The sequence below is a fragment of the Ptychodera flava genome, chromosome 8 (assembly GCF_041260155.1).
Source record: "Ptychodera flava strain L36383 chromosome 8, AS_Pfla_20210202, whole genome shotgun sequence".
In the NCBI taxonomy this organism is placed as follows: domain Eukaryota; kingdom Metazoa; phylum Hemichordata; class Enteropneusta; family Ptychoderidae; genus Ptychodera; species Ptychodera flava.
The window spans coordinates 28,316,853-28,461,031 of record NC_091935.1 but is presented as its reverse complement, the minus strand read 5'-3'; the positions used below and the strand labels follow the sequence as shown (position 1 = coordinate 28,461,031).

At 38.5% G+C, this 144,179-nt stretch overlaps 6 protein-coding genes across 9 annotated transcripts in view; 3 read left to right on the top strand and 3 right to left on the bottom strand.

The window, feature by feature from the left end:
• LOC139138956 (doublesex and mab-3 related transcription factor 3, truncated-like) overlaps positions 1-1,497 on the top strand; it is a 6,796-nt gene extending 5,299 nt beyond the window's left edge. Inside the window, exon 2 of the mRNA XM_070707596.1 lies at positions 1-1,497. This exon is cut by the window's left edge and continues 157 nt beyond it. Coding sequence (XP_070563697.1) covers positions 1-700 — 700 coding nt within the window. The 3' untranslated portion in view covers positions 701-1,497.
• A 29,690-nt stretch (positions 1,498-31,187) lies between these two features.
• On the bottom strand, positions 31,188-56,830 carry LOC139138954 (cyclin-dependent kinase 4 inhibitor B-like). Of its 4 annotated transcripts, none has more exons than XM_070707590.1 (6): positions 56,321-56,830; positions 49,236-49,388; positions 46,178-46,317; positions 41,837-42,058; positions 41,480-41,600; positions 31,188-34,147 (listed from the first exon to the last, which is right to left on the bottom strand). In XM_070707590.1, the coding sequence occupies exons 2-6, from the start codon at positions 49,378-49,380 to the stop codon at positions 34,023-34,025; spliced, it is 753 nt and encodes a 250-aa protein (XP_070563691.1). In that variant the 5' UTR covers positions 49,381-49,388; positions 56,321-56,830; the 3' UTR covers positions 31,188-34,022. The 4 variants fall into 4 exon arrangements, with proteins under 4 accessions (XP_070563691.1, XP_070563694.1, XP_070563692.1 ...); XM_070707593.1 differs by having other exon boundaries at positions 46,178-46,396; positions 56,321-56,577; XM_070707591.1 differs by having other exon boundaries at positions 48,212-49,388; positions 56,321-56,550.
• LOC139138953 (FAS-associated factor 1-like) lies at positions 56,829-94,745 on the top strand. The gene is made up of 16 exons (XM_070707589.1): positions 56,829-56,984; positions 58,495-58,652; positions 62,220-62,551; positions 67,398-67,495; positions 69,666-69,775; positions 72,311-72,506; positions 73,641-73,733; positions 74,613-74,730; positions 77,149-77,294; positions 84,624-84,778; positions 85,836-85,972; positions 86,915-87,003; positions 87,414-87,494; positions 88,722-88,832; positions 91,093-91,308; positions 92,177-94,745. Exons 1-16 carry the CDS (start codon positions 56,946-56,948, stop codon positions 92,255-92,257), a joined length of 2,160 nt encoding a protein of 719 aa, XP_070563690.1. The 5' UTR covers positions 56,829-56,945; the 3' UTR covers positions 92,258-94,745.
• A 12,568-nt stretch (positions 94,746-107,313) lies between these two features.
• Positions 107,314-115,763, bottom strand: LOC139138952 (calcyphosin-like protein). The gene is made up of 4 exons (XM_070707588.1): positions 115,323-115,763; positions 111,838-112,015; positions 108,923-109,132; positions 107,314-108,494 (listed from the first exon to the last, which is right to left on the bottom strand). The coding sequence occupies exons 1-4, from the start codon at positions 115,436-115,438 to the stop codon at positions 108,390-108,392; spliced, it is 609 nt and encodes a 202-aa protein (XP_070563689.1). The 5' UTR covers positions 115,439-115,763; the 3' UTR covers positions 107,314-108,389.
• Positions 115,764-125,527: 9,764 nt separating this feature from the next.
• LOC139138951 (calcyphosin-like protein) lies at positions 125,528-139,841 on the bottom strand. Its single transcript, XM_070707587.1, has 4 exons — positions 139,396-139,841; positions 131,279-131,456; positions 130,571-130,780; positions 125,528-128,215 (listed from the first exon to the last, which is right to left on the bottom strand). Exons 1-4 carry the CDS (start codon positions 139,530-139,532, stop codon positions 128,114-128,116), a joined length of 627 nt encoding a protein of 208 aa, XP_070563688.1. The 5' UTR covers positions 139,533-139,841; the 3' UTR covers positions 125,528-128,113.
• A 290-nt stretch (positions 139,842-140,131) lies between these two features.
• LOC139138950 (S-methyl-5'-thioadenosine phosphorylase-like) overlaps positions 140,132-144,179 on the top strand; it is a 26,537-nt gene continuing 22,489 nt past the window's right edge. Inside the window, exon 1 of the mRNA XM_070707586.1 lies at positions 140,132-140,333. Coding sequence (XP_070563687.1) covers positions 140,307-140,333 — 27 coding nt within the window. The 5' untranslated portion in view covers positions 140,132-140,306. The remainder of the gene's footprint in view (positions 140,334-144,179) is intronic.

The window sequence follows — 144,179 nt, the reverse complement described above, 5'->3', positions numbered from 1 at the left end:
TCGACCCGGGAGACTGTCGCCCATAGAAATTTTAATGCGGGTCTTTCCGATGCAGAAAAGGAGCGTTCTGGAGCTCGTCTTACAAGGCTGCAACGGCGACTTGGTGAAAGCCATCGAACATTTCCTGTCGGCGAGCGACTCTGTCATGTTGACTGATCAGTCGTACGGTGGCAACTCCAAGCTGGGTGCCGGCTCAGCACCGCTGCGAACCCAGCCATCGACCATCCCGTGTTCGAACTCGAACTACCTCGCGGCTTTCCGACCGCCACCTCCGTCGAACGGCAAAGTGCCCATCGGCAGCGTCAAGTCTGCGTTCACGCCCCTGCCGTCACCAGCATCGACGATGAACTTGGCTTTCCCTCCGCGTTTTCACCCTTTCTCGGCCGAGTTCCTGTTCGGAAGAGCGCCCTTCCTGGCTCCGCCACGACCGGGAGACAGTCCGTACACCCAAACCACCCCACATTTTACGTTACCCGCACTCTTTCCGATGCCGCCACCTCCGTCACAAAGTAAATTACCTGCAACGAGCAACGGCATCATATTCAGTCACCATGGACTTGGCGGATGCTTCCCTAACTGCTCACAGTGTCCGCCGAAGCTGGATCTCGTTGAAACGGACAGTCAGACTTCAAATTCAAAGTTGTCTTCACCGGAGAACACTCCACCGATAACACAGTCGTCGCAAAACGACAAGAAATAACAGTTTGTGGAAGGAAATGGGGGAAAATCGGAATTCCCTCCAAAAATTGACTGCATTCCTTAAAAAACTTCGATAGTTTTTGTAAAATATTTCTTAAGTTAATATTTATATCGGACAAATGTTTCTTTTGACGTATTGGATTTTACTGTGTAATAGATGTTGAATTACCTGACCAGAAAAAAATAGAGAAGGCATTATTTTTACGGTGGACGGCAGAATGATGGACCATCACGCCGCCATCCACTCGCGCTCTCTCTCTCCCCCACGCACTGTGATTTATGCCCGTCACGATCTTGCGGAACCGAAATACACTTTATCGACAATTGTGACACCCCGTGTAATCACAATGAAATGGGTACTTAATGGTCCGGGCCATATCACTTTTCTATTGAGGGTTAATTGCCTCGTTGTTAGTACTCCCGATTGTAGGCTTTGAAATTGAAATTAAAAAGTCATGATTTAGATAACCTCTGACACGAAATTGCAAATGTTTTTCTCTCAGTCAGGCGCGCAACTTCGGTGGCATTGAACGAATTTGTGAGCAATCACAGAACACAGAATTGTTCGGGAGTTCAAATTTTACCTAACGAATCTCAAGCAGACATGATACCGCCTCGATACTGTGTACAAATGACCAGCTTTTTTCATCGTATGGAGTAACATGAGGACAAATTAAATATTAAAACTTCCCGATAATTTGGTATCTGTAAACTAAAGAAAAATTCATTCGCATTAAAAAATGATTTGTGCTTTTAATGTTTGTGGAGATGATTAATAAAGGTGACGTGAAATAATAATTTCATCTTCTGTTTCTGTTTTTAAGTCGTTTATTAATATTGTGAAATCGGACATACGTCCTGTGTGTGCCCTCATCATTTGTGTGACACGATCACTTTGATTAATCTGTCAAGTGGTGTGGACGGTCCCAAGCAACTGACAAACTTGCCTCATCTATAAGTCTGAAGTGGTTACAGAAATAACGAGTTGCGCCATTGGCTGCTGGCCTCTGGGTCGCTCACATGCCCCACAATGCCACAAATGCTATGTATCGAAATCGACATCGATTCAGAGACAGTCGTGTAACGCATTCCATCTTTTATTTCGTTTTAGGTTTTTTGCAAATATTTTTCCAACGCTAGCCCACGGCGACATTCATGGCTATGTTTGCCTTTCGCTTAGCGAGCTTTCTGCTTTCTGCTTAAGTCTATGACTCCGACCGCCACGTCGTTCTGCGCCGAGTCTGTATGTACAAAGGGCGAAGAATCGATGAGCGCGCCGCTTTTCCTGTAGCCCGCTTCCACGCTCGGCATGTTAATTTCTCACGGACCCTAATTGAATACAAACCCTAACGCCATAATCCTCCATAGAAAATCAATTATCTCTGCCTAATAGTTAGGTAAACTTTGTCATATGTATCCCTGCAATCATTACTGCTATACCTGTGGATAAAATTTCATCCCGCCGCGATTGATTTCCCGCGAATCAATCGATATTCCGGAAGCGGAGTACGACTGCGCGAGTGCAGCAAAATTTGATCAATTCTCCTCTGTGTGCGGAATTGATTACAGAAGCGCCGAAAATGAGATTTTGATCGCCTGTTTTATTGGTGATTGCTTATTGAAGTTAATATGACGGAAGGGCGCTAATAGGTTTACATGTTTTTATTATGTGTGATCTGTCTCATGACTGTTATATTATATTTAGTATGTTTTATCCATTTTGAGACTTAGATATTTTTCGCTCACTGGCTCTGTTCCATTTGAGTCTGCCCGCCAACCGAGCACAAGTGGCATGAAGTAGTGATGTCGCCAAGCACTGAACATACCCAATTTGACTACCGAATGAACGTAAACGATGCTGGTGAAGCGAGTCGTTGAACAGAAAGCCCGTTCTTTTAGCTGTCGACACGGGCTTGTGAGACCCCTTCACACTAACTTGAACGCATTTGACAAATATCTGTAACTTTTTTTTTCCTGAAGACTGAAGGCTACGCCTCATCGCCTGTCAACACACACCCTGCAGCCCAGGTGGTTTTCGTTGGGTGCCATCGGGGGGTTGATTTCCGAGCAGAATCAGTCCTCACCAAAACACGGCGTCAAGTTGAGTTCACGTCGAAAAATATCCCGGCCTCCCTGTCAAAATTGCAGTCAATCACCATTGCGGCGACTCTGGAAAAACAATGCTTTTCGCGAGTGACAAAAACAACAAGCATGTGATACATCGCGATCAGTATCGAATATCTTTGACGTAATTAGCCAACATTTTATCGTCTGCAAGGGACTCTACGGTCAAGCGCGGAAGAGTTTCCGATCAATTTATCAACGCCATACAAGTTAGCCCAAATCATCGACAAAAAACCCGCAAATTTTTCGAGAACTCAATAAATTTCCCATCATACTGGCGACTAGAAATCGAGAAATACTAAAAATGGGACGGAAAATACATTACATCCTACGGTATCTCCATTTAAAAAAAAACTTGCCAAGATGGATACAACCGCTAGGTGGCCTCTCGCTAAGGTCAGCCGAGTTTCAACTGCCACTGATTTCTGACACATCCGCGATTTATTTAAAGGGAAGGCCAGTCAAAATATTTCGTCTGCATCTCAGAGAAAGTTCGCAGCGATGATGGATGGTGATTTATTTAAGTTCCACTGAGTCCTTCAACCTGCTGAGTTTATTAAAGGGACAATAGCTGTCAGTAACTTTTGAGAATATTTTCATTATTTTCTTTTTGTCATAAAACAAGTTCATGTTTTTTTGGTCTCCCTACAATATGGTGAAATACAGAGTAGTCTTCATAAAGCAGCGCATTGTGTGTAAAGTGCAATGTCATGGTTGACGAGTGAATTCTCGACGTCCGGACTGAAACTCTGTTGTCAATAATAATACTGCCATTTTCGCAAATATAGGAGGTATTGAAAATTTGAACATTACGCATTTCAAGACTGTGATGGGGGGGGGGGGTAGAATAAGAAGCTAATTTACAAACATAAGAAAAAATACATAAAAAAGTTAAAAGCTAATTAAGCCATGAGAACTGATCAAATGACTTTGTTTATTTAACGCACTCTGATTTTGTCGATATATGGTCAGATTTTTTTCCTATTGATTCTATCTCTCATTTGATCGGTGAGACAGTTATAACAAGTCAGTCGTTTGAGATGTTTGAGATCTGCCCGACGTTTCTTGTCTTATGTCAAACCAATAATGATTTTCCATTTGATTCGGACCGGACCAAAGGTTGTCAATCTATGGTTTAAAACTTGAACACTCTTTGTGTTAAGCTTATGGCTGGCTACGACGGATCAAAATCCACAGGAAAACCACAAAAAAAACTAACAAAAAACAAAACAGAAAAAAACAAGACAACATAGGCAAAGTGACTCTTTGGATTTAAGAATCTTTAATCTGTTCAAGGGTTCTTTCATAAAACAAAGTTGCAACATTGTCGTTGTCGTTTTGTTTCCTTGTCCGTTCACAACTCAATTAACGGTGCACAGCGCATAGCTGAAATCGTCACAGTTTCGGCATGATATTGAATTTGACGGGAGAAATCTAAAAATTTCGCCCTCATCTACTGATTGACAACCGATACGAATATTTTACCCACACCGCGTGTGCGACGGAATACTAAATTTGATACGCTCCATTAAAGTACGTGTCAACACACAATAGTACGGATAATAGAAGCTTTTAAATTTCATTTAGGTCGCCATTGGGGTATTTGTGTACACTACATGCCCCTGTGTGTAACTAAATCGGTTGCACTTGTGCAAAGATATGAATGAATGAACGGCACTTCGGTTTTCAAACACACACATACACACCCACCCCACACACCCATCGGTGGTATTCTTTCATAGTTCCGCTACCATGGAGAGTTGGACGTTTCTTGACGCTTCACCTCATTTCCATACAGTTGCCACTGTTTCAGAAGTTCAGGGAACGGGACCCAAACAGGCTGGTAGGAACGCCTTGAGCACAGAATGTGAAACTCTCACTGTTTTGATGTGATAACAATGAAACAGGTAAAGAAGTCCAATGAGAATATCAGTACAGCAACGTTGACAACAGTGATCATCATCACCACCACCACCACCACCACCACCACCACCGTAATCATCATCATCATCATCATCATCATCATCATCATCATCATCATCATCATCATCATCATCATCATCATCATCATCATCATCGTCGTCATCGTCGTCGTCATCATCATCATCATCATCATCATCATCATCATCGTATTTATCGTTGCCATCTTCATCGTTATCATCTCATGTTCGGAGAATGTACCACTGGCAATGGCTGAGACTTCATATCTGCATATTGGGAGCAGCACAGATGCTTGTAGTACATGAGAACAACAAGTGCGCCTTGTAGATCCCTGTGTGGGTCCTCCACTGCATATATTTTTATCCCCATATCTTTTGTTTATTTACCGGTTCGGGGAGAAAGCATTTTCTCAGCGCTCGCTGTCATCGATCGGCCCATTCGATTCCCATGTACTGCGTCATACTGTCACTGAAAGTATACATTGGAAACCATGATGTTGTCAACGTACGCTGCTAGCAGTATTCCTGCTGCGAAAAACAACTTTCATAAAAAATATACATAGTACACATTGTGCTTTCACGATCGGATTTCCATGCATGCATGCATTCTTGTCAAAATTGTGACATTGCTCTTTAAAAATTTAGATGGCTTTTTCAGATTGTTTCCTCCCTGGCATGGGTTTCACGCGAAGATAGAAAAACCTTGGCTTAATTGAGGTAAATTTCTAGGTTCCTTATCGGTCGTAGGGCAGGGCAGCTAACCACGAGCTCCCCGGCTATGAAACAGAGAGCATAGCAACTCGGTAGGGCTACCGGAATAGGCCGAACTAATTGCTTCGTATGTTGCAACTCAGGGAATGTAGACTGCAAAACATAACAGGCAAATGAGAAAATCTATCTACTTGAATGGCAATAAGAACAAACGTTCGCAGCGGGATTGGATTCTTGGCCGTAGCAACTGGTTTTGTCTGGCCAATTCGCAGTAACACTAGCCGACCCGGGTCACTCTCACCATAGAGCCAGTTTCCAAATTGGTGTATAGTTGGTAACCATACGAGCTCGGTTAATTATACCGTATCATTAACGCCTATCACCACCCGGCCTCTTGTTAAGTCGTCTGTAATACGGTCTGTGAAATGTGCATGGCTAATAATGGCCGGGCATTTCTTACCCCAGATCATGATACGCTGCATTAGATCAGACACACGTCATTCTGAACTCTACACCACACACCGCGTCTCTGCACAGCCGTAGAATTAGTAACTTTGGAAAAGTGTTTTGGATTGCTCGTGTCAAATTCGCACAGCGAGCCAGACAAACGGGGTGTCTATCTTCCCTTTAAGTCTATTCGCCCAATTTAGTTCCTATTTTAAAACATTTAGAAGGAAAAGTGCGGTGGGCGGCGTTTATTTATTAACTAGAGGCACCTGGAAAATCAGCCCCGGGTCCCTTTATAAGCACTATAATTGGATGGTACATGACTGTAAGTTTCGACAATATTCGAATTAATTTTGTTCTTTACAGCATGTTAATTTTCTTCTCCTTCCACAATGTACGTTGAAATACAAAGTATTATTCTATCTAACCCAACGCATTGTCTGCAAGTTACTTCATTACACGCAATATTGTTGTTGACGAATGAATGCCAGTCCGGACCCGATATCAGTCTGCAACAATAACACGAGACATGACACACATAATAGACTGACTTGATACTTTGAACAGAACAACTATTTGACAACACAAGAACAAAAGCACTGTTTGAGCTTTAATGAAAACTTCAATAATATGTTAATGTTCCGAAACCCAATTTTGTATAAACTCTTCTCTTTCAATTTGACGCATAACAGGTGTACCATCTTAGCAGGAGCTAGCACCATAGTCTGGCTCCATTGCACTGCGATTGGTAACTGACAAGTCGTGGTATCTTTCATAGCCACGGGGAATCACTTAGGTTGGTTTCCTCCCTGTCCCTCGTGTTTATTTCTTCATTTATTTTGTTTTGTTTCCCTGGGTTCTTTTGATGACTTGCCCTCCTTCGTCGTTTTTTAGCCATTCTCTTAATTGCTACCACCTGACGTCGCGTTTCACGGTGCATACGGTCTCCTGTGCAGCTTGAACAGCTATGGTCTACGCGGTCCGTGGGTTGTTGTGACTACAACTGGAGGGTTTCTGACTACAATTTCGCAACGGGACGGCCGCTGCCGGCATTTTCGTTACCTTCATTGCTCTTGCAGCCCTAAATCAAACCAAAGGTTCTGGTTACCATGGCAGGAAGGCCTGGGTATTGTATAGTTCATGATGGAAGTTTGCTATTCTGTCAGTCTGTCAGATTGATCATCTTGAATATAGTTGTGTAAGCATATGAAATGAGAGAGAGAGAGAGAGAGAGAGAGAGAGAGAGAGAGAGAGGCGATATCATTGTCACCCACAAGACGACATAAGTTGCTCTGCGGATGTGTTTGATGATCGTGAAATCACAAAGTTCAGAGGTCATTTTTCTATTACTTGGCCCCGTGATTATTTATAAATCGATATTTAGTTTTCTTGCAGCACAGTTTGTTTGAAATTTAGACACGGTAGAAATATAACAATCTCGCCCCCATACTGGCGTTGAAATGCTGCGAACACCCACCCAGCTCGATTCCTACGTGACGTCACGCGCTGCGTGTCGGAGTGGCAGTTTTGACGCATGCCTGGTGCGTTTCTTCCGTCGTTGTTGTATATTTTCTTTGGGAAATGTTACAGAAAGCGCGTTTTAACAGACCCATGAAAAACCGTGCAGCATGTGAACGAAAGGCGATTACACAAACAAGCCAGTCTAATCGTGCTTGAGGTTTTGGTATCAATCATTCAATAGCCAAGGCAAAGCTTTGTCCAATAGTCATGACTGCGTCTGATCTGTTTTCACAACGGGAAAGGCATATTCAACTGCTTACAGGGCCCAATTCGGCTGTGTGGGATCCAATCAACATTTCGGCTCATTCATTAGATGTAATTAGTTAACGATGACCCAGTAATACGTGTTCTCACCGCTTAATTATCAGATAGCTTCAAAAATAAGATAATTTAAGATAAAATAAAAAATAAAAAATTAGATGAAATGAAATAAAATAAAATAAAACAATTACTAAATAAAGGGAATTATAATGCTCCGATAGCACCACATCCTAGTGTTAGGTGGATGTCGATGTTAGTTGCTGTACTTGTACATGGCACTGGACAATCTCTAAATCGAGGTTGTTTACTTGCTTGTAATGGTACATATAAGGGCGGACAAGTGTTTATGGTTTATAAGTTGACACAATATGTATCAACCGCAATTCAAGGGCTGACTTACTATCAACAACAACAACAAGACGCATTATACTCAGAGTAAGCGCACGCGTTGTGGGCAGACTATGGGGCGTTCCAACATACTATACAGTGAGGGACACTAATGCTTGGTGGGTAGTATAGCAACACAAAATTCCAACAGACATGAAATATATACTGTTCTAGCGTCGTTTTCCTTTCTCAATCAAAACGTTTCCTGGAAACGTTTCATTAACACCAACACCAGGTTAGTTTCATTCCTTCCGTAAACCATCTTCGATAGTCGTGCTGACACCAGTAAAATGTGCTTCTCGGAGAGTTTCACTGCAACTTCATGACATCACAACAATCGACAGGGTCTCTGCTTTTAATTCATTTATTAATTTCTTTATTTCGAGAACTAGCACATACACACAGAAATGGTAAAAAAGAAGCACAAGTACCACAAAATTAAAAAAAGGAAAAAGAATTCTATAAAATGATACACTCTTTCTTAACACATCAAAAGACAGAAATGCCTTGATCAAACCATTTATGCTTTCACTCAATTTTTCATTCAAACATAGACTCTAGAGAAAACGATTCTGGGGTCTATGATTCAATTCGGTGATAAAGAATCTCTATCAAGCCGCTTGTCTCTGCCTGTAAAAGTCGTTATAAATATGATTCAGTATACAATTAACCCTTTAAGTGCTGTAATTTTTACCCACAAAATTTTAGTGTAACATTTTACCAATTTTTATTAATTTTTCTGTAATTTTTTGATAATTTTAGACCGAAAGGATATCGAATTTCATTGGCAGAAGTTTTTTATCAAAATTTTGTCAAAAATCTGAATAAAACTGACTTTGGTGTATTTCATAAAGGTGACAAAATTGACTTTGACGCTGAAAGGGTTAAAGTCTCATACATGATAATGTTGTCATTTTATGCCCAGAGGAATTACGAAGGCGTTGTTATGACTCGTATATCGTTAATAAATTTTCTGGATGAAAACACTCCACAAATTTGTACAGAACATGGGAGAACAGAATGTTTTGAGTAAGATATTGTGACAGCAGTGGAAAAATGATAAAAAATACGAATTAAGCAGTTAGATTCGCGTAAAAGCTTTCTTTTGATATCAATGTCACTACCTTGACTGTTGAAAGCAACTCGATGAACTCGAGTTTTGACACAGAAATATCATACAGAGAGAGAGAGAGAGAGAGAGAGAGAGAGAGAGAGAGAGAGAGAGAGAGAGAGAGAGAGAGAGAGAGAGAGAGAGAGCGAGAGCTGCTAATGGCATTACCATTTTTCCTTATCCATGTGTCCCTGCTCTGTGAAACACGCTGAAAAAGAGGCATAGCCCTGCCGTGTTATCGTACGTAGAATGAAGAAATATCTTCTCGCCTCCACACACACTCAAAAATTCATGCACATTCGGGTCTTCTCGTATGACAATCCGTGAGACTCAAATTTGGAAAGAGGTCTGAGAGTATTACTTTGTCGATCAATACTTTAGCAAGGTCTAGAGAGCATGAGAACAGTAATATCATCTGAACGAGATTCACTGAAATATTTTTAACAACTTTAGACACCTTATTTCTCTTTTTTAAATAAGACAAGAGTCGCTCACATCATATTCACATTCCTGAAGAGATGAACGCATGCGTATAGGCGCAGACAAAAATTATAACGATTTAAGATATGAAAACATCCTTCTTAGATAGGTACTACTTGTAACTCTTCTGTGCTTCTTTGTTGCATCGTGTATACTCGAGTATTAAAGAATGTATGTTTTAAAAAAACCAAGTCAATGAGAAATAATTTCAGCAATGCCGGTGCCCACCGCTGACTCCCGTGTTGTATAGGATTACATCATTCGCAATGTAACTTGTGTATTTTTAGCCCTTCCCGCCAGTTTCTGGTTTCATGTCGGTTATGATTGACTGACGACGATGATACTGGAGGAGAGACATCTAGAAATTATAGTCAACCAGTCTTCATATTTGTTTCCATAAATTTGGAGGCGCTCTTTATTATTATTATTACTTGGTTTTTTATGCGATATTGATTGGCAGGGACTTTCCCAGATTCACGGATGAAGCAAAACTAGCCACAGAGATGGGGCTGCAAATTTAATAAATTAATGATTCAGGTATTTAAGAATTCATCAAAACATTTTAAAAGACCGTGAAGGCGCTTGTTTGTAAAACGGTTGTATTGAAGTAATTTTGATCGGTCAGTGGTGCCATAAATAAACTAGGGACGAAAGAGACAATTGCAAAATGAGGACATTGAGGCGCACATGAGTTGAAAACTAAAAGTTGTCATTTTGAAGAATTACTCATTGGGCTCACAGCTATTGGGTTCATTTTATTTATTTTTCGGGTTTTATAGGAATAGCTAAAATGGCAATGCAAACCGACATATCCATCCTAGTTTTCGTTATTAGTTGGCCCCTTTTCTATAACAGATATTGCGGGTTTGTAACGATCGTCCAACATGGCCGAATTAAGCAAGAAATTTCAATTAATTCCACCTGAATCTGACAACTTGGCAAGGGTAAGACTTAATTACGTCAGCTTAAAATTATATCCACTCAAAGATTTCGGAGTGTGAACGACCACCCTGTTGGCAGATACTGTTTTTCCCCAAAAGATTTTTCGCCGCAACAACACAACGCTTACGTCAGACACTGGGCTTTGTCCGTCAGCAGAGATGTGAGTAACTCCGATGTACGCGGACGGATTTCAACGCGCCGATCCGCCTATTCAGATGCGTAGATACGGACTAAACAAAAATCTGCCAAACGTCAGCGGCAGGCAAACAGCCGTTTCTTTTTCTCCGGTCCGAGTCGGTTACTTTCCAACGTTGAATAAACTTGGAGCGTAAACCGGGACGGGACTGGAAACTTTATACAATGGAAACCTCAATCGAGTCTGATTGATGACTTCGTTTGCTCGGGTATCAGAGATGTCAACATTTATTCACTAGAGGAACAGATTGGTTTAGATTGTCGGGTTTTAGCATAATGGTCCCTAAAACACACATTGGTAAGAAGCTTGTACCCGCGATAATATGTTAAGTCAATGTAGCGAAAACACTCGGTTTCGTGGGGATACAGGGGCTTGGGTACGGAAGTTACATGTTCGATGGCAAAGGTTACTGCATTAGTCCCGGCGATGATTGATACACGTACCGCTGATGCTGGTGTTGTTTTTTCCCTCGTCCCAGAATAAACCATCATAAAACGAGACAATAAGAACGCGTCAGTCAAATTTTGATATTCTATGCTCGCTCTCGACTGATCGGTTCCGTTTTACTGATAGATGGTCATCTAACATAATAAACATATTCATTAAGAACATTTTTAAATGTGGCATCAACACCTACATACACATGCAGAAACACACACGTGCGTACACATACATACATACATACATACATACATACATACATACATACATACATACATACATACATACATACGTACGTACGTACGTACGTACATACATACATACATACATACATACATACATACATACATACATACATACATACATACATACATACATACATACATACATACATACATACATATAATTAACGTACATTTTGAAATGCATTTTGACTGCAAGATATGACAAATATTTCCAGAAGGAAATCTCACAAGAGAGCATCTTTAATAAATACAAGACGTTGACGCTACCATCGTGCCTTTTCAATACAATATGATGAAAGTTGAGATGAAAGTTGGACTAGAGACACTGCCCTAATGATAATTACAAATCGATATGTACACTGTGTTGCGAATTAAATGTGTGCAAAAAGGCGTAGTCGCTGTAACTTGGCAATGCTTTCTGAATATTTTTGATGTGTGACATGCATCTAATCTAACATCACATTTCTGCTTCTTGAAACTTGATGAATCATAAAAGCTTTGCATGTTGTGTGTGGTTCCCATGCTTTACCATATGCTGTCAGCACGCTGTCAAAATGAATTCAGGCTCGGACTCATCTGATCTCACTAATAGCGACATGCACAGGCATCGCCGACGAACTGGGTAAGGGACATTTGAATATTCACAAGAACTTGTAGTTCAACTTCAGCGATAATACAGAAATAACCAGAAGTGGAAAAAAAGACACAGTCAGTGTTCCCTACTCATACGATCCGTGATTTAATTATCCGTAAACGCATAAGCTGTGAGTTAAAGTCAGCTAGTTTTAGAGCCTTCGTACATTCTCAGGGCAGATGCATATACTCTAACGAAACCACGCTTTCGGAATGTATACACATACAGTGTGCGCTACCTCTTTGTTAAAAAAGTCCAAAGTTGTCCCGGAGGCGTTTGAAAGGCAAAAATATGTCGCAACAAGAATGGACAGAAGTTTAAATTACAGCCCTAGTCAGAGAAACAATTCTTAAACATATATAGGCTTGAAATTAAACACTTGAACACAACGCTTATTGCTTTTTTTGAAAAAACCAGTGATCGCGCAAATCACTTCAGACTCTTCCAACTTCCGCGACTGCACACTAAGTGCTTATCGATTTTCTGTTGCTAGGGCGACAGGGGAAGTTTGAAACGCCTGACTGACAATATAGGAAGGAAGAGCTTTTGGAAATTAGGTTTGAAGCCCTCTGGCATAGAGTTTTTAATTGTTAGATTAGCAAGTGATTTCCTAAGTCACGATTAAGTCTACAAATTCGAGAATATGAGGCAATTTTAGCGTGGCAAGAAAATGTCACTTTTCTCGAATTCATATGTTTAAGGGAACGCGTGAACTTTCTTTTCAATACGTGATATTCTACACCTTTGATTATTTTTCAAAAATCAATAGTTTTATCATCTCAATATTTTCGAAACTTGGATATTTTTGTGTCACGTGTATCGAATTTATATTCAGTCGGCGCACTTTCCCAGTTGACGACATCAGCACAGTGTCGGGCCAATTTTTAAACTATAGTTTTTTTGTGTCTTTTTTGTCCTGAGAAAGGGTATTTTCGCAATAAACCTTGTAAAATAAAGAAGATTTTTATCGTAGGCAAGGTATGTACCAGTTGATTTGGGCTCAGTACTCTACAGTCTGAAAAGGAATGGGCGAAAAAAACTTCATAGAACAAGCGCTCAGAACAATTCGTACACGATTAGAAGCTGTCAAATTGTCTGATATAATACGTGATCAATGATTGTAAGACTTTTTTATTGTGCTCTTGGCTTTCATAAATGACATGTGAGAAGTTCACATCAACAGTCTTTCATCTTCATAGCGTGGACAGCTTACTGCATCTCAAGCCGAACTAAGTGACGCATGCTTACTCGGTAAATGCAGTGAAACAGCACTACTCACCCAACGAAAGGGAGGTTTCTTTACTGCCATAAACGACCTCAGCGACGTCTAGTTCGATGCATTATCCACCTTTTTCAATCAATATAATTTGCGTCTCAAAATCGGAGCATTGATGGTAAGGTGTCAGAATTTTTTGATCAATTTAGGCCTAATAGATAGCCTGATCGTCAATCAAATATCAAATGTAAAGGCACGGTACCTCTTTTCTGGCGGATCGGAAAGGACGCGACGAAATGGCAGCTTATGAATGTAAACTCCGTATCGCGGACACCCTTCAATCATTGTAAAAGTGCCGTGTACAAAGAATTAGGTTTTCTACAGGCTAACACTGAACTTGTCAATGAACTTCATCAGTAATTTGCTTCTCCGTCTCTGTCTCTTTGCTGTCTATCTCTCTGTCCCACATCTCTGTCTCTCTATATCTATATCTCTCGTTTTCAAACATGTCCCTAATTGACTTACACGAACTGACACGAACTAAACTTTCCTGTGAGAAGTTCAATCGAACGCAACAACTGATGCACTGCAAATAAACATCTTCACTGATACCACTCCTGGGAACAAGTAGCTGAAAGCAAGTGCATTTTTAAGAGATTTACGAACTGTAAATGATTTAGTTTTCATTTCTGACGAATGTCGAGATGTTAGGGAAGGACATTTCCATGCATGTTTCGAATGTGTCATTTTTGATATTTACAGTTTAATGGGTCAGCTGGAACCGTTACGCAAGTGCTGCCGATGCAGTGTTACTCGGACCCGCTCAGTGGTGTTCGGAAAGCCACCTGAAGTGAGCAGACGACAATGTGTGTCGAAGAAAGCAGCGTTAGGAAGTGGTTCATGGTCGGATACGAAAACTGGCCATAGGTAAGCAGATCGAATATCTAAAAACAGGAGGCACAGAAAATGTCAGATGTACTGGAAAACTAGTGTGATTACCCGGCTACATAGGCGGAATCCAGTGAACCAAAAACAAACATGTCGATCACGGTGTCCCGTTTGTAACTGTGGGGGTCATAGGTCAAAGTACTTCTGTAGTTGAAGTTGATACTTCGCATGCTAGGTCAGAGTTATTAAAACAGAATATTTATCGCCGTTTAAGGCGGGTACACAGGCACGTGGTGAACGCCTGGATAACGTTGGACAGTTGTCGTATGTAATCAAGTGGCGATGAATTCCTGATGACCCGCGATGGCCTTCGTCGGGACAAGTTATTGTCCCTCATTGGAACGCTGGCACAGACGGTTCAGCGAAGAACAGACGACACACAGTGGAGACACAATGCTTTAGCATCTGTCTATCAACTCACAGAAAGCATCGCTGTAATTCGAATATTTCCTTGAGGGTCATCGCCGACAATCAGTGGACGGGTTTTATGAAATTGTAAACTTTCTGTTACGATGATATTACACAAGAATATGGTGATATACAATTGAGTTGTCCAGAATGCAAAGTGAAGCTAAATATATTCGGCCAACACAGCTAGACAATGCCAGAATGTCAACTACTCCTTAACTTATAATGCACGTCTATTCGTAAAATAAAGTTTAGGGTTAAACTTCTTCATTAAATTCGCTTTTATTATCATTGTAGTTTTAAAAAATGGCGGTTATTTTAACCTCTTTGTGAGATCGCGTCATAAGTAATTCCAGGTGGAATTTGTCACACCCTTAACAACATATCGGGTGATTATTATCTTTAAATATTTCCATATCTGCGTATTACTTTTCTCACACTGAGAACAACGAAAACGGAGGGCCCCTTTTTATTTTCCGCCCAGTACAAAAACGACGTTGAAGTATACGCGTGTACAGATAAGACAGACTTTTAACAATGACCTACAGGGCATAAAACTACTTGGATTTTTTCATCTCCTAATTGAAATGATGTAATTTTGGTCTTATTGTTGACAGGGTGTTTTAGTCAATCTTGAACCGACAAGTCGTAAACTTTCGGTCACTATACAAAGTTAGTGAAAGTGAGCAAAATTCATTCTGAAGTTGCCCTCGCTAGAACGGTAAGATAAGAGCGGCTAGATAAAAGTTTATTAAACAGGAAAGAAAGAACGAAAAGAATGTGGAATTGAGAGGTCTCTTGAAAAGAACTGGCGAGAAGATGAATTTTCTTTAATAGGTTGAAGGTATACGTATTTGCTAAATCCAGATGTTATGGACAAATATTTACACCTGCGATTATTGCATGTCCTGCAACACGTTTTGATTGACATATTGGCCATTTGAGTGATAACGGATTTTCGAAATTTTACAAAAACAACGTTGTTGCAGTTGAAGTTAACACGATGTGACCCCAATAAAATATGATGAATTGCCGCCCCTGTGTGCACACGATATATTTTGTCTTCTAATATCAGTTGCATGCGATTGGCTTGTCACTGGACCCTGATGATGAAGATACACAACAAAGCGTGCGAGGGCGGGAGGGTCATTTGTACTTCTACAGTTCTCAACGGTTCTTACGGTAGATAATCGTCTTTAGAGTTCAAGTTCAGAACAATCAGTGGCAACGTCTCCACCTTCGAACTGAATATAGCTGCTGCATAATCATGGCGTTTTGAAGAATTGCTGTCCGAGCGAGTTGTAGGCACTGGAGCTCGTTTCTGATCGAAATGAGTGGCTTCATTTTGAGGTGATAAACTTGAAAATAAAAATTGACACAACCTCGAAATCGGGCCCGTATAATTGTTAAGATGAGACGTCACTTTTAAGGGCATGCGCAGTATGATTCTGTAATAATCGTTAGAAGTCATGAAAAGTACAGCCAGATGACGTTAACAATATGGAAATAAAATATATGTTACTACCTAGTAAGAAAGGATTTGTTCCATTTTATATTCATGTTTGATTAACCTTATTTGTATTTCTAACTCGTGCAAAATAATCTGTTTCATTTTCTGTTGAACAAACCTACCCATCTCGTTGCGTACCCATCAGTGTACCCTGGCCGGGTTTCCTAATATAACTGTTATTCAAACTAGGGCTATCTCTCGTGATTGAATATGTCCCGAATAAAAAGAAGTAATATCTACAAATTATCGCTTCTAAAACAAGCAAACATTCTCTCTAATCTTACAATTATTCTTCAAAATGTTATCCCATAATCACTTGTGCTAAATACTACAACAGTCATTACCAAAAATCAGTTAATTTTCGCTTTAAGATTTGTATGCGCGCATTTAGCAGTTGAATACTAGTACAACTTGTACAAACAATATTGTTTCGTTGTAGTTTTTTAATATACGATCATTTCTTTTACAGAATCGTGCAGCTGATTGAGAATCGTTTGTCAAGTTCGACCAGACCGATGTTCGACTTCATTCAATCTGACGTAAAATGACGAATTTAAAGGTGCAAAAGCCGTTGCATTCGATAATATCTGTTATATAAAACAAGTGACTTTTTTTCGTATTTCTTTAGTGCATTGAACAGCCAAAGTATCGCCTTGTCAGTATATTTCGCATTTTTTGTATAACATGCAAACATGTTATTTGTGACAAATTGATTCTGGTCCGGACTAAAATTTAGTCGTCAACATTAATACAAATCATTACATAAAAGCAGGTACTGTATAGACAAGTTGAATACAAGGCATTTCAACCATAACGTTAAGAGAAGAATGAGAATTTGTGTTTTACAAACAAGTTTTAAACTTGTTTCGGTTTTATTTGCCTGCTTTTTTCCTTTTCTTCAGCGCCCTTGAACACGTCGGTGGATATATGACGCTTTATAATTGCTTACTTATTATTATTATTATTATTATTATTATTATTATTATTATTATTATTATTATTATTATTATTATTATTATTAACAAAGACACTGAAATTATACTTCAAAAGTTATGACTAACGTAGCTTTAACTTTTTATAATAACAGCATAACCGACCTAGAAACGCTAGTCTTTCTACCGCTTGCGAGAGCGCGAACTCATCATTAATATTGCCGAAATTACATTTTGCTATATTTCTTTCATATTTTGTTCTGCGCATGGGCAGTAACTGTAGCGGACCATACATGTCAAAATTGTTCCCAAAGTGACGTTTATTTACGGAAAGGATGATCCTGACATTAAACTTCAATTAGCGTGAAATTATTTAGTATTTGACTTTGCTCTTTCCCAGGATTGTTAATCCTTCTTTCTGGAGACATATTTAGTGACGTCCATTATCATTCCATTATCGTCCAATTTCCTCTTCCAGAACTGTACGGACATTTGTTTCCCCCACGATGGTGAAGCGATGAGGGTTTTAGTCCAAATGACATCAATGTTATGTGTGACCAGTTTTTTCGTCTTGTCGATTAATGTTGTCCGCGTGCCGTTCACTTTTTCCCTCGTGTGCGCAGGTCCTTTCACATTGTTTGAAATCGACTTTAACGAAACTTTTGAGCCGAACACTATACTTGTGGGGAGGTTTGTAGGCCCTCCTGGCGTTACTAAGTGACATCGTAGGCTATGTGTCTAACTCTTTTGTCTTTCAACCATCGCTTGTATGAGTATCAAATTTGTCCTTTTTTCCGCGTCATTTTGAGGCTCTTTTAAAATGTTTTCCCCAACATTTCTCAATTTCAGTGTGCCATGGCGACTAAGAGTACATCGCGTCGTATCGATTAGTTTGTATATCCTCCGCGTGACATTTCGCTCACCTTTGACATAATGACCGTTGACAGATTCGTCCTGCGGTCACTTGACCTGACACAGTAGTCTCTGCAACGATACAAGTATAATACCTAGCAAACCATTGAGAGAAAGGCTGGGGAGAATTATGGTCTTTCTCGGAGTTGGTTTGATCGTAATTTTTTCGAGAATCAGACAATGGACCCGTGCATGTCTGTCAGATTCTGCCAAATTGTTCGACAGGGTGGATTCTACTAAAGTGTTGGCCGGGAGCTCTCCTTTGACCAGTCGTTTATCTAGTTTTACGGTTAACGTTGACATACAATTGAACTTTCCAAATCCAAGCTCAGTAATGCGAAACTTTTGATGAAGTACGAATTTCAATAGCGAAGTACTGCTCAAAGCAGCATCTCACACAGCATCACAAATCTTTTCTCGTCGCAATTTTCACATCCTTTTGCCATGACCGAAACCGGCTTCTATCTTTGTTGCGCCGATATCGTGGCAACGTGAGCCGAAAGGCCAACTCCGTCTAAAAGCGTGATGTCCATAAATAGTTGCTCTTTCCAATGCCATGTGAAACATCGTCAATTTTCCCGGTTTATTAGATTTCATTTCGTTGAAATCTCCCCGGCTGAATTTACCAAACGCCCTCCTCGCCACTGTCTGAAAGTAGAAAATTTAACACCGGCGGTTAGCTAAGTTTGTTTTGTGTGAGTGTTGAGTTAACAGGACCAGCCACGCCTTCCCTCCCGCCTTTCTTTTGAACAAAGAGCTTGACAACGAGGGAAAACTGAATACATGCAAAACAAATATGTGTACAAAACAAGTTAATGCATCTGCAATTGTTGTGAAAACAGTGTCCGCACTAAAGGCCATATGAGCAATCAATTTAGCCGACAGTTTCCGAAGGCCTGGAGAAATAAAAATTAAACAAACAAGAAAGTTAAATAATTGAAGATTTTCTAACATGTGGGCAATACGCATGAGATATTTACGCATGTTCCAAACATTTAGGGGAGTGTCGAGAACTACTGCGAAGGGAGGAATGGTTTCCAGAGAAAATGGAATGTCGGTGTTCTGTGAATTCATGTGGAAACATTGTCGACCGTCCGACGCAGATAAAAGTCCTGTTTATTACATATAGTTGTTTTAATCGACATGATTGAAATAATTGCAGAACATATGGGCAACGGTGAGTGTGCATCAGAACAAAAAATGACGTTTTACCTGAAATCTTCAATGTTACCACAACCTCGTTTTCTTTTTAAAATGACGCATATATTAAATCGATGACCCATACTGTTTCAGAGCATTGGTGTATGGAAGAAAAGCACGACAACCGAGTCCTGTAAGAAACTCGTCATTTTGTGTGTGGTCTAGTAAGCTATTTGTCTGTTTTGATCATGATGTAACATTATCGTAGATTTTAGTGTCAGATGGCTATATCGTTTCGATTTCCGGAATGCCAGCTATATTTTTTTGCCATAAGTTTCATGCGGTCACATTTTTGAAGTGGGCAGGTTTGTCCCGTTCTCGTTGACAAGAGACTTACAGGCTTACAAGGATTGCAAGGACATCGTTTGCGCGCAGCAGTTGTCCATATTATATAGATTCGTCTTTGGCTGAATAAAGGTTTCACTCAGTGAAGAACAGTAATATATAAACACTACTTTTCTTCTTACGTTTCTGTTCATTCCCTTTTAAACAGCTTTTCAATGTTATTCTGCTAACACTCAAAGCCCCCCGAAATTTAACCGTTTTCAAAATCCACCCCCTAATGATGTGAAGAGAACGCCCCCTCATATCATGCCGCAAGCCCAACACTCAACACGGCGTAGTTTGCAATGAGATCTGGCCAACGTCATGGGACCGGTTCTGTGTTACCGGGGGTTTGTTACTTTTCAAAAGGCGGCGAGGCAACGGTTCACGGCGATCCGAACACTGAGAAGCCGCGGGAGGAAAAACAACCGCCGACTCGGTTACGTCTTGGACAGAAAATATACAACCCAACGAAATAATCACACTGCTTGGCAGAAAGCGTCGCTCGGGTCATGTTGCCGCTTCCGAGCCCCAGGCTCTTTGAAGGTGAAATGGACTAGCACAAAGGAAATGTATCAGCCCTCGAGTTAAAAAGCCGAGAGGGTAAACGCATTAGCAGCACTAAACAAAAAACAAATCATTTATTTCGCGCCCTTTCACTTTCTACGCTCAGACGGACAGATCGATAGTCACGGTGCCGGCCATATTTGCGCTTGGGCTTTCTTCTTCTTTCCCTCGTTCAGTAAAAATAATAACGTTCCGCGCAAGACGGCAGATCTTTTAAAGGGTGGGACTTTGTGCAAACCTTTGTATGGGGTAATCTCTGAGTCGTGTACACTCGAGGAGTGGACACGTCCAGCGAACAAAAAGACCCTGGTGTGGAGAACTAGATCTGACACCAAGAAGTGGGCTTTGGATACAAAAACGAAACACGACACGCGGATATATAGTCACCGCTTTGGCGCTCGGTTGCAAAAGCAATCCCCCGGTATCGGCCGTGCTGCCAAATTGAAACTTTTTCTGCCCCGCCGGTAATATTATCAAGCTCTCTATGTCAGCCTGCACGTGCAGGTACTTCGGAATGAAACGGACAGGTCGTACACTTACAGGTGGACCACTTGGCTACCATAGAAACCACTTTCTATACCTGTCTTATTTGTCATAATTTTCTGTCATAATCGGCGTACTTCTTGGTTCAACGACATTGCTAAGTGGCTATGCACGAGCGAGTGAACTAGTGAGTCTAGGATCTAGCGCTCGTTTCGAACAATAACTCAACTATTTAACTTTCTGCTCAACAATCATAGATAAAAAGGAAACACAGACTTTTATTGAAAATTTAGCTTTTTTTGGACGGTGCTTGTGCATGAACTTGCCAAACTTCTCAAAATATTTTTTTTTCAAGATATCTAATGGCATTAATGTACCGTATTTCGAAATCACTTTACGACTGTCTGCTCTGTGGAAGTGGGAACGTTATGGATATCAAGGTTTTTGCGTTCCTCCATTTTGCCATTGTTATAAAACTAAGATTTGTGTTTTTTTTCCTTTTAATATGTCTTCTTACTTAGTGGTTATTAAAGCCCAAATAGCTGCGAATATAGAATAAACCAATCTCAAAATATTCTGTTTTCCAAGAGTTTTCTTTAAATAAGACCCATTAAAGACTGAAAAAGTGTATAACACTGTCATGAGTGTCGAAAGAGGCGCATAAATTCAAACGTTTTAGATTTCCCGCCATTTTCAAAAACTAGTGATATGACAGAGAAAAAGATGACAACAACAAAATGTTGGCCACCGTGTGTTGTGCATGCAAGTAAATGGCATGCATCATACTTGTTTCTTTTATGGTCACGATATGTATGTGCAGGAAATACTGCATTTTTTGTGCTTTTCCGTGGGGGCGCCATTTTATAAGTGCGGTACCCGTTTATTATTTAACCTGTTAAAACGCGGAGGTATGGTCCGAATCTGCGAGCAGTGACAATTCTACATGTCCTTCAGTTAGCACATTTACACGAACCAACATTGGCTCGAAAATAAAATCATAAAAATAATGCATAAAATTGGCAGGTATTTCGGCTTTAAGACATATTTATGATATATCCTCGGTTTATCATTTTATCGTGATCACCTACATTTTTGTAAGTTGCACGATGACGTCACAGGTGCTCGCTCTCTCTCTCTCTCTCTCTCTCTCTCTCTCTCTCTCTCTCTCTCTCTCTCTCTCTCTCTCTCTCTCTCTCAGCATAACGATGCCGTGTCTTGTCTAAGGATAGAATTAGCGAGGCATTGGGAAAAGCAATAACTCAACCTGTTCCTGAAATCAGGCTAACACAGAAAACCCGTGAAAGGGTAAAAATGTAAACAAATAAACAAACTAGACTAGCCGTAGTGAAAGCCAAAGGCTTCTTTCAGGGGTTCCGTCCAACACTATGCAGAAATAGTTGTTTTATGGAAAAAAACCCAGCTCAAATCTTCTAAGTACCCGTTTTACTTTTGATTGTTCAGTGATATTAGGACGCCATTACAAGAATAAAACTTGACATGTCAAACCTCCACGCTGTCGTCATTACCGATGATATGCCTTCAAAAAGACACTTAGTTTTGGCAACGAATTGGTACGCTGCACACTAACGAACCCCATGTACAGCTGTCCGTCTCATAAGCTCCGCTACCCGCATCAAAAATGACATTTGGGAACATGTCACGGAATACATGAAGACGTCGATCTATAGTTACTGATTGTAGTTTCACAAAGTGAGTTCTAGATATCAAGTTCTCCGATTGTGTTTAAAGCAATGTTCAATGTTGAAGATATAACTACAATATTACTGACGGTGTTGCTACTTTTTTAAAAGTTCTTATCTAACGATGAGTCAGGTCTGATTTTCATGTGGAGGGTATATGATCGGTTAAGTAAGAAAATAGTACGATTACTGTTAGGCGTTCAACACATTACATGTGGGAGAGACGCAACATATGGGCCAGACTAGACCATTTGATGTATGATCGGATCGTGTGTAGATTGGTTCAGTATTGTGCATTTCTATTCAACACGAATCTCTTCAAATCCACTTAAAAAACAATTTCTCTTTGTTTCAATGGTTTTCCCATTTACTCCGCGCGTCTGACAGAGTACCCACCCTCCAAGTCGTTGACGTCAACGAAGAGATGGCTGGGTCTCGTATTCTCGGTGAAGTAGCCCCGACTATCCGCCATATTGGCGCTGAAGTGCGTAGGTTGTTTGTCTGGTGTAGTCGCAATTCGTTAATACAGTGTCCTGGAGTAGCCATCGAGAGTGGTCGCTTTTCTATTCGATTTTGCCCCCATAACAGTGGTTCTTGTCATTGACTCGACTAAATGGCTGTTGCATTGTTTTTTTTTTTTTTTTTTGAAATGTGGTGGACAAGCGCGGGAAGAGATTTTCGTCTGAGAGGTACAGGGCATCGATGGAGACAGTGCAAACACTGTGAAACATTCTACAGAGCGAGTCGATGTGTCAGCAGCCAAGGCATGAACAAAAGCGATGAAAGTAGTCGTAGTCTTTCGTTTTTTAAAGAAGTTGTTTGCTTGCTGAGTGTCCGGGGGTGGACAAGAGAGAAATTATGTGTGCAAAACGAACAAAGAAGACCCTGTAAATGCTATCAAAACTCCAAGGAATAACAATCAAAGTGGTTTGCGGTTGGCTTAGAGCGGACAAAAAGTTCATTTAGGGTTGCTCAATTCGGTGTAGATGATCACTTTACGAGTATTTTCTTCGTCGCCGTTCAACGGAAGATACAACTCCTGTTTTTTTTTGTTGGAAGTGTAGAACAGTACGGTTACGCGTGACACTGAATAAAGCAGATATGAGCTCCGACCCACGATTTCTGAAACTCGATCTCAGCCGAATTCTTTTTTGTGCGAAATACTTCACGTGTGTTGACACAAGCTGGAGCTTACTAGAGTTGCTTAGCTGGCCACGGTCTCGCTCTACCCTCTTAATGTCACGTTGGTGGGAGCTTAACGAGAGTTCTATGGCGATGTAATTAACATCAAACAGAACTCGAGCCGCGCTTTAACCGTTTGGTAGATGAATGGGAAACAGAGCACTTAGATGGCACAGGGCCTGCAATTTCATGCTCCTTAACGAGAATCTGATCGTTATTAATTTCTTTTTAAAAAAATGACAATTTAGGAAATATTTAGACAATGATAAGCAATCTGGCATAAGCTCTCTCGCTATGTCACCGCCTATGCTGCATTTCAGCGTTCGTCTTGTATGGAGAGTTAGGGATTATTGAGAGTCACTCTTTAGTTTTCCGCCTCATTTAGGCTTACAAGAGCTTTCCTGTTTAGCGATGCATATAAAAATTGGCTGTTTGTTTTCCAATTCCTCGTTCGAAAAAGTTTTTCCCTCGTGTCTGATACCCTTTTGCCATCATTGAAAGTGTTCGTGTTTGTCATAGTTTGACACTAATTGGCTAGATTTGAGAATTTGTACAAGAGCTGTAGCTTTTGAGAATGTTGTCGTCATTTTTGTACTGTGAAAAAGATAGATTTTCCTCTTTTCTGTACAGTATGTTGAAATACAGAGTTTTAGGGCTCGGAAACACAGCATAATATGTGCAGCACGGGATGTTATTGTTGGTTGACAAATAAACTTCAGTCGTTTTTTGAAATCCAGATGCCAACGATAACACAAGGCATTGCACACATAAATGCTGCGATGACTAGTTGAACAGAAGGCCTCGCGACCTGATTTTAGGAAGTGCAATATGAAGATGCGGTTGACAACCACAGCAAAAATGATGGAAAGTACAACAAAAGTTCCTCATTTCCTAAAAATCTTAAATTGATGACAATGTCCAAAACCACTGTAGCTCAGCTGGTATCCACACCAGTCACCATGATTGCTATAATATTTCAGTCGTAACATCCCACGACCTTGCCATTATCCGAAGAAGACTTCATTCGTAAGTTTCAGAGGAATGACCTTTTCATCGAAAAAAGATACACGTGGATGCTAAACGAAAATACTATATCAGTTACAGAATAATCAATTTCACTGGTGGTATTGTCATATTTCCTCCCTCTGATGTCTCTTTCTGTGCTTGTCAATCAGCGCATCTGGAAATTGACACACATGCTTTCAGGCTGGTCTGTTTATTCTTCGCAGCGCATACGTGTGTGCAGAGAGCTGTACTGCCTCGGCTCTCCCCGGCGACATTCTATTTACCATGTGGAGGTTTGCAACCGGGCTGCGCGGATGTTTACTCAAAATATTGGAAAATAATCCATTCCATTCAAGCACCATTCAAAACGTGCACAATGTAACAAAATATGTTTGGGCTAGCCTTGTTTCTCAAATGTTCAATTGTCTCCACCAAACAAATGTGTTTCTGGGTGGATTCGATGTAAATATAGATCTTACACGACAGCCTCGTCGAGTTTCAATCGGCACAGTTTTTAAAGTTATAATTAGACCCTTCAAAACATATCTCGCGCTCTTCACAAAGTTTTCTGTAAGCGATATGGGAAGGCCGCTTTTACTTCTAAAGTTAAAGCTTTTTCTCATCGATATAGCAAAGACTTCGAGAAACAGAGTGACGTCACATGATACAGGGTGGCGAGAGCTCTCATGATTAAAAAGTTACTTTCACATGATTGACTGAACGGCCATGGAACCTCCATGAAATAGTTCTTATTTTATATTCTTCAAGTTGCGCGGTTTGTCTGTTTTTCGCTCACACAAGGCAACGAGCACGGGCTGATCAAAGATGCATGCCAGGGAATGCATGGGCGAATATTTCACTCTGTCAATCAGACGGCCAACTGGGCGAGCATCATGGCATCATCAGTGGACATTCTTGGATACACGAAATTGTGTCCAATCTGAACTTCAAACGTGCCAGGCCACGGTATGGTTTGCCCATGTTACGACGCTGAAAAGAAGAAAAGAGGGGAGATATGATGGCGACAGTGTGAACTTGACCCCTCCAAAAAAATATACCAAATGCCATTAAAAAGTCACAATAACAGGAAAGTATCACCCTTGTGTATACGGAACTTGGTGAAAAATTCCGCGGCATTAATTTTCTCTACACCGGCACTGAACAGAAGCGCGATAGGATTATCCATGGTTTCCGGACGAACAAAAACATTTTGACAAGGAGACGAGGAATAGAACGTGCAACGCTGCCAAGCGCTTTGTCTTCTGAACAGAAGTCAGGAAACAGTCAGCAATTATTTCCGGATAAACACATTTTGTTTTCTTAAATATTTAATATCATTTAACATAGGCATGCACGAGTTTCAGGTCATGTTTGTGAAATTATGTAACCTTCCTGGACATTTCCCGCCATTTGTCGCAAATTTACCGCATCAAGCGAAAACAGAATTCACTTGTAAACAATAACAGTGCACTCATAGATGCTAGATGCTGAGTTGACAAGCTAAAGTAAGTGTTCCAACATTCTTTGAGGAGGAGATCAAGAAAGTGTAGTTGACATTAGAAACAAAAATAGTGATAAAATTATCAAATGTTACAGCTGCTAGCCCTTCAAATAGACATCTTCCACATGATTTACCCAATACTACTCGTCGTTTGAATACAGAATTTGCTTATTTGCTTGACCTTGACATAATTTAAGTGGAATACATTGCATTTTCTGTCATTTCGGCATTGCTTTCCAAATCACGAGGAGTGAAGTTTCGGTACATATTCTCTGATCAGCGTACCATTGTGGGCGACTGTGATCAGTCATTTAGATGATGGCGAGACATGTAGGAATCTAGGATGACGACACGCCAGCACCAGGTTGTCAAGTGATGAGACCATTGTTATAATATTTCATGTCACTGCTGTAAATGATGCCGAAATTATTTATTTATTTATTTATTTATTTAGTTATTTACACTTTTCTACTTGTAAGGTAATTTTCATCGAGGCTCATAAATACATCAATAAAAGGAAAAGATCAAATACATCAAAAGTAAATCACAAAAGCGTTTTTACTATTTTCAGTTCTGTATTTATTTAAGAGCTGTCATTTAACAATGAATACGCACAAATGTCAAGAACCTTACAGCTTATCTTTCATTCCGTGTCTTCCTACAGGCCAAATCATGCGTTAAAAGTATTGGTAGTTATATGATGTAGCTTACAATTAGGTTAAATTTTGTCGTTACGGGTTTAAGGTAGTGTGCACCTCGATAATGAAAACCTAAACTTTTGCTCAAACTTTCCTCAATAAAACTTTCAAACGTTCTCTCACCAAATCAAGAATAAAAATCAGGGGTCACTGTGCAAGTTTGGTACTACAGGAGCAAATTACCCGTCGTTGACGTTTATTTGAAATAAAAATGGCCGCCATCCCTGTGTTAACTCTATGGAAAAAAACCCGAAAAAACACACAAAAAAACTAAGATGGTGAGACTTTCTCTTACTCCAAGAGCTTTAAAATGAACCCTGACGACAGTAAGATCAGAAGAGAATTGTAAAAATTTGAGAGTCCGAATATGTGTCCCCGAGGAGCATTCTACATCAAGGAAGATATTAGGGTGTGATGCTCAGTTTTTTGAAAGATTAAACAGTTTGAATGTAAGTAACTTGAAGTAGTTAACTCACTCCAACATAACTTTATTTTTTGTTATTTTCCTCTTCCTAAAGAAAGTCAGCGAAAACCAAATCTTCAATCTTTGCAGTGGAAGATTCATTTCACAGATTTTAAAGTCGAAGCGGCGATTATGATGCTTGAGCAGCGATTAAAACCGCACTGAATATCTGGAGGATTTGTTGGGTCAGACGTTTTGTTCACTGATTTACTATACTCTATGTATAACTAAATTTGGAATAGGAAAGACTTGTTTGTTTGTTTGTTTGTAGAATGATAAAATATTGTATACTAGTCAAAATTAAATTGTATATTATATATTATAGCCCAAACATGGGACTATGTGCCCGAGGGTAGGTGACCATTTGCCCGACGTAAGGAGGGCAAATGGTCTCCTGCCCCGAGGGTACATAGTCCCTTGTTTGGGCTATAATATTTTTATTACATGCCTCTCTTACTCAGTTTGCACCAAAAATATTTACGTTTATCGGCAAATTATAGCCAAATGCTTTATTTTCATTTTAGACGAAAAACGGTTAAAAATAGAACGATTTTCATCATCGAATGGCGCATTGATATATTTAAACTACTGTTATGCGGTTTATCAATATTGTTATGCGAGATTTTCCAAAAACCGGATTTTCTGTGCAAAACATGCAATTTCAAGACTTCTTCGTCGAAAAGTTTTCAAGTTGAAAATAGTTCCGGTTCACTTTCAGGCCAGTGATGACTATGCGGCCCGCGACGGTATCGGCGAGTTACCATTGAATCCTATGGAGCGCGCGACGTTCGATATACGAGGCATGTAATAAATCCGACGAGGGTATACCAGATGCGCTCATCGTCTGCTAATCGAATAATTTGACGGGCGTAATCTGGCAATATATTCGCCTTACTATAAAGAAAAACACCCCCCTCCCTAAACGAAGCTATATTCTACATCTTAAAGTTAATGTCTTTCGTTCGCATACCCATATGGCTGAACACATTTTTCAAACCGAATTTCACTCCGGACGTAAACATAGCCGTCAAACAGTAAAACTGCAGATCAAGATGAGATGCCATGCACGAGAAACTGAACAAGAAACCATGTCATTGGATCAGATTCTTTTCTCCAGTGATGTTGTTCGGACCATTTAGAAAAGTTGCGTTCAACATATAAAGCTACCCTGGTGGGGCGGAGGAATACATTTGTCCTGAGAAGTTCATTTTATTGAGAGCGGTTATGATTAGGCATTCATATTCTCGACCATACAACGTGAAGTTCGGATGCAATGTCTTTCATCAATCGTCATTTTGTTTAGAAATGCGGAAATCTCCCCTCTTCGAAAAGAGGAAATTTTAGAGATTCAATGTCAAGTATAAGAGATTACAAAGGCTACAAAAAACTGGCCTTCTATATGGTGTGAATAGGTTTCTAAGAGATCAGAATCGATTACTGTTTGTTAAGTTTAACTCTTTCAATCGGGCAGATTGTGGACTTGAAAGGTAAAATTGAAGGAACATTTTCGTCAAAATTTATTTTTTTCAAACGGTTTACTTGAGTCGGTGAAGTGTGACACAAAGTTTAGAAACACATGCCCACAACTTTCAGTCTTTTGAACCGATAACAGTTCGTTTACGCAATGTGTTGTGGGCTTTGCAATGAACTGTGGGAAGACCCTTCTCTGCTGTTTCCAGTTCAGGCGCAAACATTAACGGTGATGCTAGGTCAAAAACACTGGCTAAAGGGTAACCGTTAAATCTGACGACACGCAGGCATCTCAAGTCAGGGCTACATGTTACTGAATACTAGATACATAGCCCCCGACGTGACATCTGAAAGACGGCCACTTCTCACACCTGTTTGTCGACATTTACCGGGTTTGGAACAAACTGGTATCTTTTTACTGCATTGTAAACACGGCGCACAAAACTTCGAATATCAAGTTCTGTCAGCGAGTCACACAGAGGCTCCTCAAAGTTTCGTCAGAGAAGAGACGCTCTCCGGACAGCTGCTGTCTCCCTTTGTCTCAGCACGCACCGCTGGCAGAAGAGCGTGGCCCCGACTCACTCGAGCAAATATGTATTCTTCGCAAAGATATTTTTAAAGGAGCCGCGCACATCAAAGGACCTTCTCGTCTCAAAAAGCCCAATGTATACACTTTAAGATGACCATTGTTCCGCTGAAATGTATATATTTTATCGCTTATTCTAAATCCATCATGTCTTTTAATGTCCATGTGACTACTTAAATGTTCGTCTCTATCTCCACAATGGACGGCATTCTCTCGCCGTCAGCACCGGCGCTGGCCGCTGAGCACGTACGGCTTAAGTGCTAACAGTCAGTCCGTTGGCACAAACGGGACATGTTGGTTCCATCGTATTTGCATGCCACTATGTTGAGACCGCTAAAGACAGGTTTGACACGACCCCAGCACTGATCTGTATTCTTATTTGAGGCCCATGCTGAGAGCAATCGTCATTTGTTTTTTCTTGTTTTTTTTTGTTTAGGTCAAACAAACATGACTCTCCTGAACAAAACCTTAAAAGATGGACTGTGCAGACTGATTGTTTTTCGCCAATACTTCATCGTTCCCCACGATGAATAAAGACATAAAATAGTCTTCAAATCACGTCGACATTGAATAATGAAAGAGAAGACGGACAGGTACTCCTCAGCGACGAGGTACAGCGAAGCGTTGAAAATGGCAAGTCGACTTACATCGCTCAAGACAAACTATACCATCCTTTATTAGTGTTCTGACGAACAACAAAACACAACACAACACTGTATGAAATTAAAAACCTATCACTGTTATATAAAGAAAAATATTCAGCATAAGTGTCCTTCGTGTTTCTTACTGCACACCGAGTATTTCATAATATATGCAGATACCTTACATACAGCTATATTACATGCATATATATATATATATATATATATATATATATATATATATATATATATATATATATATACACACATACATACAAAAACACAGCTACATACATACATACATACATACATACATACATACATACATACATGATTGCATGCAAACATATACATGTAACACTCGTGCACTTAAAATACAAACCATTTTTTCTGAAAATGTGATGTTAGAATTGGTTCAACAAACTTTACTACCAGCAGTTACACAGCTGTCGCTTCACTGAAATTTATGAGAAACACAACGATGAAGAGCTCACCAGTTAAAGTGGCTATGCATCTACATGTATATGGGTTGCTTAGCATGTTCCAAGTCCCCCGCCAAGAGTAACTTCCAGAAATCCTTCTTATTCGCATGTGAAAGAGGTTTTCCTTCTCGATTTTCTGTGCAAAAAACACTGAAATGGATGAATGATTCTGGTGGGCATAAGAGGTCGATTATAACTTCATCGATAAACGGGAATAGAGAGCAACTCTCATCAAAGAAGAGCGCTGCCTCACTCATTCATGATAATGGATAGAGTAAAAAATAAACAAATTTTCTAGGTGTAGAGCACTCTCAAATGAAGTCACTCTAACAAACATTACTCAGAATGTCGTGACAAAACACGGTCACTGCGTGTATTTGCCCTTTGGCGTCAATTCACCGTGTTGATTTGTGTTCTCGCTATAACAGATTAACATACAGTGCGCTATTTTCAATTAACGGCTGATCGGATTCGAAGAGAAACAATATTGAAAGTTACATTTCCATTGTGCGATGGTGACACATCGTTTGTGTGTGTGTGTGTGTTGTTTGTTTTCCTCAGGCCGGCTGAGCACGGAATATTTTCTTCCTCTGGCTAGCTTACAGTGTATCCAAGTCTATTTTCTTCGTAATAGAAAACCGTAAGTACACCCTCAGCGTCCGCCGGCGTTATTTTTTGCACAATACGAGCGAGCAGTCTTTTCCACTACTATGGGCCGGGGACTCAACGGCTAAAAACGATCCGTACATACATGTATCACCGATGGGGGCGCACACAGATATCATACTGTTCCCTTTGAACAGAACGAGGCTGGCATCAATTTCTCTTGAATATCACTTTTTAATCGTACTTCTCTGGTCACTAATACATTATACAAGTGTACGTAGAGGGTTATATTTCAGTGCGAGAGTGACTTGTAAATGAAATATTACAACCAGATGGATGAGATCCATCATTCGTATGTCACGTGACAGTACTCTAAATTCACCAAGCAGATGCCACTCAGAAAATTTTAAACAAATTATAGAGTCGTTGATGATAATAATATATAGACTCTCCTTTATGCATTTAATTTAAATTGACAACGTTAAATATATAATGTATATGCTGACAGTTCAGTGGTTGCCAGGGTTTTTTTGAAGGTTTTACAAGCACAAAAGTTGATTTAGAGACTGAAATTTGCAAAATCGCCAAGTCGAAGAATTTTAACTTATAAAATTATTTACAATCACATTTCATGTTTTTAAAGGAATCAACGTTGCCATGGAGAAAGCAATGCACATTAAAAAAGCTATACGTAAGAATTTAAAATCGAAAAGTTTTAAATACAATTGTTTGAAAGGAGTTCATCAAGTTTAAACGGACTTGATCGTAGGAGAAGTTGTTAACAAGCTTATGAATAAAGACATATCAATAGTTAGGCCGATTAAAATTACTCTCTCCAAATAAGAAGTAAAAATATATTTCATTGATCAAATATTGCTCAGTGCAAGTCGATTCAGTTGAAAAATATTGTCCACGCACTTTAAATTCTTCGGTTGAAACACAAAAGTACACTTAAAAAAGGAAAAAATGCAACGACAAAATGACAAAGAACTCTATGAAAATCAGCAATATATATTAAAGAAACATCAAGAATATCAACACACCACATATACCACAGAACCATATTTAGGTATATCATATATTGCACGTTATAAAATTCTACACCTGGAAAGACTCAGCAACAAGTTAATTTACATAAAAGAGACAGAAAGCCAGTGTCAAAGATAACTCCCTGCAGCATTTTTATATATGAAAAAAATTGTTGTTAAAAAATCTTGTCACATCTATTCGAATAGAAAAAAAAATACATTTAGATTGCTTTCATGCTTTGGAGATCTAAAGACAGAGGGTAACATCTATGGCACTTTCTTTCTGTCAGCGAATGCTATATATAATAGGAAATAAACATGCAGTATATTAATTCATAATCTCTTGTAAGCAATAGAAGTTATATATTACAAAATAGACATTTACTCGGGTCGACAAGTCGCCCTTGATTGCATTTCGAATTGTACTATCTTAAACACACACTTTTGAAATAGTACACAGTTTCACTTTCCGTCACCATCTTAATGTAAAGTGAACCTTTCATTGAGATTATTCGGGCCAAAGCAGCGTCGATGAAGCGAACTGGACGCTCATGTGATCTTTTCGCATGCATTGATACAAAATTCAGCAAGTGCAACGGAATATCAGGGAATCTTGACTGCATATACACATTCAGGACCTTTTGCATGCCAAGAGATGGTCCAACAAACAACGAATCCCAGAAACAAGAGTGCTTCAATATGTGAAGAATGGTTGTTTACGTATTTACGTACATTCATGAGGAAATATACAGTCTGTTAACAACAATCTGTGACGTCATAGGCGACAGCAGCATGACGCTTCAATTCAGAGACTATCATGTTACATTATTTTCGTTTTCGAAAGGCATACAGTTAAAATCTCTCTAAGGAAAACAAAACAAAACAAAACAAAAAGTTCAGCACGAATTCAGTTCATCGGATTAAAAGATTTCCAGATATTCTGTATACACCCCAACACTCTGAACATTCATTTACTGACAAAACGCTACAATATACACCTGATTATATATATTAACATGAGATGGGAGATGTACCATTTCCACGCTGAGACAAAGAAAGGAGTAAATACACTTATATGTATTATGTACAAATGGCAGAGAACAACAAGTGTCATCTGTCGAATATATAAATGTATACTTTGATGAAATTGTGGTTTGGTACATTACCCAGTTGATATTGCCAAGGAAACATGCAAATCATTTCATATGCTGTATATTCAATTGCTTAATATTGCAAGAACTTTCTCACACAAACATCAAAAGAACAAAAAATGTTTTTGTATTTTATACAGTACATTGTACATTGGCTGTACATGACCCAGCGCCCGCCATTAATTCGCAAGTGGTCAATTGCAAATGAATTGAAAACGTTCACATGAAAATGTCAGTTATGATTGCAAACGTCGTTTAGTACCGGTTTCCAGCATATTGCACAAAGAAAATTATTTCCACTCTTAAAAAAAAACCGTTTCTATCGATAGATAGTATGTGTGATTGCACACACCGCGTTGGTCAAAATAACTTTGTATAGCAACGTGAGCGGTTGCTAACTCATTAAAAGTCGAAGTTCATTTACAAGTACGAGTAGATCTCAGTTTAAACTACAATTGACACGACAGAAAACTTAAAATGGCGTCTCATTAGTATATATTTATAATTTCCAATATTAACATCTGTTTAAAATCGATAGCTCTGGTGTAATTATTTTACTGTCAGGAATTTGACTAAATTAAAAAAGACAATACAATCAATTGGTTAATAAATATATCGAAATAAATATCTGTAGAAGACAATTAGTCTTCATAATAACGCACCATTTTTTCAGAGGGAAAACAAGTTTTTCTCTCCGCGTTTGTGTGCAATTACAGTAAACCACGCAATGTTGCGGAAGTTTTACTTGTATGATTGTGTCCGCTTGTTAGACTGGATTAGTTGAGGCACGGAGGTTAGTCGTTGACTTCAGAATTCCGTGCATCTGCTCTTAGCCTGTGTGTCTGTCTCAAATAAGCATCTTTAGTTTGTTCAACTCTGTAACTTGACGTACTGTACGAGTTGGCTTGGTAGTAAACCATCGAGCTCATTGATTCTCCGTCCGCACACCCTCCGGATCACTAGTCTACACAGGTGTTTTAAAGTTTGAGTTTCTTCTGTGAAGCAACAGAGAATGAGGTTAGTGTTAGTAAGACAAGCACGCCCTCTGGGCAACTTTTATGACTGCCTTAGCCTCTAGGGGTCGCTGTTTTCTTCATGCATCGACGAAATAACTCAGTTGAACTTAATCCCACCATCACGATGGAGGGAATGTGAATTGAAGTTAAAACGAATTGTCATTTGGTCTGAGAAACTAATTTTTATGACAACGTTGGAATGTTACTAGTAGCTTAAAAACGGGACAAGGGACATGAAGTGAATTTATACTCGACAAAATTCAGTTGCACTCAACAAATATGTTTGGTAAACTCCCCATATCTATTTGAGAAGGAAATGATCAGTATCTGTGCTGAACAGCACGTCCGTTATGAATATAACGGGGATCGGGTGATAAAATATTTGACATGTTATAGATATTAATCTTTGTTTGTCGAATCCTGCCATTACGACGGTTGCTCTATGACCACAATCTAGAATTAGGGGAACGAGCGGACTTGACGACAGGGGAGGACCGAGAAAAGGGGTAACGCAAAAAATTGGGTGCCTGGAGGGGGAACTGCCACCAGCTTTGTGCACAACCATCTAATTGCATCAGTACAAAAAGCCTTTCTAAGATTATTCATCGGAAACAATGCTTACAGTGGTACGCGTCTCAAAATTGAAGGACTGAAACTTTTGCACAACTTTCCAAACGGAAAACTTTCAAACATTCTCTTTCAAAAATAAAGAATAAAAAATGAAAGGTAAAACCGTGTAAATTTTGGTACAAGATAGACCAACTAAATTTACCGATATTTGAAATTCAAAATGGTCGTTATTGCTATATGCTAACTCTCAGTGGAAGACGAAACTTTATTGTTTTCACAAATGACAGGTGAAGACGTCATGAAAACGTCATTTACGAAGCTTCAAAACGAGTCCACGCAACCAGCATATACCGGAGTATTATCAAAAATTGAGAGTCCCAGTACCTGCCAAAAAGGCGCCTTTACCTTTCAGCTGAAACTTTTGATAACATTTTCGCATTTGTATACTTATTGTTCTATATTCATAAATTACTTTTTCTTATTCTCACCCTCTCTCCCAAGTTTGTTAAAATACAAAGTACTAATCTTTCAAACACAACACACCGTGTGCCATGTCAATTTTCAAAAATTAATTCAAGTCCGGACAAAAATTCCTCTGTCAACAACAACACGGTGATACACGCGGAGTGTAGAGGCTGGGTTGATAAACAGAACACCCCTTGGCATGTCGCATTGATTTGAACTAGAAGACTAGCAGAATAGGGGGAATTGAAATTGATACTTTTCTAAAACGACTGCAATTTTCTCGTGAAATTTGCAAGAATATCGGATTCACTTTCAGCTTTATTTGTCATTACAGATGATTTCTGCTGTTCATATCCGTTTCGAAACATTTGTATATCCTTGTTGATTTCAGAGGCAAGGCTGGCATACTGGGACTATTCCGTGTTTTCAGATGCTAATCTCTGGGTGCAAGTGCTACCAACAAGAATCAATGCAATTCTATTCAAACGACGAATGGAATACATGACATTTAGGAAAGAGAAAAAAAAAATTCCTGGGATTTTTTCCTGGCAAGTTGAAAACTACAGAAGCAGCGAACGATTTTTTTAAATTATTTTTTTTGTTACGAATCAACAAAAAACCCTCGAGTTATACTGTTACTGATGACTTGCCATCTAAGTATTACAAACTGTCCACAATAATAGAGGCATTACAGATACAGAGCATTAAATTTTCCACATGCTCCTAGAAGAAAGCAAAAAGACTGTAAAAATATGTACAACAAAATGCCCTGAAGTAAAACTATTGCAGTTCCTCTATTGTCTTTTAACGTCCTCAAGGCGGGGTCTAACATTTGTGTTTTTCCATTTTACTGTGACCCTTGGTTTTAGCATTGAAGTATATATTGGTCGGAATTTTAAAAAATGAGCAAAAAATTTCAAAATTGGCTAAAGTTGAAGCTGAGGTTTCGAAGAACAATGTAACTTGTAACGAGTAAATCAGAACATTTCATACGCATCAATGTGTTTCAGTTGCAACAAGAGGCCTTAATTGTTTCTTTGGAAACATGGAGATGGGTCCATAAACTTTAGTCTGATGTTGAGGGGGAGAGCTGGAGGTAGATTGAAAATTACCTCTCTTGCCGCGCATTCTGGATAACTGTGAAGTAGAGTGGCTTTCGAGCTTACTGCTGGGCTTACAGACATATGCAAAATCGTGGTTGTCACTCATGTTCACTTATAGAAATGAAAGCAACACTAAGAGGCATTCTACGTCATGCTCTCACACTGCGCACGCATGATCGATCCATCTTGACAATTCGATATTCAGAAGACGTAAATTACATCAGCGCATCCTTCCGTGAATTAAATATTAATTTAATCTGTATGAATAGAAAGTACCTGTCGTCCAATACGATGGCGTGAGTATTGCCCAATTTAACCGTTAATTTCTGCTGTCCCACAAACAATTGTATTCGTTTCTCACTTACATATCATCATCGCTTCACCATATGCTGAACAGAGATAATCCTCTGTGAAATACTCCGCTCAATGTCGTCGACAGAGACACTGATATCAATTCCCATAATCAAAAATTTACAAGAACACGGGATTTGGAGGATACAATTTCAAACATTATTTCATAAAATTTCCTGAAGTTTCATGGTTTTTTTTTCACACACGAGGAACTTCTCAAATACACCGGGCAGTGTTTTTCTAATACCCGATGATTGATCGTGTGGCGTCGCCTTCACGCCGTCTAGCTCTTTCAGCGACCTCCGCAACTGTATTCAAACGTGGACGGTGGAGTTACTTTCCAAGCCGTCTATTTGTTTCAAAACGCCAATTCCAAGCCCAGCGATGCGTGGTCGGAGTTTAGAGGAATTAAATGAGTTAATAGGGTCAGTAATCGCAGCCAACAATCGGGATAATGTACTGGCTGTCGGTAAACCGATCTCTAAACTATGTAACAAGATCCATTTTGCTTTAGGCAAGGATGGAAATTGACTTGTCAATTGTAGAATTGCTGGAAAGTTTGACATTCCACTTCCGTGACGTCGATTTCACTATAGGGCAGAGTGGCTGGGGTCGGACTCAGGCGAGGAATGATGAATATTCGTCTAAGGGATCGTGCATTAGATCCTGAGAAGGGCTTCAAAACGGAAAAAATGAAGACATAGTTGGTAACTGTATGCTTTAAAAATATATATATTTGCATTTCCGCAAACTGGAAGAGAAAACAGCGTTATACAAGTACCCGGAGGCTGATTTTTGCATGTTTAGCAAACTCTGAAAAAATAACATTGAAAGTCTTTGAACGCCGGGGGGGGGGGGGGGGGGGGGTGCAGCCCCGTTCTGACCATCACCTCCAAAGATCAATGGTCCATCCCTTAAAACCATAGCCCCTAGAGAATTCTTAAACGGAGCTACATCAGTGCGGAGCGTCTGTGATACCGAGCACGTGTTAAAGGCCACAAACGGGTAGCTTCAGCGGAATGTCTCAAACGTTGAATTCTGGAATGGAGCGATTAGATTTCGGCGGTTTGAAGGGTTGGGTTTTATTAAACCTTGGTAGGAGAGGAGTCGCGATGGCAATTTAGAAGCTAGTTTTTCAAGTTTCACGATTTAATCCCTCCCCTGGAGTTTGTACAGTACACATAGTCCCCATCCCAGAACTCCATACTTTTGTCGGTTTCCAGTCACGTGAATATTATTTCGCAAAAGCGGTAAGGCTATGAATTTTTTCATTGCAATTTTTGCTCCGCATATTTTTGTTTTTCACATTTTTGACAATCCTCTCCCGTGATCTAATGGTCGATTCCTAATCACTTCTCCGTTGAATTTAAAAAACATCCGGCTCGCTTCGGTCTTGTCTCATTTATCGAAGTGACAACATTTAAACAACTTATCGTAATCCAAATCAGATGAATTTTACTACGCAATATTTTTCACTACAGCTGCATGCCATTGAAAAGTTTTGCAGCGTAAAATTACAGACAGAAGATGACAACAGACTGCATTACATTTGCATTTTTTCACTGAAAAAATATCCAAATAATCAAATCACCAGGTGCGACTTTTCAGATGATAAGTATGGATCTTCAAACGATCACGGAGCAACACTGAGCGATCATTCCATCCGATCCGCACTATTCATCAAGCGAAACGCGGCCAACTTCTGGAGATAAACCATCCGTCGGATGACTGCAGTTCAACGGCGGCACATTGTGCCTGATTATCATATGTTGAAGATAACCGAAGTATTTTGTTTCTCTGTCAGGCCCTTGGATCGACCCACATGCCAGTCTAGACGACCCCCATGCCCGACCTGTGACGTCAAAGATATCAAAGCGTCAATCCCTTCGACTCTGTGAAGCCTTGCACGCACATGTATCGTCGAGACATACCTCGACTCAATGTCCTCTTTGGTGGAGCCACGGATTTGGAGATTTGTCCTAGAAACACGCTACTTTCGTTTTGTCATGACGGTATCTGCAAACATTCTATTTAGTTCTATGTGATAGAGAAACCCATGCTACACTCCTCAACGGTTCAGAATTCTAAGACACTACGCACGTCAGAACTGTTTGAAAGCTTGACGTTGCCATGGTACCGGCATCCGTGACGAGACAGGCCAATCACTTAGAATTCTGCGTTACTCTCTGCGGTGTCATCAACAAATCTGAGCGAGATAATTGATTTTTCCAGGTTCTCGAATTACTTGGCTTTCTAGCTTTCGCGGATTTACTTGTAATGCGTGATTTCCGGGGAGGGGGGGGGGGGGTAGTTAACTCTTAGAATGTGCACGACACACCCTTTAAAGTAATTGGTGTAATAAGGTTTTACGCAAAACCACAGTCAACTTCTTGACCAGTGTTATTATTTCATGTAATATACGCCATAAAATATATCCAGAAGGGTTTCACTTGAAAATCGATCAAAGACAATGACGATTTCTGAACTATGAGTCCGATTAATGCCTAACGACCTTTCATTCATTATAATCCAAAACCTGCAAAAACACTCATTTTGGACAAGATGCGGATCATACGCAACATCAATAGCACCATTGTTTTTAAGTAAATTGAAGTACTGTAGAGAGATCCATTTCAGTTTTTAATGCCAGAAGTTTCATGTCATATATACTGTTCATTGCAAGGCCTGTTTTCAGCGCATTAGGAAACGCATCGGATGCATGAGACAAATCGTAAAACGGTTATTGCTCCACAAAGAGCATGAATTTGACTGTAGAGGTCAGAGGTGAACTCATTCGTTTCAAATTTCCCATTTAACTGTCGTAAAAGTTTCAGGCACGCATGGAAATTGGCAGATACTAACACGATCACTCCGCGTCGCGTGTCTGGTTCAGAATTAATTCGGTCTCCAGGCGATGCTATCGTTTAACTGTGTGATTTCTGGCTCCAAACATCCATGTGACCTTATTTCATGGGTCACAGACAATTGTTTTCCAGCCTCCACGCGGCAAAGGATAATGTTCGCACGCTGAGTGACTGCAGAAGAGACGAGCCGCGACCAGATGTTTGGATGCCGTCTCATTATGAAATTCAAATGTCTGTTTTCTTTATTTGTAATTTTTTCTTGTTTGTATTGCTGGTAACACCAGGCAGACGCAGCCAATCAATAAGTTCAGTTCAGTTCGTGTCGGCTATTCGGTGGAAACGCTGATGATTGACTCCAATGGTACTTTTGAATATTTACAAAAAAAAAGTCAGCGAATTTCCAAGATGAGCAATAAAATTAATCTTGTTATCGAAATTGACACCCAGTGCATTTCCCAATCTTATGCACGATTCTACCAAGTAGGTCACTCTCGACTAATTATGTTTTGACTAGCTTCGACTCGCCCCGACTGTAGACCTGGGCCACTGTGTCTTCTAACATAACACTGGTATATTTACTATGACAGTCTAACACGTGAATTACAGCCGTTAATTTTTACAACACACTTTGCCCACGAGCACTCGTTGATGAGACGAGCACATGGTGTCAGAACCACCGTCACCTTTGACACTGTCTCTTTTCATCCAAAAGTCATCCCAGTCCCGCAAGTGCAACATGAAGTGATCAAAGTATACACGTATTTTGTATCACTGCCTTATGAGGATTTCGTTGAAGAAAGGCAACTACAAGCGACAAAGTCATCTCATACCACAACATCCTACATTCTCCGTTCTCCAGGAAACAATCGCTATAAACGCAATTACTTACAGATATATGGATCAAGAACAAAATATTTTCCTCAAAGCTAAAGCACCAATGAACCGAAATAATGTCGATACAAGATATCTCAAATCTAAGCCAACTGTAGTACGCTTCAGGTTTGCAGTGTTTATATGTAGTAGGACAGAATGTGGATCGATTTTACGCCAGACGGCCAACAGTCAGCGAGAACAGCACGAGGCAAGCAAAGGTGGAAACGCCAACATCCACATCTGATTCTAATCAGATTGGCCAGACACCAGACAAAACATGATTCAAAGTGATTGCTGTTGCGACATTTTTAGAGTTGTCAAAAACATAACATTCAAAGTCGACAAAATTAAAGTGCTTCTGCACTTCTTTTACACATTCATAACCACATAATAACGGTGTGGTGCAATCCTTGTTTTGAAATCAGGGTGGATATGGATCCCAGTATAGGGAAATCGGGATGACACTGTTGATGCATAACAATGTTGGATGGCAATGATTCGCAAAAACAGTTAAACAAACGAAACAGCCCATAAATGATCACGATAATTTTCACAGATCTATGTAGCATATTAGAAACGACCATATTGCCAACACAACATTAATAAACCGTGTGCGCCTCAACACTGTAAGGGTTTTGGATATGGAACTCTGTACTCAATATCTTATGATGGACCACCACGACTGACTCCCAATCTACAAACTGTACAAACACAACGAGAAGATGCTAACTAAGGATATATGTTCCTGAAAAAAGTTAGGTCTCTTAATTTCCTTGTTCTATCTCTTAATTGCTGGTTAATATTTTTTGAAATACGAAAAAGAAAATATTAAGTTTAATGCTTCATACTTCCGAAAATGATTGTATTTTCGCCATGAATATATAAAATATTGATAAAATTTCATGAATACATTTTTCAGTATTATATTAATTCTCTGAGTTATAATCGTTTGCCAGGTGTCCCCAGTCTTTCAATTTGAACATTTAGATAGCATGACTACCTAAAACATATCTTAGGAATCTTACTATAAGCATTTTTCTCAGTAGCACCACCGCTTAATGTAATACCTAGTGGTTTTAACATACCTTTTATGGATGTGATGCAGGTTGAGGAAATGCGGGAAGATGCTTGAGCTAAGTCAATGACTGATTGTGAACTGTTATTTCTTGTCAATGGGTCGCACCCCCTTGACAAATATCGCAATGCCTGGTGGGAGAGAGAGAGAGAGAGAGAGAGAGAGAGAGAGAGAGAGAGAGAGAGAGAGATTAATCTTTTCATGATTTTAACATGTGTAAACATACATACATACCTACATTCAAGCAGTACATAACAATAAGACATAGTACAATATCATAAAATCATATGACATTTATTTTCGTAAATATGTCAACAGTCATTCTCACTATCGGCCATACTATGTCACATATCATTATCGCACATACCTGTTCGTTGCCTTCCATTGCCGTTACGTGTGCCGGTATATTTCCAAAGTTGTCCCTAAGCTCCAAGTTTGCACCATACTCGGCCATTACTATAAGGGTATCCACATAGCCGGCTTGAGCGGCATCATGAATCGGCGCTCTCCGGACGCTATCGCCTTCATTCGGGTCGGCACCGCGTTGGAGCAGCAGCCTGGCAATATCGACGCGGCTGAAGTTCATGGCCTGGTATAGAGGGTGATAAGGAGTCATGTGAAAGACGGGTCAATGAACTTGGCTAGAAGTGCATGCTTCCTCACTGATAGAAAACGGAGAAGTTTTGAATTTCATTCTTTGCCGGATTTTGCAAAAATGGATCGGGGCTGGAAGCCTGGGCAGGTGGTCAAAATTACGTCACACATCGTATATTGGAAGGATCTTACTTTGCATTTTATCCCTTACTCAAAATCATGCTTATTTTCACCGTTCGCTTAATCCTTTCATGACTTAACCCTCATTTTGCCATAAAAAACACTGGGTTATGTTAAGAGTTTGGAGAATGAAAGCATTTATGCAGGCGAGATTCTTTCGTTTTTAAGGACGTGGGCGCGATCAAGGGTCATGCAAAAGGCAGCAAAAATTAAACACACAAACATTTGTACTTGTTTTTATCGCCCAGTTTTGTATGTTACAATATTTCTTACAGACACACATTATTAGTCCTAAAGCTGTGGATGGATGGATGAATGAATGAATGATGATGAATGAATGAATGAATGAATGAATGAATGAATGAATGAATTGAATGAGGTTTCACCTGAAGTGTAAGTGTGAAGGTGATAATTTATAAGTTAGAGACAAATTGAGTATTCAGCGATTAATAAACTGAATGTAAAAACGGATGAAGTCCTGAATTATTAAGGTAGTTCACGCCTCTAAAGTGAAAGACTTAAACTTTTGCTCAAACTTTCCTCAAGGAATCTTTCAACAATTCTCTTTCAAAATTAATAATAAAAAGTGGGGGTCAAGGTGCAAATTTCGGAACCAGAGAAATAAATAACCCAATATTTATATTCAAAATGGCCGCAACCCCTGTATTAACTCTATAGAAAAAAATTAAATTTTCGAATTTCGAAAGACTAAGCCGGTGAAAAGTTTTCTTACACCAACAGCTTTAAAATGAACCCCCCACAAGTGGTAGATCAGAAAGAATTGTAAAAGTTTTAGAGTCCGAATATCTGTCCCCGAGACGCGTTCTACCTTAAATTTGAAAGGTACGCGGTTCAAAAACACACGGAGAAAAAGCTTTGATTGTTTCCACGTAATACGAATGCCCATTCAAAAATCAAAGGAGAATTTTTCTTTCACCTCCACAATTTACACTTCAATGTGACGTTCTGCAAGCCTGCAGGCGTTTTTAAATACATTTTACCAGATTTCTAGGCAAATTCAAATACTATGTTTTAAACCTCTAAAACCTTCGCGCGCGGGGAGATGCAAAATAAAGAATCTAATTACTTGGGCCTAATAAATATGAATAAACTAATATGTAAAGTTATCATTATGCATAATGGTGACGTACCGAAACTAACGGTTGTTTACTTGAAAAATCGATGACGCCACATGTTTTTCTCAAATGTTCTCTCACAGTTTATATGCCTTATCAATCAGAACCACATTTCCTGAGCATATACTGAGTAAATTGTTTGTCTAATGATTTCAACCAACCGCATTAAATTTTTATATGACAGGCTCTTGTATACTTCTGGGTTAAAGGGAACATTTTAATAAGTTTAACCTCTTCGCCCCGTTGCCTGTATTAATTGTTTCAACAGCGCCATTTGTAAAATGATGGGGTCTCAGTATTTGCAGAACTTCAACTGACGGCGAGTGAGTACGATTCTTGGCTGCAAGGTCGATGTAACGTAGAATCATGTTCAATGTGTGGACTAAAAACCCTTACGGGATTTTAACCGAGCCTACAGCCAGCTTACTTCTCCTTTGAAAGAAGAAGGGCAATTGCGTTATTTTTCATAATAATAATTGATTTTCTCTGCGAGACAGAAAGACAAGATTATGTGTTATCATAGTGGTGCATCAATGCACTGTATACAATATTACATCATCGAAAATAAATTCAAGTCCGTGCTACACAGATCAGTTGTCAACAGTATCGGATGAAACTCGTGCACAAAACGAGTAAAAATAAATTAAACACTGGTAATTTCGACACGGCTTTTTTCAGTAGAACGAGAAACTGGATTCAATAATATGAACCACGAAAGAAAATACAGTTAAACTGTATTTTAATGGAGCCTCGACGTCCCACGCCACATTTTGACGACAGCTTATGTTTTTCTGAAACGAGTTCCACTTCTCCGATGAAACTTTAGCAAACGCGTCATGTTGAATAGCAATAAATCTTTAGCTTCATTTTCCATCGTATCTCCATTTTAATCACCCAGAACTCTAAATGTACTTTCAAAATCAGGTATGCGACAGTTATCCTAAATCTGAGTCGTATCCGGCCTTTCACTCAAGGCCTATGTATATGAGTTTGGTTTCAAATATCCGCGCACACGCGTCCACCCTTTTCTGATCGTTCCCCGCAAGGATACGCTCGTGTGGAAATTTTAGCAAGCGCATCAATTTTCATAAACACGGCCCTGGAGGGTGGAGGAATCATATTTTAGCCGTTGACGCAGAGGTGAGGTCACATTTTACGGGAAGATGACCATATTTGTACTACCGAAATGCCATCGGGATACTTGGCTCGCCAGACTATCTAGTCCGTATATGGTTCATAAAATGAGAGCATTTGTATCAATAGGTGAAGATCGTCAAAGTTGAAGTACAATGTCAACACAGGGATTAACTTGGCCTTCACGACTGTGTAGGCGTGGTGATTGTGGTTTAAATTCGTGGACGAATGTTACTGTATAACTACATGTACCGCGACGTCATAGGTATATCGACGACTTCGGCATCCGAGACGGGATTTAAAAGTCTCGCCGCAGCCGCGACAGGTCAACTGATATGACGTTAAATATATTACTTTTATCTTCGAGCGAACTCTATCGCGTTGTGTGTGCATTCGCCCCGCCCAATAAAATGGCATGTGTTGAAACTTTAAAAGCTCTTACCAGAGCATAAATCGATTAGCTATGAACGATGAATACTCATACCTCTACAGATGCCAAATATTTCAACTTTGAAATTGTGAAAGAGAAGATTATACCTACTAATCTCATCAGTTCTCACGAGAAATGACGCGGTTTCGATACAGACCGTATCTGAGGGCGAGAGTGGAGGGGTCACTGATACTATATTTTCCTGTCGTAATGTTAGCTGTGGTTTACGCGTGGTAAATTAATCACATTTCAGCGAGCCATTATGTCAAGTAATTGGAGGTTTTAAAGGGAAATTTAACCATTTTGTTTGTCGCCTCAGTTTTCCTCTGCGAGCAAGCCAAGTTTGTTTTTTTTTTTCCAACGCAGAGGAAACTTTCACTTCATTTTCCCCTTGTTTTTGTCGTAGAAGTGATTTTAGTCGTTAAGCTGTCAAGATTGACATTCACACTTTCGGTCAGCGCTTTATCTTTAAAGTGGCGTCAGACAATCATCGCAATCTGAACATTTCCACGCAAATATGCAAAGATTGTGTTCACAAAAAATATTGCAGATAGCGACGGCCTCGCCAGAGTTCCAAGTGAACTTCAAGGATGTTCCACACTACACATTATGGCACCTCTCCCTTACAATGTTCAAGAATTTTTTTATGACTTTAACAAATTTGACGAGCTTTCGATTTAAGATCTTTTACACCATCATATGTTTCGCTTTTGAAAATTTTAATCGGGTCATATGCACTGTTTTTCATAGGTTGTTGTTTACGGTATGTTGCATGTTATTTAGTGGGCAATGTTTACCATAATAATATTCTCTCCATTTTCATCAAGTACGCCGTTAAACTCAGACCATTTAATTCTTCCCCGATCAAATTTTAAAATAACTTGCATGAAACAGAAAGCGACGGTCGCTAGAGGCAGACACACGACCAGTCTTTGCGAAAACATGGTTTGTTATTTTTTTTATTGTATAATGCTTGTATTCGCTTGAAGTTAAGTCAGGCATTACAAAATACATGCAGAGAAATGAAATTCTACGAGTGTTTATTCTAGATCCTGAGTGTAGACCAGAGGAAGCAAGTCTATGTCTCTGTGAAAGCGTGCGTAAATTTTAAAAATAACTAACAACACCACATGGTGAAAAAATGCCTCAACATTTATTTTTGGGGCATTTCATGACATACGCACGGTGTTTATAGCAATTAATTAGTTCAGGAATTCTGGAGAACGCAGCTTACCTGTATCGGGGTCCTGTTGTAACGGTTTCGTTCGTGGACGTCACAACCCTGAGCTAGCAGGTCGCGAACGGTCCCATCGTCTCCCCTGGCAGCAGCTTCCGCCAACGACATCTGGACGTGTCCGCCATCATTGTTCATCGCTGGAAGGACAAAGAAGCTGGTGAGCTCGATAGAAACCCCCTTTTCCAGCAGCATCTTCGCTGATTTAATCGGCGTACTCTACAAAGTTAGTATAAAGTTGTTTTGTAAGCGTCGCTGTTACACGTTCCTAATGGAATGCCGGGTTCAGAGCAAGTGTGCCGGCGATGTAGTTAATCACGAATGACGACTGGTTGTGTCTCGCACCACTAGCCTGACGACTGGTTGCGTCTCACATCACTTGCCCAGTCATTGAATATTCCAGCGCTATGCGATCAGCGGCGTGCGCCCAACACTGGAGACCCCTGAACGTTGTAGTATCGCCAGTCACATACCTTACGCGATATCTGAATTGGATATGCAAGTATCCCGTATCATAGCTTGGCGTTCCAATTACCCGTTAAAATTAGATTCGACGTTAGTGCCGCCGGTTAATTTACAGGTCAAGGGCAGAGGTCAAAATGCTACTGCATTACGCGAGAAATCCCCATGAGACTGGGGCAGATATATACATATCGCTCCTTAAAATGTACGGAGAACCATTGAATTTCTTACCGGCTGCTATTTCTATTCAATTTCATACATATGCGATTACGTTTAACTATTTAACTGCACTTTGCTGCAGATGTAGGGCTGTTCACAAATGACGCCCTTTTCTCTTATTAATATGCAAAAATAACTCTTTGTCCATATCAAGTTTTTAGTTTTCACGTTTTGAAATTACCCATGCGAGAACGCGAAAGCATCACATATTAGGCGACCGTTGTTGTGACAGTGAATACTAAAAGACATATTTACAACTCCGACTACAAGTTGCTACAACAAACATGCATACAAAAGTGACAAATTTGTTCCGTCGTTCAAACAGCGCGTGCAGCGAGCTATATTTAGTAACAAACATGTAATAAGCGCAGATATTCGGACTCTTAAACTTTTACAATTTTTTTCTGATCCACCACTTGTGGCGTTCATTTTAAACCTCTTGGTGAAAGAAAACTTTTCACCGGCTTAGTTTTTCGAAATTCGAAAATTTTATTTTTCTCCATAGAGTTAACACAGGAATGGCGGCCATTTTGAATTTCAAATATCGGTAAATCTTGTGTTTTTTGTTTCTCTAGTACCAAAATTTACACGGTGACCGAAGATTTTTATTAGTGATTTTGAAAGAGAATGGTTGAAAGATTCGTTGAGGAAAGTCTGAGCACAAGTATAAGTCTTTCACTTTCGAGGCGGATAAAAATTTCAAATTCTCCATTATTCAGAATAACCATTCGATTTCTTACCGGCTGCTGTTTCTATTCAATTTCAAAAACATGCAATTACGTTCTGACTATTTCGGCAGGAATCAACAGATTCATTCAGATTCTCCATTACTCAGCGGCAACATCAATGGTGTGAAAGTCTGCGATCTTCGCTGCGTTTATGATTGTTTGACAGAATCAACAATTTCCAGCAAAGTGCTCTTCTCTGAGTTGAACAAAATCACGTCAAAACCAAAGCAATATATTTGCATTTTGAACTACACCTGAAGATAAAAGATTGTTCCGGTTTCGACAATAACATCATGATGCAATAATTATATGCGCCAGCTTATATTTCTATCCTATTCATGGCACCTCCGGGCATTAGGCCTAATCATCACCTTGTTTTCATAGAAATCAAGCTCACAAATGCACCGTGAATTGTAAAGTTAAAGGCGGACGTGGATCTGTGGCCACGTTGTTATTATGTTATGGGCCATGTCTATTATGAATAAAAGCTCAAAAGAACCCCGCCCCGCTAGATTGCAGAACACTAGTACTTCAACATGCCAAATAGTTTCCTCATAAGGTTACGGAGGAATGCAGCTGCGGAACTTTTTACCGATTATTACAAAACTATCTCGGATAATCTTACCGTGGCGATATCTGAGTGATGGTATTGGCGTGAAGGACACTTCAATACAATCCAGCATGCTTGCTGACTCGGTTTGCCGTACAGATTTCCAAAATAGGACCAAGAACGATCACCAGTTCGGGTAGTTCTAACGATATAAATCGTCAATGACGTGGTGTTGTTTGGAACTTGTTGTTTAGGCAACAAGGGGTTCTCGCGTGATGTGGCGTTCGATTCTCCGTGTAGGTGCTTAGGTGAATCGTAGCGATACAGAGAACCTGTGCGTGTCACCGTACACGTGTACACGGTTGCGCTTTTATACTACTTCTCACTTCCTCCCATTCAAAAAAAAACCATCGCAAACATACATACAGCACCTCGTGATACCTATTTAAACATAAAAAAAATAAATCACAGGGCACGTGCGATTGCGTGGCACCTGTAAAACGATGTAGAGCTACCCGGAATAGGGACACCTTTGATCTAACCTAGGGGGTCATAGTTGGCATAAATATTCCAATTAACTATTATCTCTGGATTGTAAAACATTTTAAGGGTAGTTAAAAATATGCTAATATTTTTCTCGCGTGTCTGTGTTAAAACGTAAGAGAGTTGTTACCGAGTTTACCGACTAGCAATAATTAAAGTTTTAACTGAGCCACACAGAGGCAAGTGTGTAAGTGTATTTGTTTCAAAGGTGACACGAATTTCAACGCAAATAGGGCGTTATTTATTCGGTAAAATGGTGATATATTCTCTTTCACTTCTCGCTACCGATTTCCTCGACGTGGAACACCGTGGCCATCTGCTAATCGGCAAATCAAATCATCGTTCGTTGATAATAATTTAAAGCTCGATTTGTGTAACACACGTTGCCGAGAACGACGACAGACATGAAATACGAAACTGTATTGTTATATATGTCAATATGTGCATGCGTGAAAAACGGTGTGCTGGTAATCAAGGCCTATTCTATCATACGTCTACCTGTCTGTCTGTCTGTCCGTCTGAGGAGAACGTCACTACTGAGAAACTGTATACTTACTTGTTATTTTAAATCGGTACCCTTTGGCCGATGGAGTTCGTCCAGACGGAATGACCGCGTTCAGCCCGGGACCAAACCGCTGCAAAATATACCCCAAGCTACTGCACCACAGGTGAAGGCATCGTTGAAACGTGGAAAATAACATTCGGACTTCTGCAAGGCAAATAACACAGTCATCTAGTTGGGTTGGCGTGGTGGAGTGTGTTTCTCACAGTGTGTCATATTGCGCATAATTTACAACTGGACTATTTGTGATAACGATGCTGATATTGTCACTCAAGGGTTGTTTCCAATCACTCATAGAAAAATCTAGGAATACACGTTTACGGGAGTTAGTTACCAGAAATTTATCGCCAAATTGTGTGATGCCTTATCTAATTCGACTATGGTGTCACATAAGGCTTTGAGGAAAAAAATCGCGACCTAGCGTGACCCTATAAATAATACCCGTCCTATGAGCTGTTTAGCATTTCCGAGCTAATTTCCATACCCATAAATTGGCGGTCCTGGAAATTAGTACTAGTTGAAAATAACGACCAGACATCCGGACAGGTTACTTTTATTTACAAGTCGCCTGCCAAAGCAAATACTATCTACCCACATAGTTATGTTTTTTACACTGCATATATACATGATATATACCTTGTATCTTTGGATATCATTGGATATCGTTTGTTGTGTTCAAATCGCGCCACCGCCCGGTGAACTTAACATTTCAATTGCGATACATCGAAGTCCGATGTTTTCTGTATCTAGAATCACACTTCCTCAACCAACCATGGGTTGTGGAACTGTTGTAGAATCTCCGAGTACATTAATATAGTGCGTAAATATATGGTTGCGTTTACGGCAGTTTCTTTCGATAACGCGCATTAATATTTCTATATTTGGACCGAAGCGTAGGAGGAGATTTTCTAAAACGACAGCGAGGTATATAAAATTAGGCCTGTATAGTCGGCATGGTACTTTTTTCAGCCGGAACTTTATATGTCAACGATTCAGCACGGTAAGACAACCATGCACTTAGGCCTAATCTGTAGGTTATTCATTTCATTCAGTTTGAACAAACACCGCGGAACTAAATCGCTACATCCGCAAAAGAGAAAGCGAGTCCTTAGCTGCATGTCAAATAAAGCAATTTTAGGTTACCTCAATTAAGCGAATACAAATTGAATTTATCTAACCTCAAATTCCTGGTATACGTATTTATATCTAGCACTGTCCATGGGTGAGTACTCGATTTTTCCTGAATATCGATACTTCACAATTTCTCGTACACGTTGGCGCATAGACATGTGTGGTATTTAGTCAGGTTATCAATATGGGAAGATACTTCCGTAAAATAAAAATCAAAATCGGTGAGACCGTCCGTTGCAAGAAAAGAATAATTACGCACCTAACCTCCAAAGGACTCGAGAAAACCTTATCACGCGACCCCTTAATCGTCCTCGGTATTAACGATCATTCGACGGAAGTACAAAAGTGTGAACAACAGAACAGTTAACAGTATCATTCCTGCTCAATATATGTTAAGGGGTCAAAATGCCAACCATGCTAACAAAGAAACGGGGGAAACTATGTATACTTGAAGTGTCAATCTGACAACGGTCGTCACATTATCAAATTATAACAGACTCGTCTACTCACCCTTAAGCTTAGACATGACAGGGAGCAATCGTAATTATACACAGCGACCTCAACGATCGGTTTCAAAAGAATGACGAAGAGTATTTACGGAAAAGCTTCGGCAAGATTGTAGCCCTTCTCGCAGCCTCGGGCGACTGCGACAGCTACAAAATCAAGGTAGTCGAAAGGTTTACGCATCCAAACGTATAGATATTTCCTATTATCGTCTCGTTAACGTGTAATATAGGGTAGTGAAATCTCAACGTATCGATTTCTTGTTGTCTTTAATCTCAGCAAGTACATGGGAAAGTACTTACCCTTGACCATATGTCAACTCACAGTGATGTGCCCACACCAATTCAAAACCGTGACAGCTCAATTCTGAGCCAGATTGAACTTAAAACATATTCTCCTCGATTTTACCTGCGCTTATGGACCCCTTATGGTATACTGACTTCTTGTCAATGAAGATAGAGGGCGTTCCTTTGTAGCTTTCACAGTATGTATATCTTCGAAAAAAGGCGTGCAGAAACCCTTTTTTTATTCAATACAATTGCAGTAAATCGTACTTAAAAGTACATCTGTTGCTTTAATCTCTGGAAATGGTCTGTTGCACGAGCGACATGGTTCAGGCTTAAAGGACCGCAAAAACATTCGACCCTGAGAAGGGGAAAGGTGAAAAATTTTAAAACCTGAACTGCACATATTGCAGAAAAATTGCTTGCTCTTTGCTGCTCTTGTCAAAAATATCCACATATCTGGAAACTGAAAGACTACGAAGTCCATTCTGACAACCCCTATCACGATATATACTGTTTGAGGACGCACATTACAACCATCCAGACCAAAACAGCCATGCACGGACGCCATGATGGTTTCCTCGTCATGTGTGAGAAACAACGGGAAATGTTTGCAGTAAAATATATTGTATTCGATGGTGCCAATCTTTGATGTCTTCCTCGTCGCGAACGTCGAACCCGACCGACCTACATTGACCCTCGGGCTCGGTGCGTATGTTGTTTCGCAATGTTAGGGGACAAGAAATGGCGAGAGAACGCTTGGCTGACCAACCGATGCTCATACCAATTATCTAACACCAAGGACTGGACCCCGGGGACTGGACATTTAAATTTGGGAGTTGACATCGAAAGCCAGGTGTCGTAGCGTATTTCGAGACCAAATTGCATGTTGACTTCTAAACTTTACCGAAAATTCATTGGGTTCTGATACCGCTCTACAAAGTGCCAATAATCACGACGAACGATCAAGAAACAAAACTTGGCAAAAACGTATTTGCAAATGCACAACACTTGAAACAACCAATTATACTACAAGTCATGCAGACAGTAAAAATCTCTGCAAGACGACACCGGTCGCTATACATATGGTTATGTCTTTCAGCTCAGCCAGGGCCCTAACATTACAGACACCTACAGCATATTATCTCTTGTCCTTTTTAGGGTGAGCTTGTGACAATACTTATGCCCCGTGCATTTTGGTGACGTCAGAGGCTATTGTGCTGACTCTTGACCTAGCACAGAAGTACAGGTGCAGGTGAACTTGGGATTCACATTACAGCCATCCAGACAGATAAGAATGAATATGTGTATGATCATTATGTGTGATATGTATGTGTATGCTCATATTACAAGACACCATCGCCAGTGTTGTCATTTCTATTTTTGTTTTGGGCAGACAATGCCTAGCTGTTTTGCCGTCTCAGTTCACTTGTCTTACGGCACCTGTCCCACTTAGCGGATGACTCAGCCAACAGACACTCTGCGACATGGTGGGTATTTTTGTAGATCAGGGACTTTTCGGTGGAAAAGAAAACTACACCGGAGCATTTTTGCTTCATCTGTTCATCTTCGAAGCCAGAGGCAGATCACTGTGGCATTGCATTACATTCATAACTTTCGGTTGAGATTAAAATAATCGATGAGTAATCCTGCAAAGAGACACAAACATTTGCGGAATGGGGGAAAGTCCTCAGCCTGTGTTTTCGTTGTTCTTTTTTTTTACATAGTGAGACTGTATACTCATTCTATAATGGACTATTATGCGCTCTGTTGTGGGGTTTTTGTTTGAAAATTTTCTTGCGCTCCCACACTTCTCGAACCTGTTCGTCGGAGTGCACTCTATGTCTTCTTGCCTAGAATGGCGTACTGGGTGTAGGCCTACTGCGACTTACGACTGACGGATTCAGTCGGTTTTGGAAAGCCTAAAAATGGGAAAAAATATTTTACGTCAAACATCGTGCGAATAAGGAAGTTGACACGCCTTTTGACTGAACGAGTTCGACGTCATTTGTCAGATTTGAACCACTGCTAGGCCGTAATACAGTCATCGACCGCATCTTTGACGTCTTTCTCATGCACTTGCTACCATGCGTTTACGTTTAATGGCATCAACTTTTCGTTTGAAGTTCCACGATACAAACAGCCTGGTACCGGGTGTATCCTGCTCTCTACTCGAAATAGCACCAAGCCCGAGCCTACTTGCAGATGTCCCGACGCTCGCGGTGTCGTACCTGACCATGCTGACCAATGTCACTTCGTATGGCCATTCAATGAAACTCATGGGCAGTCAAAATAAATTACGTTACGTTTTCCAGGTAGAGATATACCAGTCTAGCCATTGTAACACCAAATTTGGAAGAAAATGCCACTGTTTCACGAGACAAAGGAAGCAAAACAAGAGAAAATATGCAGCGAACCCGCAGTACACGTAATGGCCCAATTGGCATATTATCTCCCCATGGAAAGCCCCTGGCTTGAGATACCCGGGGTCAAAACAAAGAGCAATGATGTATGTTTCGTCTGAATCAAGGATCTCAAGCTAATTATAGATTTCGACAAAAGCAACTGCGCAATGAAACCGATTAACAGTCTGCACACCGTGTATACATACATGATCGCGAGGAACATCGAACGGGACGACACATGTATGAAAGGGAACTTATGCTATTAAGCATTCACTTGACAAGAAGAGACTATAGAGGTCACTGAATGCATAAATTTTCTGTATACTTTCACCCTCACACTTTTTAAGACTGAGTGGTCAACATATTTTGGCATGTCTCATAAAAAGGAATATGTCTAGAATGGTGTGGCGAGTTTTGTTGTGTAGGAACTGGTGGAGAATACATGTCTTTCTTTGTAAAAATAAGAATACCGTACTACCCCAGTCAAGAGTAATCTAAAAATTTTATGATGTCAATTACTATCTAGCTGCCCAGACGGAAACACAAAAGGGGTTTATTTGAGTTTATTTCGTTGTTAGTGTTATAGACGATGGAAGCGTTATGGTCATTTCCGTAGAGTGACCCATCCTAAAATTTCACACTAATCATGATAGAAATTGTCAACAAGCAAATCAAGTGCATTATCTTGATGATTAAGATGATCAAGGAGGATCAGCCTTTGTCATGTTTATTTCGCAACAGCGATGATATTCTGATGACGTATGACTTTCATCTTGGAACGTGTTAAAACATGTAGGCCAAAGCGTCCTCAAATGAACTTTCTCCTCCCTGTGACGTCATCACAAAGTCCAGAGGAAGACGGTAGACTCATGGCTGAAGCGGTTAGCTGAGGATAGGCATTACAAAATTCAGCAGATTTTCGAAAGATATATCTGTCCACCGTGTACAAGCGACTGTGACATAACCGGACAAAATGGCGTATGCGATATGGAACGAAAATGCCCAAAGGGAAGTAACATCAGATGGCACCAGACACTGACATACACTACGGCAGCTGAGAAAACCTACACACACGCGCACTCATAAAATATGTTCCCCGATACAATATATCCTCAAACGAAAAATATGAATGAATATGAAGTTCTACCCAGATTGCAGTGCCCACTTCAATAAAAGTACATACAAGATTTCTGAACTAAATGGCTCGATCTGTGCTTATTCCTTTTGGAGCTATAGCTATAGCTGTAATGTGACATTACAGAGTTTTGAATTGCCCGACCGTCGTTGAAATGTCCCCCATCCGTCAAATGGACCGACTTTATGATAATCAGGAGCCTATGACAAAGTAACTCGAACGGTTCAGAGCGATACACAGTCCCCGTCGCCAAATTTAGACTCATGCATAATTCAAACTGAATTACACATGGCAAGCAGCCAACGGCGGCATCGTAAAAACCCGTTGAACGCAAGTAAAGTGTACACATCGAAACAAATAATTACTAAATTGTTTTCAGTGAGAACAGTCTCACTTCATATTTCGAAAAACAAACGAAAAACAAAACCGATTCCGTCTTTTCGCACACAATGCCAAACAACAGTATGTTTTTTTTTCTGCCGTATTACACTGAGGTCAACTCGGAGAAGACACAGTACGCACGAACGTTTCCTATTTTCATTCCCGTGTTGTATTTGAATTGTACACTTGCGACGACAATGACATTCTCTGAAAATGTGCCTAAACTTCCACCGTAGTGACACTATTCCTGTTTCGCCTATCTCGTTATAATGGCGACACCAATGACAGTAACAGTGATATGATCCATATTTCCTTTTAAATGGTCCACGCATGTCTATTTTGGAGAAGTGACTAATGGAATAATTTTAACCCTTGTCAAGACATTATTTTTTTTTCACTGTTTTATGCTATGACTCAAGGTCTGTGATGCAAACCTTTCCCATCGCTTTTCTCTTTGATTCATGACATATAACAATTAAAATGAATAATTCACAGACAGTTTTGGTCCCTCTAAGTCTTATTCTCTTATTAAATATCTCTGTTTATATCTATTATCTGTCAGAATCACTCATACATAATATATGAGTTAATATATATATATATATATATATATATATATATATATATATATATATATATATATATATATACACATGAGAATAATTGGCGACGTTAAGTTTAGAGTTGAAACAGAGAAAATACTTAAAAAATACCGTTATGACACCTTACCTAATTAAGAGAGAGAGAGAGAGAGAGAGAGAGAGAGAGAGAGAGAGAGAGAGAGAGAGAGAGACTAAAAAAGCAACCGTTATGACATCTGACCTTAACTGATGGTTGCTATGGATAACGATTAAGCGTCCGACGCTGGCCGACCAGACGGTCGCCTTTATAGAAGCTGCAATATACTCTTGTTTGGTTGAAATGGTACTGCATGCAGAGTAAAGTTTCCAAATCGATAAAAATATCCAGCCCTTTAAATCTGGTAATCAATGCAATATTTTATCGGCCATTTTTGTGATTGGAAATTCAAACAATAAGTAGTAGTTAATACGTTTTGATTCCGTATTGTTGTGTACACGTTGGCCTTGTAAGCGACCTAACGCCCGCTGAGCCTGTTAAATATGCACGTGATTTTCACCAACTATTTACAAATATTACTGTTAATTGCAAGGACAGATTGTCACGTTGTGGGGAAAGCTACGAATATCAGAGAGAAAGTTTTGAAATAATAAGACTCACCGGTTATGACTCCGTGTGGAATGTGCCTCGTCGTCACCACCGTTGGGCTTACAACGAAGAGAAATCGCGTCTATTCAACCTGCCGATTTGGGTACAGCCCCTCGTACACGTATTTGGAAAAAAAATTGGGAGCGTAACACCCACTTGTTTAGGTCCGACCGTCGGTTACGAAGAAAAATTGCTGGGTCTACTCATGTAGCTCCGTATTGCACGAAATGCCGGCCGACACTGCTACGATCAAAGTAGCGTCATGGGTTCACTGGGTGGTTTGAAAAACGGCGATCTGGGGACCTTTAAATTTTCTTGGCCAATCCTAAACCGCTAGAATGTGATTTTCACGACATGTCCTGAACATGTTGAAATTTCGCGAAGTGATTGGACGCCGCATTCATCGCATCAATAGCTAATTCACCGACGCTGGGCATTGTGCCAATTTTAAGTGTAATCTATTGTTGTCACACGCGCAGGAGTCGTATGTCAAAACAATGCGATAAAAACACATGATGTCATCGGTTTAGAGTGCGCAAGTACCATAGTGTCGCAAAACCATTGCACGGGAAACGTCGCAATAAGTGGATACCGCAAATCAACCTACCGTGCGCAGTGAAGATACTGATAGACAACAATGGCGGCGAATAGAGAAGAAATTCTGGCCAATTTTCAGGTATTTTGGACTGATATTTTAATATCATTTCAGTATATGACCAGTACTTCGGTGTTTTTTACATCAAGAGAAGTCTGTGTAGTGAACCGTGAGAACCATCATGTCAGAAACGCTTTACATTTTAAATGAATCACAATTTCGTGTCGCCACCGTGACGCAGCAACTGACTTCCTTCCGAATGACTGGAAACTTTACGAATGAAAACAAGGGCTGCGCTGTAGGTCTCGCCAGCCTTTCCGGTCGCGATGGATTTACAAAACGTTTCTTTACCCCCCGATAAAGATATTGGAGGTTCACGATGTCAGTCAAGGAGATTCCCTTTACTTGAATTGCTATTCGGTCCGTTACAGCTGATTGGTGTTACATCATCGATCGTTTTGTAAAACTACACAGTGCACTGACAAAATATCATGAATGTAATACGGGAAATCAGCAATATTGAGTAAAACTCGTGCTTTAACAGATACACCGAGGGCTGTATCTACAAACACATCTACCCACTTGGTATTCAAAGCGTATGTGGTACAAAGACACAAGACACCACAGCCATCTGTATCACGAAGTTTACCTAAAACACCACACCATGCACTAAATAAAATGTAAACAAGGATTGCATCGCTGGTCATCTGCCAAGCATTAGTAGTGAGATTGTACAATATGACCCCACTTTACATATAATACTGCAATCAATACTACAATCTGGAACAGTTTCTGGAGTGCCTTTTTGTATTGTCATTTGATTGTCCTTATAATATGACTGACTCACTGACTGTACATAGTTTGTGCTGGATACTGACTGAAACAGGTTTTCAACGGGGTCTCTTGTAGTGTAACTGAATTATCCATTTGAAACACCCTTTGCAGTGTTTCAGCATATAGCCCCATTGCTTCATCCAAAGCTACAGCATAGGAGGGCAATAGTGCGTAGAATAATCATTGAAAAGAGGTGTTGTGTGATCAGTTCACTCATGGACCTTTTTCCCTTGTTTAGCAAACTTCTAATATAATATATGTCAGTGTAACAAAAATTATCAAGACAGTTTTTAAAAGTGATGAGAATTGTTGGTTTTTAATAGGTCATTTCAAATATATACATATTATGGTTATTGAATTGCTACCAGTGGGTACCAGCAAATGTCTTCCACCAAACAGCACTGATCAGAAAATGTGGCGACAGGCTCTTGTCCTGGTGTGAAATAAAGCCCCCTCCTCTCAATTGTTTTACAAGTGTTGCTGGCTTGCTACATTTCACAAGTTATTCAGTTTCACTCGGATGAAACACTGACCTGGGTGGATAGTAATTGTTGTGTAGCTTGTAGTAATTCAAGTCTGAGCTAAAATTGTAGTCTTTCCCACTGGATTATGTGGTAAAAATAAAGGGGATCCGTATTCGAAGTTGAATTTTGTTCAGCAATGTCAGTAAATCATGTTCTTATACACTCGTTGAATTTTGCGTGTATTACAGCTCTCACAGAGAAAACATGCTTTTTGGTATTATTATCATTGACAGGCTTGTACTGGTCTAGAGAATTTAGATGAATGTATAACATTACTGGAACAAAATGACTGGGATTTACAGAGAGCAGTGAACAATGTACTACCCATGGATATACCACCACAAGAACCACTGCCAGAGCCCACTACAGTGCCAACAGCTCAGTTCTTTGGGTATGTATGTCTCTCCAGCCAAGTGTCAAAACCTAGAAAAATGCAAACATACATTATTGCAAACATTTGCTGTAGATCAGCATGGAAGCATAACTTAATTTGTATTTTGCCAGCCCTAATCAGCAAATGGTACAGTTCTCTGGGTGTTGGTCATAGTAGATTATAACACACCTCATCTGCAGTCTGTGTTCTAAATCGTCAATTGATAGTCATGTGGGATGCATTCTTTTTGTGCTGATCCACGTAAACTACCTCATCAGGCATCATTTGTGAGAACTGTTGCCTGCTGGGCATTGGTTCTGAAAAATGATACCCACGGACTTCAAAAACGACATTCGCCCATGTGCGAACTGGAATGTTAGCGAAATGACAGTCAAGAAATTTCTTGGTTTATCCTACTTTCTGAAGAAGAACTGAATATTCTGGTTTCCAACAAGGACTCGAAATAGACGCAAACGATAATCAAAGGTGCATTGAATGTTCTGCAGGAGTATTGTGAAAAACTTTGCGAGAAAAACATTTTCTTGCCTAACCACTCCAATATATAACATGTGACAAGTTTTGTGTATGGTACATTCTTATGCATGACTGCGGTTGTTATAAAACACTTATTGACAGGCCATGAGGGCAAAAGCATACATCTTTAACCCCCTTTGGCCTGTGAATCACCAAAAAAAACAGACTGTTTCCCTCGACCTTCGGCCCCAGAAACAGTCCCTTTGGGTACAGGCATATGCTGTTGCCCTCATGGCCAGTCAATAAGTGTATACTGCATCATTGGGTACATAAATCAGTATCAAAAGCCACATATTATAACTTTTTTGTGCAGTTTCAGGCATTCACTCCCGTGTTCTCCAGAGCTTGAAAAAAAAACAGGGCCGGTCAATTTACATAACGATGTATAATTTGCATATTATTTTGTTGGGAAAATGTCTTTTATATGATAAAAAAGAAATAAATATATTGCTCAACTTACAGAGGGGTGGCTCACCCCTAAAAATGCTCTTGTGAAGAACCCTGCATCCCATTTCACTGTGAATGGATCAAACTCACTGATGAAATCTTGTGCCGTAAAGGTTAATTATAGTTGTTGACCTTGTTTCATAGGAATCAGGCTTTGTCTAGAATACAATCCACTTTAATAGCTGTTCTTTCCACTATTCCAAGAACATCATTTTCATTTTAAAAAATCCTTGAAAATAATTGGAATTAGACCAAGGTGTTTGGGAAGAAAAGCCAGGGTCAATCTATTGTTGTTTTCTGTGATTGTTTAGAATTTGTCCTCCCATCTGGTATTGACAATTCATACATTTCCAATAGTCCACTAAGCAATTACTATAATACTTCTGTATGTATTTAGTTTGAACTCAAACACAGATATAATATAAGGTTATTCACAAAATACAGGGATTTATGTTCGAGTACTTCGTGCAGCGGAGGTACTGTCCAAGATGCGTAGCATTGAGGACAATACCGCAGTATACTATGTATGAGGACATAAATCCTGGTATTTTGTGAATAACTTTATTACTATACACCTTTTTAGTTCAACATTGCCAGAAAAAAGTTGAAATTAAGGCATTTTTTGGATGCGTCTCGCGCACTGCACTGAGCAATCGCGAGCAGACTGGGTACGTGTTCAGCACGTCCCAAAATTTCAACCCGCGCTGCGCAGTGCACATGGTAAAAATTTTACGTCAGCAGCATAATTTTACTAAAATTCACCGGTTTTGGACTGACCATGATTTACTTTGTGAAGTACTGAATGTTAAGAAGTATATATTTTTGTAAAAATTGTAAAATATTCTCTTCTTTTTCCTTGTGTTGACGTAAAGGTGTTTTGAGGTCAAAGGTCAAATAGCATCCAATAACACTTAACGTTATTGCACTCCGCGTCAAAGTTATTGGACTCTGAGTCCTCTGATATCGAAACTTACTGTACGATGAAACTCCATAGGTTACAGACTTAGTTGTATAATAATACTGTTTAAAACCATATTTACATCTGCATAGGATTGCTTTTGTAAATTGAAACTAAAAACAATGTTTGCAATATTAAGTCATGACAACTGTTTCTTTCAATTTTCATTTTCACACAAAAAAATTGTTACAATATATAGTCATAATCTTCAAAAGGTTGTAGAAAAAAGTAGTCAATTGTCACAATTTGTTTTTCTGAGATTCGTTTGAAGAAGACTTTTTTGAATAAAATTCTAATTGATCCACATGTGAAAGGTCATCCTGTAGGATGGGTGTGAACTTCACATTTCAGGATTTGTCACAAAAATAAAAACGCTCTGCCAGGCATAATGCTGTTTCCCTACAAATCTGCAAAATGTGATCAGTTTGTATGGCTGGTCCTTGCTCCAATAGGGTATGTTTGTGAATTGAAACTTTTGTTCATAGTTTGGTCAGTTTGTCAAAGTTGACAAATCATGGAGAACAGACACCTACGGAATCTTCTCCATCTTGTTACTCTTTGAACTCTGACCCCCAAGTGAACTATGACTTTATGCTGACATTTACCCTTGAGCAGGGCTCAAACAGTTAATCAGCTTCTGCTTTCAGGTACAGTATACACAGTGTTCTCCATATTGACTGGCCATGAGGACAACAGCATACCGTACATCTGTACCTCGAGGCACTGTCAGTCACCCCAAACAACAGACTGTTTCCTGAGGCTGAAGGCCGAGGGAAACAGTCTGTTTTAGGGGTGACTCGCAGGCCCGAGGGATTAAGACGTATGCTGTTGCCCTCATGGCCGGTCAATATGTGTTTCATAACACACCTCATCCACAATCATTCATAAGAATGTATCATAAACAAAACTTGTCGCATGTAATATGTTGCAATACTTCAGCAAAATGTACAATGCATCTTCGATTATCATTTTCATCCAGAAACCAGAGCAGTCAGTTCTTCTTCTGAAAGTAGGATAAACCGAGAAATTTCCGACAATTGTTTCGCTCGCCTGCAGACAACATGTTTGTTTACATTCCACTTAGATGATGTGCAAATGTCACTTTTGAAGTCAGTGGGCATCACTTTTCGGAATCGATACCTGGCAGGCAACATTTCCGACAAATGATGCCTGATGACATCGTTTACATGGATCAGCACCAAAAGAACGCATCCCACATGACTATCAATTTATGGATTAGAACACAGACTGCAGATGAAGTGTGTTATAATGAAATCTATCTGTCTAACATCTACACTTCATATTATTAAGAAAGACTGCACAAGTTGTCTTTTCAGTCCCATATGGACCTTTAGAAGCCTATGAATCTGATAATTAGAATATGTGAAAAAAAGCAAAAAAGGCATGGGTTTGAGGTACATGTACATAATGTCCAACGCTTTTTCTTAGCTGCCAGTATGGGATGTACATAGCAATTACCAATGCACTTGTCAAACAATATCCTTTCACTTGATTAAAATCATAAGGTCATCCAAAGATGGTTATAAACCTGTGATTTAATAATAGAAACATACAGGTTCAGATTGACATAACATGTGTAATGTTCTCTCTCAAGGAATTGTACTTTTTTCAACTCTTTGTTAAAGGTCTGAGAATTTCACTGGATTTCAACCCCAAGACTATTCCTTCCAATCCGGAGGGTCCGGTGTTACAGCAGCATCAGAAAGTGAGTTTTCATATCATCAAGGAGGCCCCTCTAGCATGTCTGGGCCCATGGGCAGTGGACCATCGTTTGGCGGCGGTGCTTTCTTACCTCCAGTGTTGCCTCCCATTTTACCCTCTTCATCATTACCATCGTCGTCGTCGTCTACAACAAATGCAAATTATGCCGAGCCTCTGAGAAGACGACTCTTGAACTTCAATGTGGAGTATAGAGATAAGACCTACCCGGTCAGTTTACCTGACAGTGAAACAATAGGTACGTATCAAATTGAATTTTTAAATCTTCTTTTTCAGACTACAGTGTGTGCGTGATTCTGATGTATTCAGTCTAGTGATTTACAGAGAGATATCATTATAGAAAGAGAGTGAGTATATATTTGTCTGCCTATAGGATGCGATGTATGATGCAGTGTACTCCTCTGTCCTGTGTTCCTCCCAATTCTCCTGATGACTGTTCTGTGCAGTAGCATGCCTCTTAGGCTCTTGGCAGTACTGACATGCTGCTGACTCAAAACAGTTCTATTTCTGATGCAAGGAAAATTTAACATATTGCACACACACACACACTGGTATGGGTTTCATGGAAAAAAATTGCCAAAAAATTGTTTTGAAATGACTCCAAGAGTGGGGACATATTGATGGTCAGCCCATACAAGGTTCAAGTGAGTACTGTCTTCTTCTGTGAAAAATCTCAGAATTGATGTTGTGCCAAATTGAATCGTGGGATAGTTAGGGTAGCGTAACCATGGATAGATTCAATATGGCTGCAATTTGTTTACAAACAAGTTTCTCACTACTATATAAAGTAACACATCATTGAAGTACTTTACAACTGCCCAACAACAAGGGTATGTGCTCTTCTGTTGATCCCAATCATAGCAATTCATTCATCAGCAGAATTGTAATTGTTTCCTGTTCATAAGCCCAGTACAAACTATGGCAGCTCAGAAAGGGAACCAGATTTATATCGTTTTGCGGACTTTAAACACTTCACTCCCAAGTATTTTGTTCAAGCTGACTGTTTTCCACAATAAACTTAAGCCCCTTAGGGCAGAAACATATATATTTTATTTTGGGGGGAGGGGGAGGGAGGGATGCAAAGGCGTTCAGCAGTTTTGTCACCTTATTTAGGGAACACTGTGAAAAAAAGACAGTCATGTATGTTTACATATTTCTAAATTTTGTCATTTGTTATATTGGTCATCATGAGAAAAGTACAGTGAATTTCTGTCAACCTTCACGATATCACATGTCAAGACTGCAGAGTGTCTTCATCAAAATCTTGTTTTTCATGGAAAAGTAGCATAAAAGTGTTTTAAGGCATGAATTGCAACTTGATATTGAAAGTCTGTCAGTAATTGAGTGGTCAAGCAGCTAACTAATTTCTGTTTCAGTTTAGTCTTTGTTTCTGTTTCAAACGGGATGACGGACAGTAAAAAAAAATGCAAGTATGTTGTTGTCAGTTTCATAAGTGTTTATTAAAGATTGCCAAACTGTCAACTCTGTGAGTGCTGTAAAGAAATCAACAAAGCTAGACATTATTACTTTAACCCTTTCAGGGCTCCCGCTAAGTCACCAAATGATTAGCCAACTCATTAGCCAAATCAAAAATCTTTTAGCCATTTTAAGTAACTTTTAGCCAGTTTATGATCTCAAGTGCGGCAACAGCTTTCTCGTCATTCAGGAGTCCCTAATTTTACAAATAAAGATGTTTTGTATGATGTTCATGATGGTTTTTACATTAACGAAATATGTGTTTAGTTTTTTGCATTTATAATCTGTGTTTTTATGACATTTCAGGGATAGAAATCCTTTCTTATTTTGGTGGTAAACTTTAAACACAGAAATAAAATTAGGTAGCAATTGAATTCTAAAATCTGGTAGCAATGTTAAGTGTATATTACAAGAGGTACAGATTGAATATTTCTGCCACATTCAGTTAGTATAGCTTGTCATAAGTTACAGGCTTCTCATGTGGCAAATTTATGCAGTCTTCCATAACCTAAATGTTTGAGCCACACAAGTAAAACAATTTTCCATGCAGAAGACAGCATTTATGGTATAGCACAATGGCAGTGTAGATACAATTATTGTGGTATTTAAGGCCCCGGTTTTACTTGTATGTCATAGTTGTGATCAAGCAGGCTGAAATAGCATCTTGAGTATAAGTACTTTTTCTTGAGACAAAAAGGGCTGGGCCAAACAAAACTCTTGTAAAACAAGACACAACGATATATGTTCATTTAAATTACTCACTGTTTGAGGGCATTCATTGTTTTAATGATTATGATAACATTTTAGCCCAGATATATTTTCATTTGATATTTTGATATCATCAAGAAATGTCTGGTGATGTTCACTTCTAGATTATTAAACTGGTGGAATCTACAAAAATATTAAAATCATTCAGAATCACATAATTTCTTGTATAAGTTATAGCAGTTTGAAAGTAGGCCGAATGGGAGTCTGTCAAGCTGAATGCCAAAGGCAGCAAAATTACCTTTCACCTATTGGACCACCCTAGGTGGTTTCTTTTGAACCATTATTGTGTAATTAGGGGGTCTTCATGCATGACATCACATGATGAGATGACCTAGACTTGACCTTTCAGAAAACCTCAGTTTTTTCTCCTTTTCTTTTGTATTATGGCTCCGTTTGTGAAAGTTTCCTTTGAAATTATGGTTTTTACTATCAAACTGAGTAGTTGCAGGCCAAATTTTGATACAGCAAAGTAGGTAAAACTTTTGATAGACTCAAGGACGAACCAGCCATGGACTCACAGAGGCAAAGCAGGCCTCAGTGTATTCATGGACGTTACGTTCATGATGTATTGTAGTATCGAACAGCAACAGTGTTTGTTTTACGTACCAGGGAATTTGTAACTTTGTAGAAAGGAGATTAAACTGTTTCAATACATTGCAACTTTGTAGGAAGGAGGGTAAACTGTTTCAACATCTTACAACATTTTATTGTTAGGTGTATTTTTCTGTTGAGGAGGTCTAAGAATTCAATAGCCACTACATTAGCCAAACAGGAATTTTTGTAGCCATTTTAAACTTTCTTTCGCATTTGGCGAATTGGCGAATAGGTAGCGGGAGCCCTGCCTTTCACCACCATGGTTTGTCCCAAATCCATTGTTTTCTATGGTAAAGCTGGACCTGTATACAGGAACTGGGGTGAAAGGGTTAAGGCGAATCCAAGGAGACTATTTCTTTGTCAGTAGAGCAGGCTTCGAAGCTCTTTTAAGAGTGTGGTTGATTTTAAGACAAATTGTTCACAAATGCAAAATAACTCCCTCCATGACGGCAGGCTAGCTCATTTTTAGCTCATATTTGGTATGTATATAAATACCAAAAAGAGCTTATATGGTGAGTTGGTGGCGTCTGTATGTTTCTTTCTTTGCTACTTTGCAAGGAAAGCATCAAAGTGGGACCAGGCAGTGTGTGAAACCACTTTTACTGGAATATGTTAACTTACAGATGCTTCTGCGGTTCATTTTGTAAATCCGCGAAAGATTTTAAGATGATTTCACATTTCAAAGATTTTGATCGAATAGGGTTGCTCATTGTATATTGTTTCATGTTATACAGCTCTACGTCACCCAAAGTATCCAGTTGATTGCAAATAAGGGGATAAACTCAATGCCATTTGGCAGTATAATTTGTATTTCTTCTTTAGCACACTAAAAGATGCTGAAAGATGGGGTCACCAAACACACCTTCAGCCCTGCTCATAAAAAAGATGGATAAAGAGAGGAAGTAAAGTGTCCCTCTATCCTCAACCGCTGTACAGGAAGCTGATGGTAGTGAACGTATGGTTGATCTACAAAACTGTGTACATCAGAATAGCACATGTAACATGGCAATGAATCATGTGACAATTGTGATATCATGCATTTGCTTTATTTGAGATTTTTGGTTCCTTTAAAGAAACTTTCGTTTTCGTGCCATAAAAGTCACCAAAAGAGAGCAAGTTGTGACCCATCAGTGTTGAACTTGGCCCAGACTCATTTTCAGTATGGCTGTTCATCAGAGTATCCATCCAGAGTGATTTTAGTTTCATAAAGGAACTGAGGGAAAGAATGGAGAACAGCATATACGTCTTTTACCTCCGGAAACTCCTTGAATTTTTAGCTGAGTCCTGGAAAACCCTTGAAAACGATATTGATGGAACTTGGATAGAGTGTACCAAATTCCATACTTGTGATATTGCAATTGTTTTGACAATGTCTTTTGTGACATTTGGAGCCCTGCATGACTTCTTACTGTTCAATTACTGTTGATGAAGCCCCATGGGTATTTAAAGCAGATGCACAGCTAACAAAACTCATCATGCTTGACCTCAAACCCCCTCCCCTAAATTAAATTTTTGAAGTGCTTCCCCACATATGGTAAATTGCTCATGTTTTAATTGTCCACTACCCCAAAATGGTTTATGGAACTTCATAGTCTCCAGGTTCCAGGGAAATACAGGCAATCACTTGGAAAATACTGTAAATTTTCAGTAACTCTGATTGTACCAACAATGGAAGGTTCACACAATCGCCATTGGTATAAAACTACACATTTTCTTACAGCTTACCTCACCCTGTTCATAAATCATCTGTGAAGATCCAGTATCGTTGCTTTATGATGAAATGGCCTCACACAGCTCAGCCACACCCCATTCCAAGACTCAATTGTTTGACATACATTATGCATAACTCTACAGGTTGCCACTATGCATGCAGCTAACAGTTTTTCGAGGTCACCTGTGCTAAATTACCCCATTCTTTCTCCCTTTCCCCACCTCCCCTCTCCCCTCCCCCTATTAGGGTCACATGACCACACTGTCATTCTCATATTTTCACAGGTGGTGCTTTGCAGCTGATGATGTCAGCTTGTAGAGAATGTGTCTAGCATGAACGGTTTGCATCAATGTCAAAGTTCAAGGAAACCTGTACAGGGATCTTTTGCCCTGTAACACCAGTGATCTTGGTTCAAATGGACGCTGTGTTTTGTGTCCTACATAACATCACAATGTGTAATGGGACCAAAGTGGCATCATAAATAAAGATGGTCAGTCTCTGACAGACAATAATGATGTACCTTTTTTTTTTCCAGGAACTATTAAAACCATTCTGTACACTGAGTTGCATGTGCCACCTGACAAACAACAGCTTCGTGGTTTTATAAATGCTAACTCCGACCCAAGCGATGAGGTAAAACCATTATATATTTTCCTGGGGGTTTCATTTTCCAGACTTCAGGGAGTTAGGAGGTTCATCGTTAATTTTAGCAACAGAAAACAACCAAAAAACCCTAAGCAAACAAAAGACAAAATAAAAAACCCCTAAAGGACATATCTGGGTACAGGTATTTCCTTCAGCAATGAAAAGATGTGAAGATTGATGTAGGAAGATGCAGGGAGCCGTGCAAAGTTTTGGTTTATAAAGTTGACTTTCATTCCATGCATAAGTTGTACCTTGGAAAGTACTTCGGAGTAGACATGGCTTTTAACCAGTTTGTTTCATAATTAGTTGATTTGGACACTCAGTTTGTCATACGATAGTGTCATAGCCACTGATACTGCCTTATATGACAAGATTGATGGTTGTATTATTAATGAACGTGTCATGCAGTTCCCTGCAAACTGTCTGCTGTAGAGATGTTCAAAAGTTACCACTCTGTGTTTCACACAGTGAGTGATTTTCCCATCTACTGGTATCATTTTTCGCTCCAAATTTACCCAGATAACCTTAGTAAAGGTCTGTGCAGTGCCTTTGAAAGTCATGTTCAGTTTTGAACGTGTGATTTTAGAAAGTAATTTCAACTTACATAAAGATTATGAAAAAGGTCAGTTAGATTCTGAATGTGGTAGAAACGAGGCCTAACATGAATGGGAAAATTTCATCTTAAATCTCCAACATATTACAAAATACCAAGGATTATTTTCATAATTTTCAAAGAAGAGTCCCTAAGACACAGAATTTATTAAAGATAGAATATTCCAACTTATGTATCAGTGTAAAAGATTAGAACCATTCATGGAACAAAAGAGGCCATATGTATCACGGTACCTCACAAAAACACCAGTCCCATGACGCAAAGTCCGCTGTCAACACAGTCTTTGTTGACAGCCTTTCTGTTCATAATTCCAGTCTGTTTACAACTTTCTACTGCAAATTTTCACCTAAAATGTATTTGTATTAATCCATACATTGCTTATAGTGTAGGGAAACATCACAACATTGATGCCAACTTAAGTGTCAGCGACTGTGCTCTGTTATTCTTGAGAAAACTTGACTCAATTAAAGGTGTGCAAGCCCCTGATGGGTCTTCTTTTGTCAGTCCTTCCTTTAAAAGCATTTTATCATACTTGATGGTCTGTTGCCATGGAAACATGCACGTATCGTAACAAAAGTTTCAGTAAAGTAGGTGACACTTGTAGCAAATTCAAATGTAAACCAGACAACCCTTTTAGGATTCTTGAGGACTGTTCAAGTCAGAATGAGTCGGTTCGTGAAATTTCTACATTGTTTTCGTAATAAGTTGATGGAACGTTCTCGATTTTAAGGTTAAACTCCAAAACTATGTGTATGGTTTTTTGCCTTCCAACCAACGTTTAGCAAGACCCAAGGATATCAGGCCAAATTGTAATGATTTTAATAATCAACACAATGCTAGAAACTCTGTTTTTGTTTACCATGAGAGAGACCACCCCTTAGGAAACCGTTGCTTACATTATAAAGATTCTGCCTGTTTTCGTTCATGTACTCCTAACATTCAGTGCGTGTAAGATTTCATAGCTGTTTACCTTGTATGCCTTGTATGGTGTCATCACACAGTGATAAGTGTAACCCTTTGAGTACCAGAGTAAATTTTTATCTCTTTTATGAAATTGCGCCAGACAATTTTTTTTCAGAGCCAAACAATTATTTTTACAGATTTTTTCTGAATTTTGATCAAAATCTGCGGCCAATGAAACATGATGTCTGTGTGGTCCAAAATTATCAAAGAAATTACTCAAAAATTCATAAAAATTGGTAAAATGTTGCACCCAAATTCTGGTGGGAAAAAATTACAGCACTCTAAGGGTTAATGGCTGATGCTTTCCAGACCTTTTACTGAGATATACCAAATCTATCATATGCTGCTGCAGCAAAATGGTGGAATAGTTACCACTTATATGCACGTTCTGGACTTAAGGCTTAAAAAAGCAAGACAAATAACCCAAAAGGTGTCACAGCATAACATTTTTCTGTCACACATACCAAATCTTTGAGGGAGGCATGCTGTGGCCAGTTTTTTGAAGATCCAAACCTATTCCAAGGCTCTAAGATTTTTTTGTCTGGATTTGAAATTGCTAATCCTGTTTCTGCCTCCTTTCAGGTTGTACTATCGACTTTGAATTTACCAAAAGAAAATAGATTATTTTTACTAACACCAGAAGTATGTAACCCCACAATCACCAAGCCACAGCAGCAACCAAATGGAGAGAAGTAAGTTACAAATTCTCATTTTGTAGTTTGTTCAACCGTTCACAATATAATGCGTCTCTCACAAGCAGTATTGTCATCAATCTAGTAGGCATTGAGCACTCGATAGAAATTTAATTCAAGCCCTTTACATATTTTAGACCTAAGAACCAATAAAATTTGAACAGAAATGGTCTACGTTGTATGTTGTAAAATGTCTTATTATCAGAACCACAATCAGAAGATTCATGAGAAGTCAGAGTTTTAACATTTATCAGTAAAATATAGAAATTTTTCAAAATTTGGGAAACTGTGCGTACCGAAATCTGTTATGAAAATTGAACTTTGTGACTACCCGTGTTATGAGTAAAAGCATGGAAATATATATCAAGTGTTGTGATGATGGCAACTCAAGAGGGTGGATTGCCAGCTGTAGCAATAAACACAGAGACAAAACAGACAAAATTTGTCTCAATTTATCCAGGCAGCTGCATGTAACAAACCTACAATGGTAGATCATTTCTGTTAACACTATAGGACATTTTAGCGCAGGCATACTGTAGGTAGTTGTGACAAGAGAGATGCTATCATATATAGGATGACCTATTGACCCTATTTGCTGCAATAGAAATGTATGTTGATGAAATCTGCGTATACATGTAACACACGTGTGTGTCACCCTGTAGTCAGTATCACCTATACCAATATAACAAGTTGTTGTGTGACTTCTACACACATGATATGACTTTTGTGGGAGCAAATTGTTCAATTAAAACACCAACGGCAATGGCAGGATGTACATGTAAGGTCATGTAGAGGTCATGAAAATGACCAATTGCGCTGTTTACTGTTGCAGGTTTGTTACTAAATATATCTGCTCATGTGCAACATCAGACACTGCTACTTGAAATGTGGACAGATTTAATCAGTGTTGCATGCATGGCTGTTGTTGCAGCATGTATTCTCATCAGTTAATATGTCCGCCACTGTTCTTGAAATGTTAGCGGTCACTTATTATGTTGCATTATTGTCGTTCTTGAAGGTGTAATATGGAAAAAAATTTCATCTGATTTTGCAAACAAATATTTATTTTTGCATACTAATGAGAGAACAGTGACTTCATTTGCGAACAACCCTACTAGGTTCAATCAAAATTTTGTGGTGAAAGTTTAAAACTCTTTCACCCTATTTTTCCGGTATCGAGGTCAAACTTTTTCAGGGATATTGATGGGGCTGTACAAATTTTGATGGTGAAAGGGGTTTATGTATGTCTATGGGAAGGCTACAGTTCAGTTTCTTTCAGCTTCAAATGCTTCTCTTGTCACACAAATAAATTTACTTTGCAACCAGAATTTTATCACTATGTCAACAAGTAGAGAAACATCATACTCATGTTGTAGCAAGCTACCCGAATCTGTGTCATTTTCTGATAGTTTATCAGTGAATACATGGGAACTGTACATTGGTCAGGTCAGATGATAATTTTTGGCCATCTTACGATTGTAACCTTTTGAATACAAACAAGCCAACGGTATTTGTTTAAAGCAACCTGTCTAGAGCTCATACTGTCATTAACTTTCAGCAACAAAATATTTCAGAAAAATGGTACAAGTGTTGTAATGTCCCAATCGTAGGTATCTGATATAGTTACTTGAAGACAAGGCTGCAAAGTTGTTCCAACTTATTCTACCCTTCCATGTGTATTGACAAAGTTTTTAATTTTGTCTGTGTGTATGCTCCAGACACTCCTAAGCATATTGAACAATCAAGTATCGAGTGTTGAGGTTGATATATGTAAAATCGGACACTTTATTGTCATGCTCTGCAGAGCTACTGGGTGAACTGTATAAGTTACAAAGTACCAAGATATATGAAATTTTTAGGGGATAATTTAGTCTTCATATTGATTCCTTAAACCCACTTTCAGATAAATATTTCACACACTCTGTACTTTAAAAAGATGGCCACTTCACCAACTGATATCTGTAATACTAGTAACAGTGATGAATTTTAGTTCACTTGTTTGAATTATGCGTATCATTACTCCGATTTTTCAAAATTGAAAACTTGTAAGTCAGAGTCACAGGTGTGGTATGGTATCATATTTGGCTATTGTTCATATATACCGTAGTAAAATTAATTATAACCAGAGTATTACAATTTGAATCACAAGTTTTGGAATTTACAAAATTATGAGGCAAAAGTGATTAAAAATTTGTACATCAAACAGTTGTTGAAAGAAGATATCTTAATCCTGAACTTTGTAATAAACAAAATGATTTGAAATATTTGTTAGATCCCTGTAACTCAATATTAATATTTCAAAGCTTCTGTGTGGTTGTGTAACATAGACATTCAGATGAAAAAGTGGTTTTCTTCGACCCTTTCACCATTATGGTTCAGCCCAAACCCATTGTTATTAGTGGTGAGTTTGGACCTGTTTACATGGAATTAGGGGTGAACAATTAAAAATTCAGCAGTGTTCACTATTAAGCCTTCACAAACAACAAAGTTCAGATAAAACAGGCTGACGCATATCTGTGATCTTAATCCTTCCAGCTCAGAGTTTATGGAACGTTTAGGACAGACTTACAAACTCATCATCGAAGACAAGGACACGAGAAAGGAGTACAGTTTAAATTTCCCTGGCTCCAGGACCATACTGGAAGTGAAACAAGATATGTTTTCTCTCATCAATGTACCCGTCAGACAACAGGTTTGGTCAGGTTGGCCAGACAGCGTGGACGATGATACAGTATGTACAGCTTTCTCTTTGTTTTGTTTTTCAAATAGTTTATTCATTCTTTTGCAATCATGATGGTGAAGAACTGAACTGCTTGCTGTCATGACGTGAATGTTAACACGTTGAAATAGGAATATATCCATTCTGTTTGCCGATCATCCAATACTTGTGCACATAGAGACTAACATGATGTACCAATTTGCAATTTTGTCTCCATCATCTATTAAATTCAATACTGTATAAACTAAGTGAAATCGTCCACTAAGCCTGAATGCAGCTTTGCACCGCAGAATTGAAACAAGTCCTTTCGACTTTCATTTATAATTAGAGGCCTGTAGCTGTAAATTTTAATGGTTTTCATTGTGTTTGTATAACTTGAATTACATTTTCGTGTTCCATTCCCCAAAGCATGTTGAGATACACAGTGTTTCAACTTGCCAACTCAGTCTGGACATGTGTAAACTGCTTTGTTATTGTTAACAAGAGAATTTTTATCTGGACAAAATTTAAAATGATTACAATAATAGTGCATTTTACAGGAAGAGACGCCGTGTTGGCAAGCGTAAAAGTTGGTGTTTCAACATGCTTGTGGGAGTGGAACAAGACCTTGCAATTGAATTTCGATACGAATCAAAATTAGTGAAAAAAAATTATCAAAATTACAGCTACTGGCCCCTTAACCCTTTCACCCCCAGTTCCCTGTATACAGGTCCAACTTTACCATAGAAAACAATGAATTTGGACAAACCATGGTGGTGAAAGGGTTAAGCACTCAACTTGAACCCTTATTCTGCCAGGCCTATCACTTTCACCTTCTGCAAAGGCAGTGAAAAGCCAGTATTGAGCAAAAACATACATATTTTCACCTTCTTAGCATGTTGTGTTGTAGCAGGTTTGGTCAGTCAAAACCATGTCTACAGTATCCATATTTACAGGGGCCTGCAAATGTCTTTGTAAAACTTGCAAACATATACCCCCGGTACATGGGACCTATGTTATGCCTCGGTGGTTTTAACCAACTTGACCTGATGGTGATATATGAACTTGGCAGGATAAGGGTTACATGTAAAAGTGCAGATATGCAAATCTTAAGGCCAGCTGTGGACTCTTTAAAAGAAATCACTTCTTTCTAACATGATTCTCCAGCTCACGTTAGCAGCAAGTGGTCTAGGCTATCCATGTCACAGACTGTCTGTAGAAAGAGAACCTCCACAACAGAGCAGATCACAACCAGTAGATGTAAGTGTACTGATCTTTTTGGGCCTTTTCATAATCAAAACATGCTCATGACAAATTAAACTGTATGCCTCTAGTATAGGGGAAAGGGGTATAATGCTTTGATTATCGTGAGCAAATTTGCATAAAACCATATGACATAGGTCCTTCAATGAAACAGTATTCACCATCTGTGCATGACACTAAACCACTTGTCAGATTTTCTGTTGTGATGTTTTTTATTCAAATATGTAACAAGCCTATGATATTGGATTGAATCCAAATCTCAATTTCATCATTAGATTTTCACACTTCCAAACTTTCATGTAAGGTAGACAGAAGAGGGTAGTTAAAGGTAAAAAATAGTGAGTTTCATTTACTATGCTCGTGTCAGATTATCAATGGTCCCATTATTCATAGTAAATGTAAACTCTGAGCATGTAAATATTTATAGTGATTAACTCCATCTGAAATTTTGCCCGGCAGGTTCCATGGTCAAATATTTTATATTTTTGTGCAAGTTCCATGTGAATTTATCAATTGTTTATTTTTATCTTTTATTTTAATTTTTAGAAACAAAATTTTACAAATACCTTCTACAGGTATATCACAAATTTGTCCAATATCTGATCAATTTGCTACAACTAATTATGATAGTCTTTCCTGTGAGCTAAACTCATGTACCAGGGGCTCAAGAAAATGTTTAAAGATGCTAGAAATTTTGCCCATTGCATGTACTGGAATAGGGAATGATGCCAAGAAAATTTCCTGAAGTTTCCAGATTTACTCAGTGTTAAGAAATGCTGTACCAGGTAGTTAAGAGTGCAGACTGAATGTTCCATTGTAACAGTTGTACACTGTCATATATTGTCTCTACATTGTCTGGTTGTATGCTCATTTCAGTTGACAACAGACGCTGTTGTCAGCGATTCAGAAGATGAGTTTGAAGACGCATGCATGTCATGTGACGACCAAGAGATGTTTACAGAAGATCCTAAACCAAGGAGATTTGAACCTCTTTGTAAGTCTCAGACGATTTCAGCAAAATTCAGCTTTGAAATGGCACCGCCCTCACATTACTTTTCTCTTACACTGGTATATGAAGGTATTTTGACCTATGTTTGACTCTCTGCTTCTGAAACTGGATGTGACCAAATTTATCTCATTTATGAGATACTGCAACCAGGGAAAGACACTTATTTTTTATCCACTTGCCCTTCGGGCAAGTGGGGGGTTCGGTTCACTTGCCCGAATTGGAAAACCACTTGCCCAGTATAATTACGTGTTTGAACAAAGCTAAAACATTGGTTTTTCATTTCACACTCTTTATTTTGAAAATTACCATGTTATCATGAGAAAATGTCAGACATTCTCATAGGGCTCTACTCACACTTCTAAGAGTACTGGATGGCTCATTTATATTAAATTAATTATCAAAGCCCCACTAGCAGTATCATATAGCATTCTTTATGTGATTTTACTTCTGAACTAAAACAAGATTTTGGGAATGTGCTCTTTGAGGGGTTGGAATACAAGTATTGTTAACTGCCAAGTGAGACTGCATGTGCAATTTAAAACAAGAAAAATAATGTGTGCCCAAACGTAAAGTGGCACCCAATGCAAATATAGCAAAAACAGTGTACATCGTGCATATATGCATTTGAATATTCACGGAAACAACAGAGTAGTCCGATGTAATGCATAGTGTTGAATGTTTTCAACTGGGACAACAATGTTTTGTTTTCTTTGTAGTATGGTGGGAAATCAAAATAATGGTTAAAATGTAAATTTACTTGTCCAATTTTTCACTAAAGAATGTTTTGTAAAGCTGCAAAAGACTATATCCTATTAATGGGTAGAATTTAAAGAAAACCAGAAAAAAATAGGAAGCCCTCTTAGGTCAACAAATTTCAAGATTTACAGCTAGTTGGGCTCTCATACTCATAGAAAAAATTCTAACAGTTCATATGTTTGTATGTTTACTTTCTTAGGTCTTAATGTACAAATAATAACAGCCATTTAATTGTACCTTCAAAGTATTTTTGCAGTTAAAAGTTTTAACTTATATGTACAGAAAGAAAAAAATCTGTAGCTATAAAGGAATGTTTTTGAAGCTTCTGAAAAATAATGTACTTCTTTGTCATGTTTTACTGCGCTGACATCATACACAAGCCCTATGAAGTTTGGATTACCATTGCACTATACCAGTATCCTATGTTTTTCTAATAACCTAGGTGGTCTTTTAATGCTCATGCGCAGACTAAATAGAATTTAAACCAACAACCTAAGGCGTCGGTGGTTTTCTATGTGTCTTGAACGATGAATTTCTCGATGTCAAACTCGCTCCAATTGCTTCTTGACAGTCATTTTAGAATGGGAAAATTCACAAACAGAGAGGTTGGTCGCCACGGACAAGTAACTTTTATATTATTGACCTGAAAATTAAGTCAGTGTTCATTGAAAATTCAAAGACTGGACCGTTGACACCAAAGCTTGCTCATGACTTTCATTGCATGCGGTCTTGCCACGATGCCACTCACTGTCAACAAGTTAACATTGAAGAGTACGTTTTAGTAAACCTCTCTTTTATGTGGTGATTTTTCACCACTGGACTTTATTTTTACATCATTATAAAGTTCATACAAGCACAAAAACCGCTGTGTGTTTCTTTTTTTTACGGTATCAACATATTTGTGAGACACCGTAACCTCACAGTCAATGCAATGAACTTTGGTGAACGTACGCTCCACCAGCTGAACAGCTTTTTCATATGCAAAATCAGCGTACGGTATTTAACCGGTGGTATTGTTTGAACTGCATTTTATTGAAAGCGATTACATGATTCTTTTCATCAACTCTTCATGCAATTTTATGAAAAATCTTATGGAAATGTTCACAATGACATAACATGAAATTTTTTGTTGTTTAAGTCCGTGTTCCCTCACCAGAAAATCGCTCTCGTGAATTCGATTTTTAGGTATTATTTTTTTCACTTGTCCCGTCGGGCAAGTGGCATCGGAGGTTCACTTGCCCGAACGCGACTTTCACTTGCCCCGGGCAATCGGACAACCCTTAGTGTCTTTCCCTGGCAACTAATATGCTTACTCCCGGCCGTTGACTTTGAGGGATTATTTTCACTGGCCAGATGCAAGTCATAACTTGAGACTTTTAATATTTCCGTCGTTGCATATTTTTGTCTGATGAAATTTTGATCACTTGTGAGCTGTTTGATTTCAAAAGCTCTGATTGGCATAATGTCGTAAAGTTAACCCTCCGAGGTTGCAATGTACCACAATGTTTTGCAGTGACTTGTAAATACGCAACTATTAGTTTGTAAGATAATTTCTCAAGTGTGTATGTACTCTTTAGAAATCAGACAGCTGTACATAATATCTTTAATATCTTTTCCTTAATTATGCTAACTCTTTTTGTTTTTCAGTACCACCTAATTTAGACGACATTACCACAGCATTGATTCATTTTTCACAAGAATTTAGCAACAGATATAGTGAACAACATCCTGAATTTTATCTAGGACCTATAGAAGATGCTTTTAAAGAAGCATTTAATGTACCAGCCAAAGATGTAAGTTCCCTTTCTTGAGACACTTTCAATTTTTGTTTGTTATTGGCCACACAGGCTAGTAAGGATGAGTTTTGTTGTTTGAGACCATTTTTAAAGTGCAATGTAAGATTCATTACAGATGCACTTTTTTTCATGAATTAGTTAAGATGCTTAGGAGGACAGATTGAGTGGCGCAAAGAGTCTTGTAAGCTGTAACTCCAAAGTGTCCTTCCTGGAAAAGAAATGCCACTGACTTTTTTCTCTCTTTGATAAAGAACCTCATTTGACAATTTCACCTACACATGTAGGATTAGTGTAGGGTTAGTGCAAAAATTGCAATATTATTATAAGTTTTTGTCGTATTATTCATCACTGTGTGGAAGATTGATTTAGGAATTTAGATTGACATGTTGTTGTACCATCAATATCATTTTAGATGAAATGTGCAAGTTGTACAACAGTATCTGCAACATATTGAGTTACCAAAAACTACAGTTTCTGTCTAACAATCAAGGACATTCTCGTCTCTGTATTTGTTCTACCCTGACGAGAGTTATGATACATATATGCGCTGTCTAAATCCAGCCAGGTTTATCTTCTCAACAAGTAGGCTATGGTTCTGAATAGTGAATTACTGACAAAATTTGAAATCTACGCATATGATTGACTGTGAGGTGATGAAAAACGTTGTCCTCATAGGATCTGTAAACTGGCTAATTTAAAACCTCCAAGAGTTCAACACTCAAAGTGTGTGGTCAGTTTTTGATCTAATTTACCCTTGAACATTTTGATGAACCAAGTGACGAAGAATTTCATCCAAGCAGTGATACAGAGATAAAACAACAGTCGTAGCATTGCTGTCCGTGAGCAGTAAATGTGTTTGTACGGGTGTTCATGACTCTCCAAGATGTTCAAGAACATGAGCCCCCTGATCTTTGTTATGTAGGTCATTTCCCCCACATCATCATGACCTGAGTTCAATTAGTCTAGAACATTCTCAAGGTCACTGCCCTTGATGACCTCACAACCTGAATTCAATTAGTCATGTTTGGAATGTTCTGGAAAGTTGATTAGTTGTGTAAGGGAGATAATTTTAGAACAGTAATTAGCATGTCAATAAAAGTTCTAGATTGTTCTTATATGCCTTTATAAAAGGGACGTGCACAGCTTCCAGTCAGACTTTTGGGGATCGTGTCTCTTGTGTGTTACTAAACTCCAGCAGTAGTCATTCTCAAGACTTTTCAAGACCTTCACTGTCAACGCTGGATTTATACTGTGGACTTTGTGCAGCTTCAAGCCTGCAAGCCAAAGGACTGTTCATTCATCCGACTGACTGTTACAACTCTGAGACTGGAGCTTTGCCGTCCCAGCTGAGATAAGTAGTCTGTACACTTTAAAGCTTGTACTCTATCCCTGACTTAGCAATTAGTTTTTTTTTTCGTAATAAATTTTGTTTAAACGTTAACTGCTGAGTTCACCCTTTTGTTCGTTTTCTCTGCACGTAACAAATTGGGGGCTCGTCCGGGATACGAATATTTTGAGCCGTTTGACAACATTTTGACAGCCTTTTCAAAACTACTGTATACTGTGAACTCAGCGAAATTCAATCATGGCGGAATTCAAGCCAGACGAATTATGGATGACCTTGATCAGGACACATTTAATTCCCTCAGAAAAAGACAACCTCATAGCACTGGCAAATTTCCTTAAAGTAGATGTCAAAAGATCTATGCGCAAGCGAGAAATTCAGTTCAAGATTGCAAAACATTTAGTTAATTCTGGCCATTTTGAGGAGTCTGCCTTAAAAGATTATGAGCCTGAGTCTTCCTTCGAACTCAAAAAATTAGAATTAGAAATACAGGCAGATTTGGAGCTTAAGAAATTGGAATTAGAAAAGGAAAAAATTGCAAATGGAAGAAAGGGAAAGGCAGGAAAAATTACAAATGAAAGACAAAGAATTACAAATGAAAGACAAAGAATTACAAATGGAAGAAAGACAGAGAGAAAAGGAGAGAGAATTGGAAGAACATCGACTACAGTTAGAAATGAGACGTTTAGAGCTTGGACAATCAGGAAAATTCTTCCCTTCAGACAAGTTTGACATCACTAAGCATTTCAGGTTAGTTCCCCCTTTCCAAGAAAAGGATGTGATAAATATTTCCTTCATTTTGAGAAAATTGCTCAGAGTCTGAATTGGCCTAAGGAGTCCTGGTCTATGCTTTTGCAGAGTGCTTTGGTGGGTAAAGCCAGAGAAATTTACATTCAGTTGTCAGTAGAGCAGGCTTCAAATTATGATTCTGTGAAGGAATTAATTCTCAAGGGCTATGAGTTGGTGCCTGAAGCTTACCGTCAGAAATTTAGGGATTGTGAGAAGGTGAAGGATCAAACTTATGTTGAATTTGCTCGAACAAAAGAACAACTGTTTGATCGCTGGTGTTCTTCTGAAAAGGTCAGTCAGAATTATGACAAATTACGACAGCTTGTTTTGATTGAGGAATTTAAAAGGTGCATCCGGAGTGACATCAAGACGTTTATCAATGAACAAAAGGCAGATACATTGGAGGTTGCTGCACGTTTGGCGATGATTATTCATTGACCCACAAATCTTCATTTCTCAGCAAACCATCCCAGTCCTTTTCATACAGAAACAATGCAGGTAAATTTAACTCGTCCTTTTCATCCAAGAATTTTTCAAAGGACAGTAGAAAATCAAATGACAACAGTTCACAGAGTTCAAGTAACACTTCCACATCATCAAATCCCAAGTCTCAATCTCCTTCTGACAAACAGTTCGGTACACTTTCTTGTAATTATTGCAAGAAAGACGGCCATTTAATGTCAGAGTGTTTCAAATTGAAAAGAAAACGTGAAGGTCAAAGTGGTCAAAGTGGATCTAAGCCCACCGGCTTATTTCTTCATCAACTCAATTAGAGTCTAATAATGTGTGCAACACATTTTCTGAGGTTAAACCCCTCTCATCCCCAATTAATGAGGTCAAGGTCAATTCTTCTCAAGATAGCATTATGGGTATTTTCGAGCCATTTATTCATAATGGTTTTATATCACTTTCTAGTGATTTCTCTTCCGCTACCCTGTCAAAATTTTAAGAGATACCGGGGCTTCCCAGTCTCTTTTGTTGGCAGATACCCTGCCGTTTTCTGAAAAGTCATTTTCAGGTTCTAAAGTTCTTATTAAGGGGGTAGATTGTAATGACTACATTCCTGTTCCTCTCCATAATGTCTATTTGTCTTCGGACTTTGTTTCTGGACCTGTGGCTTTAGGTATTAGGCCTTTTTTGCCTTTTGAAGGGATTCACCTTCTTCTTGGAAACGACCTTGCTGGGGACAAGGTCATTACTAATCCACTTGTGACTGATAATCCTAGTTTAGATCAGGATCCAGAGCCAATTGAACAAGAGATACCCGATTTATTTCCTTCATGTGCCATTACTCGAGCCATGTCAAAGAAAACTTCTGAGAATCAAAATACTCTCAAAATAATGTCACAGATGTTGACTTAAATGACACCTTTCTCAGTCAGGTGTTTGACACGGAGCATTCCGTTATCCCTCGTGGATTTGAAACTTCCAGTAAAACTTCTGCTGACCAAAGTCAGACATTTTCTAGATCAAATCTCATTGCAGAACAACACAAAGACCCAGATATTTTGTCTTTGTTTGACAGGGTAGATGATGAAGGTAAACTTCAGATAGCTCTGTTTCCTATTATACAAAGTCTGGTATTCTCATGCGTAAATGGAGACCTCCAGATGTTTTGGTTGATGACGATTGGCTATAAAACATCAAATTGTGGTTCCAAAGCCCTACCGTGCTGAAATATTGCGCCTGGCCCATGAAACGCCCTGGGCTGGTCACTTAGGAGTCAGGAAAAACTTATCATAAAATTCTCAGTCACTTTTATTGGCCTAATCTCAGGCAGGATGTAGCACATTTCTGTAAAACTTGTCACACATGTCAAATGGTAGGAAAGCCAAATCAGACCATTCCAAAGGCCCTTTACAGCCAATTCCTGCATTTCAAGAACCATTTAGTAGGATACTAATAGACTGTGTTGGGCCCCTACCAAAAACAAGATCAGGAAATGAGTACATGCTGACAATTATGTGTACATCAACTCGGTTCCCAGAAGCCATACCACTGAGAAACATAAAGACAAAGACTATAGTGAAAGCTTTAGTCAAATTTTTCACTTTATTTGGCCTCCCTAAATGTGTCCAGTCCGATCAAGGCTCCAACTTTATGTCTGGTATTTTTCAACAAGTAATGGATCAGCTAGGCATTAAACAGTATAGGTCATCCGCCTATCATCCAGAAAGTCAGGGTGCTCTTGAGCGATTTCATCAAACTTTGAAAAACATGATTAGGACCTACTGTTTTGACACTGAGAAGCAGTGGGATGAAGGAATTCATTTTCTGCTCTTTGCTGTTAGAGAGTCAATTCAGGAGTCTCTTGGTTTTAGCCCATTTGAGCTTGTATTTGGACATACAGTCCGTGGCCCACTTAAGCTCGTTAAAGAGAAATTCCTATCAGACGATGATGATTGTCTGAATATTTTGCAATATGTGTCAGATTTTCGTACAAAACTCTCTAAAGCATGTGAATTAGCCAGAGAAAATCTTGAGTCATCTCAGCAGTCAATGAAAACCAAATATGATAAAAGCACCTCAAAACGGAAGTTTGAACCAGGTCAAAAGGTTCTTGTTCTACTTCCAATTCCTGGCAAACCACTCCATGCTCGTTACTTTGGGCCATACCTAATTGATAAGAAATTGAGTGATTTAAATTACATCATAATAACACCTGACAGGCGAAAACAAAAACAGCTATGTCACATAAATATGCTTAAGCCATATTTGGATAGGGATAATCCTACTATAACTCAGCCTGTCAGTGCAGTCAGTTCAAACCATTATGAAGATAGTGATACTGAAACTGACTTGAGTGAAAATACTCTAAACTCAAAGCTGGGCTCGGTCAAGCTTCAGAACTCAGAAATCCTGGAGAAGCTGGAGTCTACAAAGTTGGCACACCTCCAGCCAGAACAACAACAACAGGTGAAAGAACTGCTCCACGAATATAAACACCTGTTTCAAGATGTTCCAACGAGGACAAACGTCATCTATCACGACGTTGATGTTGGGGACAGTAAGCCTGTAAAACAACATCCATACAGACTGAATCCAACAAAAGCAAAATATCTCCAGGAAGAAGTCAAATACCTGCTGGACAATGACTTTATTGAACCCAGTAAAAGTAACTGGAGTTCGCCGTGCATACTTGTTCCCAAACCAGATCACAGTTATCGTATGTGCACGGACTTTAGGAAGGTCAACACTTTAACAAAGACAGACACTTTCCCAATCCCGAGGATTGATGACTGCATCGACCGAGTGGGAAAAGCCAAGTATGTGACGAAATTTGACCTACTGAAGGGATTTTGGCAAGTCCCTCTGACAGATCGTGCTCGTGAAATATCCGCCTTTGTTACGCCAGACGGATTGTTCCAGTACAAGGTGATGCCATTTGGAATGAAGAACTCTCCGGCAACGTTCCAACGGATGATCAACGACGTCATATCCGGGCTAGACGGGTGTGCAGCTTACGTTGACGACGTCATTCTGTATAGTGACACCTGGGAGGAACACATCAAGCTCATGCGGAAGTTCTTTGAGAGACTGAGTAAAGCAATGTTGACTGTCAACCTTGCCAAATCTGAGTTTGTATGGGCAAGGGTAACTTACCTCGGACATACTGTAGGACAGGGTGAGGTAAAACCTGTTGATGCCAAAATCAGTGCCATTTCAAGTTTTCCCATACCAAACTGCAAACGACAACTGATGCGCTTTCTCGGTATGGCTGGTTACTACAGAAAATTCTGTCCAAATTTCTCCACAATTACTGAGCCTTTGACTAACTTACTTAAAAAGAAAGTACAGTTTGTTTGGTCAGAGCAATGCCAACAGGCATTTGATACACTTAAAGCCATACTGCAAAGTGCCCCAGTATTGTCTGCACCAGATTTCACTTTGCCATTCAAATTAGCTGTAGATGCTAGTGATACGGCTGCTGGTGCTGTTTTATTGCAAGAGGATAGTCATGGTGTAGATCATCCTGTTTGCTATTTTTCACGCAAATTTAACAAATCCCAGAGAAACTACTCTACAATTGAAAAAGAGTGTTTATCTTTGATATTAGCTTTACAGCATTTTGAAGTTTATGTTACTTCTTCAAATCAGCCAATAGTGGTTTATATTGATCACAACCCTCTTGTTTTTCTGCAGAAATTTAAAGGCAAAAATCAGAGATTGCTAAGATGGAGTTTAATGTTACAGGAGTTTAATCTTGATATTAGACATATCAAAGGCAGAGACAATTTAATTGCAGACTGTCTCTCTCGTATTTAGAACTTATTGTTGTTCACACTTTTAAGATTACATTTGTAAAAGAAAGATTTTCATTGAAAAATTTCTTTTGAAGAGGGGGTGTGTTATGTAGGTCATTTCCCCCACACTCATCATGACCTGAGTTCAATTAGTCTAGAACATTCTCAAGGTCACTGCCCTTGATGACCTCACAACCTTGAATTCAATTAGTCATGTTTGGAATGTTCTGGAAAGTTGATTAGTTGTGTAAGGGAGATAATTTTAGAACAGTAATTAGCATGTCAATAAAAGTTCTAGATTGTTCTTATATGCCTTATAAAAGGGACGTGCACAGCTTCCAGTCAGACTTTTGGGGATCGTGTCTCTTGTGTGTTACTAAACTCCAGCAGTAGTCATTCTCAAGACTTTCAAGACCTTCACTGTCAACGCTGGATTTATACTGTGGACTTTGTGCAGCTTCAAGCCTGCAAGCCAAAGGACTGTTCATTCATCCGACTGACTGTTACAACTCTGAGACTGGAGCTTTGCCGTCCCAGCTGAGATAAGTAGTCTGTACACTTTTAAAGCTTGTACTCTATCCCTGACTTAGCAATTAGTTTTTTTTTCGTAATAAATTTTGTTTAAACGTTAACTGCTGAGTTCACCCTTTTGTTCGTTTTCTCTGCACGTAACATCTTGTACACACAACCTCTTTTAATATTGCATTTGACGTAACTCCTATATCCAACTTTTGCCATAGTTTATCACATTATGAGGTTGCATGGTAATGGATATAAGACTTCTTGGGGATAAATTAGGATATTTAAAAGAAATAATCACTTTTCTTTACACAATGATTATTACCACCAAACATTTTGGCTAGAGGTCTTACATCCACTACCACATGCCCTCGCTTGCTCTTTACAACATCCAAGTAATGGATTCTTCTCTCTCAATCTCTCTTTCAGCGTAAACTTTTAGCTATTTATATTCACAATGACAACAGTGTACAGAGCAATGTATTTTGTAGTCAAGTTATGTGTTCGGAAACTATAGCTTCATATCTTAATCAAAATTTTGTCACCTGGGCGTGGGACATCTCGGCAGATGAACATAAAGCTAAGTAAGTGACCAGTTTTTTTTTATGTGTGCATTCTTGTATTTGATAGCAGTCCATCCTTAACCCTTTCACCGCCATGGTTTGGCCCAAACCCATTGTTATCAATGGTGATTGTGGACCAGATTACAGGAAGTTGGCGGTGAACAGGTTAAAGATGTATTTGTAAATTTTACCAGGGCAAGGTATATTTAATCATTGTGCAAATGTACAAAGAACCCCCAAAACCAAAAAAAACCAGGTCCTTGTATTTTTGTCTTGTGGTAAGAAAATACACCATGGACTGTCGTTTGAAAGGCCTTTGTTAGAGTTTCAAATATGTTCCCAGTGGCAGTGAAAGATGCATGAAAAAATATCTGAAGCAACAGAAAAAATTTGTTTTACAGTCGCATGTGTGTTGATATAGACCATTTGCCAGTTACATAACCTTTTTTTGCATTGCTTGACAATAATAAAAAAACTAAAATTGCTTGACAATAATAAAAAAACTAAAACGTGCTACAGGTATGCACGCACTGCAGAAAATAATAATAGCTACATGTATAGGAACACATGTACACCTGTACAGTTCAGAATTCTAATATCTTTGTCATGCTGTGTGTCAGCATTACTGCCTGCATAAAAAGATTCCTGGGATTTCTTGATATTTTGTCTGTTGTTGGATGTTGTGAGCTAAAAAATCACAATGAAATTAAAAAATTGTCACTAAAAAATTATTGTGGTGGACCTAGGATAGGAAACATCTGTTACCTTCTTTTGCATGAATTAATTAAGGAATTGTTTGTAGAGATATATAATATACACTTACCAACATCCTTTATCACATTTTGATATGTCTCTATTGCCATAAAGAGAATTGAAGTGAAAGGGTGATGAATTCAGTTTCTGTGAAATAGGAAGTATTGAAATGATATACATATCCATTTCTCGCAACCATTGTGAAATTTGAGATATGGCCATCAATGAATTATTTCACCAAACATTACTATTATTATCAGAAATGTCACACTCAAATAAGTATGGCATTAAGGATTGTAATATTGATTTTTTCAACATCATGTAGGTTATTAAACTGGTGTACGCAGTATTTTGGAAGTGTAGCTGCCTCAACAGTTCGAAGTTTCCGTACTGACCAGTTTCCCTTGTTCCTTGTTATCATGAAAGTCAGGTCAAATACAGAGGTGTTCAGAGTTCTACAAGGTACGTTTTACCATGTAATTTCTTGATTCACAGTGTGAAGGGCTTGTAATGCTTCGTATGGTGCTCCCCTTTCAAATCCCCCCCCCACTGTATTGCTGTGATCCTATTATTGTCAATGAAATGACTGGACCTCTGTACTGTGAAATGGGAACGAAAGGTACAATAGCCCGAATGTGTGCGATGATTATAAGATATTTACTTGATACACATGTGTCTGTTCGGGCTTTGTTTTGTGTCTTTCTGTTGACACTGTCTTTAGTTAGTTTGCCCATGGTGGTTTGCCAAACATGTATATTACAGCCATTGGGTGACAATGACATGTGACCTTGGAAATCAATGGTAACACCACAATCAACCATGTTACTATAGAGCAATTACATAATATAATATTAGCCCAATGTTTTATTGTTCGAGCTCTGACACCTGCCACTGTCTGTTTTCAAAGGACAATAACTAGCCTTTGATATTATTTTTATATTTTTTTTAAACTATAAAAAAAATGCATTTCTGTATTATATTCCCTCCAGTATAGTGAAACAAAGGATTCATCTTGACAACAGAAGGCAGTGTGTACACTATACAATGTCATTGTTGACAAATGAATTCTTTCCTTCACATATGATTCAGTTTTCAACGAAAAATATCAGAGATCACAAACATACAGGCTGTATTGGCAAGTTGATTACAAATGACTTTGACATGATTTTCAGATTAGAATTGATTTTGCAGATAGAACGTAAATATTTGAAACCGCATCAACATTAATTGCATGCTGAAGGATTCTTTAGTCGCTGTGCAAGCCAAAGAATTTCAGGCAATTTTACTGAAGTATTGGTATCATTTTAAGTACAAAGTATTGAAATTGTTTTAATAATAGGGTATACAGAGGGGAAGTTTGGAGTTTTGGGTAATTTGATAATATATCTTAGTATTTTCTTACAGGAAACACATCACTAGATGAACTAATGACACACCTAATAAATGCAGTTGATGTGTACACCGAACATCAACAAAGTGAAATCAGAGAAGAGGTGAGGGATTTATGTCATATGCAATTATGAAAGTGATGTCATTTTACCCACTATTTACACACCAGATGAGTTCTGTGTGTTAGGGTAAGGCATCCTGTGTGCCACTCTCATGTTTCAAATTTCCCCTGTGTTTTACTTTTGCTGTGTATGAAAGGCATGATCATTGTGTTTTGCTGACTTGATGATCAGAATATCGCTTTCCTGATTGGGTTATCCTCCATTTGAAATTATCATGTTCTCTCTCTGATCAGTTTCAAATATGAATAAGCCTTAATGATGGACCGTGAAAGAAAGCTTGTTAGGTAAATTTTGTAATTTGTCAAGTGCTTTAGAGGCATTCTTTTGATATCTTCTTTTCTACCAATTGTATTGTCTGAGACGGTTGATGGTGTTCTTTATCTTGCTTGCAGGCTGAGCGAGAAGCCAGGGAGACCATGAAAAAAGAACAGGATGAAGCCTATCAGTTATCACTAGCAGCTGACAGAGCAAAGGTATCAAATTCGAAGCCTTTTTTTCCCATTATTGCATGTGTACCTCCCACCACGCTATTGACAAAGTAGGCTTTTATTAAGGTAGAACGCGCGACAGATAGTCGAACTCTCAAATTTCTACAATTGTTTTCTGATCAAGCACTTGTGGGGGCTCATTTTAAAGCTCTTGGAGAAAGAAAAACTTTCACTGGCATAGTTTTTCGAAAATCCAAAATTTAATTTTCACCCCATAGAGTTAACACAGGAATGGCAGCCATTTTGAATTTCAAATATCATAAAATGTTGGGTAATTTGTTTCGCTAGTTCCAAACTTTGCATGGAGACCCCCTGTTTTTATTAGCTCATATTTGGTTTTGTATATAAATACCAAAAAGAGCTTGATTTGGTAAGAGAATGGTTGAAAGTTTCATTCAGGAATGTTTGAGCAAAACTTTTAAGTCTTTCACTTTGGAGGTGCATACTACCTTAAAGTCTTGTAGTTCAAGGTCCAACAGGCAGATATAACTGAACACATGGTGAAATACATCATGAGAGATTCTTTATAACAGGATCTATGATGATGAAGTCTTTGAAATCCACTACTAGAAGTTGTTTTTCATCGTGTGGTGACAATGATAGTTTTTCATTTTGACAAAGTGGTGATATAAAAGCATATTAGGTTTCATCCTTTCTCTGAGATTGATTTGAATATAAACAATGTTTGAGATGAAATTGATGCCAGTTTCAAAAAGTGTATTGTTTGTGATGTTGTATACAGATGTGTTGAAAGTCAACCATTGTAGCAGAGTCAGTGTTATTTCAGAGCATTTTTGTAAATCAAAACATTGCGAAAGTTGAGCAGTAATTGTTGCTGTGTGAATCACTTTAACTAGTTCACCCCCCTCCCAATTCCCAGTAAACAGGTCCACACTCACCATTGATTGATAAGTGGGTTTGGGCAAAACCATTGCGGTGAAAGGGTAAGCACAGTACAATGTCAGGCACTCATAAGGTGAAAGAAAATAGTGGAGAAGTGTTTTGATACATGTCAGTTGACATGAGTGCTTGCTATCGGAAAATCACAAAATGTTTGATTTATTCTTCAAACACTGTCAATGTGCTAAATCCATAGCACAACAGTATAGTATATTACAACGTGGTGCCATTAATTGTCTGTGTACAATTATGACTCTGATTCCTTTGAAGGCAGCACAATAAAAACTGTCATGTTTTACGTTTGCTGCACAGGAAGAGGCCAGGTTACGAGCCGAAGCTGAAAGACTTCGAAATGAAGAACTGGAAAGACAGAGAAAAGAGAGGGAAGACCGAGAAAGGCAAGAGGAGGAAGCAGAAAAAGAGGTAAAGTGAAATACGGTGAAACCCCTAGATTGTTGTGTGGCTGGTATTTCTTGATGGGGAAATGTACAACTAGCAACGGGACTTAGCCAATGATATCAGTTATTAGTCCAGCAGTCACTGCATGTCTTTTTTCTTCTTGTGTAACAAAAACACATCATATTGCCCATTTCTATTTACTCTTGTACATAAATGAACCAATAGGTTATATCCATGACCACAAGATGTCCTCATTGTTTTGTAATATTGTGTGATCATATTAGTTACTTGTACAGTCTAACCCGACTTAGTGGTTCCCCCTACAGAGCGGTCAGCTCTATATAGTGGTCACCTTGTGGCAGTCCTGTAACAATTTATATGTTAGAGGCCCTCCACAGAACATGTATAGCATCACATGTACTGTATGTAATTGCTCCAATTTGGTGCAAAAGCTGTGGATAATGCTCAGTATATCTGACTCTGAACAACCAGTATCAAAACAGTTTGGACTGAAAAAAAAAATGAAAGACCAATTTTATCTCTGCATTACCATTGTTTCAGAAATAAAATGAATGTCTTTTATGATTTTCAAAAGATTTATGATATTTTATTTCAAAATATTATTCTTATCTTTTCCTAAATTTACCACTCAGCACACCGCCTACACCGAAAGTAACGCCACACCCACTCTCGATAGAAAGGCCACCTCCATATAGTGGTCATGTTTTTCTTGGTCCCTTGTGTGACCACTAGACACAGGTTTGACTGTAATTAAACATTTTACCAAGAGAAAATACATATTTTTGCTCAAAATCAGGTACAACAGAAACATAAAAACTGGGAACTAAGGTCATCTTGGGGTCAATATATTTGTTATCCAGTGTTGGCACACATTGTTGTACTCTGGAATAATTCTCTTAAAATCCGTCACGTGCCATTTTGTCATTCTGTGTCTCAAATAGCCCTTTTCCTGCCAAGGTCACATGTCACCATGACATCATTTCAGTGAAAATCAATGAGGCACAAACACGTCCCATGTCTTGTGTTGAAAAAGACTTGAATATCTTAATGGCCCTGAAAACAGAGATAGTGTAAACATGATTGTAACGACTAAAATCAGCTATAACATAGCATGCTGGGGTAGGTGAAAACATGTATATATTTTGGCTGAACTCTCTGCTTCTTACTGACTCAGTAGACGGGGAAATGATACTGCCTAGCAGGACAAGGGTTAACCCCTGTGAGTGCCACCGTCAATTTTTGTTGCCTCTACAAATTATATACCCCAGTCAATTTTTTTCAGATTTTTGTCAAAATTTTAATAAAAAACTGTAGCCAATGAAATATGATGTCTATTTTGTTCAAAATTCAAAAAAAATATGGGAAAATTCATAAAAAATGGTAAAATGTTGCACTAAAATTTTGGAGGGAAAAATTACGGTACTCAAAGGGTTAAGCATTGGAAGGCATGGATGATCATGAAGAGTGAAACTCATAGTGTTCAGGGCAGAAGTGACTTTACCCTTTCACCACCATGGTTTGTCCCAAATCCATTGTTTTCTATGGTAAAGTTGGACCTGTATACAGGGAACTTAGGGTGAAAGTGACTTAAGTGCTGGTTTGATCCATGCACAGCTTCTCACTATGTTCCAAACTGTGTTTATGAGTGACGCTCAAATTACCACTCCGATCATGTTGTGAAACAAATGTTGTTCAAAAAACCTGTCAGAAGGTTAAAACTTCTAGCAGCCTCTGTAAGCAATTTATTGTGTTTTTCAGAAGTTCAAATTGTATAATTTTGTCGTTAGAATCTTCACATTTCCAAACCATCCGTCACTGGGGGATGGGGTTTAAGGTTAAGGTAGTTTGTGCTTCAAAAATGAAAGATTAAACTTTTGCTTAAACTTTCCTCAAGCAAACTTTAAAGCATTCTCTTTCAAAATCAAGAATAAAAATTGGAGATCCCTGTGCAAATTTTGGTACAGGAGAAATAAATTACTGAGTCTTTACCAAATTTATGAAATTCAAAATTGCTGCCATTGTTATGTTAACCCTATGGGGAAATAAAATTCACGATTTTACCAAACCAGGCTGGTGAAAACTTTATGTACCTCATACAAGCTTCAAAATAAGCCCTCACAAATGGTAGGCCAAAAGAATATTGTAAAAGTTTGTGAATCTGAAAAATATGTTATTGAGGCGCATTGTACCTCAAATGTATTTACCATGTGCATACATGTACTTTAATAACCTATGAAGTTACCACTGCATTTTGTCTCTACAGGCAATCCGACTGTCCCTTGAAGAACAGCTACCAGATGAACCTCCACATACATGTTCAGAGCCAATCACAACGATCCGTGTCAAGCTGCCAGATGGTCAGAACTTGACGCGGCGATTCCTGGCCCAGCACCCCGTACAGATAGTACTAAACTACATAGCATCCAAAGGGTACCATATGAATGAGTACAAAGTGCTCACAAACTGGCCAAAAAGAGATGTAAGTACACGTAACAAACTTGCCGTGCTTGCTTGATCGAAAATATTTGGACAGCACAGTGAAGGTTCATATCATTGAGGGGCATTTGCAAGTAATCCCTTATCTCCTGTTTCCTCAATGGAGAGATCCAACCACCTCATGTAAATTACGCTAAAGTAAAATATTATGGTGAATTAGACAGCTGACCAGCAAATTTCTCTCAGTTCGCAGTGATAGACTATGCACACAGTGGATAAAATTTTCAAGTTCATCCAGCCCCTAGAATTGTCAGTGTTTTGTGATGTTATCATTTTCAGCTATGTACAGTCACCACGATTCTTAGTGAGGGAATCAGTCTTATCTCTCGGCAAATTGACCAACTTTGCACAACTTTTAAAGAGGAACAAAGAACTTAAATCACATACACAGTCAACGTTGATAACCTTAAATCACATACATAAGTCAATGTCCATAACCACTAATGCCAGAACCAAGGATCAGGGACTGCCACTTGGAGTGCTGCATGCATGCCAGTGCAGTAGGGCAACTCATTGTTTGGAATTGTGTCTTTGACTGTCAGTGTGTTCTCCTGAGCAACTTGACCAAACCCTCCACAAATCTCAAAAACAAAGGAACCGCAACCAACTCTCTTTGTCTTACCGGGATCATGGCTTGTATTTCATTTGAAAAAACCCCAACCTAAACAGTCCACTCTTGGCAGAGGCCAACATTGAATGTGGCAAAGTAATCCTCTTTCTCCCAAGTTGTACTTATTTCTATGGTTTGCCTATGGAGCCTGGTAGAAAGAGAATTAAAGCATACTGCAATCTTGTGACCTGTCACAGAAATCTAACCATGACATTTCTTTATATCATATTCTTTTCACCAGTTGTCCAAAGTGGACTGTACAAAGACTCTAGAAGAAGTAGGCATGTACCCACAAGACACAGTCTTCGTAGAAGAGCAGTAGCAACCGAAATTTCAACTTGTAGTATTCAGTGTGGCTGGTGTATTGTCATTCCTGGGCACGGGATGTTAGTAACAAACGTGTAGACAACTCATCAGAAAGGTGCAAAGGCTTTGACAATGGCGACACTAAGATACTTTGTGCTTGGCACCTTCACCTTTCACCTTTGACCCCTAGTTATTGACTTAGCGCTTTTTTTCCATTGGTGCACTTTGTACAGACAAGCTGTAATGTGAGTCATGTTTTTGATCTCCTCAAGAGAATAAACGCTCAGTGAGATTTCGAGTTAGGTAGTCAGGATTTTTGTTTTGTAGGGTACAGTGACATTATCCTGTGTTGACACTGGCAGAATCATTTGTTCACAGTTTTTTGCAGTCCAGAAGTATTTAAAGATTTTATTGATGTATTTCTCAAGAGAACACCCCCATGACACCGAGAATCTTGTAAAGCCACACACGTCCATGATACTTCTCCCGAGGACAGAAATGACCACGTATTGAGTCCCTGAAATGTTGCTTCAAGATTGCTACCGTTGTCATCAGATTTCGACTGTCTCACAAACATTTTGAACCACTTTCCTCCACTGCCTCACATGATGGAAACATCTCCGAGCTGTCGTAGCTCTGGTTTTGTTACCTTCATGTAGAAAAGCAGACGAAAGGAAAACAAACTGAAGCAGGATGTTTTGGGGTAAAGTTAACATCCAAAGTTTTTGCCAAAGGTTTGGTGTTAGGGTAAATAGTTTGGGAGCCCCTGTGCCATGACTTGTCCCATGATATAATTGTTTTGATATGACAGGGGAAACCTCGGCAATATGACTGGAGAACCACAGTAAAATTTACCCAGTATCAGCCTAAACAAAACACTGCTGTTAGATCAGTTGCAATATTTCAGTAGAATATCTTGGTTTTGTTAGGAGTTGGACGATTCGGTCGGTGGGAGTAAAACAATATATTATCAGGGCACAGAGCTTTCTTCCAACCATTACTTCTCCTCATTAATGTATGACCCCCTCCAAGCAATTCTCAGGCAACAGGCAGAACCTAACCCGCAGTCTCCCAGACATGACCTTTGTGATTGATTGTCACCGACCGAGTCTGGTTTGTGTGTGTTTCTAGGGAAGGTAAACCCGGTGATTGCATCACAAGAATGATAATGGCATTTGATTAAATGGACGTAGTGTGTGGACGTGGCATTATGAAATGTTAGATGAGTGTGTCTCCAACATACAAAGCTTGTGCAAGCAGAAATGATCTCAAATTTCTTTTATTAAGGGTGACCCCTGCAATATTGCGTTTAAATAAACTAAGATGGTTGTTCGTTCTTCGATTCAAACTTCATGAAGCACTCACTTAACTTCCTTTATTCACTGCATTTGGGGATTTTCTGTTAATTTTGTACTTCCAAAGTTTATCATGACGTTTTGTTTCATTTTTTGTCACTGCCAGTTATGTCAGTAAACAAGAAAACTTTTTGAAAGAAGAAAAAACCAGTCCTTCAGCAGTTGATAAATTTTATTGTGACAATACTGCTGTTGCTCCACATGCTTACAGGCATGCTTAGCAAATTTTAGAATGGTCGCTGAAACACAATTCTAATTTTTATTTGGGGGGAGGGGGGGATGTTGAATTCAGGAAGCCAGTGAGGGTGAAAAATGGCCGGCTTTGGTACTGTTGCTTTCTGAGAATAAAGCTATGACCACCATTCCAGGGGCTGCTGATGTTCACAGTACACATGGAGACTGACGGATGCTCCAAATCTAGCAGAACTTCTGTTTTAGCCTGTGTGATAGAAGGGCCCCTGGCTGTAACTTTTGATGATTATATTTGTACTATTTTTTGTTTTTCATGTCAATCACAGTTTCTTGTTCTACTTCCAAAAGCGTGTCGAGATACACAATATTCAGCTTGTACTTGAGCAGACTGCATTGTTATTGTTGACAAGTGAATTATGGTCTGGACTAGAATACAATTGTTAACAATAACAGTACACTTTACATGTATAGACACTGTTGTAAAGCTAAATAGTTTGATTTTCAACTTGTTTTTAATGAAGAGTTTCACAAGAGAACTTGCAATTGACAAAGAAAGTAAAAACAGTGAAAAAATAATCAAACTTACAGCTTCTGGCCCTTTCAAGAGTGAATTCTAAATGGCATGGACTGATGAGAGAATGCTTTTGACCTACAAATTAATGAGTTATTCTGGCAAATTTTGATACAATACGATCAATACAATATGTTTGTTTGCCAGTTTGACAAGGCATTTTAAGTGGTAAAAACAAATAATAAAAAAATGGCCAGGAGTACATGTGAAAAAACCCTAACATTTGGAGAATTATTTAAAAAAATGAAACGCCCCCACTGATTACTAAATCCCTTGCCAGTATGTATATTACAGGGTGAATTGTTCTCGCCCCTTTTATCAATTTACTATTCAATGTATGAAAAGCTATATTATGCAAATTGTAATAAATTACCATTGAAATGGTACAGCCATGTGTCTTGTCTCATGCTGTGAATGTGTGAATGTGTGTATGCGTTTAGTTATTGGTGGTTGACCATCAAAGTGGTTCATTTGTAGGGTTGTTTCAACGAGCAGTTTTCATAAGTAGAAAGACTGAATAAGAGGCGCAGTCTAATTTGACATTCAGGCCGTCCATTTTTCAAATTTCCCCCTTTCACTGCCATACTTTCTTATATTCCGGATGTTTTCCACAGGACTGATGGACCTCTCTGGAGTCAAATAGGGGTGATAGGATAAACCCTTTCACCAACATGGTTTGACCAAAAACTCATTGTTATCAATAGGGATTTGCTGGACCTAAGTACAGGGAACTAGGGGTGAGCAGGTTAAACATGATTATGAATGTAAAAGCGATATGCTGACCTTCAAACAAGGAAATGCCGTTTGACTATGACGTCATATTTTACTCCGAATTTCAAATTTCACATCCTCAATCTATCACCCTCAACAGAGTGACTTTATATGTGCAGTTGGTCCCTCTTGGGCGGAGAATTAGTTTGCTGAATATGATCACTATGTCGTATACCAATGTAGATAATGTCGATATTGCACAGGGAAAGCTGTCGGAATTCCATTACTTTTCTATCACAAATTTTTTCTTATATCCTGACAAAATTTTACGATTTACTACAAAGTACCAAGGCAAGAAATCGAACGATCACGGAAAACAAATGGATGTATACATTTTGTCGTAGAGGGCGCACTGCACACCCTTCCAATTTCGGAAACGCATCCACAGTTATGTAGATTTGTTAGGGGCCCAAGCCGACCGGCTGGGACCCTATTGTTATTGCTCAAGTTCTACTACTTCCTCTTCTTCCTCTTTTTCTTCTTCTTCTTCTGCCGATTCTTTGTCGACCTAGATCTCTTAAACGGCTGAATGAAAACTTCTCAAATTTGCAGGGCTAGTAGGTGTTAATTAGTACTCGTGCACCTGACCCTTGAAATTTCGATTGGTCACGTGACCTGGCGGCCATATTGGATTTTCCATAAACCTAAAGATGGCTTCTCCAGAAGACCTAGGGGTCTAGTCGATTTGAATTTTTTGTATAGCAAACATGACTAAGGTCTTTATAATTTGCACATAAAATTGCATGCGGTCACGTGACCATGGCCGCCATATTGAATTTTCTAAAATACTCATTAATCTTTAAAAATCTTCTTCTCCAGAACCGAAACACCGATTAAGCTCAAATTTTACTCATGTCATCCTTTGAATAATCTCTTTCAAGTTTGCAAAAATCATTTTGATCGGTCACGTGGTTTGGTCGCCATATTTGATTTTGTGAAATCACAATTTAATCTTTAAAAATCTTCTTCTCCAGAACAAATTCACCGATTCAACTAAAATTCCACATATATCATCTTAAGTGTGATCTCTTTCAAGTTTGCAAAAGGCGTTTGGATCGGTCACGTGGTTTGGCCGCCATATTGGATTTTGTAAAAATCGTAATTTAATCTTTAAAAATCTTCTTCTGTAGAACCAAAACATCGATCAAGCTCAAATTTTACTCAAGTCATCCTTAGGGTGATCTCTTTCAAGTTTGCAAAAAACATTTCGATCGGTCGCATGGTTTGGCCGCCATATTGCATTTTGTGAAATCGTAATGCAATTTTTAAAAATCTTGTCCTCCAGAACAAATACACTAATTGAACTAAAATTTCACATTATTTTCCCTAGTGGTAGTCCTTTTAACTTTCAGAAAAACATTTTGATCAGTCACGTAATTTGGCCACCATTTTGGATTTATGTACATCGCAGTTTAATCCTTAACAATCTTCTTCTCCAGAACCAATGTACAGATTGAACTAAAATTTTACACTCATTATCCCTAGTGGCAGTTCTTTTTCATTTTCGAAAGGCATTTGGATCGGTCATGTGCTTTGGCCGTTATATTGGATTTCGTGAAAAATTGCAATTTCATCTTTAAAACTATTCTTTCCAGAACTAACGCACCGATCCAACTGAAATTTTACTTCTGTCAGCCATAGTGTGAGCACTTTCAAGTTTGTGAAAGGCGTTGGGTCGGTCAAGTGGTTTGTTTGCCATATTGGATATAGCGACAATCGCAATTTCATCATTAAAACTCTTCTTCTCAAAAAACCAACACACAGATTCAACTGAAATTTTACTCATATCTTTCTTAGTGCGAGCACTTTAAAGTTTGCAAAAGACATTTGGATCGGTTAAGTCGCCACAATGTTCATAAGGCTGCAGTGTAAAACCTCGTCAGACAGAAGATCGATCAGTGATGTATGTTATATTGTACACTTGAAAGTCAAAGACGGCACAACAGACTGCAATGCCCGCTGTCAAATTCAGCTAGCTTTCACACGAACCCTAATATCGGCCCCTTGTTTAAGGCAAGTTTGGCGACCAGCTTTTGTACGCGGGTGACTTTGTCGAGTATACTGCCACGGAAGTACTTAGAGGAGTGTGCCACTAGCTTTAAGGGGTGGCCGACAGCTGTGATTGACTGAATAAGAGACAAGGTCCCGCCAGGGCACAATTACTGGGGTCTACGCACAGCTGATATGTGAGTGTCAATGACCATAAATGAAGCTATTCGGGTAATTTTATATGTAGGTGTCTCAATGCACGCTCACTTGTTCATCACGAATAAAAAGAAAGATACATGATATTGCAAGGTGTGGTGATTTGTTTATGTTTCTCTATCTGACATACATGGAGTGGCCCTGGTGTGTTGTGTAACTGAGAGCATGTACCTGAAATTGTAAACAAGACCACATCAAGCCCAGCTGTAAATGTCATAAAAATCGCTGATACACATCTATTAAAACAACACCTTGTTTAGTGAAGTTCTGCAGCTTGATCTAATTTCACGTAATTGCTGTGTGCCATTGCACGCCCGGTCTGTCAGATCGCCGAAATCTAGCCTAAATGTATTGCGTCACTGTTGCTGAAATAACATGCTATCGACTCAATGCCGGCGAACTGCAAAATCGTCACTCACAGCCTACAGGTAAAATGGTTAATCAGAGCTGGACGCTCTTGCCATTGTTCTAGGTCTAAATAGGTGCGACCATATCAGTTGTTAGTGTAGCTGTTCAGAATGTTTGTTTGCACAGCTTATTACAGTGGGAACATTCAGTAAACATGAACTTCCTCGATTACAAGGTTTGAATATTTAAGCATGTGGACTTGAGTGATACCTGCAACGTTCAGAAACAAAAATGCTAGAAACGTTTGCTTCAAGAACCACTACTGTCACTATTCAGTCTCAACGATCGACTCCATGAGTAATTTAGAACGTTCTTGTGTATGTTATCCAAACACTCTACATTAGGTGCCATACAATAACTTCTTTGTTTTGCCGTTCGCGTGCGGGTAGGATTTTCAATCACGGTCCCTCCACAAAATCTGAAAAACAAACATAAATCGCCTGCTTGAAAATAAGGTGCGTTGTGGCCTTCCTTCGTTCGCAATGACGTAGGCAGTGTTTCCCCTGCCTGCTCTCAAAATCGCAAATGCGGAAAAAAAGTAGCGTTTGCCGAGAAGATTTAGGCAAAAATTAGCTAAACTTGCGAATCGAAAATTGCAGTATGACGTCATCACTTTGTCTGTTCACTTGCTGTCCTGCATTCAACTGAGAAGTAAGACTTTATCTCTGTGCATCCCTGACCTTATGCGTCAGAAGATCGTATTTGTACCACATACTATGAATAAAATTGAAACGAAATAGCTAATAAACCAAAAGTACCCATATGTTTACCATGGCTATTTGACTAAAATGTTACTAAGTTTTGGGTTGGACAACTTCGCACAATTTACCCACAGATTGCTCCGTGCACTGTGCAGTACAACGTCGTCACAGGCGTGCTGTTTACTTGGTAGTTTGTAGAAGTGTAGTTTATGCTACGTTCCGACGTTCTCTTCCGTAGAACGTCAGAACATAGCATAAACTACACTTATACAAATACCTAGCTCTGCATGGCAGGGCTGTGTGTTACCGGCGTTATACGATGTGGTGGGAGGCCGTATAACGCCGGTAACACACAGCCCTGCCATGCAGAGTTAACTAATACCCAGTAAACAGCACGCCTGTGAGTGTCGTCATCAACACTGAAGGATCGTAGTGACGGTGAAACTAAGCAAAAACGGCAAACTTTCGTTTTTGAGTTAGGAAGCTCCATCAATATTGGGAGAAACCACCCCTAACGCAGGTTCTAAGCGCAAGTAAAGCTATGAAATGGAAAGAAAGATTATGATCAGAGTAGGAAAGTCGACTGGAATTTGCAAAGTTAGGAACGGCATGGTTAAAAGCATACGGCTTTTTTCAACGTAGAGCGAGTATTGGCATTCCTGGACAGCGCAAATGTTCGTGGTGTATTGCTGCCTACAAGAAAATGTCTGTACTTACAGTTAGCGTTAGAAACTTGTGTGAAATTATTGGCTTCCTTAAAGATGAATTTGCAAGAATGTTCAGTGTATTGTGACGTGATATTGTTAAACAGATTTTCAGAGAAGGCGCTCGCTCGTCCGCCGAGTACAGTCGACGTACTTCCGCATTCATATTGTGCAAATGTGCAAGTCTTGTCGCGATATTTGAGCATTTAAAAAATGATGTTTCTCCATATCAAATCATTATGTGTTTTATATTTTAGGGTTCTCTTTACGTATTAGACATGAACATTTGGATTTATGATCCGTGATTTTCGCGATCCGTACATGATTCAAGCTGGCCGTGAATACGCACTGACGTTTTTGGTGATGACCCCTGACTCAAGTGTCATCGATGCGCTGTGCGCTGCGAGTGTCCGGGCATAGAGCTACCAAAGCTCCATGCTAAATTCAAGCGTAAAGCAAATGTATCGAAAATCTCAAATGAACACTTTTCTCAAGTCTAAGAGTATTTTACTGTTGAACTTCTATGAGAATGGATATCTAATTCGTTTGAAAAACTGGTATGCTGAAGCAGGTTTCGTGCCGTTCTCTATAGCGATATGTACAGTACAGCATTGATAACGATTACAGGTTTGTAACTATTAAATATAGCTGCATCGCATACGCCTAACTTTTGACAAATATAACTAGCCTTTAAAGTTACAGCTAAGGGAGCATTTCACTCAACAGAAACAGTGCTCAGGACTAGTATTATTTGATACTTACAAAGGAGGATTCGTACTCAATGCTGTCCGTTATGATTTGTTCAGCTACCCACTCTTCTTACTGCAAAACTTTTAATCTTATAAAAGAGACAGTAGTTTCAACTTTTACCACGATGTTTAGCATTTGTTTCCTGAGTGACAACTCCATACTTTGTTATTGCCAGTAACTTTTGCATTTTAATATTTGGAATTGTCAGGTTTTGAAAGAACACCTTTTTGTTCTACCCAACATTTTGAAATTCATAGTGTACAGGTCATCAAAACAACTAGTACTACGCCAAGAAAAATAAAACGTTTCTTTCTTATCCTAGACATATTTCAAAAATTATGTGGTGACGCGGGTTTCTTTTTTCATTCTTCAATCAACAACGCGGGAAAAAATGACAACATCATACGAATGCACGCAGAGACAAATGTACAGCAGTGTTGCTTTATTATTTTTGTACAGCAACAGTTCAGCGGTTTAAGTGCAGCATTTGCACAGTTTTCACAGAGTAATAATAGTGAAATATGTATACAGTTCTGATTTGAATGGTAGTGTCAATTATTTGTACGGTTCTGTTTTATACATGCACTATCGTGATGTATTTTTTGCAGTTTTTTTCATGTATTTCCTCATGAGCAGAAAATAGGACGCAGCAGATCTGAATTGACACGCGCGAGGATGAGAAAAAACTTTATTTTTCATGTCATTACATCAGTCTGTATGGCTTACAAGTGACCACACAATTAATGGACTTTTATTGTAATACTATTTCCCATTTGTCTATGGCACACACTTTTTAAAGTCATGTAAATGGGAAATGGGGAAAATGATCTTTGACTCGAAATTTTCATGTATAACAACTAGTTTAAGGATATATCAACACATAGGACACATGGTAAATTTACAGAGTGAGCTATGATGGTATACATCAATTTGACTTAAAATGCTGGTTCGTCAAGACATATGAGAAAAAATGATGTGGTGAGGCAGGAATTTGTTACTGTAATTTTTTTTAATTCTTCAATCAACAACACGGAGTTAAACATGACAACATCATAGGAATGCACGCAGAGATAAATGCACAGCAGTGTTGCTTAATTATTTGTGTATAACAACAGTTCTTTGGTTGACTTAAGCGCAGCATTTGCACAGTTTTGACAGTGCAATATAAGAGTTACATATGAGTACAGTTCTTAATGGAATATAAGTGTCAATTAATTTTTAAGCTTCTGCTTTATACATATACTATCGCCGAGTTTTTTTTGTGTTTATCTTTTTAAAATTATTTCTTCATGAGCAGAAATTTTCACAGTTTTGTCAAAACATTATACAAAAGTAAAACTTTGAACAGTAAAGATGAAATGAAAAAATATATGACTAATTATTTATTTTTTAACCAAATTTGCAATTATTACGCCAAAATTTTCAGAGATGAATACATTTATTTGATGGAATATTTTAACCTTCTGTATTGTAATTTTGAGTAGTATCTAAATCATATATGTCTTGTACTTTTGAAACAAATTTTTGGTAGGTCACTGTGCTCAGTATAAGACGCCATATTTGATTTTTTGAAAATCGCAATTTATCTCTAAAAATCTTCTTCTCTAGAACCAAAACACTGATGGAAGTGAAATTCCACTTTGTCATTCTTAGTGAGAGCTCTTTCAGGTTGTGAAAGGCAATTAGATCGCTCACACGTTTTTGCCGCCATATTGTATTTTGCATGGAACAGATAAATGTGAGATGATGTTCAAAATTCTTCTTCACAAGAACTTGACTGTTTTCAAGCTAAAATTTTGCCCATAATATAATCAGTGCAAGATTTGGAAACCAGGTTAATCGCTTGGGCCCCGCCAACGCTGCTTGCAGCTTTAATTTTATTTGTGACTATGTTGAAATAAATTTATCTTTTTCAAAAAAAAAGAAAAGAAAAAGAAATGCGTGTGCCCTCGAATCAAAATGCCCTCAATAGCAAGAACAATATAATGGTCTTTTTGGCGTACCGGTACAGTGGGGTTTTCTTCAACACTGTACCATAATCCCGATAAAGGATAAGAGGTTATCAAATTGAAAACTACCTGATATTCAAAATCATCAGTTAAATTTGGTTTCATGGCCGGGGAAAATGACAGCAAAAAACTAACTAGAAAATTTTGACAAAAACATTCATTCTTGATGGATGTTTGTTGAAAAGGTCAGGCACAGCTTCTACAACTAGCTGTTGCTTAAATCTTGGTAGAAAACACTGTGTCTTGGGCACCCTAAACGTGCAGCTTTTTGATTGGGTGTACTACATGGAAAAAATTGTGAATTCTGAATTTGTAACGGAGAAAATTTAATGGTATTCAGTTTAAAGCCCCCGTAATGCTAAATTTTGATGATAATTTCTCCATTTTTACTTTGAATTTGAACCATGATTCGTTGTTCTTCTCCCCAAAGAATGTTGATATACACAGTATCCAGCTTGTCAACTCAGCCCCTATAGTTGTAAACTGAATTCTTCTAGTTGAAAAGTGACTTCTAGTCCAGACTAGAATTCAAATGTAAACAATAACCATGCATTTTAGACATATAGACGCTAAGTTGACAAGCTAAATAGTGGGTGTTTCAACATTCTTTTGGGAGTATAATAAGAAGTTGCAATTGATTTATAAAATAAAAATAATGAAAAAAAATCATCAAAAGTTAGCATTACTGGGCTTAAATGTTTAAACATATAGTAAATTAATATCCCTATGGCATACAAACTTTCAGACTCAAAGAATCAGTAAAGGTCAGTGAAATATTATTTTGTCATGTTGAGAAAGGGCGTCCTACTTGTGCATGTTAAAAATTAACTTCTTAAGGGCTCTGGTTAGCCGGTATGGACTTATTAGGCTTAACTGTTCCATTTTACTAGGTTCCCCTTGATAGATGACAGAGCAATATGCAGAAAATTTAGATATATTGCTAATTCCAAAATCACTTACACATATTCCCTAACATCAGGAAAAATTCTCACTTAATTTAAAACAGACAGGTGGATAGACAAATGGGTAGTAACCGGTATATTAATAAACAGTCAGTTTGATCTCGTTTAGAATTAAAATCTTGAAATTTATTTCCACCTTAATCAGCTCCTATTACACCAAAAGTAGCCCCTTGTGCATTTGAATGAAGTTGTGCATGATGAAATAAATAACTAAGCATTACATTTATGTACATGTGCAATACTACTGCCAAATCAGAGCTCTAATCTCTACAAAGATAATGACTTAAGAAAATGGACGAGAACGTACTGTTGGGTTAAAGGTCACACAGCCGAAGATGATCCTATATTGGGGTCTAAACTTGATTGTAGTCGGGTGTTTGATGAAATCTGACTTAAAAAATGACAACATTCGTGCAAAAAATCACTAAACATTTGGTTTGAGATGGCACAACCGTGTGCACTGTGAGACCTGTCATTCACTTGTCACACAGATACACTCGGGTCGGCCACCCCATGATCAAACAATACCGCATGCTGATAAGGGACTGGTCAGTTTCTTCGGCCTGGGGGGGGGGGGGGGGCGGTGGATTATTTTTTGCCGACGTCAAAAAGTGGCTGACCCCCCCTATTCCAAATTTTGAAAACAGGGTGACCCCCCGGCACACGACATAGGTAAAACAAAAGGTGGACATAAATTTTATATATATATATATATATATATATATATATATATATATATTATATTTTACATTTTACATATATTTATATTTTAAATAGTCATTCTATGTTTTAATGAAATTGTTGACATGTCAGTTGTAAGATAGGAATTTCAAAGTGTCAATCTTAAAGTTTGAATACAGTACATTTTGAATGAGCTGTATTTTGAATGAGCTGTGAATGTATTTCACACTTTCTATGCTTAACCAGATGTCCTGAACTGTTGTACAGAAATGGATGTCAATCATTAATATCAAAGAGGAAAAAGCAGTGAATCAAAAACTTTGATGGGTGTTAAGACTAATGCCAACCATATAATTAAATCTCTTGAGGAGCCATAGAGAGCTTTTTTAGCCAAATCTGATGTGTACAGTGTCTGAGAGGACCTTTTCTTGTAACATTGAAACCATAAAGCACAGCTAATAATTACAAAAACTGCCTTTTTTAACTGTTATTTTGTTCATAAAAAAACATCTTTCTACAGGAAACCTGTGACACAAAGGAAAATAATTGCATCAATGAGAAGGAAAGATATCTTGTCATTTTTCTATCTCTAAAATAAGTCACTGTATCGAATATATATTGTGAAATATTTGTGCATGTTGCTTTCTCATACTGAATTCTCATAGAGAGAACAGAAAAGTATCAGGAATTTGTCATCCTTTTCATATGAAATGCAGATTTCATAATGGTACACTTTCACTTAGCAAACATCAAGATATCTCTGATTTAATAAAGTATGGCGCCCGAAGGGCGCGGAGAAAAATATAAAACATCCTGATATCTCTGATATATATGCCTTGTATATTAAAGTCATGCACCTGAAGGGCATGCTGAAAAATGTATGATATATTAAAGTAATGAGCTTGAAGAGCATGCTGAAAAATATTGAACATACAGATATCTCTGATGTATGTATGCTTGATATGTTAAAGTTGGGCGTGCTGAAAAATATGACTGATTATTAAAGTTACGCGCCCGAAGGGCGCGACGAAAAATACAACTGAATGATGAAATTTGTGGCTGACACTAGCATTTTAGGCAATGATGAGCCCGTGTCAAAATTCAAAAACACACTGACCCCCCCTATTGGGCATTTCAAAAACATGGTGACCCCCCCCTATCACAAAAGTCAAAAACAGGGTAACCCCCCCATGAATCCACCGGCCCCCCCCCAGGCTGAAGAAACTGACCAGTCCCTAATTTGTCAGTTGAAAATAAACGTGAAATGAACATACACAAGATCTCATGGATATGTGTACTTTGTATAACAGATTACATTTCCTATACTTTCATGATCTTCCTGACCAATTCTTCAGCAGGATTATCTCTAGAATTTCAGTTTCATTCCTCTCTCACTGAAAATGTCAACAATATGAAACTTACTAAACATCAGCTGAAAATAGACATTTTCTTACACTAACAGTAATAAGATTCATGTACATGTATTGGCAATTCTCGAAAAGAGTCCAATTCGACCTTCAGTCGACATTTTAAGAACTTGTGGTTTTCATTTCGATAATTACACGCTGATTCTGAAATTTGATTGACAATATTTACATCACGGAAAACCTCGCTGTATTCAAAGTTAAATGTCAGCCGTCAAGTCACATCATGGTATCTTGTTACAGTGACGGCACCAATTATTTGACGATGAGATACAGCTGGATATTGATACACTACCGAATTAGGTTTGTCAGTTTGCTCACAAATTTACCCTTTTAGTGGTCAACTTTTACAACTTTGCGCCAACATCAGACAGACTAAAACAGCAGGTGACGCAGCAAGATGTCTGTAAACTAATTTACTATGTAGTATGTTTATATCTTTACAGCAGCTATCAGTTTCAATGGTGACACACCACAGAGCAGTTTACAAGCAGTTCAAATTCACTGAGAGGTGGTAAAAGAACGACGTTACTGCAAATTTAGACTCAGAGGACAGTGTTCTTTGTAGTTTTACTACTTTTTTGTGTGATCCATTTTGTACTACTTTTAGATTTTGGTTAGATTTGAGTTGAAGAGAAATGTTTTAGTTTTGAATTATTTCTTCGTTCGACAAAACACTAGTTTTTTAGACTAGAAAGTTGCTGACCCAAAGCCCTTGGGTTGTTAGTGTTTATATTTTTTTTTCTGTTAAATGAAAACGTCGGATCAACTAGAAATGAGAAACACTCTTACAATGTTGCAAGGTTTTATCGCTACAATCTTGTCAATATAGAAAACTGTTGTCTGAGTTTTTTTAGGCTAGAAAGTTGCTGACACAAAGACCTTGGGTTGTTAGTTTTATTATTTTTTTGTGTTTAATAAAAACGTCGGATCAACTAGAAATGATAAACACTCTTACAATGTTGCAATGTTTTTATCGCTTGTCGCTACAATCTTGTCAATATAGAAAACAAATGACGTTCACGAAATAGCCTGAAACCCCAAGTTCACTTCATACTGAAGTAGGCCCCGATGTCAGCTCATTGAGAAATGTGGTGTCATTCATTTGTTGATAACCAAAGTAAAGTTTGTTCATTTTACACATCACTCTATTATTTTTGAAGTCATGAACTTTATTGATATTCAACTACAAAGAACACTGTCCTCTGAGTCTAAATTTGCAGTAACGTTGTTCTTTTACTACCTCTCAGTGAATTTGAACTGCTTGTAAAACTTGGCAACCAGTCTCTGTGTGTGTCACCATTGAAACTGATAGCTGCTGTAAAGATATAAACATACTACATAGTAAATTAGTTTACAGACATCTTGCTGCATCACCTGCTGTTTTAGTCTGTCTGATGTTGGCGCAAAGTTGTAAAAGTTGACCACTAAAAGGGTAAATTTGTGAGCAAACTGACAAACCTAATTCGGTAGTGTATCAATATCCAGCTGTATCTCATCGTCAAAATAATTGGTGCCGTCACTGTAATTGTAATACTGCCTGAGAAAACGGAAGATCATTTGCAAATCATCTCTGAACACGTCATTTCAATTTTTTTTCATCCATGCATGAAATAAATCTACTCAGCAAACTAATGACAAGTACAGAGAACCACACTTGTAGCTCTGCTATTACACCATGTTCATTTCCTGTTTTGTTTGCAAGATAATGATTAACAATGTTTGTGGAACATCTGATATCAATGTTTTACATCAGCAAATGATCAAAGACTTTATATGATTTTTTTCAAATCTTTTGTTTGGTTACCCAAGCTCACACCTGTATCTCCATATTATTATAGGAAAAAAAAAGAGAGATTTCGGTTTTCTATGAAAACAGCTGACCTGGTATTATGTTCATTACATATGCAAAAGACTACAACTCGTTACTATCTTATATTGAAGTCTCAAACACTTGAGCTGTCACCAGAAAATTCTGTTTTCAGTACTTTCACTCCTCGTTTCCTTGAAGAAATTACACTTAATTTGGGTTTCACACCAATTTTTGTGTATAGATACAGAGATATAAACGACCATGAATATAATAAACACGATTGGAACTAATTTGGGATAATTGGATGGTGAAGCAATGCCTTTTTGATCTGCAAATGTAAGCTCATTTGTTAAGTCACACACTTGTTTTTATGAGTAATTTGTCAGATTGCAAATTCAGCTGTAGGGCACCTAACATTTTTGAGAAATTTGAAAAATACGAAGATCCAATTATCCCAAATTAGTTCCAATTGTGTTAATATAAAAAAAGATCTTCATTCAAAAAATCACAAATACAGCTTGCTGTAAAAAAACTGTTTATTACCTTGTATATGCGATGCATTATTTTGACGTCTGAATGCTTTTCCCCTCTGAAACGCTGGAGTTGTATTTTCTCATGAAAAGTTTGCAACATTTCAAATGCCAGGGAATTAACTTCAGACTGTCAGCCTCTTCATCGTTATAAGTGAGTAAAAGTGAGATCTAAATTCCAATCCTATGAAATGCAGATTGGAAAACATGGCCACAGCGCCCTCTATAATGCACTTTATTACAAAAGAGTCATTGCGACAGAGAAAGACCAAATCCTGCAGAGGTACTACGGGAGGGGTATGTGAATAAGCGCTCATTATAACCAGGTTCCGTGACTAGTCGCAAACCCTGTTAGTTTTATCAACGACACTATATTTGATCATATCATACGCATTGAAATTAACCAAAGGTTTTTAGTCTTAAATTTTCTCATTCAATTTGGCCATTGGGAATCAATCATAAAATTTTGACAAAGTTATATAATTAATTTGCACAAAAATCTGAGTTGGAATGGCAATGGTTAAATTGTGAGTAGCAACTGTGATCGGGGACATGAAAGGGCGGAGTGACAGAAAATATCAAATGACTTTATAGATAAATTGATTACATTTAAATCTCAACTAGATGGCATATCAATAAATTGGTTTCAATCCGCTAATATGAAAAATACAAGTAATGAAATGCAAGACATGGTCTTAAATTGGGCAAAATTTAAAAATAACCCAGCACAAAATTTGATCGTGCGGTAGGGACATGCCCATTTGTATATACCCTGGAAGTGACTGCAAACAGAGCTATGAAGTAAGGATAACAGCCGGGAACAGATGTAAACTTCAGAGAAAAGAAACTCTTGTATATCATACAGAAAGTACAAATATAACCTGGTTCTCTAACAAGGTACTATGATTTCAAAGTTGCTTGGCAAATATATCATTATACAATCAAAATCTTAAGAAAATTATATCATTTTTTCAGGAAAATCATGACTAAGACATAATTATGCAGACAGTTTAGATTATCTTTTAGGGAGAACGAAACGAGGATTTGTCGGAAAGATTTCTTTCCCGATGCTTCAAGAGAGATCATATGCGTTCTTTATCATCAGTATGAAATAGACATCTTTATTTATGGCTGCACTTTCTCCGCTGTAGTAATTGAAAAACTCATCTTTCGTGACCTGGTCATCAAAGATACAAAACACAGAAAAGTTACAAAGTAAGAAACTATAATAAGATGTGCAAATTTACATAATGCAAATTAAGATTTTCAACTCAATTGTAAATTAAGGTTATAGCATTTATCATACATCAAATAATAGACTCTCCTGTTTCTTTCATTGTTTCCGTCCAGTAAAGCAGAAGATTCTCAAGCATTGGACAAAATCACAGTCCCAACACCAAACTTAGGTGGAGGCACTGTGACAAAAAGTACTTTTATTTTATACAGAGTTTGTGAATCATTATATACCATAGCAAAGCACAAAACGGTAATGCTATGGCAATATTTATCAGACTACCACTGGGTGTTGCTGTCAAAATAATTGTTACAGTACACGGGGGAGAAAAAAGCAAAGTATCTTGAAAAAAAACTTGACAACTGACTCACCTGGCCGTCTTTATCATCAGGTGAATCAAAATCGTCCAGGATAGATCTGATCACTTGGTCCTCTGTCCATTCACCGTTCATGTACTTGGGATGTTTGTTTACATTATAAACGCCTCTAAAGTCGTCTATTGATAAAACCCCTTCACCGGTTTTGTCTAATTTGGCAAATGCCTGCTCGAGGATATCTTTCCTTGCTTCTGATATTGGTGGCTACGGAAGATGAGGAAAGTTCATTAAATTTATACAAATTAGCAATTAATTGACATGATAGTGCTCAAAGTCTTTGTAAACCATTTTAGCACTGTGAGCTCGGCAACTGTACTGCGTTTTAGCAAAGATGATGCTGTTTTTCTGGATGCGTCACCCTAGATATTAAAACTCTTTAAATATGCAAATTAGCAACTAATTGACATGACACTACTAAATGTCTTTGCATGTTATTACAACACTGTGAGATCAACGTAGATTGTTTCTAGTCCTTCACCCCTAATTGCGAAAAGTCATCAAATATGCAAATTAACATTTCATTGACATGATACTGCTAAATGTATTTGCACACTATTACAGCTCTTGTATATCAACATCTGTACTGAATTACGAAAATTCATTAAATGTGCAAATTAGTAATTGATTGGTACAATACTGCCATATGTCTTTGTGCACTATTAGATGTCTGTGTGACTAACATCTGTACTAAAGTTTCATAAAATTTGTTCCAGTGTTTCTAGACATACCACCCAATTTACGAAAATTCATCAAATATGTAAATAAGCAATTAATTGACATGATACTGCTACATGTATTCAAACACTATTATAGCTCTGGTATATCAACATCTGTACCAAGTTTCATCAACTTTCAGTTAGTATTTCTTGACACATCAACTTAATTACGAAAATTCATTAAATGTGCAAAATTAGCAATTTATTGGCACAATACTGCCACATGTCTTTGTCCACTATCAGACATCTGCCGTACGACCAACATCTGTACAAATTTTCATCAAATCTGGAGCAGTCTCTCTGGAAACAGAACTCTTCAAAATCATTAAGTTCGCAAAATTAGCACGAATTATGCATACCACACCCAAAACAATGGACGTGCATATGCATGCCAAGGATATTATCCGTGTACTGGGTTTGAAAGCAATTTGTTCAGGCATGTGTGAGATATCTGCGTGGACAGACGGACAGACGCACAGATACACGGAGCCCGATCCATAAGTCCCCTGGACTTCGTCCGGGGGGACTCAAAATGACCGTAAAACTCAAAGACAGGTTCTCACAGCATCATACAATCTAATCAGATGTAGGGTACGGTGACAAAGGGCTAACCTTACCAAAGTATTTGCCCAGTTTTAGCTGAACACACTTTCAACGTTTTTTTGCAGTTGCTGTTTGTTTATAATGAAATACAACTCTCTCATCCCCTAAAAAATCAAGCAGCAATACTAAAGTTTTATGTTCAGTGGGAAAAGTGTGTTGTTTGTGCACAGAATGATCACCACTACCTGCCATATAGGATGTCATACAGACCATCATTGCAAATATTTCGGATTATTTAGGGAGCCTTCAGTAATTACAGGGGGGGTGGGCCGGGGGAATTTTGCGAACACCTGTACCGTAAAATGTGACCCTCCCCCCAATCCTCCTGTCTAAAATGTGACCATCCCCCTTGTCCGACATTCTAAAACTTGACCCCCCCCCCAACCACTGCGGTATTCTCCCCGGGAATAACTAAAACAGTATCAGCTAATTTACATAACAATTGGTTCAATTGTTATGTTAGGGACAAATTACAGAGGGGAGGGCTGGTGTTTTTGGAGGGACAGTCGCAATTTATCACGCAAGAATTTTTGAAGAGATATGGTATTTCATAGTTTAGGGAGGGTCACCATATTTTGTGCAACTATAAGAAGGCAAGATGTAGCTGATTTAGTGCTTCATCCAAAAATATCAAATCATAATACATGGAGTCTATCGGGCAAATTACTGACAATTTACCCCCACAAAACATGCTATATCTGTATTTTATATATGTTTGATAATGTATTTAAATGTACTTTGCTTGAATAGGGAAGTAAAATGAACATTTGTGTACAAGAAATTGATTTCTGAATTTCATCTAGAAAGTTGGTTCACATCCATGGTGTTTATGATGAAATTATGAATAGTTTTTTCCAGTCCAATACAAAAATAGGTAAATCTTTGCATTTTTGTACTCTTGATTATTGATATTAATTTTCTTGATTAGACTAGAGTGGTTACAAGTCCATGGTTGTGTAAGAAATTTGATTTTGGAATTTCACCAAAATGTCGATTCGCTATGCATTGGGGTCTATGATGAAACTATGAATAATTTTTTTCAGTACAAAATTAGATAAATCTGTGCATTTATGTATGCTTGATTATTCACATTATTGTTCTTGATAAGACTAGAATGGTTACAAGTCCATTGTTGTGCAAGAAATTTGATTTTGGAATTTCACCAAAATGTCGATTCGCTATGCATTGGGGTCTATGATGAAACTATGAATAATTTTTTTTCAGTACAAAATTAGATAAATCTGTGCATTAATGTATGCTTGATTATTTAGATTATTGTTCTTGATTAGACTAGAGTGGTTACAAGTCTATGGTTGTGTAAGAAATTTGATTTTGGAATTTCACCAAATGTCAATTCACTATGCATGGCGGTCTATAAGTGTGTGCGTATTTTGTTGGTGATTTCCTATTCAGGAAATATCACACGGACAATCAAAGTTTTGGCCATAATATCAGCTTCTGTCAAAAGTGACCCTCCCCCCCAGATAGGTTTATAAAAAGTGACCCTCCCCCTTGAACTGTTTTCTAAAAAGTGACCCTCCCCCAAATTCCCCTGGCCCACCCCCCTGTAATTACTGAAGGCTCCCTTACCCTGAGTGAACCCAGAAATTCATCAAAGTCAATTGTACCACTGCCGTCTTTGTCAAATGCATCAAACATCTGTTTAACTTCTGCGTCTTCGAATATCACGTTGTACTCTTTCAGTCCCTTACTGAATTCTTCGAAAGTGAGTGTCCTGTTACCATCGTCGTCCAGCAGTTTCAAAACCCTGTGAGGAAGAAAAGATTCAATTATGGGCTCTTGATTTGCAGCACTACAACAATATATGAATGACTTTATCACAGTTCCTTAGGAGCACAGGGGGCTCTGGCTCTTTGTTTGTTTGTTTGCTTGTTTCATTTGGTTATATTTTCTCACACGCACTTGATCTGCCTGAATTTTCGATGACAGACATATGTTATCCCTAGTGTTTCTAAGAGTCCCTATTCACATAAAATTAGAGGCAGATCGAGTTTTAGATTGTCGACAGTCACTTGTGCCTTTTCTGTCTCTCATTGGTGTTGTCTCTCGCACATACGACGGTGGAAGGAATCACAGGCGCTCCTTAGGGACCGTTCAGTTTTTACGGCCTGGGGGGGGGCGGCAAAATCTTGTCGCCGGTGTTCAAAAAAATATAGACCCCCCTGAATTTTTCGCGAAAAAATGATGACCCCCCCTTTGTCAGACGAAAAAATTTGATGCCCCCCCCCCCCTGCTGAAAAATAACCAAAACCCATATGTCAAATTTACCCGCACGGTTTGGATTTGAACTCCGGTACGCGGCGCACTTTATTCGTGTAGCAGAGATGAAAGTGCACAAACTTCTCAGCCACATCCATGCAAACGTCTGTTAATTAGGACGACTGTAAGGCAATTTTGAACTTCATTTCCATGGACAACTTATGTCCATGGACATTGTACAAAGTAAACTTTATTTGAGTGGTTCTCCAAAGGCAGCCCTCCGGTTAAGAGGGTCATGGGCCATTACGTAAAGTCAACTTTATTCTAGTGGGCAACCAAAGGTGGCCCGCTGGTAAAAAGAGGGTCGATCATGGCCATTGCACGAAGTAAACTTTACTGACCATGGCCGCTGAAGGCGTCCGGCCATTAAGATGGTCATGCGGTATTACAATAAAGTCAATTTATTGTAGTGGGCCACCGCAAGCAGCCCGCCGGTAAAGAGGGTCGATCATGGCCATTGCATGAAGTAAACCTAATTGGAGTGGGCCGCCAAAGGCGTCTGCCCGTTAAGAGGGTCATGGGTAATACATAAAGTATATATTTATTGCAGTGGGGCGCCGAAGGCGGCCCGCCAGTAAAGAGGGTCGATCATGGCCATGGCATAAAGTGAACTTTATTGTGGGTATTATGTTTTTGAAAATGTGGTGACCCCCCCTTTCCTACCAGTGAAAAAGTGATGACCCCCCCTTCGTGGATTCCAAAATTATGATGACCCCCCTTGATTTTGCCGGCCCCCCCGGCCGTAAAAACTGAACGGTCCCTTATATGGGTAGTCTGCTAAGTAGATCGATTTTCGGATCGATCTTATTGATCCCGTAGTCGATATGCCCGCCACTGCAACCTAAATACTCACGTATTTTGACGTAATGCGTGTGGGACGGCTGTGGTGTTGGTCTAGCGATGTGTTTCTGGTAACACACGACTACGAGGGGTAATAAACGGGTGCTTTAGCCAAAATAAAGACCAGGTTATAGGTTTTGTATAACACACTACAGTGCACGCACATGTTGTATTTAAGCAATAAAGCACACCCAGCGATGGTATACTATACCATCGCTGGGTGTGATATATTGCTATTATATCATAACAGTATATTGAAATTCTGGCGTGGAACGTCAAAAAGGGATTTTTGCTCTGACCGAGAGCGCGTGCGTGTGCCAGTCGTGGTATATCGCGAATATACCAAGGATCTTTTCCCGTCTCGACCAATCAGATCACTGTATATGCGCCATCAATATACTGGTATGATATAGTATGTTATATAGTTTTTAATGTGTTTTTATATTTTGCACCGCAACAATCCATTGTGACAAGTTTACTAGGCGATGTTTCCATAGCGGTTGTACGTGGTACCACTTTCTTTCAAAAATATTCTAAGCATACCAAGCGACATCCTTCGTTGCACGTTAATCTTTTCCGTCGAATAGCTGTTCAAGTTCCTACGCTGTTGGAATTTTGGAAAATGTTGGAAAATCTGTTTTAGAGAGAGAGTCGTCGCTTATCCCGATTATCACGTTCTAGTCACCCGCCATTGTTGCAAAGCTGCAGACGACACTACGGGCACGTGACCTGGTACTTTTCCAAATTTGGTCAAAGCTATTTCCCCAGGGAAATAGTGTTTCAAAAAAAAAAATACCCTCTGACGTCACTTTTGTCGATCTGGGGGACTAGACGTATCCATTTTATCCAATCTGATTAAAATCAGATGTAGAGTACGGCGACTTCTACTTAGCGTACGTGACACGGAATAAGCATGTGGCGTGTTATAACAATTTAGGCTATAATAACATTCTGCCAATCAAAGCTCTGTCAGACTTAAAGCAAGATATCAAGTGCAACGTTTTAATTATTTCTAATCAAAGCTCCGAAAGTATGTTAATATAAGCCTAAACTTATCATGCAAAACAAAGGTCGTCGTCAGTAACATATAGTACTTGTAGACTACACCCAACACAGTCGACTCATGCATGCGCCCAAGGTGACCTGCTCTACATGAGAGTGCGGGACAATGGGTTCCGAACCGGGGCGCGTCCTGGCTGCAACACTGAAAGGGTGTTGTAAATAAAGTTTTGATGTCTGAATGTTTTTCTCAGACAAGGCAGGAATTTCAATACAAACAAAGCAACGTTCTTCAGTGCTAGGTGTGACATTTTAAGTATTAAAAAGGGCAACTGATGCGCATTCGATCGTCACAAACATCTATATATCAAAATTAATCGAAACGATTTTGAATAGGTGAGGAACGGCTGTTTAGTTTTTCGGAGAAGTGTACATAAATGCCGTTAAATACTTAAATCATTAATGTGTGTGTTTTTCAGCCTAACACTTTGACCCAGCCATTCCTGCGTGTACTCAATGAGTTTTGAAAAATGTAAACAATCTCTCCGAAGGGTAATCCATACTCAAAAGTAATGATTTTACTAATGATCATATTCAAATTCCATGCAATTAGTATACACAAAGCTTAAGAATTAACGCGGTAAGTTGAACGGTTTACCTCCAATTTTTAGTGACACTTATAATTGAAATTGTATTTTTGCGTACGTTCTTGGATACTGTTGTACTTCCAATATCACATGTTTCATTTGCTTTATAGAATCCACCCTTTTAGGATATATAGCTTATCATCTGCGCATAAATTAGCCTTATTCAGACTGGACGAAACTGAGTGGTGGGTGAATAAGTGGGATAGATAAAACGGACTGTCAATGTAGAACACTGTCCAATGGGCGTAATATCGTGTGGGGTACTCGCTACTCTGAGCAGACTCGACAACCTTAATGTTACGGACTCACCTTCTAAACCCTTTTAATCCGCTCGAACCTCTCGCTAATAACTGCGTTCGGAGTTTCTCAATCGGGTCTAGATCTTTGATCTCTTTCTTCTCCTCATGTTGCGCCGTACCTGCCATTTTGGAATGTCAAGAAATACACACAAGACGCTGCGCCAAGTCACTGTCACTTATTCTCGTTAATGCCACAACACACGCGCGAATTAATGCTCGATGACGGCCTATTCTATTGAGCAAAACAAAACCAAACGAGCTGAAAGGTGCCTATTCTATTTATCGAAGCGAAACGAACGCCCTGCGTGCGGTTAGTTTGAACGAAGCATAGTCAAGCGATACTTTTTTTTCCAAAAATCGGAGTGAATGGAACACGTATAATATTATATGCTCTTGGCAACACAGGGAACGCACGGAGAGAAGCCTAGAAGTTTAGTATATCACTTCCTACGATAATCATGCAAATTCATAATCATTAAAGGGAGTGTTCAGAATTTACTTCCAGGGTCAGGTGTAGGAGTACTAATTGACACTATTAGCCCTGCAAGTTTGGGAAGTTTTCCGTTCAGCCGTTTAAGAGATCTAGGTCGACAAAGAAACGGCAGAAGAAGAAGATTTTGATTTTTCAAATGAACGTTTATTACTAAAATTAAACTCCTGTACAGAAAAGTACATATCAAATCAATTCAAATTTTGAGACCATAAGCAAAAAAGAAAACTGACAAATGCGTTATAGCAAATGATGGTCAATTATTGAAAATACTGAGCAAAGTTGGACTATAATAATCAGCAAAAAACTGCAAAATGGCTATGACACTGATGCTGGAGCGAGACGGAGAGAACTGGTGAAAAGGCAAACAGGTAGCTATATCACTTGCAACATGGGGAAAGAAACCAACGAAATCTGAAAAAAGCACAAATTATTATTTTGATATTGACAAAAGGCAAGATGCGAGGTGCAAATCTCTACTGAATAGGAGAGAGCAAAACAAACTTCCGAAACGAGAAAGAGCGACAGAAAATTGCAAAGAAAAGGGACAAGAACACCTTACATCTCGCGGGGAAAAGCCGCCTAGCCGCCAATGAGAAGGGACATGCCAACCAAGAATTTTCTCAACTGACTACCCCATCTCATTCCGTGAGGAGTACGGTGCCCAGGACGAGTTAGGTTTTGGAAAAGGGAAAGTGTGCTTAGAGGTGAAAGCACACAAAACAAAGAAGTGTGCACAACAAAATTGAATCAATAGTAATTATTCCATCAATGTCAACGGACGCAATGATATCATTAATACACCAAATATTTTAGAAAGCACTTATGTTTGAATTGAGCATGAAGTATTGTATTCTCCTAAAATGCGAGAACGAAGTCGCCTTTTAAAAACGGAAACAAGCATATTACTGCTTCAGGGATCATGACCATTAATTGCATTTCGTCTCGTCACATGAATTGCAATTTTAGCTGTCGTAAAAAGAAAATTTAAAAGCGCAAAAGTATTCTTGTTCATGTATGATTTATCAAAGGGTGGGCCTAAAACAAACCACAAAATTTTGCATTCCTGACCAAGAAAACGGTGACAGAGTTCACGAAGGAGAATGAACAAAGGAGAAAGACGAGGGCATTCTGAAAATATGTGTAAAAGGTCATCTCTGGCACTACAGAAAATACAATCAGAGGAAGAGCTATACCCAGAATGAAACATAAACGAGCCAGTTGCGTACGCACCAAAGATGAACGTCTGTAAATACAATGGGACCCAAGTCCCAGTGGGCTTGGGTCCCTAAAAATGGCCAGGAGTACATAAAAAGCCCCTAACATTTAGAGAATTATTAAAAAAAATGAAACGCCCCTACTGATTCCTAAATCCCATGCCAGTATGTATATTTGGCTGCGTTCACAAATAATGGGGGGGGGGGGGGGGGGGGGGTGGAGGAATTCAGGGGGATTCGAAAATTTGGGGGTAGTAGAGGGGGGACTTGAAAATTTGCTCTGCCTGTAGGGGCAGACTTGAACAATTTTTGGTTCCCTTTATGTTTTACATTTTCCAATTCAAAGTTTTTGTAGGTAATTCAAAGAAAATGAGTACCATTTTTAGCTCACATTTGGTATACCAATGTGAGGTAATCGTATAAGCTGAATCAGTTCATTTGCATGCCATTTGCATGTCTGTATGTCTGTCTGTCTGTCTGTCTGTCTGTCTGTCTGTCTGTCTGTCTGTCTGTCTGTCTGTATGTATGTATGTATGTATGTATGTATCTATGTATGTATGTATGTATGTATGTATGTATGTCCGTCCACGTCAAAAACAGCTAAACCGCAGCACCTACTGTCTTAGTATTTGGTGTACAGGTGCACCTAGGGGTGGAGATGTGAATTTGTTCAAATGAACATGTCAGTGCCAAAAATATGCAAATGAGGGGAAAAAAAGGAAAAACCCTGCAAATTGCTAAAACTCTGTAACCGTTGGTCAGATTGGGTTGAAACTTGGTGTGCAGGCTCCTTTAGGCATTCTAAAGTAGGTGTTAAAAATTTAGGATGAAATTTGCATGTTTCTATTTTTAGGGTAATTTTTTCAGTTTTTAGTCAAAAAATGTTTTTCTCTGAAACCACTCATCTGATTGCTTTGAAAGTTGGTATGCATGTTCCTCAGGATGACCTCAGTCAAGTGTATACAAGTTGAATTGAAATTTTAATATTTGTAATTTTGGGGCAATTTTCCAAATTTTTGGTCAAAACTTTTTTTATTGAAAAATTACTAATATGATAGCTTTGATATTTGGTATACAGGTTCCTAAGGTTGATCAAAATCAGTTTAATGAATATCGTGAAGATATCTTGAATTTTGTATTTTTGCTGAATGTTTTGGTTACTTTTCTCATTTTAAGTAAAATTTCTTTTTCTCTGAAACCGCTAGCCCAATTGCCCTCAAATTTGGATTGGATGTTTGCAAGGGTGTTACCCTTCTAATTGTTGAAATTACGACAAAATTGGAAATATTACTGTTTTTGGGCAATTTTTGTCATTGTTGGTCAAAAAATCTTAAAAGATATATTCTTTTTAAAGCCCCTGGACAGACAGCTTTTATATTTGGTGTACAGATGTCAAGAGATGACAATAGTTAGATATGTGGAAATTGTCCTGAAATATACAAATTTGTATTTTTAAGACAATTTTGTCATTTTTGGTCAAGAAAACTTGTTCTCAAAATTACTCGTCTGATAGCTTTGTAATTTGGTACAAAAGTCCCGAGGGATGTTATTAGATAAATGTTCTGCTCAAAGTGTTGGGAAACCCCCAAATTTTTATATTTTAGGTAATTTTCTTTTGTGACCTTAAATGACCTACACTAACCCAGGATATGTTGTGAGAGAGTTTTGAAGGCTGTGAACATAATTTTGTCATATTTAATATCAATTTGTAGTAAAATTTGATCCAAAAAACAAAGCTGAGGTAAATTTTTTCATTGCGAACCAATTTTTGCAACTTTTGCATGTAAGACACACAAGAACTGATGAGAAATTTGGATCCAGGATAATTCCAGATGTCGTAATCCCCCACAGTGGAAGGCATTTCACTATCTGTAACTAATTTAAGTGTTGTTTACATTCGAATGATAGCACTCATAGCATTAATAAAAACATCCCCAAGGTTGTAAATACATTTCCTGCCATGCCAGCTGGTCTTATGTAAGGGGTGGAACATTTGATATTCAGGAGGGGGTAGGGGATAGAAGATTGATGAGGTAGCGTTACTTTTTACCAGATCCCTTGTAGATTTTTTCCCACTCTTTATTTTTTCCCAACTCTCCCCCTTTTCTTTTTGTCAAACTTCTCTGGCTAATTATTTTGTTGACATTTGCTTATGTATGTAGGATCTGCTTGTCCATTGTATAGAAGTTGATATGCATGTTCCTAAAGCCGGCCGCACACGAGAGAAATTAGCTTGAGCAAAAATCCTCGCGAGGAAAATTGCTCAGCAAACTTCTCTCCGTGTGCGGTCGATTTTTTGCGCGTTGCATCACTCTTTTGCGCGTTGAGTAAAATATCCAACATGTTTGATATTTTTTTCCTCGCGAGGAAAATTACTCACCGTGTGCGCTCGACTGAGTAATTTTACTCACGACTTTCTACCTACGCGCATGCGTGGAATCACATGACAGTACAAAATGGCTGCCCCAATGGAAAACGATAGTTTAACTATATTAATGATACAGTTATTGAGGATAAATTAGTTGAAATTAATTTTCAGGGTAAATTTCCCTTTAATTATTGTACACACCAATTGGTTTCTGATTCAAATTGACATTTCGGCCAATTGTTTAAAAAATTATTTTTTATTAAAATGAGAGAAGCCATAACTAATTTATAAAAGTAAAATATACTTCCTGCAAACATGCTTTTCCTTCTCTCCACCCACCCTTACTTGATAAATCAAAAAGGCGAAACATTCAGATTTTATCCTGATCTTTATGAGATAAATATAAAAAAAAATTATATGCTAAAATTCATGATTGGTTTTTTCCTATTTCTTTTTCTGTTTATGTTCCCCTTTTTCTGAAAATCACATAATTGCCTATGAATGCCACAGTATCGAAATGAAAGGCGCCATACAACAATAAGATATAGGCCCCATTTAGCATTTTTGTAACAGGTGACAAAGTGCTTCGCCGCCATAATAAAATTAAAAAGAAAAAGTGACACCTCCACACCGAAGATACTTACCTGCCCCTGTTATGCTAATTACCATGTCGCTGTGCCTTTATTATTATTCAAATTATTTTGTGACGGTCTTCACATATGTTTAATCAGTTTATAAGTTTCGTAGTGCGGCGTACGCTTCGTGAGGGTGTCCCCCTTGTTGAAAACATATCCCAAGATGCCTCACTAAATCAGTGGCCTTTCTGTACGCAAAAACGAACTTGCCAAAACTAACACGCAATAAAAAGATCCATTGATCTAATTTAAATATCTGCTAAATATTGAAAAGGGATTACATTATGTTAAAATCACATTGATCGTGATTTTCGTGTATTTAGCCCGCGGTTACTCTGATCGCTCGAGCATACTTGGGAATCTACACACAACCGTACACAGATTTTCGACAGAATTGATATATAAACGGGGTTGCATAGAGTAAGGTGGACAGTTACTATCTCACCCCGATAGAAACCGTGAGGTTCTAGGTGTACTAAAATAGATGTTTATCAACATAAAAGTCGCGCAAGCGCGGCACGACGAGACTAATAAATGAGGGAATTTTTAGGGGAGAGGAACCTCGATCTCCGGAGCGGAGTTATAAGCTTATGTTTGACTTGAAAGAACACAAATATGCGAATCTCCCATTTTACCTATTTTTCCAAGCTTCGTCCCTATCGCTACAAGTGCATGTTCTTTTTTGTCCCTATTCTTAAAATTGGGTGATCTAACTTCGTATAAGGCGGGATAACTTGACCAGATTTCAACTAAATTATCCTCAATAACTGCATCATTAGTATAACTATCGTTTCCATAGGGGCAGCCATTTTGTACTGTCATGTGATTCCACGCATGCGCGTAGGTAGAAAGTCGTGAGTAAAATTACTCAGTCGAGCGCACACGGTGAGTAATTTTCCTCGCGAGGAAAAAAATATCAAACATGTTGGATATTTTACTCAACGCGCAAAAGAGTGATGCAACGCGCAAAAAATCGACCGCACACGGAGAGAAGTTTGCTGAGCAATTTTCCTCGCGAGGATTTTTGCTCAGCTAATTTCTCTCGTGTGCGGCCGGCTTAAAGATGACCTCCAGACATGTACCTAAGTTGCAGACCTTATTTGCTTTTGTCATTCTTGTTTTTCTGGTTCAAATATTTCTTGAATTTACCAATTCAAACCGAATGTGAGCACACTGTCCTTGACGGTATTTTTATGTCATCCAATTGTTGTAATATTGGTAATCATTTAAAAAATCTACAACCATTTTTTCACATTTCATGACTTTTATATCGAAAAATCTAAACATGTGTGATTTGTCATAAAAAACAAACAAGCCTGGTACAGGGCAGAAGCTGCAGCTGTTAATGATTTTTGCAATATTTCTATGTAATATCTCAACTACAGTTTCTTGCTGTCTCCCTACAGCATAGTCAAACACACAATATTAGTTTGTCGACAAAGCCTGTATACATAAATATGTATTGGGTGATAATTTAATCAGTGACAGTCAGTTGTCAGTGATACAAATGCATGGTACACATACACAGGATGTGATAGCAAGCTGAATACTGGACAGTTCAACATGCTGTAGGGAGTAGAACAAGAAGGCAGTTGTACAAACTGATAAAAAATATTGTCAAAATTATCAAAGTTAATACAGCTATAGCCTACGGGCAGTGTCACTATCAGATACTACCCTGCTACAGCAGTGTCACTGTCACTGCATACCTGAGCAGTGATAGAGATAGCTCTGACTCTGATCTACATAGTAGTTGAAGAAGAGTTTGTGTCAAATGACCCTCATGACAGTGAAACATACTTGTACACAAGAGCGGGACAGAGAGCAGACATGAGCAACACATAGAAAATTGAACAGGAGATTTTTGGCATATGAGAATAATATTAAAGAAAAAAGATGGGGTCACCATGTTCAATTTTCTAAATTTTCATATTCACGTCATAAAATAATACAAAAGTAAAACTTTGAACAGTAAAGACTAAATGAAAAAATATGTGACTAAATGGAATTATTTATTTTGAACCAAATTTGTCATTATTACACCCAAAATTTCAGATATTAAAATATTTATTTGATGGAATATTTTAACCTTCCAGTATTGACAATTTTGAGTAGCATCTAATTCATATATGTTTTGCAGTTTTGAAAAAAAATTTTGGTAGGTCACTGTGCTCAGTTTTTTTACAATATGGCAATTAGCCAGAATTCACAATGTACATACTCTCTCATGATTGTCATTTTGTTTGCTCTTAGGCAGGAGCAATTGACCCAGCCAGAGTTGGATTGACTCAAGTTGGATTTGACTGATAAATCCAAAAAGTTCACTGATGCGTTTAAAAACGAATCAATTTAAGAACTTGCCTCAGAAATATGACTTTACAAAGTACTTATAATAGGTAATGTCGAACATCTGCGCAATACGTGTTTATTTTGTCTGCGCGCACATCCTTTACAAATATGCGTGCTTGCGATAGTTGGGGGGGGGGACTTGAAAAATTTTGATCATATAGAGGGGGCATTTGAAATTTTTTTAGGGTATTGATGAGGGGGATCTGACAAAATAAGATTTCAATAGCGATTCCTCCAGCCTCCCCCAAATCGTTATTTGTGAACGCAGCTCTACAGAGTGAATTGTTCTCGCCCCTTTTATCAATATACTATTCAAGGTATGAAAAGCTATATTATGGAAATTGCATTAAATTGCCATAAAAATGGTACAGCCATGTGTCTTGTCTCATGCTGTGAATGAGTGTGTGTGTTTGGTTATCGGTTGTTGACTGTCAGAGTGGGTCATTTGAAGGGTTGTTTCAATCAGCAATTTTCGTGTAAGTAGAAAGGATAAATAAGAGGCACAAGTTTGCTAATTTGACATTCAGGCCATCCATTTTTCAGACAATTATTTCCCCCTTTCACTACCATGCTTTGTTATGTCCCTGTTGTTTTCCATGAAACTGGTGACCCTCTGTACAGTGGACTAGGAGTGATAAGATTAAAGGGACACAGTCGGCTATTTTTCATGAATTTTGTTTGATACGAGATACTACTGATATTGTTTGACATGTTGAAAGATACTTCATAAATGGGTGACAAGCATATATTTGAACCCCTTTTTAGACACGATACATAAAACCATCGAGAAAATGAATTAATGGTCATGACCATTGATTCATTTTCGCGATTTTCGCGATGGTTTCATGTATCGCATCTAAAATGGGAGTCGAATGTATGCATTGTCACCCATTCATGAAGTATCTTTCAACATATCAAACAATAAAAGTAGTATCTCGTATCAAACAAAGTTCATGAAAAATGGCCGACTTTGTCTCTTTAACCCCTTCAAAACCTTGGTGTGACCCCCAAACTCATTGTTACTAATGGTGATTTGTGGACATATGTACAGGAATTAGGGGTTGTCAGGTTAAACATGATTATGGTTGTAACGACACTGAATTGTGAACAAGGAAATGCCGTTTGACTATTAGGCCTATGTCATTTTGTACTCATAATTTCAAATTTCACATCCTCAATATATCACCCTCAACAGAGTGACTGTTTGCGTGCAGTCAGTCCCTCCCTTGGGTGGACTAGTTTGCTGAAAATGAAGCCAAACAAAAAAAATTGTGCTGTTCTGATAACCCGACCTACTCAATTTTTTACTTGCCGACCCTTAAAGTTTTAGAGTTAAGTAAACGGGGAAGTAAAAAAAAGGAAAGGAAAAGTCCTAAAATCACGTGTTCGTTAAATGGCATTTGATTTTTGTTTGAACGAGGATGTCTTTTATGTTTTTTTTTCTTTTATATGTATGATACATTTTTCTTGAAATGTTGATGCCAGTGTTTGACCGCCCTGAACCCCGGAAAAATGCATATTGAAAAAAAATATATTTTGGAAAAAAAATTCCTACCAACCTACCTACCCTATTTTTGAAAACCATGTTATCAGAACAGCACAATTTATTTTTTCTGAATATGATCACTATGTCGTATACCAATGTCGATAGAGTAGATGTTGCACCGGGCAAGCTGTCAGAATTCAATTACTTTTCTATCGCTAATTTTCTTTAATCACGACGAAATTTTACAATACCGATTGTACGAAGAAAATCGAACGACCATGGAAAACAAATGGATGTATACATTTTCTTATAGAGGGCGTACTACACACATTTCCCTTATAGGCAGCATGCTCTCAATAGCAAGACATATATATAGGTCTTTCCGGCGTATGTTGGGTTTTAATCTAAACTGTACCTCAATCCAGATAAAGTATCTTCAGTGGTGCACTTCGCCGTTCACACAAGGAAAAAGTGGTGCGCAAATTGAAGACTATCTGGTATTCAAAATCACTACTTAACTAGGTTCCATGGGATAAATGATTGCAAAATTTCAAAAAGAAAAATTTGACTCATTTGTTCATGGTTGATGGATGTTTGTTGAAAATATCAGGTAATACAGTACAGGATCTGCTTATAGCTGCTGGTTAAATTTAGGTGGAAAAAAAAACATGTTTCCTGGGCATCCTGAATGTGCAGCTTTGCGATTGGATGTGCGACATGGAAAAGAATTGTGAATTCTGAATAATCAACAGAGCAGATTTAATGGTAATCAGGTTAAACGTTATACACAAATAGTAAATTAATATCCCTATGACATGTCAACTTTCAGACTCAAAGAAATAGCGAAGGTAAGTGAAAGATTATTTTGTCATGTTGAGAAAGGGCATCCTACTTGTGTATGTTAAAAACTTCTTGAGGACTTTGGTAAGATGGTATAGCTTCATTGGGTTTATCTGTTCCATTTTACTAGGGGTTCTCCTTGATAAACAACAGTGCAGAAAATTTAGAAGTACTGCAATAATTCCAAATCATTTACACATGTTCCCTAACATCAGCAAATATATATTATAGCCCAAATAAGGGACTATGTGCCTGAGGGTAGGTGAGTGTTTGCTATGGAGCGCACGACATTTGATATATGAAGAATGTAATAAAACTCCATACTTAATTTAAACAAATCATCGCTGATGACACAGACCCTGCTGGATGCACATGCACACTACGCCTGTGTACCAAGTTTGGACAAAATCTGTTCAGGGGTAGTTATGGTTCAAAAACATGAAAATATAACACAAATATAAAATAAAAATAAATTGACGTGCCATATATGCCATAGTACTTTATCTGTGTACCAACATTGGACGAAATCGGTTCTCGGATAGTTGTCTTATGGTTCAAAAACATGAATTTTCGCAACAAAATGGCCACCCGGCGGCCATATTGGATTGTATCGTGATATAAATTGGCGTGCATATATGTACACCAAAGTACTTTATCCTTGTACACAGGTTGAAAAAAAATCAGCTTAGGGGTGACAGAGAAACGGCTGTTGACGGACAGACAGACAGGACCCAATCTATAAGTCCACGCCGGACTGCATCAGTGGGGACCAAAGAACAGGTGGATAGACAGAGAGATGGGTAGTGACCGGTATATTAACAAACAGTCAGTTTGATCTTGTTTAGAATTAAAATCTTGAAATTTATTTCCACCTTAATCAGCTCTTATTACACCAAAAGTAGCCCCTTGTGCATTTGAATGAAGTTGTGCATGATGAAATATATAACTAAGCATTACATTTATGTACATGTGCAATACTACTGCCAAATCAGAGCTCTAATCTCTACAAAGTTAACGACGTATAGAAAATGAACTACAATGTACTGTTGGGTTAAAGGTCACACAGCTGAAGATGCTCCTGTATCGGGGTCTAAACTTGATTGTAGTCGGGTGTTTGATGAAATCTGACTTAAAAAATGACAATATTCGTGCAAAAAAACACTAAACCCTTGATTTGAGATGGCACAACCATGTGCACTGTGAGACCTGTCATGCACTTGTCGCACAGATACACTCAGGTCAGCCACCCCATGATCAAACAATACCGCATGCTGCTAATTTGTCAGTTGAAAATAAACGTGAAATGAACATACACAAGATCTGTGTACTTTGTATAACAGATTACATTTCCTACACTTTCATGATCTTCCTGACCACTTCTTAAGCAGGATTATCTCTAGAATTTCAGTTTCATTCCTCTCTCACTGAAAATGTCAACAATATGAAACTTCCTAAACATCAGCTGAAAATAGACATTTTCTTACACTAACAGTAATAAGATTCATGTACATGTATTGGCAATTCTCGAAAAGAGTACAATTCAACTTTCAGTCGACATTTTAAAAACTTGGGGTTTTCATTCGATAATTACACACTGATTCTGAAATTCCATTGACAAAATTTACATCACGGAAAACCTTGCTGTATTCAAAGTTAAATGTCAGCCGTCAAGTCGTATCGCGGTATCTTGTTTCAATTGTAATACTGCCTGAGAAAACGGAAGATCATTTGCATATCATCTCTGAACATGTCATTTCAATTTTTTTTTTCCATCCATGCAGGAAATAAATCCACTCAGCAAACTAATAGTAAGTATAGAGAACCTTCCTTTCAGCTGTGCTGCTACATGGTGTTAATTTCCTCGTTTTCACACAAGATGACAATCAAGAATTTTTGTGGAACATCTGCAATAAATTTTTTACATCAGCAAATGATCATAGATTTTTCATGATTTTTTCAAATCTTTTGTTTGGTTATCCAAGCTCACTCCTGCATCTCCCAATTATTTTAGGAAAAAAAAAAAGAGATTTCAGTTTTCTATGAAAACGGCTGACCTGGTATTATGTTCATTAGATATGCAAAAGACTACATCACGTTACTATCTTATATTGAAGTCTCAAGCACAGAAACACTTGAGCTGTCACCAGACAATTCTGTTTAAGCACTTTCTTAAGTAAATTCAAAACAATTTTTGTGTATAGCTACAAAGGTATCAAGTCTTAACTTACAGTAAAGGATGATGAATACGACACAGAAAACAAGATCTCCATTCAAAAAATCAGAAATACAGCTTGTTGTAAAAAAACTCTTTGTTACCTTGTATATATGGTGCATTATTTTGACGTCTGAATGCTTTTCCCCTCTGAAATGCTGGAGTTGTATTTTCACATGAAAAGTTTGCAACATTTCAAACGTCAGGGAATTGTCTTCAAACTATCAGCCTCTTGTTTGTTATGAGTGAGTGAAAGAGATCTGAACTGCAATCCTATACAAAGCAGATTGCAAAACATGGCCACAGCACCCTCTATAATGCACTTTGCTACAAAAGCATTACTGCGACAGAGACAGACCAAATCCTGCAGAGGCAGGAGGGGTATGTGAATAAGCATTTTCAATTTTTCACCATGTTGCTCATCATAACAAATCTCCCCGACTAGCCGCAACCCTGTTAGTTATATCACAGGCACTATAATTAACCATATCATACACACTGAAATTAACCATAGTTTTTTAGTCTTAAATTTTCTCATTGGCCATCGGATATGAATAAAAATTTGACAAAGTTTTATAATTTACAACTTCAATTAAAACAATCAAAAAGCTGACTTGGAATCTGAAAGGTTAAATTGTGTATAGCAAATGTCATCGGGGACATGAAGAAAGGGCAGAAAATATCAAATAACCCTGGTAGATATCCTGATTACTTAGAATTCTCAACTACATGACAATTTAATGAATTTGTTTCATTCAATCCACTGATATGACAAAGCTAATAATGAAATGCAAAGACATGTTCTTAAATTGGGCAAAATTTAAAAATAACCCAGCACAAAATTTGATCGTGCCGTAGGGACATGCCCATTTGTATATACCCTGGAAGTGACTGCAAACAGAGCTATGAAGTAAGGATAACAGCCGCGAACAGATGTAAACTTCAGAGAAGAAGAAACTCTTGTATATCATACAGAAAATATAAATATGACCTGGTTCTATAAAATGTTAAGTAAACTAGCAAGGTACTATGATTTCAAAGTTGCTTGGCAAATACATAGTTATGTAATCAAAATATTGAAAAAAATTACATCATTTTTTTTGGGAAAATCATGAATGAGACATAATTATGCAGACAGTTTAGATTATATATTTTAGCGAGTACGAAACGAGGATTTGTCGGAAAGATTTCTTTCCGTGGATGCTTAGAGTTTCCATGCGTGCTGCATCATCACTATGAAATAGGCATCACTATCTATGGATGCACTCACTCCGCAGTAGTAATTGTAAAACTCCTCTTTCGTGACCTGGTCATCAAAGATACAAAACACAGAAAAAATTAGAAGTAAATTAGAAGTAAGTACATGTATGATTTGCAAATCGTATTGAGTACATTGGAATCTGAAACAGCTTTGCTTTTCTTTATGATCAAACTGAGTTGAGAGAATTGTGTAGCGACGTACTAATGTACCCAATGGGCATGTAGATGCACAAAAACATGTTGAGTGTTTTATCAAGGTTTCTCCAACAAGGAAAGAATGTAGCCCCCTATTGAAAATTTTGTTGGGGATTTCATGTGGAGACATCATGGCCTAGTGGCTAGAGCAGTGGACGCACGATCATGGTTAGTTCAAGCCCCCAGCATGGCTATGGTGTTAAGTCCTTGAGCAAGGCACTTTATTCCTCATTGCTTCTCACCACCCAGGAGTGATGGGTACATGGTAGGACAGTGGTTGTAATGTGTGCGTTTAGCTCTGCTGCGCCTCTTGGCTGCACATTGGAGCTGTTATTTGCTTCCCAGGGAGTTGAGTGGTATCATATCAGGTCCAGTGACCAGGGGTAATAATAATTGTAAAGCGCCTTGAGCACATGAACGTGTGGAATAATGCTATGTAAGAACCCATTAATATTATTATTATTATTTGGTTCTGCTTGAGGGGGACTGTAATAAATTATGCAAATTTACATAATGCAAATTAAGATTTTCAAGGTAATTGCAAATTTAGGTTATAGCATTTATCAAATATCAATAGACACTCCTTCCTTTTTTCCGCCCAGTGATGAATGTAAATTACATCGAGAGCAATCATGCGACAGATAGAAGCTAAACCTAGCTGTCACCCATCGCCCAGCTTCAAGTATACAATCATTTCATTGCGAAATCCTCATAAAATTAAAAGCAAAATACTTTTTCAATCTAGCTTTTTACTGTTGCTCGCATCTCCTTGCCAGTGCAATGAAATCTATGATAAGTTACACCATGCTGTTCTTCTTACACCTTGATTTACACCATATTCTTTGTTGGTCTACGTACATTGCTCTTAAAGTTCTACAGGTAAACACTAATACACTAATAAAGTAATCGTCCTCAAAATCATGTGACCTTGACGTGTTGCCATCGAAGTTTGTTCAAGACTCTATAGATCTGCTCGCACCATTCCTCACTCAACTTTTCAACGCATCACTTTCATCTGGCATCGTTCCAAATCACTTCAAATCAGGTATAATTCTGCCATTGTTGAAAAAATCCCATCTTGACCAGAACATCTTGAAGAACTACAGACCAGTGTCCAATTTACCTTTCCTATCCAAAGTTCTTGAGCCAATAGTTGCCCAAGTTATATTATCATCCAAATATTTTTCTCTTCCATAGCCGCCCATGTCACAAGCCAGGAAAGATGTAAAATTCGTAAATTACTCGACAAGCCCACTACTGAGAAACTCATTCATGCGTTCATTACCTCTAGACTCGACTATTGTGACAGTCTGTTCTATGGCATTTCAAATGACCAACTGAACAGTCTGCAGTCTGTTCAGAATGCAGCAGCAGCCCTCTCTTCACAGGTACACGCAAATATGACCACATCACTCCCTGTTTTCATTGATTTACACTGGTTACCTGTGAAACCTTGTATACATTTCAAAATTTTATTGACTACTTTTAAGAGTGTTAGAGGTGATGCACCACTTTAAAGATTTAATTGATCTGTATGTACCGACAAGAAATCTGCGATCTTCTGAGAAATTATGTGTAACTCCTCACGGCCATTTTAATAAGTCCTATGGTCAGAGAGCTTTCCGGTATGTGCGCCTTTGCTTCGTTATGCCAGAAATGTAACATGTTTGAAGACCACCTTTTTACTAAATTTTACTTGTAATTGTAGTTTTTTGAGTTTTTAGCTATTAATATATCTTTTAAACACTTGTGTTCAGTGCACTGAGAAGTTTGTGAGGTGTGTTTTTTAAGATATTAAATATTACTATTATTATTAAACAAATGATGTCATTATATCTATCAATACATGACAGGATAGGGTTGTCGCTTTAATTTACAAAAATGGTGAATAAATGTTTGACTTTGCATAAATTTCTATCTTCAAACCTTTCCACAATATTTTTAACTACATATTTATCATTCCATAATGTATATGATAAAACCTTTATGGCCCTGATACAGGTTTTGCGAACCTTGGTCGTATGGCGTATGGGCCCTCGCATGCTTGGGCCCTTCCGCCGTATGATCTCGGTTCACAAAACCTGTATAAGGGCTGTAAAGATTATCATCAGATTACCACTGGGTCTTGCTGTCAAAATAAGCGTGGCAATACGTGAGGGAGAAAACAGCAAAGTATCTTGAAAAAAATACTTAACGACTGACTCACCTGGCCGTCTTTATCATCAGGTGAATCAAAACTGTCCAGGAATGTCCTGAACACTTGCTCCTCTGTCCATTCACCGTTTAAGTACTTGGGATGTTTCTTTACATTATACACGCCTTTCAAGTCCTCTACTGTTATCAACCCATCACCGGTTTTGTCTACTTTGGCAAAAGCCTTGTAGATGAGATCTTTCCTGGGTTGTGACAGGGGCGGCTATGGAACAGAAAAATATTTGAATTACAGTGTCTTGGAGGTGTTTTTATTAAACACTGACACTCTGCAATGAACAGTGCACATCTTTTTTCTGGAAATCGAAAAAATTACCATAAACCTTGAAAATGGTTCTCAGAACATTATGGGCATCATGATACATAATGTCTGAGGCATTTGGATCGATATTTGGCAACCCAAGGATGTTTTGCGACAAAGAGCCAGTGAACAAATGATCTGCCCTGTTTATAGCTGGACATATTTTTTAACATTTTATTTGGTTACTGTTTTTGATGAAATGCGACTGCTACATGTATTCATACCCTAAAAATACCAGAGCATCCCCTAAAAACATCAATGAGTATTAAAATGAGTAGGGATACAAAATTTTGTGTTCAGTGGGATACGTGTGTTGTTTGTACAAAGATTGATCACCACTGATTGTCATATACATGTAGAATGCTGTACAGGCCATCTTTGAAAATATTGAGGATTATTTACCCTGAGTGAAACCAGAAATTCATCAAAGTCAATTGTACCACTGCCGTCTTTGTCAAATGCATCAAACATCTGTTTAACTTCTGCGTTTTCTACCATTATGTTGTAGTCGTTCAGCCCCTTCTTGAATTCTTTGAAATCGAGCATCCTGTTACCATCGTCGTCCATGATTTTGAAAACTCTGCAAGTGAGAAAAGGAAGATGCAATTAAGGACGCTTGGTTTGCAGCACTGTACACAACAATATATTAATTAATGACTTTTATCACAGTCCCTTCACGTGGGTGGAGAGACTGCTTCTACAGAGCTTGGTGCTATGTTTCACAGCGTTTGACCTATAATATAAAAGACTATATTTTCTCACACGCACTTTTTGTTGACCATTCTACAACTATTGCCTATGTAAGTATTGCTAGCTAGATCACACAATTTTAGCATGGACCCTAAATTAAGATTTCTACGATTTTCGGTGACAGAATGCCTCTACTACACTGTTGTGATTCCCAGTATTAGAGATGATCATCCCTTTTGCAGATCAACTCATCAAAATTTAGCATAAATATCAGAATGTCAAGAAGGTGACATTAATACACCCCATTATCACTATCTTGTTGACGCTGGTTAAAATCACTATGTTCTCCCTTATCCTGCTTCATTCATCTGTCATATAAAGTTAGTTAGACCAGCAAAGGCATAACATGTTCCATATTGCACTTTAACAAAAACCTTGGACATGTGAAGGCCCTGAAAACATAAAATATTGTAAATATGATTTTCACTGACTTGACCTGCCATGACATACATACATGTCAAGTAGGTGTAAATATGCAAATACGTTTTGGCTCAATACTGCTTTTTATTGGCTTGGTAGATGGCAAGAGACAGGCTTGGCAGGGCTTGGCAGCAAAAGGCTAATACATATTCTACAGCAAGACAAGCTGGTGAAAATCAAATTTATTAATTTTGGGGGTCATCGCAGGGTCAAGATGGTGATGGTAAATACATGGTATGTGAGACATATTAAATATAAATGTTATTTCTGAACATTTGGGCTTTGAATTTGTATGAATATTTTAACAGTGACATCAAACTTGGCAGTGTTGTTGGTGGGTGAATGAGTGAAAAAGACAGCATGGCTATATTACAGTACATTTACCAATGATTTTGACGATGAGATACAGCTGGATATTGATACACTACCTAATTAGGTTTGTCAGTTTGCTCTCGAATTTACCCTTTTAGTGGTCAACTTTTACAACTTTGCGGCAACATCAGACAGACTAAAACAGCAGGTGACGCAGCAAGATGTCTGTAAACTAATTTACTATGTAGTATGTTTATATCTTTGCAGCAGCTATTAGTTTCAATGGTGACACACACAGAGACTGGTTGCCAAGTTTTACAAGCAGTTCAAATTCACCGAGAGGTGACTAAAAGAACGTTAACTGCAAATTTAGACTCAGAGGACAGTGTTCTTTGTAGTTGAATATCAATAAAGTTCAAAAATAATAGAGTGATGTGTAAAATGAACAAAGTTTGCTTTGGTTATCAACAAATGAATGACACCACATTTTTCAATGAGCTGATATCGGGGCCTACTTCAGTACGAAGTGAACTTGGGGGTTTCAGGCTATTTCGTGAACGTCATTTGTTTTCTATATTGACAACATTGTAGCGACAAGCGATAAAAACATTGCAACATTGTAAGAGTGTTTATCTTTTCTAGTTGATCCGACGTTTTTATTAAACACAAAAAAATCTATAACTATTAAACAACCCAAGGTCTTTGTGTCAGCAACTTTCTAGCCTAAAAAAACTCAGACAACAGTTTTCTATATTGACAAGATTATAGCGATAAAAACCTTGCAACATTGTAAGAGTGTTTCTCATTTCTAGTTGATCCGATGTTTTCATTTAACAGAAAAACAAGTCATCGTTGATGACACAGTCCCCACTTGTTAATATGTACTTTGATTACAGGTCCTCAGAGAGGATAGAGTTCTCTTCATTAGGTCTGTGATAAAAATACTTTTGAATAAATTCGCTTGATACATGTCTGAGTTGTAGTTCAGGACATGAAAAAATCGTAATAAAATGGCCACATGGTGGCCATATTGGATCGTATCACAAAACAAATCAATGTGCATATGTATGACTTAGGTCAATGTCCTTGTACCAACTTTGATTAAAATCGGTTGAGATATGCCTGAGTTATGGCTTTGTACATGAAAAAATTATAGCAAAATGGCCGCACAGCAGCCATATTGAATCGTATCACAAAACAAATTAATGTGCATATGTATGACATTGGTCAATCTCCTTTTACCAATTTTGAATAAAATCGCTTGATACATGTCTGAGTTATGGTTCTGGACATGAAAAAAAGTAATAAAATGGCTACACGGCGGCCATATTGGATCGTATTACAAAACAAATCAATGTGCATTTGTATGACATAGGTCAATGTCCTTGTACCAACTTTGAATAAAATCGGTTGAGATATGCCTGAGTTATGGCTCTGTACATGAAAAAATCGTAACAAAATGGCCGCACAGCGGCCATATTGGATTGTATCACAAAACAAATTGATGTGCATAGCTATGACATTGATCAATGTCCTTGTACCAACTTTGAATAAAATCTGTTGAAACATGCCTGAGTTATGGCTCTGTACATGAAAAAATCGTAATAAAATGGCCGCCTGGCAGCCATATTTGATCGTATCACAAAACAAATTGATGTGCATATGTATGACATAGGTAAATGTCCTTATACCAACTTTGAATAAAATCGGTTGAGATATGCCTGAGTTATGGCTCTGTACATGAAAAAATCGTAACAAAATGGCCGCACAGCGGCCATATTGGATTGCATCACCAAAAAAATTGAAGTGCATATCTATGACATTGGTCAATGTCCTTGTATCAACTTTGAATAAAATCAGTTGAAACATGCCTGAGTTATTGCTCTGTACATGAAAAAATCGTAATAAAATGGCCGCCTGGCAGCCATATTGGATCGTATCACGAAACAAATCGACGTGCATCTGTATGACATATGAAGTAATCCTTGTACCAAGTTTGAATGAAATCGCTACAGGCATCTCTGAGATATCTGCGTGAACGGACGGACGGACGGACGGACGGACGGACGCACACACGGACGCACGCCACGGACATGACCAAACCTATAAGTCCCCCGGACGGTGTCCGTGGGGACTAATAAAATATAAAACTAACAACCAAGGGCTTTGGGTCAGCAACTTTCTAGTCTAAAAAAACTCAGACAAGTGTTTCGTCGAACGAAGAAATAATTCAAAACTAAAACATTTCTCTTCAACTCAAATCTAACCAAAATCTAAAAGTAGTACAAAATGGATCACACAAAAAAGTAGTAAATTGTGCAATGGGACGTGTACTTATTTTTCAAATTTTACTTGAAGTAGACGACCTGAATGGGTTATATTTAATTGTCACTAGTACTATAATCGCTGGTAGTGGCAATAGTTGCTAAATCTAGCAATGTTATATTTTCATTTGGCCTGTGTGTGTCACCATTGAAACTGATAGCTGCTGTAAAGATGATACTACAGAGTAAATTAGTTTACAGACATCTTGCTGCATCACCTGCTGTTTTAGTCTGTCTGATGTTGGCGCAAAGTTGTAAAAGTTGACCACTAAAAGGGTAAATTCAAGAGCAAACTGACAAACCTAATTAGGTAGTGTATCGATATCCAGCTGTATCTCATTGTCAAAATCATTGGTAAATGTACTGTAATTGTGTGGTTGCAGTTGCACGAATTAGATTTCAGAATTTCAAATGCACAGTGACATTCATTTAAACATAGGGCCAAAGTCCCTGAAGCTACTATAGACATGGATACAAAATTAAGTATTTCCTTACTGTATGAAATTATCTCACTAAGGTCATCCTACGGACAAGTAAACTAAATATTAAAGCTGTCTGACCAGCGGTTTTGAAAGGACAAGCAACTCAACAGTTGACAGAGCTCTGCTGAGTTATGTAGAGAATAACCTTTTGTGACACATGTATTGATGAAGAAGGTGGATATCTTTGATTAACATTGTGAGTTCTGTTTAATAAGTTGAGACTGTACATACTCAGAGAAAGCACACTGAAGAGACAAAGGTTTGAAACTTAAGAAGTTCAAGGTCATCAAAAGCATTATAAGGAATCATGTTACACTTTCATTGCACTGTTTACACAGATTGCATAATTGCTATAAATAGCACATGAGGAATCTTATACAGCCCAGCTTTACCATAAAAACCCTATCACTTTGACCACTCTTTTAATTGACCACTCTATTTTTTTCCTCAAAAAGTAATTTTATTTTATCCTTACCAAGTCAACCATAAATGGAAATTAGAACTTTCTCTATCTCTATCTCTATTGACTATTTGAGCAATTTCTTTTAGATAACATACAGGGCACAATAAATGACGGTTCAGAATATGTCAAAGTTGGGATTCAGGAAAGTTGCCTTTACATGTTTTAATCCTCCAAGATGGTAAGCATTTCACTATGAACTGTCAAAAAAAGTTGAACTTTCTGATAATTCTACACTAAAATTATTTTGGCTTTGATGATTTCCTAATTAATTCAATTATTTAAAATCATATTAATTATTTTTTTCTGGGTGAATTGATAGGGTTTATACAGTACAAGAATTACATACAATGTAAGTCAAATTTTGACCAAAAATGACAAAAAAATTCCTTAAAAATACAGATTTGCATATTTCATCACAATTTGAACAAGTCTAAGTTGGGTTACCCCTAGGGACCTGTATAACAAATAACAAAGCTGTCTGACCAGCGGTTATGAAGAAGAAGATTTTTTACCAAAAACACCTTTTTTGGCATTAATTTGCCTATTTTCAACAATATCAAAAAATTAAAAAAAACTGTTTCTCAAAATCGTATTTTTCATCTACACAACAAATATCAAATCAGTAAGTACTGCGGTTCTCAAGATATTTGAGTGGACGGACGCCTCACAAACGGACATATATACATACATACATACATACATACATACATACATACATACATACAGACTGACGCCGGACGCCGGACGGATACCCATCCCAATAGCTTCTATAGACTATAGTCTATAGTAGCTAAAAAGGATATCAATGTGCATCATACATGATGAACACTATTTCTGGACGTGGTCGGAGCGTATTTATTGGGAGAAACAGCACCTACCCCTTTGTTGACTACAATACAATTTATGTCCAGAGAAATTCTACATCTGCCGCTGTCAATGTTTGATAGTAGACCGAATGCTGGTATTTTATCTAGGCCAACAGAGTCATACCATTAATCTCATATTGATTATTAAATAACTGACTAAAACCCTTAACTATCTGTAGAGATCAAGGGGTTGAGTGGGCATGCTTTTGAATGTTTTGATTGTTATCACGGTGCTCATCGATGCAGGAATGAAAACGTGGATATTGGCGGCAAAGTTGAGGAAAAATCCTCCATTCTCAGTAACGCTTGACTTCCATTCAAGGGGGAATTTCCTTTGTTGGTGTGTTCACAAGGAGTAAAGATACAAAACTATATGATGAATTTATTACACTGCCATAGTTCAATCCGATCTGGATACTAGAAAATATGGGGGTTGGAAGGGATAAGATGTGCTGAAGGGCTAATTCTGCCATTTTGTGACCTGAGAATACCTATTGCCTCTGTTGATAACAGCTGTAGTTAATACTAACAGCTCTCTTTTGATAAAAAAAAGCTCTAGTAGGACAAACTGGTCTTTGAACATTTTAAAGGAGGTTGCCAAGAATATTACAGTGATGAGCTACAGACCTTCATTGCATAGTCATGAGTCATAATACAAATGTTTTCATCATTGATAAATCATATCACTAATGACCTTTCTAATTAATACAGTTAATTAATACTATTATACCATACTATTATGTCATATGTTTGGCATACAGTGCAGATTGTAACTGTACATACCTATTACAATACTAGCTCTAGTTACATTTAATTTTGTGTTTCTCAATGGGTGCTAGGCACCATGTCACGACTGTGTTTGGTATTTAAATATGCCCGGGCATGCCCGGTTAAAGAGCCCATGACCTTTGTATTTCCTGCAGTGACCTAGGTTACCTGCTTGAAGCCTTCTGTTTGTAAAGGAATCAAGCTTTTACCCTTTAAACAGCCATATCCTCTGACACAGGAGGAATATATATTGTATCCGAGCATGAAAATTCCATTTACTTATTTATTTATCTAACAGGGAAAGTTTCACAGTTTTTTGTGTTGTGTGTCCAAATTCCATGTCAAGGCAATATGAAATACCTTCCATGAATCTGCCATGAACTCAAACAATGTCACTGTATAGTTACTGCACGATGGTCTGTGTCCTCTATAACCTTGTTGTATTATTCTGGTATGGGGTTGGGTACATTTCTGGTTTCCATAGTATAAGAAATCGAGGTTCTAAGTATATTTCCTATGCTGTACCAGAAACACAGTACCTCTATGTCTGTAATGGGCAGCTAATTTTTAGCCAGGCAGGCGAGGTTTTACAGTTCATACCTGCTGAGTGGACAGTCTGAAAATAATTCAAATTTTCAGTTTTCTGAGACCAGAGGAGTGGTATGCCAGGGATATGACATGAGAACTGGTCCAATAATCATATCCATTCACGGTACAACATTGCTGGCTCTGTCAGAAATTTATTGTTTACTTAAGTTGGGCCACCCAGAGCCACTGATAGTAAGTGGTGGTAAACAGATTGTGAAGCATAATTATTTGGGCTGGTATTACTCTGCCTATGCAGGCAAGTTTTCATAGTCACCTGCCTGGATATCAGACTCATATTTTCCAGGTATTTCCTTTGGTGCAAGAAATAATGTTGCTGCTTTCTATAGCTCTTCTTTGTCAGCACAACTAAGTTTATTATGTCAATAATTATTTCAGTGTTTCTCCAAACAATAAGACTGACCTCTCAATTAATAAAGAAAATCGATGGACACCCAAAGCAGCGGTTGTAGCCCTTCCAAATAATAAAACAAAAAAATTTATTACTCTGCAAATCTCCTTTCACTCCTCATGAATTGCCGCTGTCAAAAATTTGACAGCCAGCAAAACAACTAACAAAAAGTTTTGACAGATTAATGCTACAGCCTGACAAACGAGCATTTATGTATACTGCAAGTGTTAACGTACAGCACACAAAAAATGCCAAAATCACCAAGAACATATACAGAATTAGACAAGTATGGTGTGTAAATTTTGCTTTGCATTTTTTTCTGAACTACACACAAGAGTATGATCATCATGCCATGAGCTGGTTCATGGTCGACCCAATACGTTTACAAACAAAATTTCACAACAAGCGAGCCTAGCTGTAAAAAGGGTGATGTATGGTTTTCATGTCTGAATGTTTTACTTTGACAGGGTAGGAATTTCAATACGTGCAAGGCAGTTTTCTACAGTGCGACATGTACGTGTGACGTTTGAAGTTTATCAAAGAAGGGCAACTATAGTATAAGTCTAAATTAACTGAAACGATTTTGAATTGGTGAGGAACGGCTGTTTACATACTATTTCAAAGAAGTGTACTTTAATGTCGTTAAATCATTAATGTGTGTGTTTTTAAGCCTGACATTTTTATGACCCAGCCATTCCAGCGTGTACTCAATGAGTTTTGAAAAATGTAAACAATCTCTCCGAAGGGTAATCCTCACTCAAAAGTAATGATTTTACTATCCAATCATATTCCAATCCTATGCAGTTATTATATATAAAGAACGGTATGCAGTTGCACGGTTTGCCTCCAATCTTTAGCGACACATATCAACCACAATTGAAATTATATAAACACGTATTTTTGCGCCCGTTCTTGAACACTGTTGTAACTGCCAATGTCACGTTTCATTTGCATTATACAATCCATCCAATCCATACCATCAGCGTATAAATTAGCCTTGTTCAGAATGGACAAAACTGAGCGGTGGGTGAATTAGTGGGACAGGTAAGACTGTAAATGTAGAACACTGGCTAATGGGCGTAATATCGTGTTGGGTACTAGCCACTCTACTCTACGACCTTGATGTTACGGACTCACCTTCCAAGCCCTTTTATTCCGCTCGAACCTCTCGCTAAACACCGCAATCGGAGTTTCTCGATCGGGTCTTTGGTCGTTTTCAACTTCTTGTTCGCTTCCATTTGCATTTCTTTATCATGTCGCGCCGTACCTGCCATTTTGGAATGTCAAGAAATACACACAAGACGCTGCGCCAAGTTACTGTCACTTATTCTCGTTGCCACAACACACGCGCGAGAAATTGCTCGATGCAGTTCGGGACGACTTGCGTGTGTTTAATTTGAACGAAGGACGATATCAGGCGATATTTTTTCCAATAATCGGAGGGAATGTACCACGTATAACAGGCACTTGGCAACACAGGGAACGCACGGAGCCCAGAAGTTTCTATTTTGAATATCGCTTCCTACGATAGTCTCGCGGGATAAAGTCCGTAGTATTTTGGTGTCATGGAAATTGACGTGTTTACCTAACCTCGCTCGATCATCGTCACTTCTCTCTATAAGAATAAAATCTAGTTCGTCCGTTATATTTCACTTTGAATGTGTTAAAATACATTAGATTCAAATTTACATAGAAAAATGAAAATCATTGGTGTTTAAATATAATTGATGATTAAATCTACTTGAAAATAATGAAACATCTCTGCAAACGAGGGTGTTAGCAGCTTCCAAAACTTCGCGAGAGAAAGCGAGATCAATGCGACCCCTGTGTGACCGGAATTCGGAATGATGACCTACTGTGACCTAAACTCTGAGGGCGCACATTTTCCATGTGGAATCGACAAGTCGAAGACGACAACGCGTGGCTCACCAAATTGTTTAATTTATTGTTTTGAACTATTTTTACAATAGAAATACGTGATTAATATCCAGCAAGGGGTCTTAATCACCAGTCTCTTGAAATAGTGGCCGTCTCATTTTAGATGCAAAATGTTGCCAACGAAGAAACCAGTAAAGGTAGGTAGCGGTAAGAACAGGAGTCGGACCTATATACATCGTGCCACTGAGCTATCACACGGACTATTCTATTATATTTTGGGGCTGCCGAAGGGTGCGAGAGACTGCAACTTGACCATTACTGATCGGTCGAGATCGCTAATTTCCTTGTATTGTACAGTATACTTGTTAGCTCCGTTGCACGATACTTTACAGGGTCCCTCAAAGACGTCAGAAGAGCGAAAGCGGCCCCAATGTCTCTAGTCCGAACGGTCATCCCTGTACCTAACCACAAGTGACTTTGCCTGGCACTTTTTTCAGTTTTTGACTACTCTGTCTTCAGTGAGCCCCGAACCCCCGCGCAGGTCAAAGCATGTATCACCTCAACCCTGCAGTGTTTTTGTTAAGGCCGGTACCCCGGTAAATGTTACCGGGGTTCCCCAGTCATGTTACCGGGGTTCCCCAGTGAACACGCGAAGCGAAATCATGTTTCTGATGTTGATACTTTCATTCATATTCACGTACGCATCGTAATAAAGTATGAATCTCAACGTGGTTTCCTTATCGCAACACTGTCCCTCGCGTCCTCTCACTTTACATACAACATTGTTGCACGCGAATGTTGCAATTTTGTTGCCACGGTTTCAGGCTTTCATGTCTTGCTGATGTGGCTGAGCTTGAGAAAACAGCGGGAAAATATTGAGTACAGAGATAGAGAGCAGCCGAACCGAATCAGCATACATCGTCATGCCGCGCAACTATTTGAAAACACTACACCGAAAGACGGATTAGGACAAAATTCAATTCAGCATTTCTTCAGAAAAGTTCAAAATGCCGCCGATTGTACACGGCCAAAACCGATATCAACGCAGCAGCCTGAGCACAACAGCGAGGTCGGACATGCAGCGAGTTCCCAATTATTAATACAGCCAAACGATGTGAATGTAGTCACCGACGCTTCATATCCAGACAAAACTCCTACAACGTCGTCTTTGGATGAAAGTGAACATGACACAGTGAGATTTGGTCCTTCGAATGGCAGCGATGCAACTCAGACCTCTACAGAAGGCTTTGCTGACGAACCGGCTCAAAAGAAACGCAAACAAGTGCATTGTTTCCAGAATTGCTGGCTTACGGACAAAACACTTTGTATGACGAAGTGGTCGATCTTTTCTGGCTACGATATGATGATGAAAAGCGGGGCATGTATTGTTACTTATGCCGCAAACATGATACATCTCAACAGGGTTCATACGTCTGGAGCCGAGAATGTAGCATTCGCTACCGCCGAAATGTTGTCAGTAACCACGGCAAATCTGAAATGCATCTGTTGGCGAAGGAAAGGGAGTGTCTGCAACGGTATTCACAGTTTGAGCAAGAAATTCAGAAACGGAAAAGTGTTGAACATGAAGTCGTCATTGCTGCCTTCAAGTGCGCATGTTGGATTGCCGAAGAAGACATCGCAGTCAGTAAATATCGTCGCTCATAGAACTTGTGTCACGTATTGGAGACGATCCTTTACACATGCGTCAGTTCGGGCACACCAGTTTCTCATCGGTCAGAGAAATGATAACCATCACAGGTGATGTTTTGGTTTCAAAATGATAGAGCAGATCGGATCGAGTAACTTTGCATTGTTGATAGATGAAGTGACAGATATTACAGTATATCAGCAAGTCATCATGTACTTGAGATATTTACATGAAGGTCATATCAAAACTCAGTTCTATCGCGTCGAGCGTCTGAAGGAAAGCGCTACGGGTGCAAATTTGGCCGATCTTGTGAAAATAAGATTTCAGCGGGATAACATTGACCTGACCCAACTACAGTTTGTTGGATCTGACGGTGCAGCAAACATGACTGGTAAGAAGTCGGGGTTCGTTGCTCAAATGAAGAAAGAAAATCCTCACGTCGTGGGAATCTGGTGCGTTAATCACAGACTCGCGCTTTCAGTCGGCGACACAGTGAAATCGTTGCAATGGTTAAAACGCTATGAAGGAACGGTGCAACAAATAAACAAGCTGTTTGAATATTCACCCGAAAAGACCAGAAAGTTAGAGCAAATATCTGATCAGTATGAGGCAACGTTTTCCTCCGACAGGCGAAAGAAATTCGTTCGACCCGCCGCCACCCGATGGACTTCGCACGAACGAGCCAACGACGCAATCTATCACGGATACGAAGTTCTCCTTCAAACGCTGCATTATTTCACCGAAGAAGCTAGGGTTCCAGATGCTACCGCCGCGGGATTATACACTTTCTGTCGGCGATATATGTTTATCGGCACCGTTTACATCTTGCAGACTGTACTGCCGATCGTCGGAAAACTGGCGAGACTTTGGCAGAAGGACGTGTTAGTGTTCAGCGAGGTCAAACCCCTCACACGTGCGGCGATCGATAAATTGACCACACTCAAGCAAACTCGCGAACCGACGCTCGAACTTCGCGCCGAGTTTGAGGGAAGCGGCCGATTCAGCGAAGGAGAAATACAATTTACCGACAAGAATGATGCAAAACTTGACCAGTTTTATGACACACTGCTCACAGAATTGTGTGAGAATCTAGAGTCCCGCCTTGCTTTGACGCCGTTCCTCGAAGCATTTGAACTGTTTGATCCGTGTCGTTCCCAGGTGTGAACGACAAACAGTACGGGAAAGACGAGATCTCCCTGTTGTGTACACACTATGAACTTGACGAAGAGAAAACTCAAGATGAATGGTGCAATTTCCGATACAAATTTGAATCACCGCCCATGTCTACAAAGACTACTGCTGGAGAGGTTTGCGAAGTTGTCGTGCAACAGAGAAATGTGCTCGGGGATGAGTATCCAAATTTGTGTAAACTTGCCGAACTTGCACTTCTCATTCCTATGTCTAACGCGTGGCCTGAGCGAGGAGCTTCCTGCTTAAAACGAATAAAATCGCTTCAGGCAATCATGACTATCGATCTTAATCATGGTGCTGGTGATGAGGATATCACTGATTCTGTTACAGCATGGCGAAATAAACCAAGACGTAACGTGTTCGGAACCGCACACCGTGAGGACATTCACGACAGTACAATGCAAAGTTTATCGGAACTGGTTGACAGTCTAACTGCAAAGCATCGAGAGCTCATGAAGCTTGTGTGTTACAATGATGAACAGGATGCAGACGAGGACAGTGTTGCAGATAAGAAAGAACAGTAAACAAATAAATAAGAACATTGACTGACTACAGTTTGATGGAAAAAATTAAAGTTTAATCCATCCCATAATTTTCATGAATCAAAAGGATAAGTTGGCTGTCGTTTCAATGTGTTGGAGTGTGTTATGCATAATAAATAAATTCATGCATTTTATTAATAATGATGTCATTGATTTTTTGCTCAAGCTGGATTGGGGTGGGGTGTCAACGTGTTACCTATGTTCCCCAGCCATTTACCTATGTTCCCCAGCCTTAGCAAAAAACTGCAACCCCCTGCCCTAAGGGTTGTGATGATACCGGTGATGTTGATATAATCCAGGAGGTAGGTTCTACCTCCATGATTAATTAATCCGTTATTGAAACCAGTGTCTAAAATATTGCATTGCGAGTGCATATGTCACCATCAATTTCTGAAATGCTTAATTTGAATTTAATTAAGTTGATGTGGTATCAACTGAAGATACCACAGATTGAAATAAAATGCTATCCTTCAACAACCACTTTTCAAAACAGTGCAGTATTTGGAGTACAGAATTTCAAGAGAACGTAAGGCAACTTATACTGAAATGAGTTGATCCTCTTTCTCCCAAGTGGTATTTATTTCTATAGTCTGTCTATGGAGCCTGGTAGAAAGAGGATTAACCTGTGCATTATTTCACTCACACTCATACAGAATTCATAG

Excerpts from the sequence above, each read along its gene's own strand:
- LOC139138954 (XM_070707590.1), bottom strand. The coding sequence starts at position 49,380 with ATGTTATTTTCCACGTTTCAACGATGCCTTCACCTGTGGTGCAGTAGC. Across the intron at positions 46,318-49,235 it reads GTACCGATTTAAAATAACAA|CGATGAACAATGATGGCGGA; the intron begins GTAAGTATACAG and ends TTGTCCTTCCAG. Across the intron at positions 34,148-41,479 it reads CTGCATCACATCCATAAAAG|AAGAAACTCAAACTTTAAAA; the intron begins GTATGTTAAAAC and ends GTTGCTTCACAG.
- LOC139138953 (XM_070707589.1), top strand. The coding sequence starts at position 56,946 with ATGGCGGCGAATAGAGAAGAAATTCTGGCCAATTTTCAG. Across the intron at positions 74,731-77,148 it reads AAGGAGATTTGAACCTCTTT|TACCACCTAATTTAGACGAC; the intron begins GTAAGTCTCAGA and ends TTTGTTTTTCAG. Across the intron at positions 88,833-91,092 it reads AGGAGGAAGCAGAAAAAGAG|GCAATCCGACTGTCCCTTGA; the intron begins GTAAAGTGAAAT and ends TTGTCTCTACAG.
- LOC139138952 (XM_070707588.1), bottom strand. The coding sequence starts at position 115,438 with ATGGCAGGTACGGCGCAACATGAGGAGAAGAAAGAGATCAAAGATCTA. Across the intron at positions 112,016-115,322 it reads GGATTAAAAGGGTTTAGAAG|GGTTTTGAAACTGCTGGACG; the intron begins GTGAGTCCGTAA and ends TCTTCCTCACAG. Across the intron at positions 108,495-108,922 it reads CTGATGATAAAGACGGCCAG|GTCACGAAAGATGAGTTTTT; the intron begins GTGAGTCAGTTG and ends TTTGATGACCAG.
- LOC139138951 (XM_070707587.1), bottom strand. The coding sequence starts at position 139,532 with ATGGCAGGTACGGCGCGACATGATAAAGAAATGCAAATGGAAGCGAAC. Across the intron at positions 131,457-139,395 it reads GGAATAAAAGGGCTTGGAAG|AGTTTTCAAAATCATGGACG; the intron begins GTGAGTCCGTAA and ends TCTCACTTGCAG. Across the intron at positions 130,781-131,278 it reads AATTTCTGGTTTCACTCAGG|CCGCCCCTGTCACAACCCAG; the intron begins GTAAATAATCCT and ends TCTGTTCCATAG.